This window comes from Euleptes europaea, chromosome 5, assembly GCF_029931775.1.
Source record: "Euleptes europaea isolate rEulEur1 chromosome 5, rEulEur1.hap1, whole genome shotgun sequence".
NCBI lineage: Eukaryota > Metazoa > Chordata > Lepidosauria > Squamata > Sphaerodactylidae > Euleptes > Euleptes europaea.
This window is the reverse complement of record NC_079316.1, coordinates 54208074-54351690: the sequence shown is the minus strand read 5'-3', so window position 1 is coordinate 54351690 and position 143617 is coordinate 54208074. Positions and strand designations below refer to the sequence as shown.

The 143617-nt window shown below is 45.4% G+C and overlaps 3 protein-coding genes across 4 annotated transcripts; 1 reads left to right on the top strand and 2 right to left on the bottom strand.

Moving 5' to 3' along the window:
* Window positions 1-30641: 30641 nt before the first annotated feature.
* Window positions 30642-92329, top strand: LZTS2 (leucine zipper tumor suppressor 2). Of its 2 annotated transcripts, XM_056850292.1 has the most exons (6): window positions 30689-30774; window positions 52615-52691; window positions 84567-84977; window positions 85838-86428; window positions 90209-90478; window positions 91635-92329. In XM_056850292.1, exons 3-6 carry the CDS (start codon window positions 84597-84599, stop codon window positions 92301-92303), a joined length of 1911 nt encoding a protein of 636 aa, XP_056706270.1. In that variant the 5' UTR covers window positions 30689-30774; window positions 52615-52691; window positions 84567-84596; the 3' UTR covers window positions 92304-92329. The 2 variants fall into 2 exon arrangements, with proteins under 2 accessions (XP_056706271.1, XP_056706270.1); XM_056850293.1 differs by lacking the exon at window positions 52615-52691 and having other exon boundaries at window positions 30642-30774.
* Window positions 92330-97479: 5150 nt separating this feature from the next.
* PDZD7 (PDZ domain containing 7) lies at window positions 97480-125549 on the bottom strand. Its single transcript, XM_056850442.1, has 15 exons — window positions 125357-125549; window positions 122535-122675; window positions 121113-121287; window positions 118066-118242; window positions 115607-115754; window positions 114963-115023; window positions 112677-113153; window positions 111627-111812; window positions 108276-108451; window positions 105902-105993; window positions 105278-105369; window positions 103910-103981; window positions 102614-103192; window positions 101080-101180; window positions 97480-97626 (listed from the first exon to the last, which is right to left on the bottom strand). The coding sequence occupies exons 1-15, from the start codon at window positions 125547-125549 to the stop codon at window positions 97480-97482; spliced, it is 2817 nt and encodes a 938-aa protein (XP_056706420.1).
* Window positions 125550-132351: 6802 nt separating this feature from the next.
* On the bottom strand, window positions 132352-138951 carry LOC130478162 (proton channel OTOP2-like). Its single transcript, XM_056850294.1, has 6 exons — window positions 138702-138951; window positions 137598-137734; window positions 137175-137233; window positions 136453-136580; window positions 134784-135703; window positions 132352-132632 (listed from the first exon to the last, which is right to left on the bottom strand). The coding sequence occupies exons 1-6, from the start codon at window positions 138949-138951 to the stop codon at window positions 132378-132380; spliced, it is 1749 nt and encodes a 582-aa protein (XP_056706272.1). The 3' UTR covers window positions 132352-132377.
* Between the last annotated feature and the right edge of the window lie 4666 nt (window positions 138952-143617).

Genomic DNA, 143617 nt, shown 5'->3' with positions numbered 1-143617 from the left:
GAAGGGCAAAATAGTGAAGCTCTTCCCTCTTCAGACCTGGATCTTCTTTTGCTAGAATATTGCTACTGGGATGAGCTGTGTTATTCTTTTTACACAGAACAGACCAGTGTAAGCATGGACCTCAAATTCCAAATCAACTACAGATCCACCCATGTTAAATCCTAATTGTTATAATGCTAGACATCAGCATTGCTTTTTGGCAGAGGAAACGCAAAGAGGGGCTGCACAGTGAGGGAGTAGAGACATCCCATGAGACAGCGATGGGCACTTGCACGGCCAGCTTTAGTAGATGGAGTATCTGGTTTCAGTTAATGTAAACTTCTTACAATTGGTAATCAAGCCATGATTTGGATCACTGGAACCACTCCTTTCAGCCCCTTCTCTGAAAGGATGCACACTTCAGAAAGGAGCTTATTCTCTACTAAGTCATGATGGTCACTAAATAATAAAGAATAATTTCTAGTCAAAGAAGGGAGTGATTCCATCCTTGCAGTTTCGAGAGGTGGCCACTGCACCCTTGTTTCAACAATTAGGCTAAAGTAGGAAATAAAGTCTGCAAACCAGGGGTGGACTGGGAAGTTAGTCAAGGGAGAAGCCAGGCTGAGAGACCCGTGCAATGCTATGAGTGAACATGGGAGAGGCAACTTAGCTCAGACTTGACCAGCAGCATCAATGATGGATGTTGCACCCTTCTGCCTCACCTCCAATTGTCAGCAGTGGTGTAGTGGTTAAGAGCAGTGGTTTGGAGCGGTGGAGTCTGATCTGGAGAATCGGGTTTGATTCCTCACTCCTCCACATGAGCAGTGGAGGCTAATCTGGTGAACTGGATTTGTTTCCTCACTCCTACACACGAAGCCAGCTGGGTGACCTTGGGCAAGTTACAGCTCTCTTAGAGCTCTCTCAGCCCCACCTACCTCACAGGGTGTCTGTTGTGGGGAGGGGAAGGGAAGGTGATTGTAAGCCGGTTTGAGTCTCCCTTAAGTGGTAGAGAAAGTTGGCGTATAAAAACCAACTCCTCTTTCTTCTGTGGAGGAGGAGGCATCAGGTGACCCAACACTTGTTGTTAGTGCCACTGGCTAGATCGGAGCTGGGTTGCCTCTGCAGTGCTGGGAGAGCCACTGGGGCTTGTCTCTGCTTCCTGCTGGCTGTCAGCAGTCTTCCAGGTCAGTGGCCCACCAGGAACTTTCCTTGTAAATTACACGGCCAGTCTGCCAACCTCCAGGTGGGGGCTGGAGATCTCCTGGGATTACAACTGATCTCCAGGTGATAGAGAGAAATTCACCTGAAGAAAACAGCCACTTTGGAAAGTGGATTATGGCTTGATACCCTGATGAGGCCCCTCCCCAAACCCCACCCTCTCCAGGCTCCAGCCCCCAAATCTTCAGGTATTTCCCAATCCAGAGCTGGCAACCCTACCAGTCTGCCTCTGCTGCAAACAGATATGGCCTCTTCCTCTGGGCTGTAGGCTGCTATGTGCCAGAGAGCCCTCTGCATGAGTCTGCACAAGCTAGTGCTTAGGGTTGCCAACCTCCAGGTGGTAGCTGGAGATCTCCAGGCTACGGGATTCAGTTTCCCTGTAGAAAATGGCTGGATTGGTATGGCATTATACCCTGATGAGGTCCGTCCCCTCCCCAAATTCCCCCTCCCCAGGCTTTACTCACAAATTCTCCAGGAATTCCCGAACCCAGAGCTGGCAACCTTACTAGTGCTGCTGCTCTTGCTGCAGCTCTCCACAAAACCTAAAAGATCCCCTGGAATGAAGAAGCCCTTCCTCTCATGCTATCATGCATAGAGGTTTTTCCTCTTGTGACCTGTATCTGAAGAATATATCGTAATAATGTGAATGGAGGATAGCGAGCCGGACAGGCACCATGGTTCAAAACCCGGCTCAGCAATGAAACTTTCTAGGAAGCCATGGTCAGTCTCTTTCTCTGTCAGGCCAGCCTTTTTTCATGGGGTTGTGGAACTGATTGACATATGAAACTGCCCTGTATGGACGGAGTCAAATCCATCTGTCCATCTGGTATACTCTCTTCTGCTCTGACTGGCACCAGGTCTCCAACACCTGCTACCTGAGATAAAATATTAGGATAAAGTGGAATAACCTCGTGTAAGCTGCTCTGAGTTCCACAGAGGATGTAATAAAATAAAATAGGAAACAGAAGCCAGGCATTTAAAAACCAAATGTACGTGCTATTCAGTGCAGGTTTCACATGCATGCCAGGAGCAGGAAATAAAAGAAATATTTTCAGTGACATGGATTAAAATGTCTTTAGACTCTCTCCCTCCTAAAATAAAGGATACAGCCTAAGAGACTTGCAGAGCAGTCCTAAAAAGTTACACCATTCTGAGCCCATTGACCTCCATGGACTTAGAATGGCATAACTCTGCTTAGGATGGCACAGTTAGGCCCTGTTTCACTTCCTGTTTTATTGACTATAACCCTTTTTATAACTTCATCTTGGATCAAGCCCTGTATAAGTGACTTTTTACATTTTGGATTCAGTGGTACTGAAAAGAGCCTGATAACATGTCCCTCTTCTCTCTGGTGCTGCCTCAGCATTCCCCAAAAAAGCAGCTTGCTGTTTAAATATTAAACATCTAAGTTGAAATATTAAACATTCTGCCTCTTCCATGGTGAGTGTTAGACTGGACACAAGGAAAGTGGAGACAAGGCGTTGTGCCAGACAGCTTGATGGAACTGTCTGGCTCTATTCAATTGCTGAGAAGACTGGCTGGAAAACTGAAAGCGGTTTTCAAATGCCATGAGAAAGAGTTTTGTATATTTCCATTATGAATTCTGAAATATCACTAAGAGGAAGAAAAAACTATCAGGGCCAGAAGCAGAAGGCCTATCCTTATTGCCCATTTGCACAAGTAATCCAAGTGGTCTCTTGGGAGTGATAGGTCCCTCAGACCCATTCTCCTAACAGTTGCATTTTCCTCTGGCACAAAGGAGTCTTCGCTGGTGTAAGAAGCTTTCCCTCCAGTGTCTTGCATCAGCAGAAGGCTCCTTGCACCGGAGGAAAGCATCACTGATCTGCAGGATCCAATATGTTTAGGGGTGAAGAAGTGTCCAGTCCAAGAAGGGTGCTCCTGCTCCTTGCCGGAGACATTGCAAGAGATCCTGCAGTATATTCTCTGACAGCGGGGAGACAGGAAAACGTCTCTGGTTTGGCTTTGAGACACAGGACTTGCTTCCTTAAAGAGACGTGTCAGGCTGGAGCCTAGAAGATCTATCTAACATGTAAATTCCAGACTGGAACTGCAACCCTACCCTTCTAAATATGTAGAAGACAATGGGCTTAGAAGGATGTAACTATGCTGAGGTTAAGTGTAGCTACTAACTGGTTCAGGAATTGCATTCTGGACTTCCGGATCGGGCGACCCCCCCCCCCGCCGCAAGCACGAAGCCGCACTCCCGCCGTTCGCTTGCCGCAGGGCACACAAACAGCCCTGTAAGAGACCGGCAAGCGGCACCCCTCGGCGCAAGAGGGGATGCAGAGTCGGGTGCCGGTGCTGGAAACGCCATTGGAGCGATAGCCGCCAAGAAATTGGCGGCGGTTGCTCTGGCGGACTCCAGCGAATAGCCGGCGCCATCTTAAAGGGACGGCAGGAGAGAGCGAGGTGGGACCCGATTTTTTCTTTTAATTTTGGATTATAAACAAGTTTTTATTTTTACAATCATTAACTTGGGGTGTGTGGCATTACTTCTTTCTATAAGAGACAATTCTTAATCATCTATAATTCAGTTACGCTCTGTTCTGTGATTTTTGGCTTTTTGCCAGTTTGGTGACGCACTTTGAAAAGAAAAGTATTCTGCCAAGGAAGATCTCTGACTTAAAAGAAAATGGTTGGAGAATAATCAAGTGACATGGCATAGCACATTTTAGTGGTCATAGTGATTGTTTCTCCAAATTGTTTTTCTCCATCTAAATAAATCTTACAATGACCTGAAAGGAAACTTTTGCCCCCCCCACTCCTCCCTGGATTACAAATGCTAGCTGTTTTTTTTCCAGCTTACTAATGGCTGAGAAGCATACTAAGGACATTCTTAAGGATACAAAGTTGGTGGTACAGCTTCCTATTAGACGGTCCTCTGTGACTCAAGTAACTCAGACACCCAAGCTGATAACTTCTCCTATAACATCTACATCTATTTTAACCAAGATGCCTTTAAAAACTAAACCTGAAGCAAAACCTGAAGTGACTCTGAACTCTGTGTTTGAACTGCTAACTAAGACTCATCAGGATGTCACAGAAATGAGGCAGGAATTATCCCAGAATACAGTAACCATAGCTCAGAACTCAGCTGCAATAGCTGCTCTTCAAGATACAATTTCATCTTTGGCTGTCAGACAAGATAAGGTTGAAACCAAGCTCAAAAAAAATTCACAGGAGACCAAAGAAATCAAGAAGAAGGTGGATACCTTGGAGATGTCGATAACATCTGCAGCTGACAGACAAGAGATGCAAAATGACCAAATGGCGATGATGGAACTTAAAATAAAAGAATCCTCTTTACGTATACGTGGCCTGAGAGAGAAAATTGAGGAACGAGACCTACGTCGATTTCTGACAGTCCTCCTGGCTGACTTTTTACAAGAAACTGAAGAGGTTATTGCAGGGATGATAGTGACAGCTTATAGAATAAATTCAGCTTATGCGACAAGGAATAAAGTACCTAGGGATTGCCTGCTTCAATTGTTTTCTAGAAGTCACAGAGACTTAATTTTAAACACTCATTACAAGACACCATTGAAGATTGGGGATGAGTCTCTGAGACTGATGAAAGAAATACCTGCAAGACTGCTGAGGAAAAGGAAGGATTTCATGGAGATTGCTCAATGTCTAAGGCTCAGTGGAATACAATTTCGTTGGGAATTCCCACAGGGTCTTTCTTTCACATTTAAGGCTAAAAGGTTTAAGTTCACTGAAGCGGACAAGGCAGACCAGTTTTTAAGAAGATATGACACTGAACTGGTCAAACCTTCTAAAGCAGCTAAACAAGTTCCAACCAGAGAATCTACAGAGGAAGAAAAGGCATCTGAAGCTTCTGGAGGTGGAGATATACCAACAGTTCCATCAGAGGACTCCCCAAATGACGATACAGAAGAATGAACAGAAGAAGGGGGGTGGGGGTGGCAGTAGTAGGTGGTAAGCATGTTAAAATTGACTATGGAAATATGGGTTTTAACTGAAATTTGATATGTTACAGGTTTTATCTTGGAATGTGAATGGATTGAATTCTCCCAACAAGAGAAGGAAAATATTTCATCATTTAAGGAAAACTAATGCTAGTATTATTTGTTTACAGGAAACGCATATACTCCCAAGAGATGCACATAGGTTGGAACAGACAAGGTTGGGTACCTTATTCACAGCATGTAATGATAGTAAGAAAACCAATGGTATTGCCATGTATATACCTGCTTCATTCCAACCAAAAGTTATTTACCAAGACACGGAGGGAAGGGTTTTGATGTTGGAAGTACTATGTGATTTTCAAAAGATATTGCTTGTGGGAATATATGCACCTAATATAAATCAAAAGTTATTTTATGAAAAACTAACAGTATTATTAGCTGAATATGCTACTGAAAAAATGATATGGATGGGGGATTTTAATGGTGTTAAGGTACCTAAGATTGATAGATCTGGGAAAAAGAAAAAAGCAATTAATGAAGGAAAATTACCAGAGAATTTTGACATTCTTGTAGATCAGTGGGATATGTTTGATGTCTGGAGGTTGATGCATGGTAACAAAAAGGGATATACTTTTTTCTCACAGAGACATCTTACATATTCCAGGATAGATATGATATGGATTTCAAAGGGTCTGGTAGAGAAAGCGGAAAACTCAGAGATTTTGCCCAGGGTGTTGTCAGATCATAATGCGGTTTTAGTTAAAATTAAAATGGGTAATAGAGGCTACAAGCCCTGGAGAATTAATGATTTCCTTTTAAAAAATATTAAAATAGTGGACAAATTGAAGGTGGAAATAAGTAACTATTTTAAAGAAAATATAGATAAAGGTACCACTAAAGATATAGTTTGGGATGCAGGTAAGGCAGTAATTAGGGGAATTTTAATTCAACAAAATACTAGATATTATAGGGAAAGGGAGAAAAGGAAAAAATTCATACTAGAGGAAATAAAACAAGCGGAAAGATATTTAACCAGATTGCAAGATAAAGGAGCCAAACAGGAACAACAGAATAAGATTAGAAATTGGCAACACCAATATGAATTCTTAATTGCTGAAGAGATAGAAAGAAAAGTTATGTATAATAAACAAAAAATTTTTGAGCACGCTAATAAACCGGGTAAAATGCTAGCTTGGCAACTTAAACAAAAAGAAAAAAAATTACCAATAACCCAAATTAGAAGGAATGGTAAGATAACAAGAGTTAAAGAGGACATAGTTGATACATTTGTGAAATTTTATACAGATTTATATAAAAAAAATCTAGTCTCCGACGCGGAGATGGAAGGTTATCTTACCAAATGGGTTTGGGGAAAAATAACACAGGATCATAAAGAACTGTTAGACTCCCTAATAACTAACGATGAATTGGAACAAGCAATTAAAAAAAGCAAACTGAATAAATCTCCCGGACCAGATGGTTTTACAGCATATTATTATAAAATATTTAAAGAACAACTAAATCCCTATTTATTGGAAGTGATGAATCTTGGGCTGAAAAAAGGTATCATTCCCCAGACATGGAATCAAGCAAATATAGCATTGATACCAAAGGTTAATTCAGATCTATTGGAAGTTAAAAATTATAGACCAATCTCACTATTAAATATTGATTATAAACTATATGTAGCAATTTTAGCCAACAGATTAAAAAGAGTATTGAATCAATTAATACATGATGATCAGGCTGGATTTTTGCCAGGAAGGTTGATTAGTCAGAATGTAAGGGTGGTAATAGATATTTTAGAATATGCAGAGCAAGACACAACACCAATAGCTTTAATATTTTTGGACGCTGAAAAAGCCTTCGATAATGTTAATTGGCAGTTTATGATTAAGATATTGGATTTCATGGATTTTGGTGAAAGTTTTAAAACTGCTATAAAAGCTATATACACACATCAAACAGCTAATTTGATTGTAAATGGATTATTATCACCAAAGATTGAAATTCAAAGGGGAACGAGACAGGGTTGTCCTCTTTCCCCTTTACTTTTTATTTTAGTTTTAGAGATTTTACTGAATAATCTTAGAAAGTCTAATGATGTAGTAGGGTTACGAATTGGGAGAAATCATTATAAACTCAGGGCATATGCTGATGATTTGGTATGTTTTTTGATTGATCCGATTGAACAATTTGATAGATGGAATAAAATTTTGGAGGTTTATGGAAAGCTTTCAGGTTTTAAAATCAATAAAGCAAAAACTAAAATATTGGTTAAAAATATGACTCTTCCACAGCAACAAATATTACTCAAAAAGACGGGACTCAGTATTGAAAACAAAGTCAAATATTTGGGCATATGGATATTGAATAATAATCTTAACTTATTTCGGGATAATTACACAACTCACTGGCAACAAATTAAAAAAGATTTGATAAGTTGGGGAAAATTACCCCTATCACTTTGGGGAAGAATTTCAGTAATTAAAATGATGGTCTTACCCAAAATGCTTTTTTTGTTTCAAAATTTACCAATAGTGACAGGTGCACAGATATTCGAAAACTGGAAAAAAGATATTATGGGATTTCTTTGGGGTAAAGAAAGACATAGGATAGCATATAATAATCTAATAGAATTAAAGGAAACGGGAGGACTGGGATTACCCGACCTAAAAATGTACTATCAAGCGGCATGTTTCACCTGGATCAAGGACTGGATTCTATTGGAGAACCCAAAACTATTAGAATTAGAAGGATATAAACTTAGATTTGGGTGGCATGCTTATTTATGGTATGAGAAACAGAAAGTTAACAAAGAATTTAACTTACATATAATTAGGAAAAATTTATTACAAATATGGAATAAGTATAAAGACGTTTTAGAGAATAAAACTCCCGGGTGGTTAAATCCGATAGAAGCATTTATGAGAAGAGGAGCACATTTAAATTTGGACTGTGAAAATTATAGAGAATTGTTAGATTATAGAGATGGGGAATGGATATTGAAAACACGTGAACAACTTCAAATAAAAGACTGGTTTATGTACTACAAGTTAAAAGATGTTTTTATTAAAGATAATAGATTGGGTTTCAATTCTACCAAATCTAACTTTGAGACAATACTTTTAAAGGGTAATAAAGGCTTGATCGGAAGGATTTATAAAATACTTATAGAACTGAATTTAGAACAGGAAAGGGTCAAACCGGTTATGTTGAAATGGATGAGAGATTTAGGTTATAATATTGATTTGGAAATTTGGGAAAAGTTATGGAAAAATGAATTTAGGTTTACTATTTCAAATGAAATAAGGGAAAATTTATACAAAATGTTTTACAGATGGTACATAACCCTGGTCTTATTAAGTAAAATGAAGAAAGATGATAAAGCGTTTTGTTGGAAATGTGGCACTGAGATAGGTACATTTATGCATACTTGGTGGTTTTGTGAAAAAATTAGGAGATTTTGGCAATTTGTTATAAATGAGACCAATAATTTGATTAAAGTTAAAATTAAGAGAGAGCCCGCTTTTTGTTTATTGGGTATACCACAAAAAGATTTGGATAAAGGTGACAGAGTCATATGTCAATATAGTTTTGCAGCAGCAAGGATTGTTATTGCTAAAAAATGGAAGCAAACAAATAAACCTTCAATTAAAGAGTGGAGAGAAAAACTATGGATGTATATGCGGATGGCCAAAATTACAGTATCTTTACATGGTAAAGACATGGATGAATTTAAAACTACATGGTTAAAGGCCGCTGCATATTGGGATAAATTGGCAAAAACAGAATTTAAAAGTATAGTTAACGAATTATAGTAGACTGTGATTTCAACTAATGTAAAATAATATGATTTTTCTTTATTGTCAACACACTCCATCGGAAGTCCATGGGTGATGGGCACTATGGTGGGGGGTGGGAGCTTGAATTAGGGCGTAATATATACTTTTAGATGAATAATAATGTATCAATGTATTAATGGAATTGTACACTCTATAATGGCATGTATTATTTTCTTTTTCTTTTTATATATTTTGTATTTTTTTATTTTTTTTATTTATTATAAAAAAAATCAATAAAAAATTAAAAAAAAAAGGAATTGCATTCTGCATATACTCAAAGATACTTCTCTTTCGCTCTAAAACAGTTACTTTTCTATATTAAATTCTTATGCAGCAGACATGTCTTGTGTGGTCAAACATTTACAACCAGCTACTGTGTGAAAACACCTGATTTTCAGCCAGTGTAATGCAAGAGAGGTTATTGTTTTTATTTCACTTTATGAGCAGACCTAAAAAAAATATCCTCTGTTGCCTAAGTCAGTTAGTTCTCCTGGGAGATAGACTGAGTGTAGGGACTGCTAACTCCAGATGTTAAAAAATGTGTGTGTACTTGTGTGCCTTCAAGTCACAGCTGACTTGTGCTGACTCCGTAGGGTTTTCAAGGCAACAGATGATAGGAGGTGGTTTGCCATTGCCTACCTCCACATCATGACCCTGGTAGTCCCTGGAGGTCACTCATCCAAATTTTAACCAGGGCTGCCCCTGCTTAGCTTCTGAGATCTGATGAGATCAGGCTAGTCAAACTCTAATAATGTTACAGTTCAGTTCAGTTACAGTCATTTGACCAGCAAGTTTAAGTACAAAATAATGTTACAGCATTTTATATACACAGACATAGAGAGAGAGAGATTATTTTTATGGTTTGAGAGCCTTGATATTCATCGCAGTTTGCATTGTCAGGACTTTCCTCCTACCTCTAAAGGACTATCGACCTGAGCTTGTAGGTACTGCTTAAGATTGTCTGAGGTGGCAGTGTTCAGATGATGAAATAGGGCCGTCTGTTTTGCGGTTCTCTGAAGAGCCTGTGGGCCTGGATTTCCACCTTTGCAGAATTGCCAAATTCCAGGTTATTACAGGATGCCTCCTTACCTTGTGCTGCTGACTTCACTTAATGCCTCATTCCTACCCTAAGGTCAGGATGACATAACCCCTTCTACATAAGATACTAGCAAGCAACACATTCCATTCCAAACTTGACACCTTTTCTGTGCACATAAAGTTTGTAATTACATTTTGCTGAAACCATAGGTGAATTCCTCTGGCAAACAGACTGTTACTTTAAATTAATATGTAGGCAGGCCAGGAGGGAAAGAGGGAGTGAGATAATGGGTGAATCACATACCAATAAAAAAATGCAAACACAAAAGTGATTATAGTTAGGTTTGTTTTCCCAGTCTTTGAGTGTATTCCTTACATTACCCTTTCTCCAAGGTGTTCAAGACAATGGGCATGGGGTTATCCTATTTTATCCTCACAATAATAATCAAATAAAGCAGGTTAAGCCAATAGGTTGAGGGTCATTTAGTCTGGAGGGCCATGAATGTGCTACAGACTTGTGTGCACCTTTGTCCCTTTCCGTATGGTGGTTAACAAATGATGGGAGTGCCTGTATATCAGCAAACTATGGTTTATTGGAAAGAAAGAGAGAGAGAGAACCCAAGCAGGTGAGGAGAAGGAGGGAGTGTGTGAGCCCTTGGTTTATAGATATACTACACCACTATCAGTAGGGTTGCCAGCTCTGGGTTGGGAAATACCTGGAGATTTTTGGGGCAGAGCCTGAAGAGGGTGTGCTTTGGGGAGGGGAGGGACAATGCCCTAGAGTCCAATTGCCAAAGCAGCCATTTTCTCCAGGTGAACTGATCTCTATTGGCTGGAGATAAAGTGTAATAGCAGGAGATCTCCAGCTACCACCTGGAGGTTGGTAACCCTATTCCAGGGTCCCCACCCTTTGTTCTTTGGAGCAGTCATACAACTTTGGCACACATAGAGAAAGGTCTTCAGCCTCCCTAGCTGCATTCTCTTCGTGAATTGGGGCAGTATTTGGCCCACTGGGCAAACCCACGTGTACACTTGTGGGTCTACTCAATAGGCCAAACAGAAGCTCCCAGAACCATTTCAGGTCAGGAAAATAGCACAGGACGGGAGGCTGAAGCCACACTGATGCTTTGGGTAAGTACTACTCTGGGAACTTCTCTGCACTCTGTGAAGTGGAGAAGTGTTCTTTCCTTTCCTGTATTCTGTATTTTGTGAACTGCACTTGTTCATCACAACTGTCAGGAATAGAATTTCCTAACCTTGGTCAGAGTTTTGTCTTTTCCTTTGAGTCCTATGTCTTGATTGCATTTGGTTTTGTATAAGCCACCTGAAGCTCTTTTTGTAACTTAAGTGCTCCTGGAGTGAAAACCCTCAAGGACACAACTTGCTGACTCATTAAGTGTTTGTTCTGATTGCTGGACCAGCTGATCTGCTTATGTGTCTGAACCCAAATACCAGATTTTCAACATGGTCAGCTTTGGAACTGGACCAAATGTTTCCCTGGGATCTCTGCTTGTTTCTTAGTGATTATATCTGATGCCACTTGACCACTGCCTCAACTGTATCTCTTTTTGGACACCTGAGATGAGTCTGTTGCTGCATCAGTGGCTGCATCTGACATCTTGGGAGAATCAGGGGGAACAATTTCCTGTGGATAAGCCTGGATCTGATACATGTGAGAGTTATTTTCTTTGCTTGCTTTTACTGTACTCTCTTCTTTTTAAATCATAAGAAACCAAAACAGATTGACTGTAAGGAAGTACTCTACTAGCCTCTTTTGGTGGAAACTTCCCTGAACAGCTGATTGTGTTTCATTCCTGCAAGAGCAGCTCTTTAGAGAGCCAGCGTGGTGTAGCGGTTAAGAGCAGTGGTTAGGAGCGGTGGACTCTAATCTGGAGAACTGGGTTTGATTCCCCACTCTTCCACATTAGCAGCAGACTCTAATCTGGTGAACCGGGTTGGTTTCTCCCCTCCTACACATGAAGCCAGCTGGGTGACCTTGAGCTAGTCACACTCTTTCAGCCCCACCTACCTCACAGGGTGTCTGTTGTGGGGAGAGGAAGGGAAGGGAAGGTGATTGTAAGCTAGTTTGATTCTTCATTAAGTGGTAGAGAAAGTTGGCATAAAAAAACCAACTCTTCTTTCTCCTTGTTCTCCTTCTTTACAAAAAAGGGAGTAAATGTGCAAAAAAAAACCCCAAACCCAAACCCTTTAAATGTCAGACATCTGTTTCTTCATGTGTTTTAAAGTTGGCATATAAAAACCAGCTCTTCTTTCTTCTTGTTCTTCTTTCCAAAAAAGGGAGTAAATGTGCAAAAAAACCCACAACCCAAACCGTTCAAATGCCAGACATCTGTTTCTTCATGTGTTTTAAAGTTGGCATATAAAAACCAGCTCTTCTTTCTTCTTGTTCTTCTTTCCAAAAAAGGGAGTAAATGTGCAAAAAAACCCACAACCCAAACCGTTTAAATGCCAGACATCTGTTTCTTCATGTGTTTTAAAAATTACAACTCTTGGTGAATGTAAAAAAATAACCTTTTTTATTTTGCAATGGCAAATTAATGCCGTAAATACTGTAAACAATCTTGTGTTTAACAACTATCCCTTTTTCTGTATTAAGCCACTATATAACCTGTTGAGGAAATTTGGAAATGTATCTTTGGTCCACATTTTCTTGTAGCAGATTGTCTTTGTAGAGTGTTCTACAAATGCAGATCTGTGTGGTTTTCATTACCCCACAGTGATGAGAATCCTCAGCATGAAAATTATACTTTCTATTGGTGGCTCTTAAAGGTCCTGTGTGTGTGTGTCTCTCTCTCTCTCTCTGTGTGTGTGTGTGTAAAGTGCCATCAAGTCACAGCCGACCTATGGCGACCCCTTTTGGGGTTTTCATGGCAAGAGACGAACAGAGGTGGTTTGCCAGTGCCTTCCTCTGCACAGCAACCCTGGTATTCCTTGGTGGTCTCCCATCCTAACCAGGGCTGACCCTGCTTGGCTTCTGAGATCTGAGGAGATCAGGCTAGCCTGGGCCAAAGGTCCTATATAAACAGCTAAATAACACTGATGTAGCATAACACCACTGGTGTTATTTGGTCATGTATGACTGTTGTTATTGTAACACACCTTACTTTCAGCATACTTCCAGTAACAACTAAGATCAAATGAGAGAAGGTACTAATTATATAACATTGGTGTGCTTAACTTCTCTGATTCAGGCCACACATCTTTTCACTCTCACTAGTACACGATCAACAAATGAATGTTACCTGTTATGCAGTTCTTATGCCTTTGTCCACATATGAGTGACCTTTCTGTTACCAATGCACATTATCTCGTCTACATCACTGCAATACAATAAATGGGTCATTGTTGTTGCTAGTGTTTTCTGCTCCTTCTCCACAAAACAGATGTGCATAAATGCCCCTGTAATACTACATAACATAGAATTCATAAATAAATATTTAACTGACTTTAGTTTCAGGTGGGTAGGTACCGTATGTTGGATCAAACAAGGTTCTGGCAGAAGTACAAGATTTGAGTCCAGTAGCACCTTTAAGACCAACAAAATTTCCAGGGTATAAGCTTTTGAGAGTCAAAGGGCGAAAACGCATGGTCACTTTATCCTCCTTTAATCCCTGTTTCAGCCAGGATTCAGCCAGGATCGAACACATGCGTTTCGCTTAATGTGCGTTCGATCCTGGTTAAAACAGGGATTAAAGGAGGATAAAGTGACCATGCGTTTTCATCCAAAGATCCCTTCATCAGCTATGGTACCTGATGAGGGAGTTTTGACTCCTGAAAGCTTACACCCTGGAAATCTTGTTGGTCTTTAAGGTACTACTGGACTCAGATCTTGCTCTTAACTAAATTTTTATATGTGTGTTTAAAATGCACATTTAAAATTAAAACATGATTTTGCAGAATCACATCTGAGTGATGCCTGGACAATGTGGGGTGATCAAGCATCTGAATACACAACCTTGTTTAAAATGTTGAGGTATTTTGGGGGGGGAATAAATGGGGGAAAACAGGCAAGGTGATGCACAATCTCCAAGAAATGTAAGCAAGTTCGGTCTCAGATTTCTCTCCCCTCTCCCAACAATCCTCCTCTCATTTGTCTTCTCCCTGTTTTCCCCTCATCTGACATAAAGTAAGCCTGGGCATGGGGGGGGGGGGGCATGTGGAAGGATTTAAAAGTGGTAGATGGGGAAAAGATTAAACACTTCTCCTATGTGCCAATTCTCCCCTACAGTTTAACACACAGAAGAACCTGAGCTTGAGGATTTTCTAAAATGATTTCAAATGTTGCACCAGTCAAGAAAGGGATTCAAAATTAGGCATTGAAAGCCTTGCTGTAGTGGGCACATTCTGGCAGGGCTCAATGCAGCTCTGCTGGTGCACTCTTTGGGGTAGCCATCTGTGTGGAATGCAAACATTACAACCTAACAGTGACTTTTCCCTGAATTCTTTTATATACCATTAATCAAAGAGTCTCAAAATGTCAAGTGATTTATGTAATTAATCACACAGGGGAAGTGTCAAGTTGATCTTTGTAAGTTAGTACTGGATCAGTTAACGTTTGAATTAAAAAGTGCAGGCAAAATTAGAGGTAGACAACATGACCACAGAAACTACCTTGCGTGAATAATGGAGGAAACATTTGACTTATTTAAGTGGATGAACCTCTTTTCATGGAGAGATGCCTGTGTGGTGTTAAAAAAAAAAGAATGTTAGTAAGTTGTGGCTTGTTGCTAAACCCCACCCCACCCACAACAAAATCCAGCTGCATCAGAAAAACAGGAAGAGGAGTGCCCATGTGCTGTGCCAGACACTTTTCCTCCTCTATTACTCCAGGGCAACTCCTGGGAGCTTCTGATGTGTAAGCCTGTCGTACAAACATACAGAGGCATGTCGGGGGTTTCCCGCCAGCATATTCTGGCACTTGGGGCTTAGAAGGAGTGGAGAGGAACTTCCACCCTGGTGCAGAAATTGGTCATGCCTCCTCCATCTGTACAAGTCTATGATCCTATGGTTTTTCAACAGATGGCTGTGCTCTTGAGTTTTGGAGGGACTGCATAGATCTCCTGCAAAAGGTGGGAAATGAAGGTATATAGTGGTTAAAAGAAATGCAGTGGAGTGGAAAAGAGACTTATGCTGTCTGCCCTTACAAGCAAAGATAGTGAAGGCCTCTCTTGCAGGCAACACAAGAAAAGCTACTTGCCTTGTGCAGCGGATGCCAAAGAATGCCTCCCTTGTGACAGCTCCTACATGATAATTCCATTGGCAATGATGGTTAATTAATTACATAGACTTACGCCCGCCTGTTTCTCTCAAGGAACTTAAATTAGCTCAGCTGCTCTGGTGTGTCTTCCCCTTTGCAGAGTTTTGTTTACTTCCTTGTTCTAGCGAACACATTGCCAGATGTCCTTCTTTCTCACAGCCCCATAGACCGTAATGAGTCTCCTTTATTCTGAATGTCACATCTCATAGCATTCCAGAGAACACCATTGATCACTTTACAGTAGTCTTTATTGTTGACATGTTGATGTCAGGTATTTCTCAGCAGTGCAGGGCTGCTTCCATGTTTGCAAAATGCAGGTTGGGGGAGCTAACCTGGTTTGCAGAATGCTGTCGAAGCAAGCGCACACCCGCTACTTTTGGAAACAAAGTGAGAACAGAAACATCAGCAGTGGCTCTGTGTGCTGTGAAATTAATGAAGTTCCTCTTTTGTTTGTATCCAAATCCAGAACTGTTTTGTTTCTACCCAAACACAAGGCTGGGTCTACTCCATTCTTTGCCAGGACACCACACCATAGAAAGTGGAGAAGAAGAGAATTTGGGGATATTATTCAGGCAATACCGGACTCGATCCTCCTTCTATAGGAAAGGGAGGCATGTATTCCTTTGTGTAAATGTGTATAGTGCATACGTTTGAAATCTGCTCCTTCCTGAAGACCCCCTTATGGAAGGAACTAAAGGGCTTCCTTTATAAGTGTGAATAAATGCCAGAAATAATGTTATGTCATGAGAAAACCCAGTGTGGTGGAGTAGAATGTTAGAAGGAGACTGGAGAGAGACCTGGGTTCAAATCTCCAGTCAGCCTTGAAGCTCTCTAGATGACCTTGGGCCAGTCACTCAGTCTCAGCTTAACCTACTTCACACAGTTGTTGCAAAGATAAAATGGAGGAAGGGAGAAACCCATGACTTACCCTGAGCTCCTTGAAGGAAGGGGAAGATTAAAGTGCAGCAGTTGACAGTGATGTAAAAACAACAATGATATAAAAATAACAAAATAGCTGCCCTGGTGGCCCTGATGAGGGCAGAAAGGTGGAGTATATATTCAGTAAATAAATAAATGTGATCAGTTCGTACATACTTTAGGGTGCTTTCCTCTCTCACAAGTGCCAGGGGTCATGACACAAGGAAAAGCAACAGAAAAAGGATAATAATGATCTCCAACTTCTGAGATATGCTCTGGATTATGAGACGCAAATACTGGGTCACCTGGCTGGGAACAAGTACTGTGGAAATCATCATGGTTATTATAATCATGATGGGTAGCCACGCCCGTCTGTCTGCAGCAGCAGAAGTCCAGCATACCCTGCCAGAAATTTTGTTAGTCTTTAAGGTGCTACTGGACTCTTGCTTTTGGACTCATGGTTATGTTGGTGATGTTAGAGGTTGGTGGGGGACGGCATGCCACTGTTTCCCTTAAAGGCAGCAAGGACTTTTTTTTTTGGGGGGGGGGTGTCGGATGAAGGCTACTGCTCATGACCCTAAAGGCGCCCTTCCTCTCCCCTCGCCCGGTTAGATGCTCTGGGGTCGGAATCTGTACGTCCGTCGAGACCCCCCCGAGCCCGGCCCCTTTCGGCTGTCCGTTCGCCGGCCAGAGGCAGGGGGGCTTTAGGGGGTGGCCGGGCGGAGCTTGGCTCTGGGGATGGGCAGGCGTGGAGAGCGGGGTCTGCGGCCAAGGGGGGTCCGGGCGATGGGAGGCGGCGAGCGGAGGCAGGGCCACCCTAGTGCTAGCCTCGGAGAGGGTGAGTGAGTGAGGGGCCGGTTGGCTGGCTGGCTGCGGACTTGAGCGGGGAAGTGGGGCGGCGGTGAGCGGAGGAAGTGGCTTTAGAGGGCTGAGTCCAGCCAGGGATCGCGGGGCAAACGTGGGGGGTATGTGGGGCGCTCAAACAAGCGCCCGAAAGAGGCAGATGGTTGTGCATCGCGGGCGAGCGAGGGCGAGGGGATCAAGAGGGGGAAGGTAAAATCCGGGATTGGGTTTCCTGGGCATTTGTGTAGTAGAGACTTCGGGATATAACGCAGGAAGAAAGAGTTGCGAGGCAATGAGCAACTGTGCCTAAGTGGAGGACGGGCAATGGGTTCTTGGTAGGGTTGCCAATCTCCAGATGAGGACTGGAGTTCTAGTTCTTGGAGGGCTGTGGAGGCAGACGGGGTTCACTAGAGTAAGGGGCTGGGAACCCAAAGGATTGGGGTTGCCAGCCTCCAGGTACTAGCTGGAGATCTCCTGCTATGACAACTGATCTCCAGCCAACAGAGATCAGTTTACCTGGAGAAAATGGCCGCTTTGGCAATTGGACTCTATGGCATTGAAGTCCCTCCCCTCCTCAAACCCCTCCCTCCTCAGGCTCCGCCCCAGAAACCTTCCACCGGAGGTGAAGAGGGACTTGGCAACCCTACAAGGGATGCTGGGCGCCCAGGTCCATTGAGATGGAGCAAAGGGTGGGCAGGAACCATAGAGGCGTTAAACAGGAGTCCAGTAGTGCTTTAAAGACTGATCGGAGGCAGAGCTCACTTTATCAGATGCATAGAGTGTCTATTAGATGCCTAGAGACTCTAGGGGATGGAAGATGCAAGTATTGAGGTTGGGATGTTGAGGTTTCTTGGGGGAGCTGAGAAAGAAGATTAGATTGTTGGGGCAGGGCGGCTGTGGGGTTCTGGTCTGTAGTGAGAGGAGGGTCTAATTGAGGTGGTGGGTCACAGGTTGAAAGGAGCGCCCAGCATGTTGAGGAACTGTTTTAACAGCACAGTTGTAGGGCCTGGAAGTTGGCAGGGACTGGTGGAGGTGGTGGTAGCTTCTTTCCTGTTTTTCTTCTCCAGCCCAAACTTCCACTGAAGCTTCTTTCCAGTACATGCAATGCCCAGCATGCCCTGGCAACCTTCCTTTTCCCCTCCAGAACATTTTCTTTCCATTTGATAACCACATGGGAAAAACTGCGATCAGATGTATTAAAAAAAACACACACACACACATTGCATACCTGCCCTTGTGTTTCCAGCTTTGATTGAATAGAACAGGAGTAGAGACTTGGGTGCCTGGCGTTCCAAGTGCCACAGGCATGTATGGCTATACATCCCTGGGCAAATTGCCCCTTCCTTCTGGGTGTTAGCTTTTGCAGCCTCGTGCGCAAGGCAGTTCAGGAGCAGGCTGCTTTATTGTAGAAGGTTCTTTAGAGAGGAATCCTATGCAGCTCTATTCAGTGGGGTTAATGCCATGAAAATATTCTTAGGATTGCACTGTTAAACTCAAGCATTCCTGCTTAAATTGTTTAGCGGATGGTTGGATGATATATTCTGGGTTCCATTGTGGGCTGTGTTCCTAGGGCTGTGATTGAATTCATTCAGCGCCACTCTGTTGACAGAGCCTGTGATGGCTTTGAGCCTTAGCTTTCCTGTCAGTGAAATGGAACTAGAATCTCCTCCCAAGTTCATCATTAATGCAAAGGGATTTGTAGGTTGGAAGGCGTGTCTCTTAAATAATAGGAAGAAGCTCTTAGGCAATGTCCTCATGAGTGGAGAACATATTCGGGAGTAGCTTTATTTTCACCTTTCCTTTGGAAGAACTTTGCTCTTCTCAATATGGAGGTGGTGGTAAGGTTTAAAGGACCTTAAAAGCAACACCCTTGTTTTTGTGGTATTTCTTTTCCCTGGATTTTCAAAAGTGGTAGAAGAATAAATATGTTCTTCTGTCCTTTTGCCTGCTTCCAAAGCTTGTGAGAAAGAAACTAGGCAAGAGGGCACTTTTTCTGGGAACAGCATTTGTTGAATGTCTGCAAGGTTGTTGAGTGTCACTGCGCTGTTCTTCAGAGCTTGTGGTCTGGGTTGTGCAGCAGCCAGTGGCAGATTCCAAGCTGACAGCAGCTGCTCAGGGGGCAGTTTTCATTGAGTGCTATGAAAGAAGCCTTTGCTTTGTGCTTGGAGCATGAAAGGGTCTGTAACATGATGCTTGGGCTTCTACGGCTAGAGACTGGTGGGGGGGGGGAGAGAAAGAATAGTTGGGGCTTGTAAGCTGTGTGTGATTTGCCTATTGTGCCAGCTGGAAAGAGAAGAAATCTCCCGGGCCTTCCTGTGGCACAAATCCATGGTTTTTTGTGCACTCCTGTGCCAGGCAGAAGAAAGAAGCGAGGCTCTCTTGCAAACTGCTGCCTTCTTGGCCCTATCCTAACTTTGCGAGTTTATGTGCATTGACTTACCGTTGCTCTGGATTATGTCAGAGTTTGTGAGGACTATGGGGAATGAATTGCATGAGAACAGGGAAACGTGACATGCAGTGCACATGTGGGAACATGCACACACGAACCCAGTTGTTAGCAGGAGAGAAATGTGAAGCGACGGGCGTCCCTCCCCTTCTAGTCTCTGATTAGCTGGGAAGAATGTTTGGCTGTGACGTTGGCCAGTTTTGGGGGGTGGAATGATGGTGAGGAGAACAGGCAGCAGGAGTCAACTTGAAATCGCAAGTGGTATACTCTGGCGCGATGTGTGAGTCAGCAGCCTCCGACTTTTTTGAGCGTGGACAAGCTTATCCAGTAGTTTGTCTTTCGGATTAGAAGTCTGCTTGTTGTTGACGGTGTACATTTTTGGGTAGGTCTCTTTCTCTCTCTCTCTGCTTGCTGAAGTATGGGATGAAGAAGGGGGTGGGGTGGTGTAGCTCAGCTTTCTCTGGCACAGTTTGAACCATAGTATTGCCTACAGGGAAGAGCGTCCCTGCCCTGATTTTAGCTCGATAAATCTCAGGAGAGAAGACAATCCCATTCAGTTGCTGTTAAGTTAATTGCTTGTGCTTGTAACTTGGGTGCCATTTGGGCTGTTTTAATGGGGAAATCTACTGTGGAGCAGTGCAATTTGTAGTTAAGAATCACTATGAAGTGAGAGGGCCCTGACCTGGATGGCCCAGGCTAGCCTGATCTCATCAGATCTCAGAAGCTAAGCAGGGTCAGCCCTGGTTAGTATTTGGATGGGAGACCACCAAGGAATACCAGGGTTGCTGTGCAGAGGAAGGCACTGGCAAACCACCTCTGTTCATCTCTTGCCATGAAAACCCCAAAAGGGGTCGCCATAAGTCGGCTGCGACTTGAAGGCACTTTAGACATACACACACGCACATGAAGTGAGAGGACTCCATCAAGGAATTACTGGAGCTGGATGGAAAACAGAAGTAAGAACTGCCTGAATTTACATGAGGAGGGGAAAACAAAAGAGTCTTACTGACTTAAACAAAGTCTGATTTCTGTGTTGGACTCAAACAACATTTTCAGCACACACCCTGTGCTGCTGCTTAGATGATGATGATGATTTGTTGTTGCTGCTGCTGCCCTCAACTGCATGGAACTGTGCAGAATATAAAAATTCAGGTTGTTGCCCCAAGGAGCTTACAATCTACAAAAAAAAAATCTAGATAGAGAGTTCAGCACAGCATGCCAGGCAGGGCTTGACAGTCATGGGCATTTGTTCTGGGTCCAATTGAGACCTGGGCTTTTAATGCAAGACTCATGGCAAAAGCTGCACTACTATTCACATGCCCAAAGTGCACATTCTCACAATGGCTGTGCTATTTCAGGAGGAAGTTGATGAGAGGCAAGCTGATCCTAGTCTGCTTCAGGTCAGGTCGACAATAAAGCAGCCTCCCAGACACAGGAGCACAGTTTACAGGGTTATTGTCATTGGCACTGGCAACACACAAGGTGTTGAACATAGAACTGAGCTGCCAGGTGTGGTGCTTTTGATTGGATCAATTTCAGATAGCTTTCTGTTCACATACAATGCAAGCCAGGTTGATTTACAGTGCAGTCCTAAGCAGAGTTACAGAGGACTTCAATGGATTTAGAAGGGTATAACCCTGTTCAGGATGGCTCTACAAGCCTCTTGATCATTCCAGTAGATAAAGATCACTTTATGATTTGACTTAAAACATAGCAAATTTGGTTGGCAGTAAAGCACAGGTCTTCAAAGGAACACACTGTGGTCCGATAGCTCCCTTTCCTTTTTTTTCTTCCTTTATTGTATTACTTGTATTTATATTTTCTGAGAAGCTGGTGATTGGAGTGGGAGAATTGAGGGATGGTCAGTGTCCAGAATAATTTGTGGAGAATTTATGTAAAAAGTTTTATTTCACAGACCATTTGATGGAGGATTTTGGCAGAACTGACTGTGTTTTTATTTGTGTGTGTTTTATCTTGCATTTTCTTTCTTTCTTGTTGATGAACTGTTATATTGTTTGTGTGTGTTTGCAACTTATCATTGCTTTGTTAGCCACCATGAGCCTAAGGCAAGATATGAACATTTTACATAAATCAACAAAAATGTTTTACAGTGCCATTCTAAACAGAGTAACATCCTTCTAAATCCATTGAAGTCAGTGGGATTAGAAGGGTACAACCCTGTTTAGGACTGTGCTGTTTGTCCACCTGGTTAACATGGCAATATTTTTGTTAAGCTGGTATCCTTCTGGTAAGGAGCAGGAAAGAATATGGATAGCTGCATGAAGAAACCTGCAAAAAGGGTATTTTGTGGAGGCCACATCAGACAAGATGTCCTTCCCGTCAAGGGCCCTCAGTTCCTCTTGAAGGCAAAGGAAGGAATGAAAGTTGATCTACATACACCTCACTTGTAGAAATGAACAGCCATGTTGCTGTCTTTACAGTTTGTTCTTTGGCGTAGTGATAGTTTTATATATGTGAGTTTTATGCTGTTCACATGTCAAAAGCTCAATAGCTCTGGTAGCTCAGATGGGAGGATGACGTAGTGTCTCCAGCGTCTCAGGAAGCGGCCATTGCTCAGGTTTTTCTGATTGTTCTAATCCATCAGGTGGCATCAGGTTTAGGCCTCTTTCACACAATCATCCAGCTACATGGGAACTATTTCTCCTTAGGGCTGTTGCACACAGCAAGGTGGGAATGGCCAGTCACCGTGTGTTGCCTGTCCCATTGGCACTTTCCATTAGGGATGTGGGGAGGCCCTCATGATTGGCTGCAGGGGACTGCTCAACTGATGGCATCGAGTGGCTGAAAGATTGCTGTTGGCTTTAGTGCTTTGAGTGCATTTTGTGCTGTTCAAGACCAAATGATTAATCTGTAATGTTAGAGGAGCCTGGACTCAGATTTGCCTGAAAAATTATACCCTGTTTCCTGAAGACCTTTTCTTTAAATCCACACTTGTGGGAAATTGTGTGGCTGATCAGTAGTAATGAAAAGGCACATCCTCAAAAGCATTTTGTTCATTGTTATTTCTTCATACATGCAAGATCTGAGTGTTGATATGGAAACAAATTTTAGGGCTTTTCTTTATGCATCCCATGGGTATCATAGTCAAAGTGTTTTGTTTGTTGTGCTAAAAGTGTTTTGCTTGCTGTGTTTTATCTTTCTGTTTCTAAAATGCAAAATTAATGGAGTTAAGTGAAGAAGTCCTCCCCCCTGCTTACTGGATTGCAGCTCTATGTAATTCTGAATGACCCCTGTAAGGGTTCTGGGTTCTATCTTTTAATTGTACTGTTTAGCTGGAGAATCACAAACCAGGGCTGGTAATGTCACCAGGACTGGAAGATGGTTGAAGACTGAACAGAATACACTGGGTCATGTATCAACCTAGAAAATGAAAACTGTGATTCCACTGTGTAGAACCCTGTGCTTATTTAGAAGAAGAAGAAGAAGAGTTGGTTTTTATATGCCGACTTTCTCTACCACTTAAGGGAGACTCAAACCGGCTTACAATCACCTTCCCTTCCCCTCCCGACAACAGACACCCTGTGAGGTAGGTGAGGCTGAGAGAATGTGACTTACTCAAGGTCACCCAGCTGGCTTCATGTGGAGGAGTGGGGAAACAAATCCAGTTCACCAGATTAGCCTCTGCAGCTCATGTGGAGGAGTGAGGAGTGGGGAATCAAACCTGGTTCTCCAGATCAGACTCCACTGCTCCAAACCACCACTCTTAACCACTACACCATGCTGGCTCCCAACTAAGATGTTGCAAGTCCTACTGATTTCTGTGCATAGGATTGCAGCCCCACTAAATGTAGCAGGGCATATTTCTGAGTAAACATGCACAGGATTGGACTATGGCAGGGGTCTCAAAACTGCGGCTCCAGAGCCGCATGCGGCTCTTTGGCGTGTTGAGTGCGGCTCTCCGAACTTGGTTCGGAGCCCCTGCTCTTGCACCCGCTCGCGCCGGCAGCCGGGCTGCGGAGCCAGCGCGCCTGAGAGCGGGCATGCTGTCTCTCCCCCCCCCCCCCCGCCGTGGAGAATGGCCGGGTCCCCCTTTCCCTTGCCCTCAATTGTTGGGAGGCTAAAGCCTCCCCTCCCCTCTAGCCGCGCGATTGCTGGGCGGACGGCTCGGCGGTTCCTCCCCCCCGCCTATCAGCTGTTGGGCGGGGCGGGCTTCCTTTGGTAGACCTGGCCTCCGGCTGAGTCCTATTGGGAGGCCATGTCTACCCACTGGCTTTCTTGGCGGTAGACCTGGACTCCGAGGAGGGGAAAAAGTCCCTCTTCAGAGGCCAGGTCTACCAATTGGCTTCTATGGGCCTCCGGAGGCCAGGTCTACTGCCAAGAAAGCCAATGGGTAGACCTGGCCTCCCAATGGGACTCAGCCGGAGGCCAGGTCTACCAATAGGCTTTTATGGCGGTAGACCAGGCCTCCAGATGAGGACTCCGGACGGGGAAATGGCAGGGACTTACAATTTAATTTTTATCAATAAATAAGATCACTATTAAGTATGATATCAAGTTTTATTCAGTGTACCTATACTAATTCCAAACATGTAATATTTTTAATTAAGCGCTTAACGGCTTTTATGAGTGAGAGATTGTAAGATGTTATAGGGGCTCACACTTGATGCACTTTTATATGTGTTATGTTATGTATGTATATCTGGTATGTTTTTATGCTGGTCTTGGACCGTATTAAACTCTCTTTGTACTATAGTTTAATTAAGACTTAAAACTTTAATTAAAGTTTATTAAGTTAATAAACAGTGTACCTACCTATATAGTTTAAGTTTAAGAAATTTGGCTCTCAAAAGAAATCTCAATCGTTGTACTGTTGATATTTGGCTCTTTTGACTAATGAGTTTGCCGACCCCTGGACTATGGGGTATATCTACGCCAGTCATTCATTTAATTTCATTAATCTTTGAGTACATACTTCCTCCTAGAATGGAATGTTTTTGTAAGAAAGGCTAAGTTTGTCCAGTTTCACTTGAAATATCTGATTCAGTTTGCTGGGATAAAAACAAGCACACAGGGATAGGGATACGCTGAGGTACAGTTATGAAGTAACTGGACTTTGGGATCGTAAAGTAACTACCTGAAAGAAATTTACAAGATCTCTAGATGAATTGATGCACAGCTGGAATGACAACTGTGGGAAGGTTTGTCTGTCATTAATCAGATATATTCACATGAAACAGCTCAGAAGCAGCATGCAAAAGAGTGATGTGGGATGTACTTGCTCCTTGCACAATTTTGAAGGTGCTATTTTAAATGGAGGGAGTATAGGGCAGGAACCAGAAAAAGATTGTTGAGGAAGTGTGTCTAAATAGCAATGCTCCAGATGTGTGTGTGTGTGTGTGTGTGTGTGTGTGTGTGTGTGTGTGTAGGAATGTTATTGAAATAGGACAAATTTAAAGTTTGTTTAAGAAGATAGCTGGATTCTAGCCTGAGGAGGCCAGGAAGGCTCCCATACTTCTGTCATTTCATAAACTATGTAAAATAGAATTGTTTAGGAGGGCTTTTCTATAAAGGCGATAGAGCTATACTGTAACTGAATGACACTTATAAATGGGAAGGGACTGTAGATTATACCACTGTGTATAGGAAGCATTCTCTATTTTCTGTGTTTATTATCCTGCCATCACTGCATTTGTGTGCATTCCATATCATTATAGTGCTTGTTTCAGATTTTTGTATTCCTAGTCCTACTAGATGGCTTATCCTATTGATCATGTTGACTTACACTATGTAATCTGCCTTGAGTCTCAGTGAGAAAAGGGGGTTATAAACATAGCGAATAAGTAAATATGTATTGAAAACCATTTTATCCCACCTTTCCACCCAATTCAGGCTGCCAAGATTGTGAACAATTAAAAAGTAATTAAAATTACATATCTACAAAATAGCTGTTAAAACATAAACAGAAAGGAGGATCGTAAAGGAACACCAAAAAAAACAAAAACAAGAAAGAAAAAAGAGAGCCTTCACTTGCTGGTGGAAGCCAATGATGGGGGGACAGATGCATCACAGGCAACATGGAGGGAATTACAGTTTTGGTGCCATGACCCTTTCTTGGGTTGCTACTGTCTTGCCTCAGATGGTGGGGGCACCTGAAGCAAGGCCCCTGAAGATTACTAGAGAAGCTGAGTAAGTTCATGTTGGAGTAGGCAGTCCTTATGGTTCCCAGCCATATAGGCCACCTTGAACTGGGCACCTTGAATTTGGCCCAGAAGCAAACTGGGAGCCAGTATAGATGGAACAAGCCTGAAGTGATATGGTCCCTATAACCCACTCCAGTCAGCATTCTCAGTCTGCAGCATTATGTACTAATTATAGTTGCTGGACACTCTTCAACGACAGCCCCATGCAGAACACATTGTAGTAATAAAACAAAATTTAAGTCCACAAGCACACTGAAGACCAACATAATTTCCCCGAGTATAAGGTTTTGTGAGTCAAAGCTCGCTTCTTGGGATAATAGTATCTGATGAAGCGAGCTGTGACTTATGAAAGCTCATATTCTGGAAAATTTTGTGGGTCTTTCAGGTGCTACTGAACTCATTTCCCTCCCACTACTTCAGACTAACATGACTATCCACCTGAAACATTGCAATAATTTAATCTAGAGCATGCACCACAAGATCTTTTCCCCCGGGAAATATCACAATTTACCAGCCAAAGCAGATGGCAGGCACTCCTGCCCAACACTGCCACCTGCTTATCCAACAGCAGGACTAGCAGCACCCCAGGATGCGAACCCGCTCCTTTGGGGGGACTGTCTGCAACCCCATCCAGAACAGGAGATACCTCAGTTCCTGGGTTAGTCTTTCTACCCACCATTAGCACTTCCTTTTTGTTGCAATTAAGCTTCAGTTTATGGGGAATTATGTAAAAAGGGATTTTCCTTTTCCTTTAAAAACAGTTAAAGTTCCTGTTTACTGCATTGGCATCTCTATAGCAAATCAAAATCTCATTTGAAGCAGCCTTTGATATGAATAGTCTGTATGCGAACCATTTCAATTTCTCTTTCTTTAGGATTAAATGGTGCCTCCTGTGTTCACCCTTCTGTCTTCCTTACATACAAAGATGACTTCAGCAAAAGAAAGCTTACTACTTGTACTAACAAGCATTTGGGAATAAGTCTCAATGAACTCACTGGGACTTATTTCCCAGTATACATCTATAGTAAAATGGAACTGATGGACTCAGAGGCCTTTAACAAAAGAAGGTTTATCAGTGAAGGAGGACTCTGTGCATGCAATATGCTGGACAACAGACCTGTTATGTATGGAAGATTATTCATTGCTAGTTACTTACAGTGCAATCCGAAGGGCAGTTACACCCTTCTAATGTAACTTTCAGCTCTATCTGAAACCCTATTTTGGATGCATCACTGTGGAGAGCTCTGGTTTTCTGGGTTTGCTGGAGGTACCATATAACCTTCTCTTCTGATGCAGAGGCCTCTTTGTGCGGGTGGGCCACGATTGCCAAAAGAATCTCTGTAAACAGAATAACAAGTGTATCAGGTTAATTGTGGTTTCCTCCCAAATTTAAATAGATTGCAAGCAGACATGGCCACGCCGGTTTGATGGAGCCAGCAAGCACGTATGGTTCCTTCCAGTGATAACTGGCCTAACCGTTAACAGTTGAAGTTGATTGTGGGGGAGGAATTAATAAAAGCAACAGGAATTGTGCAGTGGAAAAAGACTGGTCAATTGTCCTTGCATGCATCCTGCTTGGTGTGCTTTGCCTCCCCCCGTGCCTGGCATGAGCTGCATTGTGGATGGTCAACATGTAGGAGAGAGGGGAAATATTCTTAGGATAAGTGAAGGCAGAACTCATAATTCTGGCCTCAGGGACAGCCTCTGCTCTGCTTCTTGTTAAATGGATCTGAGTTAATCAGTTTATGTTGCTATTCATATGGCATTTCCTTGCATTAAACGGTTTGATGTTTAGTCACTGTGTCCTGCCATAGCAGCAACATATCTGCTGTGTCACTAGAGCCTGCCTCTAAGGTTACTGTGTCTGGGGGAAGTCGTTTGCTGGAACTAATCATTCGCATATGTGTGGGAAAGGGATATGGGGGTCCATTAGTTGAGGGCCTCTTCCTCTTGAATCCCAAATCTTTCTCTGCATGACACAGGCAACATGCATTTTCTTGCTCTCATTTGTGGTGCACTGAGGCATGTCACAGACCCCTGCTGTTAGACCGCCCCAGGAGCTTCTTGGAGGGATGGTGAGCAGTTGTGCTCAAGAAAAGTTCATTCTCCTCCCCACCGAGTGGGCAAGCAAGATTGGCATTGTTCCTTCCTAAGTGTTTGGGTTTACTGTTTGTGTAGGAGAGGAGGAATTTTGAGTTGGCACCTAATCTTTGCAACTTGGTCAGTCTGCCATAGCCTTGGAGCAGAGGACAGCCTCCCACACTTGAGGTTAGCAATTTTCTCTGCTACATTTGAAAATTGCATAGGATGGAAGCCACAGCCAGACTTCCCTCCGCCTCACCCTGAATGCCATTGGTGCTGTTCTCAGTTGCCAAACTTCACTGTCAAGTTCACAAGACATAGAGGATTTCAGGATCTCATCTTGGGCAACGTTGGGTGTACGTCATAATTCAGTTTAAAGTCTACAACAAGGGCATTCGTCATTATCTTGGGCGACAACATAATAGGGGGCAGATTGGAGTTTTATATGTAGCGTGTGATCCATCTTATGTGACTGGCAGAGATAGGACAAGAAGGCTTGGAGACAGAAGCCACCAGGGAAAAGTATGGGTAACAAACAAGGGTTGGTTTCTGAGTCATGTAGGCAGAGCTGAGGGAAAGGGATGATTTTATCAAATTGATGAGCCAAACACACACACACACAAGTAAATCTAATATGTGTACAAAATTTATTTTAGTTGCAGGGTTTGCTATTTCTGATTTTAAAAATCGTGTAGATTTTTGTTGTAGTAGAATTTGAGACACAAACACTGCCCTCTGGCCTGGGGTGTCACTGATGCTGTCTGTTCTGGCTGACGCTTTGGGTGATCCCTATGAAATTATTGTTGTTTTTCTCATCAGCCTTCATTAGCAGAAGGGGGTGGTGATATATCTGTTCCTCCCCAGAGCAGTGGAAGACTGTGAATAAATAGGATAACTGTGAAGATTTTTTGTGATGCCCCTTTTCTCACTCACGCAGAGTGTCTACCACCCTCCACAACCTCTCCTCTCAGGTCCATGGTTACAAGTAGATCTTAAATAATAATAAAAAAGAGAGAGAGAGAGAGAGCCACAACCTTTTCACCTCTCAGGTCCTCTGTATCGCTCACAGAGACATCAGCAGATAGGGTAGTCCAGCCCCCCTCTAATAATTTCCCCTCATTCAAACACTGCACAGAGTTATTGGGTTGGGGACTCAAACACAGTTCCATTCACACGCTGCCACCATTTTATTCATGCCCAAATATGTGCGTGTGTGCGTGCGTGTGTGTGTGTATACAGCTCACAGGGTTAAACAAACAAGAAGCCAACTTTTATTTATGGTTTGAAGGTAACACTGAAGAAAGTAAGGTAAATATTACAAAGTTTCTTTTCCATTGAACTTTTGAACTGTTTCCCTGTTCCAGCATTTGGGATCTTTTGTTACAAATTGACTTGTCTTTCCAGTTAGCTTTCAGCTGCTCCTTGCCACAGCTTCACTCATCCAGGCTCAGAACTTTTCTGCACACTGGAGTTACTCCTGATTTTCCTGGGAGTTGGTCCATAAGCACTGGAATCCGTTTGGGGAGGGTTCTTATGCACGCACGCCCCCCCCCCCCCCGTGCATTTTTACAGTTGTGGAGTCAGTTTATTTTCTTCCACACGTGGCTTAAACAATGAGAATGTGAGGGATGGTGCTTTCGCCATTGTTATTGGGGGCGACAGAGCACCCCCATATAAAAAAGGCCCTAAAATAATGATATAACAGTGTAGTGTTACAGTTGGGCTTACCAGGTCCCTCCTGCCCTTCGGCGGGAGGTTTTTAGGGTGGAGGTGAGCTGGGATCACGCGGGCGCGCACAGCTGCGCCGATGCGATTACGTCACGTTACAACCGGAAGTGCTGCATCAAGAGAGGCCTTTTCCACTGGAAGTTTGAGTGGAAAAGGCCTCTTGTGATGCAGCACTTCCGGTTGTAAAACGCATCACAAAGGAGTTTGAGTGGTAAATGGCCCTTTGTGGCGCGTTTTACTACCGGAAGTGCCGTACCGCTGCAGGCAGGCGCGCATGCACGCATTACCCACTGTCCCTCAGCTGGTCGGAGGGCAGCCAGGTGGATTGGCGGGGGTTTGCCCGCCACCACCTGGCACTTGGCAACCCTAGTTACAGTGCTAGCTTAAGCAGGTTCTCTGAATTCCCAGCTTTCATTTTTTATTTTTTTTTTAAAAGTACAGGGCCAGAGCTGACAAAAAATGTGGAAAAGCCCTTATTCTCCACACTCCAGCTCCCTAACTGCCAACCCCCGACTGCTGTTTTCCAGCTGTCTCTCAAAAACATTCCCTCAGCTCTCATTGGCCACTCTTAGAGAGAGGTGGTACCTAACCTGTCCGCCATACCTTCTGACCTTCTCTTTAGGCAATTTAGGAATCTAGAACCCAGGACTTAGATTCTGTTTTGCCAATTTATCTTGGTACCATAATCACGTTGATTTGTATGTCTTGTTCATGTCTGAGTGCCCCATACTTGTTTGGCTTCTATGCTTTGTGCACAATCCCAGGACCAAATTGCTTAGTCAAAGTGCTGTGTTCCACCAGGTGGGCTTCCTCTGCATTTGCCTCCTATTGGGAGACAAGCATCTGTGGTAGAGCACCCTATGTATTCTTCTCACTAAAATAAACTGGTCAGATGTAAAACAAAACACAGATGAGTAAGTTGCAAGAGAGTAGTTATTAGCACTAGGACTAGGGGTTCTTTGTGAAAGGGGGGCTTATTGTTTCCTGCTTCCTTTGCAGTAGTTTTTGTTGTCGTATGTCAGGCTAGAAATAGCAAGCCCCAGTTTATCTGCAATTACCTGTGGCATTTGTAACCCAAAAGAACCCTGTTTGTTGCAGCTCTATGGAAAATTCTGCCACTTTCCCCTTTAAGTGAAGTTTGTTTTCCTCCAAGTCTGGCAGCTATTTTAGTGCAAGCCCAAACGTGCACGTGGTCTGTGAAAAACTCCAGACAGAGCCAGACGTGGCCTCGCTCTCTTGTCTGCTGGGTAGGAACAGGCTCAGCTGCTTTGCTGCTCTCTCTAATCAGGTAAGGGTGTATCAGAAAGACAGTTGTACTCTTTTTTGCAGCCTGTTTCTGTCCTGTTCCTTTCAACAGTCTTGATGGGGGAAAGGACAGAAAGTCCCCGCATGAGCAGAGAGAATTAGATCTCGTGAAAACTGAGAAGCTCCTCAGCTTAACCAAAGACTAGCCTTGGCAGGATACACTTCCGTAGGAGAATTCAGCAGTGGGCACCACACCTCCTATTTAACAGTGAGCGGAATAAAATGTTTTGCTGCCTCTTCAATTGTTGTATGTCTGGTATATCTCAGTGGTTCACTCGTTTGATTAAATGATTAGCTGTACATCGGTTGGACTGGAGTTTGAAAATCTTTTGGTATTGCATCGCTTTTTAGGGTGGGGGATATATCTTACATTTTGACAGCGGGTTGTCTGCCAGCCTGACTATTCACATTTGACTGTTGCTGTGTGTGATGCCCGTGGGCCAAATTCGGTTAAGCCAGCTATTGTGTCTCTACTTCCAGACCAGTCCTGCCAAGACTGGAGTAAACCCAGGGAGTGGCTGCCAGTGCTTATATTCCAGTCTTCCAAGTGGCTGGTGCTGCTAAACAAAACCATACGAAGTTTCCTAATGTTTTATATCAAATGTCTTTTATTCAGTCTAGTGCATGGTTTATATAGCTTGTAAGTGTTTTGATAGGAACAAACTTTCATTCACATTTAAAATAGATTTCCAGCTGAATGCAAACAATTTGGTGTCATCTGGCTCTGCCGTAACTGTAACCTGGCCTAGAAGTCAGCACTCTGGGTGAATCTGAACCCTGCTTTGCCTTTTTAATGGCATGTTTGCGGAAATTGGGACAAAAAGGCCTCCAAGATGAGCCTTTGTAATGGTAGAATGGCCAGACGCAAATTCCTCACAAACCATTATCAAAGGTTTCAGGAGTCTGGACTGCCCATAGTTGGGTGTAGGCACTTGGGAAGGATGCAGAAGTTTTTGCTATACATTTTGATGGGCTGCGGTATGTTTTCTGAGTTCCATTCAGTGACAGAGTTTTCTGTTTCATTGGATTTGCTGTAGGGAGAGGTCCCAAGATATGGTTGGTACGTGACACAATCCTACCGAAATTAGCAGTGGCTGAACTGAAAAAGAGGTATCTCCTGAACCCTCCTGGAATGTCTGTGTAAGCTACCTGTGTAAGAGAACTTACATAGAAAGGCAGATATAAATGTAGTGAATAAACCAAGTTTCTGAAGGAGTTTACATTTTCATTCCCAGCCTTTTTGGCAGGGAAAGAGATACTCAAATCTGCTAGTAGAAGTAACCTTTTTGCACCCATTTGCTGCACAAAAGTGAAAAGAAATATTCCCTTCAGGAAGTTACTCCTGACTTCTGAACTGATTGGATTTTGGGTGGTGCTGTGGTTCAGTGGCAGAGCATTTGAATTGCATGCAAAAGGTCCTCAGGTTCAATTCATAGCATCTCCAGATTAGGGGGGGAAAGGACCAGTCAGTAGCTGATGTGGAAGACCTGAGATACTGGACAGATGCCAGTCAAAGAAGAAAATTCTAACCTTGATAGGCTGAAGGTGACTTAGTATAAGGAGGTTTCATATGATAGGTCTTATGGTAGGCTGTCATATCAAACAGGTACTCTGTTTTAGAATAGCTAGAAGTATATAGCAGCTGAGGGGTGAGACGGCAGTAGTTTAATGAAGAATTCTTGCACAGTCCCAAAGTCCAGTTTCACAACACCCCTGTACTTCAGTGGAGGGCAAGCTTGTAAAAGTTCTATTCTAATCTCCTACCAGAAAAAGGGGCAAGTGGCAGAGGAGGTCACTGCAGAGCTGTTGGGAGGTGGCTGAGCAGATATGTCTGCTCTTAGACACAGCAGGGTGAGGTGCAAGGATGTGAATGGGGAGACAGAGCAGAGATGTTTAGAAGTGGCAGGGGGTAAAAGTGGAAGAGTGGTTGTGACATGAAGGAGATAAGGAGGAAGGATGGATGCACATTAGATCGCAAACCTGGTGTACATTAATCTTCATAGCTGTGAATGATGCCCTATGGCCTCTAATTAAGAATCTTGGGTATTTTCATTTAAAAGAGCACATATCTTATCCGTGTGGTTCTAAAGAAGCAGCTTAAAAATCAGATCCACTCGAGGGAGGGAGACTTCTTCATGACTCCTATCCTCTTTGCTTTTACCTTACATCTCCTTGACTCCGTTTTCTGTGAATTTCAACTCTCCTTTGGGAAAAGAACAATATAACTTTTGCAGCCATCCTCCCCCTTGGCAAATCAAATTTACATTTGGGCTAGGGAGTGTCTTGAGTGGAAGGTCAGAGTTGTATTTTCATAAAGAAATTTAATAACCCCTTTCTCTTCGTAGATAGAAAGAATATGACTTGTTTGAATTTGTTTTGTACTTGGGCTTTTAGGGCAGGTGTGCAATTAGATCTTGAGTACCGGCTCTGGAATCATGTTGATATAATTCACACAGGCATAAGCTGGAGTAAACTGAACTGTAAGAGACCTCTGAGTGAATTAAATTGAAGAGAATTTGGATGAAATGACCTTTACGTTCCTTCCAGCACTTTAACTCTATGAAATCAGCAAAGTGACTGTAAGAATGTGTCATAGTGGGGGTAGTGATATTTGGGATTGTCATTCAGAAAAGGACATGGAATAGTTCAACAGAGAACAAATAGATCAATTTCTGGGCATAATCAGAGCCCATGTGCAGCACAAAAAGTTTGTAAAAGAGTTTTTATTTGATTTTGCTTTGATGTCAAAATTAACACATCTAATGAAAATCAAAGATAGGACATTTTGGAGGACTTTCATTCATAGGGTCGCCATGAGTCGGAAGCAACTTGACGGCACTTAACACACACACACAATGAAAATAAATTCAATAGATGATTTAAAGTTAAAATGGCAGCCATTATATGATCAGTATTTACGGTACATGCTCCAAGCTCTTTTGTTTTCTAGTGTGCAAAGAGAAAGAATGCCAAATTAGTACTCAGCATTTGAAGCCTGTAGTCTTAGTTTAATTTATATAGAAATGTGTGCGTATTATACTGAAACAGTCACTATTTGATCATTAATTAAGTGCTTCAACCCATTTTGCTTTTCAGTGTGTAATTACAAAGACTGTTAAATCGATAATTAGTATTAGAAACTAGCACTCCAAGTTTAATGCTGATGAAGGGTGCATGTATGTATTATTATATTGAAGCTCAGACACAGGCATATTTTTTCTTCTGATCCCCCCCCCTTTTCCCTTCTTTCTGTACTCCACTATATAAATATATATATAATATATTTATAAATATAGATAAATATAAATTAAAAAAAAGTTTGTGAAAGAGTTTTTAATCACAAACTGAAGCAGAATCATCATATAGAGCAGTGCCAAGCTGTGGGTCAGGCTCCAAAAGTGGGTCACAAAGCCTCTGAAAGTGGGTCATAGACCAGCCCTCCATAACGGCTGCCCCTGCCCTTTCTATTGTTCTCTTTTGTATTTTGGAAACCAAGATCTGACTCTGGAAACGCTGGCTGTTACCGCACTAGGTATTCCCAGCGATGTATCAAGAGTTTGGAAATGTAAAAAACATCGCTTTAAAAGGGGTTTTGGATGCCACGGCTAAAAAATGGTTGGAAGACGTCTTCACAGCTAAAGGGGCCAAACAAAGTGCGAACAGTATTTTTTATAACAGTTTCAAACTCTTAATATATCGCTGGGAATACCTAGTGCGGTAACAGCCATTATCTTCCGTGTCATACAATAGTTGATGGTTTTTCTTCACTGCATATACATGTTGGTCAAGTAAAACGTGTCCTGATGATTACTAGCGTGAGTTTCTTAGAATCTCTGAGGGGATTAGAGGGATTAATGGAGAAGGAGAGGTGGTCAAGGGCTGGAATGTAGCCTCCATATGCAAAGGCTGTGTATGTTGGAATGCCACTTACTTGGGGTTCACAGTGGGGGCAGCTGCACCCTTTGTGCGATATTTGTGGGTTTCTCAAAAAGGTTTGGTTAGCCACCACAGAAAATGGAATGCTGAACTAGATGGGGCACCAAAAACACCTTGGGCCAGCCTTGGATATGTCATCATACCAAGTAAATGTGGATTTGTGGGTCACCATACTGAAAAGGTTGGGAACTGCTTATGTACATTTCTTAGTGTGCTGCTGCATAGTTTCATAGAAATGGCAGCTTCATGGTTAGAGTAGCAAGCAGGGAACTAGAATTTTGTTTCCCGAAGTCTCTGCTTTGTCATGACAGACTTTATTAATCTGGGTTGTGTACCTATAGTTGGACCCAGACCATACCATTTCCACAGCAAATCGGGGTGTATGCTGAAGTAGCAGGAGCAGTCTTAGTGATTCTGGGGACTTGGGAAAAACTCCAGGATGGCGCCAGAATCACTGCCACCCCACTGCTGGGTGCCTGCCAGAAGGGCCAAGCAAAGGGTAGCCCTCACCCCATGTGAGGTGGGCAGAAATTGCCACTGGTTGAAGTCAGTTGCCCAAGCTCTGGGTGGGGCAGGCAGGAGTGGCCACTGCTAGAAGCCACATGCCTGAGCCCCTGGTGGGTTGGATGTGAGTGGTGGAAGGACCTGCACATTGTCTTCTCCCCTCCTCTTAGGAGGTAGGGCATGGGTGGTTGAGGTCCTTCCCAGTATGGGGTCTGGGACAGCTTCCCCTGTTACCCATTGGCTAAGACCGCCTCTGTGGAGCAGTAAGACAACTGCTACAATGTGCTCCAAATGTGGGCTGACACTTTACTGCAATGGCCTCTTTTTCACAAGTACTTTGAACCCCCTGGTCCCTCAACCAATGCATTTGGAACAGGCTGTCTGAATGTTAGTCCCATTCTGATGGAATCTGAATGAGAGGCTTACCCAGTTGTGGGTTACAGTTATGGTTTATCCCTTGTTTAAAGTTTCGTACGCGGTGTTCTCACTTGATTGTGAGTTGTGCCACAGTAAGTAACACCTTAAATATATCTTGGGACGAACTGTCTGTTTCTTGTCCTACGAGTTTCTTCCTATGTTTGCTCTCCCGCAAGGCATTCAGATCTGTAGCATAATCCATATCCAGATCAACAGCCTCCACTTACAGCTCTCTGCATGCCCTGGCTTTTCTCAAGGCAAAGAGATCAGCATGGTCTAGTTGTTAGTGGCATTGTTTTTATGTTCTGTAAGCTGCCTCGAGTCTACTGCATTGTTCGCTGGATGTCTTATCCGGTCTGATTGCTTTGTTTTATATTCTGTAATCCACCTTGAGTCTCGGAGAGAAAAGTGGGCTATAAATAAAGTAAATAAATAAATAAGTTAGAATATTGAACCAGGACCTGAGAAACTTAGTTTCAAATCCCCACTGTGCCATGAAAGCTCACTGGGTGACCTGGAGCCAGCCTCTTTTAGTCTAACTTACCTCACAGAGTTGTGAGGATAAAATGGAGGGAGGCATGATGTTGCAGGCCACCCTGGATCCTCATCAGGGAGAAAATTGGGGATAAATTTGTAAAGAAATAAATAATCCTTTCAAAATGGTGGCCTAATTCTTAGTAAGGTGGTAAATTTATGTCTTCACTGTACCACTTCAGATTGCAGATGTGGAGGGGGGTAAGTAGGGTTGCCAAGTCCCTCTTTGCCCCTGGCGGGAGGTTTTTAGGGTGGAGCATGAGGAGGACAGGGTTTGGGGAGGGACTTCATTGTCATAGAGTCCAATCGCCAAAGCGGCCATTTTCTCCAGGTGAACTGATTGGCTGGAGATAAAGTGTAATAGCAGGAGATCTCCAGCTACCACCTGGAGGTTGGTAACCCTATTCCAAGGTCCCCACCCTGTGTTCTTTGGAGCAGTCATACAACTTTGGCACACATAGAGAAAGGTCTTCAGCCTCCCTAGCTGCATTTTCTTCGTGAATTGGGGCTGTATTTGGCCCACTGGGTAAACCCACGTGTACACTTGTGGGTCTACTCAATAGGCCAAACAGAAGCTCCCAGGACCGTTTCAGGTCAGGAAAATAGCACAGGATGGGAGGCTGAAGCCACACTAATGCTTTGGGTAAGTACTACTCTGGGAACTTCTCTGCACTCTGTGAAGTGGAGAAGAGTTCTTTCCTTTCCTGTATTCTGTATTTTGTGAACTGCACTTGTTCGTCACAACTGTCAGGAATAGAATTTCCTAACCTTGGTCAGAGTTTTGTCTTTTCCTTTGAGTCCTATGTCTTGATTGCATTTGGTTTTGTATAAGCCACCCGAAGCTCTTTTTGTAACTTAAGTGCTCCTGGAGTGAAAACCCTCAAGGATACAACTTGCTGACTCATTAAGTGTTTTTTCTGATTGCTGGACCAGCTGATCTGCTTATGTGTCTGAACCCAAATACCAAGATTTTCAACCTGGTCAGCTTTGGAACTGGACCAAATGTTTCCCTGGGATCTCTGCTTGTTTCTTAGTGATTATATCTGATGCCACTTGACCACTGCCTCAACTGTATCTCTTTTTGGACACCTGAGATGAGACTGTTGCTGCATCAGTGGCTGCATCTGACATCCTGGGAGAATCAGGGGGAACAATTTCCTGTGGATAAGCCTGGATCTGATACATGTGAGAGTTATTTTCTTTGCTTGCTTTTACTGTACTCACTTCTTTTTAAATCATAAGAAACCAAAACAGATTGACTGTAAGGAAATGCTCTACTAGCCTCTTTTGGGGAGAACTTCCCTGAACAGCTGAATGATATTGCAGTGTATGGTCTTGTGGTTCTTTGGGGTTAGCACTGCTTCCTTTTGGGTGAAAGTCATAGTATGTATCCCTTTTATAGGGGTTGCAGACCTGTTTTACACCATGGCTTGTTTTGGTTGATGATCTTCATTGAGAGTAAGATAGGGGAATATGACCCTCTTAATCATCCAGGATGTCTTAGGCCTTTTTTGCATGGGTTGGATCTCCCTGGTTGGACCTGGGTTCATTGCACATTAATGTAACCCGATTTGGGGGAAACGATATGCATTGGCTTGAATGATCAGGGATGAAACTGTATGCTAATCGAGTCATGAATACAGAGAAGCAGTCTCCCAAGCTCAAATCAAGTCCCACCCCTTTAAATGCTGCTCTGTAATTGGCTTACTTCGCAGAGCTCAACGTGAAAGAAGATTTCCTTCCCCCCAAACCCAACTGCCACATAAAAAAGCATTTTAAGAACAAAAAATGGAGCAATTTGAAAGAAGGGGGGGAGCCAAGCCTTGTTTTTAAAATACCCTTCTTTTGCCCAGAAAGAGCTCCGAGGTAGCAGGAAGCAGGAAGCACTTGACACCCCCCTTTTACACAATGCTTCGTGATTGGCTGTGAGAGAAGCCAATCTTCTGTGTTTCCCCCTGTTTAGTTATCTGCAGGTTGCTTTGAGCCGGGCTGAGCTCAGGGGAGAGGGAAAAGTTGGATTAACAGAGGAATGGGAAGACCCAGGTTGGTTTTGAGTCGAAACAGCGTCAAGCTACCAAGGAATGGGATATTGTACATACTGACGAGTTAGATCCTGGCTGAAACAGGGAATAAAGGAGGTTACAGCAACCATGCATAAATGACCTTAGTCATGTTCGATAGAATGATATGAACAATACCACAATTAATGCTATTTTTTTGAGAACTTCTAATCATGATATTCTTGTGAGCCTTGAGTTGGGGTTGGGAAGAACTATTTTAAGTTGTTGTTGATTCTTCCTGAAAGGTAGATCCAAGACGGTAACACTAGGATATTATTATTCATTCCCATGGGATTTATCCTCTTTTGTTTCCCGGAGTTCCACATTGTCTCCCATGCTGTTTAGCATCTAAAATCACTGGGAGAGGTTGTCTGGAGTAATGAAGTGTGGTGCCATCACTATGCTGATGATATTAAGTTCTGATTTTTCTTTTCCTCTGGAACAGGTGAGACATCTGAGGTCATGAATAGCCGGCTAGTGGGCTGGATAAGGGTCAATAAACTGAAACTCAAGCCAGACAAAACAGAGTTGATAGTGTTCAGTGATTCAGCGTGCGTGCAAGCCGCGCTTGCTGGGCTGCCTGCAGAGGAGAGGCATCAGTGGCAGTGGCGAGAGCGCATTTGGAAAATCCCTCTTCTTGCCATTGTCACCATCATTATGTCCCTGCAGTGTGCGGCTGCCGCCTCCTTGGCAAAGGTGGCCGGTGCTGAGGAGAACATGGGAGGATGAGGACAGGAGAGAAGCGAAGGAGGAGGAGGTGTGGCAGGGTGGAGGAGGGTGTGCGGGCGGCAGAGGAGACATGGAGGATGAAGTGGTCCAGGCCAGTTGCGTAGGCTGCAACGCTGGAAGAGTGGGGGAGAAAGGGGTGGGACCCGGCCCCAGAGAAAGGGGGAAGCGCAAGAGGTCAGTGGGGAATAAACAAGGGGGGGCGGCTTGATTGCTGCTGTGCTACCGCCCACTCTCTTCCACCCTTTCTTTTTGAACACCCTGGGACCACCTCTCCCGTTATGCCCCCCAAAGAATGTGGTGCTCTGCAAATAACAATCTCCTGGTGGTCCCTGGCCCAAAACTTATTTGGCTGTTTTCAACCAGGCTTTTTTGGCCTTGGCCCTAGTCTCTATCATATGAGACCAGGGCCCTGCAGGACCTAGCACAGTTCTGCAGGGCTACAAAACAGAGATGTTCTGCTAGGCTTATGGTTGATAATGGCAACGGTTCTCTTAGCTGGTCTCCCCTTCGCCTCTTCTCCCCTTCCCCTCTTTACCTCCCTTTTCTCTTTTCTTCTTTTCCCTTTTCCCTCCCTTCCCCTCCCACTTTCTCCTTTTCCCGACTTGTTTTTTCCTAACCCTATCATGCCCATCCTATAACATCTTTTGGCTCCCCATGCTGGATCCATATGGTTTCTCTGAATCTGGAAATGACACCATCATCTGAGAGTCATGATCAGGGTGCCGTTATTGCTTATTGATGATGTAACGTTTTAATTAATTATATGATATTTATTATTTTAATTGTAATTCTAAGTTGTTAGCCATCCTGAGCCCAGCTTTAGTTGGGAAGAGTGGGATAAAAATATAATAAATAAGTAAAACAATAAATGGGTATATAATGTCACTCTGGGACTTCAATTTCTCATAGACAGTATGGCCTACCACAGAGTCTGCCCTCCAAAGTTGTGTTTCCGTCCAGGAGAACTCATCTCTGTAGTTTGGAAATAAGGTATAATTCCTGGAGAAATCCAGGTTCTACCTGGATGTTGGCAACCCTATATATTGCTGTTTATGCAGCCTTCACTCCCAAGAAAAAAGTGACTCCTACTTAATCACTTTTCCCTTTGTGGGTAAAGGAAATGTTACACTTGGTATCAGTGGGCCTTAGATTCAGCCTTTTTGTGACTGAGTGCCTACGAGGGGTTGCCGTGTATGATTCTAAACTTTCCTGTCTGGATGGCAAAACTTGCAGTCACTGGGACTGGGACTTGTGCAAAAATGTTCTACCTCCTCCCACCCCATCTGGCAGCATGTTGCCTGCCAAGAGGGCGTGCTTCCGTGTCTCTGTTTTATTTAAGAAAATCCCCAGACTGACAACACGAAGCAAAGGAATGTGCCTTTCTGTAAGCAGCGAGTCTCAGAGAGGAACCGATCTTTGCACCAAACCTGCCTCAAGGGATTAGTGGTGCTGTTTGCTGTCCATGTCGTGAGGGGCATCCATGTCACTCAGCCCCGAGATGACCTTACCAGTAAGACTCGGTTGAATTCCAGAGGATTGTTTATTTTGCAGGCTGAGCTCTTCTCAGAACAGGCCCAACTGGTGCACGTGAGGGAGGACTGTGGACTGGCTCTTTCTCCTGCTCTGCTTTGTGGTGCTTAGTCTGTGGTTTCTCTGCAGCTGAGAAAGCAGGGCTGAAATCCAGCTTTAGTGAATACAGTGGCTCCAGGTGCTTTGGCACATGTTGAACCTGAGGCAGAGGTCTGTGTCTTTTGTGTTTACCCATGTGGGGCAGTGCTGGAAGCATTCTGCACTCTACCTTCCACTTCTACTCCAAGAAGCCCAAAATTTTATTCCAAAAATATTGCCCTAATGAGATACATCACTTAAATTAATATTAAGATAAGCAGTTTTATGGCATATTTTCTTACAAGGCAGGAGAATACGCCCAGCTGTATGCTAGAACCAGACACACAGGTCCTTTCCCCTCTTCTGATGTCCTACTCTCTACCCCTCCTTCTGATTGCTGTTTGTCCCATCCATGACATAAACCAATGTAATTGTTTTCCTGTCAGAAAGCTATGTCTTTATTGATATACCTTATCCTGCCGATTTACATAATCACCCCCAATTTATGGCTATCATGATTACCTAACCCGCAGGAGAAAGACATGGAGAAACAGATCTGCATCTTAAATCCTGGGCCAGCTACCCTCTCTTAGGACAACTTTGTACAGGCTTGCTACCTTAATCGTAAGGTTTCCCCCATATTTTTTGAACAATGAGAACAACTTTAGCTTTATTCCATTTGCCTGTCTCGTTTTCTTAAAACATAAAAGGCCATCTCTTGAGGGCTGTCACACACAGCCGCCTCTGGTCGGCCACTTTATTATGCAGCCATGATGTCCTGGCAGCTCCTCACCCACTTGTGGAAATTTGAAACATTCCCCCCCCATTTTGAAAAAAAAATTATGATAATATGATAAAGGCAAGATCACAGCAACCAACTGAAGAAACACTTCACCCCAATAGCTTAGTACAGTTCCTGAATGATGTTTATTCATCTCATAGAAATTTCGTTTTTTAAATTACAAATGTTAAACAGAGAATCCACACTTGCAAGGACATTTAATGGAGGAACGACCGTGGAATAATTTTGTTTGGGTAGGAAGACCTCTGTTATTAGGGGAACAAAGATATTACAATGTTATAAAATGGGGGGGGGGAATCACTGGTAATATGAGCTATGTAAAAATGTATGAATTCTAAAGTTAAAGCAGGCTAAATGTTAATCCATGTCTTGGTCTTTACCTACTATGACTTTTTTGGCAATTGTTTGTGCAAATGTTCTGCTTTGGTTGTTTAGCGGAAATATTTGAAGGTTGTGCTGTTCCTCCTGCTTCCCCGGTTCTGCTCAGTTGTGCTATCAAAGTTAACTGTACTATGCCAGCCAAACTCGGGTGGCTGAATGGATTGTCTGTGCCAGATTGTGAAGGGTTAAACATTTACTATGCTTTAACGTTCCGTGTAACCACATGTCTGGCACATGATGGATTCCATCCTGTCACATGAGTCTTTTGGTTAGAGAGTGTGATGTGTGATGGGTGGAGTGATCCTCCATCTGGTATTTGTTCAGGCTGTTGAATTTTTTCATAAGGTGAACGAAAGTGCTGAGTAAGAGAAAGACTGAAGCTGACTGCTTGGACTTGGGAGAGGAGAGAACATCCTGGAGTATACAGCCTGCAAATTTGCTAATTACTACAGAAAGTACCAGAAATTGTTCATTTCCCAGTCTGGATTAAAGCTGATCTCGTGTTGAGTTAGGATTATTATTTGAGGTGGGGTGGGGTGGGGGCTAAAAGCAACTTTCCTCTCTATTTATAGCTTGTGGTCCATGTGCCCTTTCTCTATGCAGTGAATTGTCCAGTTTATTGGCTCCCCGCTTCATTCTCACAATACTAAATGCTTGCAAAAAACAGTTACAATTTGTGCTTCAATGCTACTGTTTAGGGAGGAGTGCACTACTTTTTTTTTAACACTTGTTGATGGGTCGAGGTGGTCCATACTCAATAACAATATGAAACGGATGGATGCTTTTTCTTTGCTATGTGTTCTTGAAGGGGTGGGCACCTACCTCAACAGCTCCCACGCGACAAGCCTGGATCTGTTTCATTGCTGTGGTGAAGGCAGACTCTTCCTGCTATCTTCCATCTTGTGGGTTGTCTAGGCTCTCATCCTGTGGCACAGACAAGGATCCTGTAAATAGAGTTCAGCCACACAGGCGGGTTCATGTGGGTGGAGTTGTTCTCTGAGATGCCTTAATCTCACACCGTTTATGACTTTAACAGAGCAGTCCTAAACACAATTATATCCTTCTAAATCCCTTGACTTCAGTGGATTTAGAACAGAGTAACTCTGCTTGGGATTGCATTGGAAAAATAAATAGCAGCATCTTACTTGTACCTAGAAGCTAACCAGCAAGCGGTTAGTTCTAGTTAGCAGCCGAGCTGCTATGTTGTAAGCCAGTTGCACCTTTCAAAACATCTTTGACTTTGATTTTATTATTGTTTTAACTGCTGCATTAGCAGTTTTGGATTTAGATTTTGTAAAAATTTTACGCAGGACTGAAAGCAATTTATATTTCTTACTGCTGCAGTCTCTTGGGTTAGAGTAGGGGTTCGAAGCGAAAGACTGACCACTTTGGCTGCTCTGTACTAGCACATAATTCACCTTTGATTTTATTCATGCTTTATGTTACAAGCTTCCTTGGAGGTCTTAATCCGGAAAACAGAGGGATGTAAATTAATAAATAATTAACTTAGAATTTATATAAAAATTAAAACTTAAACTGTTAAAAAAAATTAAAAATGAAAAGAATGAAAATAAAATTGAGTGGAAAGTGTGTGTATGAGGAGAGTGTCATTATCTGCCTTGAAGAGTTGCAAGGAATGCAAATCCAGTCGAGCGCCATCTCTTTCTTTGTGGCAGACCCCTCTCCACTCCCGGGATATAATGGGATGTTTTCTGGGATATTACCACTGGAGGGAGGAAACAGATAGCATAGTGAAGCTATAAATAGGTGCACTGAAACTGGAGCGTGATGGGAGGGAGGCATGGAGATGCAGGGAAGGAGAGTTTCTGGGTATTTTCCATGATACTTTCGTCAAATGTGATGTGCACACAGGCATGCTTTAAAATGCAGAAAAGAATGAGGAGGATACTTTGTCTTGGGGAGAAAACATGCACAAGGCAGCCACTTGATTTTAAGATCAGGGATTGCATATCTGTGAGAAATAAACAGAAATGTGCACCAGCTTGCAGTGCACCTACGGCTCAAAGTGCTGTCCTCTAGTGGCTGATCCAGTGCAATGTATTGCTCACGGGAGTTCCAGCATGCTTTTCTGTAAGTGATGTGACTCTAAAGGTTTCAGTCCTAAGCATGCTTTAGGGTGTAAAGCTACAATGCCACAAACATTTACTGATCAGTAAACATGGCTGATCCTAGTGGGATTTAATTTTGAGTAACCATGCATAGGATTGCACTGCGTGACAGTTAAAACTCTTTGTTATATTAAGGTGCCCATTTGACTTAAGTTGCATTTAGCCTTTGTTAAGTCCGCATGAGGGGGAACACACGAGGTCAGAGACGGAGTTCCAACAGCAACCGCTTTATTAGGTGAACAGGAACAGAACTAACTACAGTGCCCAGAACCCTGCTTATATGCCCACTAGGCCACCTGCGGCCACTCCCCCCACAACCTCGATTGGGGGGGGGGAAAACTCCAGTAGCCAATTGGAACATACCGGTCAGGAGCCTTGGGGAACTCCAAGCTGCCCAGGGTTTCCCCTGATGCAATTACAAGGACCTTCATTCCCTTGATTCAATCACCCACACCCACATGCATACATAACACTCCTCCCCCCCAAGTCCGAGCATCCCCCCAACTAGCACACAAAGTCCTTGAGGTGGCTTGGGCGCGACCGAGCCCACTGGGAATGGTGCGGCACCGGAATGGGGATCATGGGCTGCTCTTTGGCCGCTGGGTTGGCTGTGCAGTCAGGGGCAGCGATGTCTTCCGCACCACCTGTGGAAGTGTCCATTGTGGGCAGCTCTCGACTTCCGATGCTACAGCTCGCTTGCTGTCCACGGCGGCTGGGGCCGCCGGCGTCTCCTGGATGGCAACCTGGTCAGGCAAGTCCACTTGGCATCGGCGCAGTTGGTCTATGTGCTGCAGCAGGACTTGCCCTTCCGGAGTGGCACATAGCCGCGCATCCCAGTCCCCATAGACCAGACGCCCCAACGCGTCCTTCGTTGGTGGAGGGGTGAAATGGCACGGAGGTCATGTGCCGAATAAGGTTCCGTGCCATAAAGTCCTGGAACTCGGCAGAAGTGAATTGGGCCCCGTTGTCCGAGACCACCGTGTCCGGCAGGCTGTGTGTGGTGAAGAGCTGACACATAACCCTGACGACCACCCGGGCAGTTGTGGAGGTGACAGCCACCACCTCTAGCCACTTTGAGTAGGAGTCCACTATGATGAGGAAGCTTTTGCCCTGAAACGGCCACGCGAAGTCAATATGTATGCGGGACCATGGGGCATGCGCTGATTCCCAGCGGTGGACCGGGGCGCATGGCATCTCGGGCCGGTGCCAAGCAACTCTTGGCAGGGCTGGCAGTGCTTGACCCACTCTTCCACAGCGGCATCGATACCAGGCCACCAGACGTAGCTCCTGGCCAGGGCCTTCATCCAGACGATCCCCGGGTGACAGGAGTGCAGACCCTCCAGGACCCTAGTGCGTAGTTTGGTCGGGATGATGACCTGGCTCCCCCAGAGCAGGCACCCTTTGTGGATGGACAGCTCGTCCTGGTGGGCGGTGAACGGTGTGAATTCAGCCTCTGGCCAGCCCACCGGCCACCACTTCCCCACCCAGTTGAGAACCTGGGCGAGGATGCGGTCCTTTGCGGGGTGGGCAGCAATGTCCGACGCGTGGATCGGAGGCTCAGGCAGAGGCTCAGGCAGAGATCCAGGAGGCTGGCGCACTGTCCGTCGTCGTCGACGAGGCGGAGCTTCTGCGCAAACTGCTTGTGGTGGACATGGATGGTGGCGATGCCCTGGACCGGCACTCTATGCTTTTGGAAGTCCGTGAGGATGAGGCCGGTCTTCTGGAGTTTGGGAGGCTTCACGTTCGTGCACAGCTGACGGAAGGTGTTGGCCAAGACTATGGAGAGCGCAGATCCCGAGTCGACCTCCATCTCGCATGGGGTGCTCTGGATCTGGTCGGTGACATGGACCTTCTCCATGGCATGAATCTTGTGCAGTTCCACACTACGGATGCTGTGGTGGGGGAACAAAGCGTGGGTGGGCTGGGCAGCGCCATCTTTCTTCTCAGGAACCAATGGGGTGCCCCCTTTCTTTGAGGCGTGACAAGCCCTGGCAATGTGGCCGGCCCGGCCGCAAGCCCTGCACTCGGCGTCACGGAACCAGCACGTGCGGCAGTCGTGCAAGTCTCCGCAGCTAGCGCACGGCCTGCCCACCAGACCCCGGTGCTTGGACCCTCTGGTGGACATCTTGTGGGCTTCCTCTTCCTCGCCCCCATCGCAGGCATCCTTGTAACGGACGGGGACCGCAGCACGAGACGGTGAAGTGGGCCCCCATTCCCCGATGCGGTCCACCCTTGCCGACACCTCAGCCGCCGTGGCCTCCTCGAAAGCCACCACAAGTGAGACATCCTTCTTTGCCACGAGGCAATGGTGCACCTTCTCGTTTTGCAGGCTGAAAACAAGCCGGTCCCGGATGGTGCCGTCAAGGTCTGGAAAGTTGCAAAACCTCGCAGCCTGTCGGAGTGCAGCGGCATAAGCGGAGACGGACTCCCCGGGCTCCTGGTCCCTCAGACACCGGGCGAGTTGTGTGGGCTGGGGGGCGAAGTGGTTCCCCAGCATTGCCATGATCTCAGCGAATGGAGTCTCGCTCAACTTCGCAGGGTCCAGCAGGGTTTGCGCCAGCTGGAAAGTCCGAGGGCCACAAACGCTGAAGAAGAGCGAGCGTTTCTTCTTTTGTTGGTGACATCGTTCGCGTCCAAGAAGAAACCGAGGCGGTTGACGTAGCTCTCCCAATCGCCGGGGTGAGCCAGATCAAACGCCTCCATGGAGCCCTTAGTGGCCATTGTGCGGCGTGTTGCGTCTCCCTCGTGTGTCGCAGTGATTCAGCAAGGCAAACTGGGCTGCCTACTGGTCACAGAGATTTCAGCAGTAGTCCTGAGTGATTTCAGCAGGGCAGCCGGACTGCCTACCAGCCTTCGTCGCCACTGTTAAGTCCACGTGGGGGGGAACACACGAGGTCAGAGACGGAGTTCCAACAGCAATCGCTTTATTAGGTGAACAGGAACAGAACTAACTACCCAGACCCCTGCTTATATGCCCGCTTGGCCGCCTGTGGCCACTCCCCCCACAACCTTGATTGGGGGGAAAGACCCCAGTAGCCAATAGGAACATACCGGTCAGGAGCCTTGGGGAACTCCAAGCGCCCAGGGTTTCCCCTGATGCAATTACAAGGAGCTCCCTCCTTTGATTCAATCACCCACATCCACATGCATACATAACAGCCTTCACCACAAACTGAGGTAAGTCTGTGATAGGCATGAATACAACTGTTGCCATTCTTATGCGCCCATCTTGCTCTTTCCCGTTTCCTTGACACGTGGAGTGCATTGGAGACTTGGAAAGCCTTGAATCAAGTCCCAAATCATTGTGACATCTAATGTAGGTGTGAGGCCAAACTGGAGTTTGTTTCCTTTCTACAAACCAGGATTCTAGAGTGGAACTAAACCAAAATTTAGAATCCTTCACTTCCAATAATCCTTGGGTATTTTTGGGGGAGGGATATGGGCGAGAGAAACAAATTCCACTCTATCCGGGTTTCTGCATTCAAATGTCACAGTGAACTGGAGCTTGATTTAAGGCTTCCCAAACCCACAAACTTTTAATCACACCTCGCTTTGTTTGTGGAGGGGGAAGGAGGGGGGGGGCGCATGGGCATGTGTTCTCGTCCATAGTGGACAAACCTGTTTCTTGAGATGTTGGAATGCTGCCTTAAAATGATTTTATATGAGAGGGGTTTGTTTATACCAGCATCTGACATGCTTTAAATACTAGCGCTATAAGTATTGGAATGCTTAGAAGAGCCATGCAAGAATGCTATGTTGTTCTGTAAGGCCAATAAGACACGGCTTGGGTGGCGTGGTGTCCTGGGAGTATTTTGGGGGGCATGTTGCAGAAAAAAGTTCCTTCTCCGTGAAGGCTTTAAAAATATTTTAAGTAAAACCACATGCTAAACTTTGATAGATGATACAGTGTAGATGTTAATGGTATGAGGTATAAGCCAGAGTTCTGCCTTACTGGGCTGTTAGAAGGATTACTGAGATAACATATGTGAAATACTTCTTGTAGTTACAAGTGGAGGAGAGTTCATGGTTGAATTTGGGGTGTGTGTGTCTTAAAATCATTCATGAGGCCAACATTTGAAAACCTGTTTTAAAGAGTTTTAAAAATCCACTGCATGGGGCATAGCTTTGATGCTTTTTTCAGTGTATGAAATATGTAGCACTTATTTGTTTTGCCTGCACAACAACCATGTGAAATGGGTTGGGCTGAGACTTGCCCAAGGCCACCCATCAAGTGTTTGGCTTTCCCATGTCCAAAAACGGCACTGTTGACTGAATTATACTCTTCCACTATCTGTGTAATGTGTGTGTGTTAAGTACCGTCAAGTCACTTCTGACTCATTGTGTACCCCTTTAAAAATAGGCCCCTCCTGTGTCTCCCTACCATACCCAGCACATTCCATGTAGCAAGATTCTCCAGTGAATTTCCAGGAACAGCTGCTGGACGAATCATGTGGCTGCCATAGTCACAACAGGGGTTTTGAGCAGTACTTGTGTTTAAAGAAGGAAAAATCCAAAGATCAAATAAACGTTAAAGGCCTGGAGCTGTAGTGTGACTGCCAGGGTGGGGAGGCCTGCCTTCTTGCATCTGCAAGGAAGCCACAGAGATGTCTCCCCTGCAAGCCAATGGTGAGTTGACCAGGCATTCTAGAGGGGATGAGGAGGTGGAATCCTCAGGGATTAGCAAAGTGCCTATTGGTGCCATAGTGCCATAGTGTTGTTAGCAGCAAGGGTTGGGTGTTAGGGTTACCAGGACTCTCCTTGTTAGCAGCAAGGGTTGGGTGTTAGGGTTACCAGGACTCTCCTGGTTGGGTGTTAGGGTTACCAGGACTCTCCTGGCCACTGGCGGGGGATGGGGGGTAGGGTTGCCAGATCTAGGTTGGGAAATTGGGGATGGAGATTGGAGAGGATGGGTACAATGCCATAGAGTCCACTCTCCAAATCATCTATTTTCTCTAGGGGGGACTGATCTGTAGTCTGGAGATGAGCTGTAACTGGGGGATCCCCAGGTCCCACCTGGAGGCTGGCATTCCTAGTGGGCATTAAAGAATGAATCAGGCCTAAAAGAACCATTGGTTTTCTAGTGCCTTTCAGCCCCCAGTCACATGATCCCAGCTCTGAGCTTCCTCTAATGCTGAGTTCTTTCCAATACTACTGAGGCATTTAAGTCCCTACTTCCAGCACAACCTGTGACCAGGCTCTCTCACACAACTCCCCCCCCCACCTGGCCTGATCTGCCATTTCACTTTGCTGTCAGGTTATCATATATTGATGTTTAGCATCTGGTTTGAACTATTGAATGAACTGTGGATGCATGTTTATTGGTAGACCTTATGTGTTTTTTTGTGCACATGGCCCACTTTCTCCAAAAGTCATGTTTATGGTAGACCAGTCCTCCTATAGAGCACTGACTTTGTCAGAGACAGCTAAAACATAGTTGGAGGAAGTCCTACACACGGTTATGTTGTTGGCAGAACTGAGGATGGACTCTGTAGTGCAGTTTGGGTTTATGAGGCTAGACTTGAGGTAAAGGATGAATATGCCAAGACTTGGTCTGATGTTGATGGCCGCAGGACCAAAGCAGGCCTGAAATTTCATCTCCTATAATTCAAGGCAGATATGTCTGGTTGGAAGCCATTGCAAGCTCCTCAGAATGAAGGGTACTTCACACACACACACACACACACACACACACACACACACACACACACACACACACACACAGAGAGAGATTTTGTAAAAAAAATCTGTCTGGGTGTCACACAGAAAGAAGGTTGCATAGAGCTGACATGGGGACAGTGTAAGACCCAAAGCATTAGTAGTGCGATGTGGTAGTCACAGAAAAACTGTACCTGTACTCTGCTTTGCATTAGTGATGTATGGAATGGAACGTAGAGTTTTGTGTTGGTCATCCAGATCATGTGGTTTTTCCCCACAAGAAACATGTTACTGGTAAACCATGGAACCTGACAACAGAAGTTTATTAAATCACTATCATGTACCATATGTGTGTGTTGCATTGAGTGCTACTTATATTGCAAATAGGTTTAGCCCAGCTGTCCCCCCAGCTCTTAAGCCTTGCTAGAATGAACACCTTGCTTGGCTGAATTTGCATTATCTGAGACAGACAATTTGTCTGCTGTTTCTCCTGTGCTTTTCCCCCCATAGTGCTAATGGAGAAAGTGTACCATAGAATGTAGGCCTTTAAGAAAAGCAGATGGAGGACTTAAGCCTTCCTGATATGCGAAGCCAAGCCAGAAACATGTCCCAGGGTGCACAGTCAAGGTCACTTCATGTAATTGGAGTCAGCTCAGTTTAACCACCTTGTCACAGTAAAGAGTAGTAAGAAGGTAGATTTTCCCCACACATTCTGTTCATGTCTGTGGATAAAGTGGGTTTTCTCCAACCTGGATCAGTGATTGGGGAATATACTGAATCAGGGGTGGGCATTGTTGTGGATTATTTCATACAGGATACAAGAGCATACTCACGTATGAAGCCAGCTACCAGAGCTTGAAGGCATTATCGTGTTCCAGTATGTGAAGTCCCTCTCCCTGAAATTGCTCTAGTCTGTTGTAAGAAGCTATACATACAGGCAAGACCTGATCAGCCACTAGTATTTATTTGTCACTCTGGAGCACAAAGAATACAAGAGCAGCCTTGCTAGTTGAGGGCCCTGGTCCATCTAGACCAGAATTCTGATTTACATAGCAGCCAACCAAATGACCCTGAAGACCTGCAAGCAAGGCACAGTGGCCCAAGTCTTCCCTTGTCATTGCCTGGTATTCAGAGTTACTGCCTCTGAACATGGAGGTTCTGTTTCGTCCTCATGGCTAATAATCACTGATGGACCTATCCTTCCATGAATTTGACTAGTATCCTTTAAAAGCCAGCTAAATTAACAGCCATCACTGCATACTGTGGTGGTGAATCCCAAAAGAAAACTGGACTATGAATAAAACAATAAGCTAATTATTGTTGGAATTAAGAATGTATTCTTTTTCTTGTCTTGAATCTACTGCCCGTGAACTTCATTGGCTACCTGTGAGTTCTAGTGTTGTGGAAGATGGAGAAAAAAATTCTCCTTTGTCTTTTTCTACATACCATGCATAATTTTATAAACTTCTATCATGCCTCTGCCCCAGTCGCCTTTTCCTTGTAGGAGAAGTGTTGCAACCTCTCGATCATTTGGGTTTCCCCTTTTTTAGCACCGCAGTGCCCTTTTGAGATACTGTGGTCATGCCATGAAATGGACTGGCAATTTGGCAGTACACAGGTTAAGAAAAGAAAGTATATCTGCACACAGTGCATAATTTAAAAAGCAACTCTAAGCAGATTTACTCAGAATCCTACTTCAGTCTATTCAGGGGGCTTACTCCCAAGGAAGTGTTCTTAGGATTACACTGTGTATTATGTGAGCCATTGCCACAATAGTTAGGGTTGCCAACTTCCAGGTGGCACCTGGAGATCTCCTGCGGTTACAACTGACCTCCAGGCGACATAGATGATTTCCCCTGGAGAAAATGGCTGCTCTGGAGGGTGGAATCTATGGCATTATACCCTGATGAGGTCCCTCCCCTCCCCATACCTGTCCTCCTCAGGCTGCACCCCAAAATCTCCAGGTATTTCCCAACCCAGAGCTGGCAACCTTAACAGTAGTCCAGGTGTGAAGTTTTATTTTTTTATTTATTTACATTATTTATAGTGTGCCTTCCACACAGAGACATAATAGGATCCTACTTAAAGTAAGCTACACAGTAGTATAGACCACAACCCCTGGACCACAATCCCTAGACTACAAAACAGCCCTGGACAGGGCCCTGCCCCTGCCTTTTACTGAAAGTAACCAAGGCTTCAACTGGCAATACTATTGTGCTTGCCTAACAACTGAGGGCATTCATTCCTTAAAGCTACAGGCATTGCTTCTATTATCTGGGGGAGGTTTAACCCCCATTTTTTTGTCTTATAGATTTCAGATTTTTCTATAAACCTGGAGCTTATCTCAGGTTTGTAGAAAGAAATGTCTTGTCTGTTCATGGCTTCAGCCTCTGGATTTAAGTATCCACAGATTTGGCCATGTTGAGAATTAGCTCGATGATTTGGTGACTCTCCCAGTGCACCAAACAGGCCCATTTATGATGCTCACATTGATCCAAGGTAGACCAGATTTCATGGGTTGTGGTAGCCTTAGTGATAGCAAGAAATGTGGAAGAAGAATAGGAGAGACCTGTACTGATGGGTAGAGCTATGTATGGGGGATGGGAGTACAAGCTATTAGGATTGAAAGGCATGGAAGACTGGAGTGGAGTTTGAGACAAGGACAGTATCCTCAGTTGCAAATGGAAACTTGGCCTTAGTGCTAATTGAGGGAAGTTTGTTTATTACAGTGACTCACAAGATTGGTTGCTTTGGCATACTAAAACATTCTCTGCACCCAGAAAATTACATGTCTGGGGCATGACATGATTATTTTTTAAATGTCAGATATTCCATTGTGTGAGCCCCCCGTGTGCAGGGTCAACTGGCGCAGCCCAGACACAGGTTTACTATCTTGGTCAGAACCTGGCCTTGGAGTCTTTCTTTGGAATCTCCCTTCTGAGTTCTTGCTGTTATTCAGTCTCCGGAGATCTGCTAACTCCCTTGCTGCTCTTGAAAGTAGCAATAACCTCCTAGTGCAAGCATTATAGTAAGTTTGCTTTATCTGTTGCTTTTCTTTATTTGCACAGGGCTTCCTCTTCCTCAACATTGGAGGACTATAGACAATTCTGGCCTATTGGGGAGTGGATGAACAAGACGTACCCTGGTGAGCTGATGTTTTTGTCTTTCTTGGCCTGGCAGCACATTTTGAAGGGCTGTCCATTAATTAGTGTGTCTCCACAAAGAGTCCCATTGATTACTTTAACTTCTAAGTGTTTAGCGCATGAACAAATGTAGGAAGGGTGAAAAGTTCCATTGATGTGAAGGCCTAACGTCAAGACCTGAAACTTGTGTTTGTATACAGACATCTTCTGCTTCTGGTGCAGTGCTCTAGCCCCACTCTGAAAGTTTTCAGATATATTTAAAAGGATGTCAAAAAGAAAGAACAGTTTTCACTTGTTTACTGAGCTGGGCTTATGGCACACAAGGGTAGATTTAAGTTAAACATTAGGAGGAACTTCCAAACTATAGAAGGAAATACTCTGCCTGTGAAATTTATTTAGTCAGTTATTCATTAGATTTGTACTCTGCCCTTCCCGGCACAGGCATTGCAGGTACTCATACATAATTACTTTATAGACTGATTTAAACCCATACAAAACAAAACGCTCTAGGACAAAGCTCTGCAAATTGAGATGCTATATATGTTTTAAAATTAGCCCTAGAGAACCTGTTATTCAGCTTGTGCTGGTGCCTGATAGGCAAGGATGCCCCTGGGCCATAGGAGGCTTTGGTGCCCAGAGCAGCCCTCATGGCAGATTTTTTAAAAATCTCCCAAAGTCAACAGCATTTAAAAATACTTTTAATTAATTATTTTAAAATGTGACCCGATGGAAGCAAGTTTAAAAAACAACCTGAGCTCACTCCTAGGAAATGGTGGTGGACATTCTTGCAAGAATATGTAAATTAATTGTGCCCTCTAGTGGCTGAAGGAAGAAGGGGTGCCTGTTTAGGGGAAGAAACCGGTCCTTTGGAGTGGAGGAGTGTTCAGAGGGACTCAGTGGGGGCTTGAGAGCAGGGATGCTATTGGGTGAGGACGAGGGGTGTCACTGTTTGTGGAGTGGCCAGTCTGCGCTTTTCCTTTGCTTCCCCCCCTCTCTTGGCTGCATTTCCTTTGAGGGTGGATTGATTGCAAGTGACAGTTCACAAGGGGCAAAGTCATGCGCGCAGCCATCTTCCTGGATCCTTGCCAGCTGCAGCCAGTGCCGTGGGCTCCTCCATTGCAGCTCTACAATATGAGATGAGGCGTTTGGGTGGGGGCAGCAGCGGGGAGATGTCCTGCTGTGCAGGCCGATGCACATGAGTCAGATGCCTAACAAGGGGCAACCTGGGAGCTGTCTCCATATGTCCACAGCTTCACTGGGGCAGGGATTTGGAACAGGTCTGGATAGAGGAGGGTACTACGATTCATGGTTAAGAGATAGTGGGACAGTTGTGAGGGTAAAAATGTGGAAGGGCGAGACTGAGCTTTCTGAGCCTGAGATGTTTATTTGATGCTGCACTTAAAATCTGAGCCCCTTTTACATTTCTTGAAACATGCTCCCTCACCTCTTCTATTTAATAATAAATCTCTTCATGGTAAACTGGAGCAGATTACCCAGGAGTCTTTATGGCTGAGGATTTTCATACATTGTGGTGGGAAGTTCTGAAAGTCTCTACTTTCATTCTGTAAAAAGCATGTTTCTAGCCCTAAAGGGTAAAATATAAACCACACAAGCAATTCCTGATTTAAAACAAAAAACACTTCAGAAGGAACCTAGCTGTGGTGGGATTTCTTTACTACCTCCCAGCCCCTAGCACTTCCAAGATACTTCTTCATTAGTCATTATTCCAGTTTCTGATTTTAAAAAATGCTGATTGACACCCCTCCCATTCTTCAAGGGGGGGCTTGGCTTGACATGTAGAAGGTCCCTGGTTCAATCCCCACCATCTCCACTTAAACGTATCAGGTAGTAAGGTGGTGTGAAACACCTCTGCCTGAGACCCTAGAAAGAGGCTGCATTTTCTGTAGTTGCACCCACCTTATAGAATGGTAGGAAAGTGAGGGGGACATTGTCTGTCAAGACTGTAGGAGACACTGTAACACTATTTTATTCACTATGGCATTTAATGGGGTGTAGGCCACAGGCATTTGGTGGGGTGAGGTGGGGTGTTGTTTGTGGCTTTGTTGCACTTTGTATATTTTAATTTGGATTTGTAAGCTGCTTGGAAGCACAAAAGAATGGCTGGGCATGAATATTTAAATAAATAAACAAACAAATTAAACATGCTTAAGTTTATTATTGCTCATTCCGGAAACAGTTTGGGATTTGGAGTGTGTTATATCTCAGCCTTCCACATGACAATCCTGTAAAGCAGACCAGTGTATTGCCATGTGCTTCTTCTTGACCTCTATAGTCACACATATGGGACTAGGACACACATCATGACAGATTTCTGAAATCTATTCATCTATTCAGGTTTCCAGAATTTGACTGTAGATGCCTCCAGTAGGACAGTAAGTACCTCATGCCCTACAGTCACTCTTCTATCAGTGGGGCCACCTGGGGCTAAATTTGTTTGGACCCTCTCACGATGCCTAGTCTCACTGGTCATGCAGCAGCTGCATGTGTGGCGAGGAGGGGGGAGCAACCTCCTAATCTATAGGGGATAAGGTAGATGAGGCCTGCTAGATGAATGGGTACCAGAAATATGTCATGAATGGGTATATATGATTGTACAGATGACCACTTGAAGAGCACCAGTTACAGGTAAGCAGTTTTAAATGAGAATGAGAGAAGCCTCTGAATGGCTGAGCTGGAATTTAAGGGTCTACCCCTTCACTCATAGCAATTTCAATTATGTAATGTGTGTCAGTATCAGAATTTAGATTTCTCTCTCTCTCTCTCTCTTATTTACTTTTTTAAAATAATTTTTTTATTAAGTTTTCAACAACATGAAACACAACATACAGGACACACAACATACATATTTAGTAACATAATTTTGTACATCCTAGACAAGATATATATTTATCTATATAAGTCTGAAGTGGGTCTACAATAGGCCTATTTAAAAAAAGTATAATTGAAGGCATATAAACTTATTTCTAAGCAATTCTAAACAATAAAATAACCTAATATATTTCTAATTATAGATCAAAAAACCATTTATTAGATCTTGTAGTCAATACTAAAAGTATATGATATTACTACAGATATGATATTAAAATGATAAAAGTATCACAATTTACCTCTATATCATAACTATTTATGTTTTTTACATAACTGCCACACTGGGGCAATCTCTTCTGTAATAATTCATATTAAATATTAATTTCTGTTTCACTTTTGAATATATTCAAAATACAGTTTCCAGTTCTTTAAAAAGTCTTCTCTGGGTCTTTTATTCACAGTGTTTGTTGGCTTGGCCATCACTGCGATTACTCTCTTTCTTTCTTGACACTGAGTTTATTACATGGAAAGGTAGCTGCTCTTCCAGCATTGTCAAAGAATTTCAGTGGCATTTTGTTTCTGACTATATGCTATCAGTCCCATTCAGAGACCGTGTGTCATTTGCATGTGCAGGGGTCTTCTGGGAGGATGCTTATCTAGCAGTTTTAAAAGATTGCATGCACAGACTCGACTCCAATGGAATTAAGGAAAAGCCAATCCAAGCTTATGCAAGGGGTGTAATACATGCATGTGCTGACCCCAAATGCTCAGACTAAAGGACCTATGCCAGAGCAATGCCTGCATTAATTATTCAAGTACAGATATCTTTTCAATTGCTGGCGATACTGGAGAGCCAAAGTGCTATAGTGGTTAGAGTGTTAAACTGAAGTCTGGGAGATCCAGATTTGCATCCCTACTCTGCCATTGAAGCTTCTTGGGTGGCCTTGGGCCAGTCGGAGATTCTCAGCCTAACCTCTCTCACAGGATAAAGTGGAGGAGTGGAGAATGATGTATAGCAATCTGGGGAGAAAGGCGGAGTATAAAAGACGGAAATAAGAAATAAATAAACTGAAGCTTCCACTTCTAGATCAATTGGGCCAACATAAACAGGAATACTTTCTCAACTTGGGGAGCTTCCTCTTATAAATCTAGTGAACTGGCATAAGATAAATTAGATTTCTTAATTACAGAATGTGGGACTTTTTATAGGGGAGAACTCCAAACCTTCATAAGGAGAGGTACTACAATTCGTAATGAATGCCGGAATCATTTAATGAAGCCTTGTTCTGGGCACTTTCTTTTTGTCCCAAGTAAGACTGGCATCTCTTAGGATCAGGGCATTTATATTTATTTATTAATTTATTTATTAAAATTTATATCCTGCTCTACCCCATGATGTCCTGCCTCTGCAGTTCTGCCCATACTTGGGACACTGCCAGATGATCTCTCCTGAGTCCCTGGAGAGCCGCTGCAGGTCTGAGTAGACAATACTGACTTTGATGGACCAATTGATTTGATTCAGTATGAGGCAGCTTCATCTGTTCATGATGTGTTCAAGGTTTTAGGAAGCCATCAAAAATGTTTTGCTGGTTCCTGGTGATTGAGTAGTTGAATCCCATGCTGCTGTTGGAGTTTTAACATGGTTATTAACTGTAATGCTTCTTTCTCATCTATTTTAAAGTAATTTATTTCAAATAGATTTGCTTTAAAGGCATTTATTTATTTGAGCCAAATGTGGGATGAATATTCTTAAAAAAAAAAAAAAACTGAACTCCCTTGCCTTTAATCTGCAGGAAATGTGCTGGAAAGAATAGTGCATTATATACATTAGCAGTAAGGTCAGAGAGTGCTGCATCAGTACCGCTGAATAGCAAGAGTAGTAGGTAGTCTAAACACTATGATGGAGGACAGTTTCTTGCTTTGGGGTATAAATGGAGTCATACTGCAGTTACAAATACTTGAGAGCTTCAGAGCTGGTTATTCTGTTTTCTACAGCTAAACTATCCAAAGAGAGACTTACAGTGCCATCCTAAGAACATTTTCCTGGGAGTAAGCCTCACTGAATAGATTGGAGTAGGCCTTCTTAGGATTGATCTCTCTTATTTCTTTGTGAATCAGTTGAAATGTTGCCAACTAGGGAGCTGAACAAGTGTCGGATCAAGTCTTGCTTAATTTTTGAGAATTGATGTGGAGTAGGGAATAGCATGTTGTGCTAGGGTCCTGGGAGCTCCAGGTTCAAACCCCCTCTTGTACCATGAAAGCTTGCTGGGATAATTTGTACCCATCACGTATTCTTAGCCTAACTTACATCACAAGGTGGTTGTTGTGAGAAAATGGAAGCAGGGAGAATGATGTTCCAACAAATTCATGCAAAAATAAATACTAGGATCTGAGAGGCCCAAGTTCAAATCCCCACTGTGCCATGGAAGCTTGCAAGATGACCTTGCCCTAGTCACACACTCTGAGCCCGACCTATCTCGCAGGGTTGTTGAGAGGATACAATGGAGGAGAGAACAAATGTAAGCTGCTTTGGACCTCCATTGGGAGAACACAGTGGGGTATAAACAAATTTTTAAAACTTGATTTCATTCTACCAGCTTCCAGAATAAGAACATTCCAGAAGGCACACATTCTGGGGAAGCGGAGGAGCGTTTGGTGTGTGTGTGTATGTATGTATACACAAACACACCTTTATGTGCCTCCTGAAAAACTAGTTTCTGTTTCCTCGACAAGGCCTATATGGGAGGAGGTCTTGGTGTTGGTTAGTTTCCCAATGTGCTTGTGTTTTTCATGGTCCCCATCTGAAAGGGCTCTTTCCCAGTTCGAGGCAATAAAGACACCTGGTGTTGAAGCTGTCGGAGTCTCCTGTGTGCTGGCAACTGGCAGGACTGAAGGGTGACTTGAAATTCACCCCTGCCCAACATGCCTGAGGATACTGCAGAATTTTTGTACTTATCAGAAACAGAAAGCCTGTTTTCAGTTGAGTTACGAAGCCCCCAAGGCTGCCATATTAGGGGAGGCAGATTATCACTAGAGCTGCGGGACATAGTTCTCATTTGAGAAAAGCAAACTTACACTCCCGGCACTGCCTGACAAAAAGGCAAGAGCATCATCCGCCACATCTGCGTCCGCCCACTGTGCCAGTTATTTAAGGGGGTGGGGGTGGGGTGGGAGGTGTCGGGCATGAAAGTAAAGTCAAGTCCCGCAGGGATTTAGCCAGACTGTGTGGGGGATTTTCTCTGAATAAACACACCCAACGATTGGTGGCGGAGAGGCGAGGGTGAACGGTCAGGGGGTTGACCGTGTCAACGCCAGGTGGGAATAGCCAGTCACCGTGGGTTGCCTGTCCCGTTGGCACCTTCCATTGGGACTGTGGGCTGGCCCTCATGATTGGCTGGCAGCGGGGGACTGCCTCCACGGATGGCCTCGAGTGGCAGGAAGACTGCTGTCGGCGTTAGCACTTCGAGTGCATTTCACGCTGTCCAAGACCAAGTGACCAGTCTGTAATGCCAGAGGAGCCTGGACTCAGATTTGCCTGAAAAAAAATTACACCCCCTTTCCCGAAGCCCTTTTCTTTGAATGCACGCTTGCGGGAAATGGTGCGGCTTGGGGAAGCAGAGAGACTAGTGCGCGCTCTGACGCACTCTGGGGGTGAAAACGCACGGGCGCTTGAGCCTCCTTTCTTCCCTGTTCCAGCCAGGATCCAGCCAGGATCGAACGCACATTCGTGCGTTCGATCCTGGCTGGAACAGGGAAGAACGTCCGTGCGTTCGATCCTGGCTGGATCCTGGTTGGAACAGGGAAGAAAGGAGGCTCAAGCGCCCGTGCGTTGGGCGCCTGATCTTGCGCGACTCCGGCTGGGCCGAAGAGGAGGAGCTGGGCGAGCGCGCGGGGGGGCGGGGGCGACGGACGGAGCCGAGCCGAGTCCCGGGCAGCCGGGGCGGGGGGGGGGAGGAGGAGCCTGTTCAAACTTGGCGAGACGCGGCGGCGCTGCGAGCCGGCCCGGAGAGCTGCCCCGGAGTGGCCGCACCGCGACCCGGCACCATGGAGGCGGCCAGGCCAGGTGTGGGACTGCGGGGGGGGGGGAAGGGAGGTCGTGGACCGGTTTTGGGGGGAGTGAAGGGCCAGCGGGGGAGCCTGTTCCATCCCCCCCGCTCCCCCCCCGGGCCGTTGGAGCGCACAGGCGAGTGGATTTGTGTGCCAGAGGGCAAAAACGCCGGGTCGCTTTATCCTCCTCTAATCCCTGTTTCAGCCAGGATCGAACGCACATTAGGCGAAACGCATGTGTTCGATCCTGGCTGAAACAGGGACTAAAGGAGGATAAAGCGACCCGGCGTTTTCGCCCGGTGAGCGGGTCGCTGTGCCAGGCGATCGGTGCCTCCCGCGGGCTGCCTCTTTCCATCCCGGGGTCTCTGGTTGACTTTTCCCCCCGGAGGGCGGTGGAGAGGAAGCCGAGTTGCCGGCGCCGTCCCGCTGCGCTTCTGGTTCTCGGCGGGGCTCGGAGCTTCCGAGCTGGGGCGCAGCGCTGTTGGTGGCCAGGCTCTTCTCCCCTCCCCCTTTGAACGCCCCTCCGAGACCAAAACCCCCTTCCCTGCGCCATCGTGGGCTGGGAGCTCTCGACTTCTTCTCTGGGACGGCGGGAGAGGGGGAGCGCTTCCTCCTGCCCGGAGGGTGGCCCGTTCTCCTGCTCGTCGAGGGGACAACCTCTTGCCGGCCGGTGGGCTTCTCCACCTGGCCTAGTGGGGCTTCCTAGGCGCTCTCCTTCCATTCGCAGCGAGGGTTTGGGCTGTGGCCTGCTCCAAATCGCTGATGCTCGGGATGTGTGCCTGGAGCATGCATGGCATTGATGACTGTCCAGAGCTCCTTCCCTGGCATTAGATTTAGATTACCCTGCGCTGTAGGACGCCGTGTTAGTCTGTCTGCAGTAGTAGAAAAGAGCAAGAGTCCAGTAGCACCTTAAAGACGAACAAAAACATTTTCTGGCAGGGTAGGAGCATTCGTGAGCCACAGCTCACTTCTTCAGAAGTCCTTAATCCCTCCTCTGAAGAAGTGAGCTGTGGCTCACGAAAGCTCATACCCTGCCAGAAAATATTTTTGTTAGTTTTTAAGGTGCTACTGGACTCTTGCCCTTTTCTACTACTGTAGGACTCAGATGAACCAGGATGGGGCTGGCTTGGCTTTGCAGCTGGTCACAGCTAGTCCATGAAAAGTAATATTTGGGTTCCCCCCCACTCTTGTTGCACCCCCGAGGAAGAGCGGTATGTGGTCCCAAAATGGTTCTCTGGAGTGGCATCAACAAGCTCAAGTCTAGTGAACAAGCCAGGTCCTATTCAGGACCTCTGAAGCTGCAGTGTTAGTGTTTCAATACTGGAAAGGAATTTGTAGGAGTTATGTGCATAGGGCATGAAAAAACCACAGAAGGGCACTGTAAGTTGGTGGGCAGTTATAGGGTGAATGAGTATGGCTTTGGTAGCAGAACAGAGTATGCAGGCATGAAGACCAGCAAGGAAGTCGTGTAAAGCCTAGTGCTAGGATAGGCTCCGCAAGCGTAAAGTTGATGCAGCTAAACTGCTCAGAAATCCTCAAAAGCGTACTTTCTGGGTGCACGTGAAAGACACTGGCCAAAAGGGCTCCTTTAATATGTGTGTGTTTTTATGGCCACAGTTGCATTTTACCTTGGAACGAATGTGTCGTAGCGAGCAGAGCAAACTTTGTTCCCATGTTCATTCTTGTAGTTTTGCTTGCCCTTGTGCTGTCCCACCAGACCCTCTTCTGTGTTCCACTCTGGCAGTGATGGGGAATAGAGATATCTGGTTTGAAACTGAGATGGTGATGTTATGGGTCTGTATTACGAACAGGGTCGCTAAAAGCATTTATTCTAGCGCAAAGGAAGGATAAGAGGACCGATTCTCCGCCAGTCTTATGATAATGTGAGTGCTTTTCCTGCCCTGCCCCACTGTTGTTTGCTAAGGGCGTATGGAAGAGAACTGGGAACTCCAGAGTAGTTGTGAATGTTAATTATGTTATTGGAGAAATTGGGTGTGGGGAGGGCAGGAAGAGTGAGAGCAGAAACCATGCACGGGTCCCAGATCATTGGGGTTGGCCTCTTGCCAAGCCTTCCTGTGCATGTGAAGATGGCACTCTTGGTGAACCTGCCAGAGCCTTGGGCTTGTTTGACAGTGGGCAGCTTGCTTCCCTTTGGAATTTGTATATGAGTTATCATGTAATCCTCTAGGGAAGAGGCTGCAGCCCCTGAAATTCCTGAGTGGTGGACTCTGATCTGGAGAATCGGGTTTGATTCCCCACTCCTCCATGAGTGGCGGACGCTAATCTGGTAAACTGGATTTGTTTCTCCACTCCTACACATGAAGCCAGCTGGGTGACCTTGGACTAGTCACAGCTCTATTAGAGCTCTCACAGCCCCACCTACCTCAAAGGGTGCCGGTTGTGGGGAGGGGAAGGTAAAGTGACTATAAGCCGGTCTTCCTTAAGTGGTAGAGAAAATAGTCATATAAAAACAAACTCTTCTTCTTCTTTGATACTTTAAAAACTCCCGGTTTGCAGTTTGGTCCTGCAAGTATTGGAAGAGATTGAGAAAGCTGTGCCTGTTGTAACTTTCTTCTCGATCATTTGCTGGTCAAGAGAGGAGGGATTAAGGATAAAAGTAACTAGGGGCTAGGAAGTTGTCCCATTGCTGGAACGACCAGGGTTGGGATTTAGGGAATGACTACTCATGCCAAGAGAAAGCACATCCCGCCCTCTGGTACACTCTGCTAGCAGTGTTGCGGGAGCAGAGCGATGGGTCATGGAGGGGTAAGGGCCTGCCTACTGATCATGTTCTTTGTTCCCTAGCTTTAGGCTGGATGGGTTTGATGACTTCAGCAGATGCCTCCCTCACTATGTGCCTTGAACTGAAAGGTATGGGGGAAGGGAAGGCACAGCTCTGACCCTCCCCCCCTTTCCTTCCTTGTAGTGATTTATTCACCCTGTAGCATTGACGTGCAAGCACAGAACTTAAGACTGAAGGGAAGAAGTGGAGGCCAGTAACTTATTCTGTTGGGTTCACATGCCCAGTACAAGTAGCATGGTTTGCTGGCAAGGTATTGTGGGAAAATGGGCATCTAGGTCTAGTGATGTGAAGACACAGACTGGAACATAGGGGGGACTTGAGCTGCTAGAGCATTTTGCTAATGGAAGTGTGTGGCCTGGATGTCTCAGGGGTTGGTAGTGAGCTGGCATCCTCCTGGAGGATGGATATTGATTTCTAACATAGAAAACTATTTTTACAGACTGTGGCATTTGCCTTTCAAATTAGTATAGGATAGGGCTCAGAGACTCAATCTAGCTGTAATTGGTTTCCCATCTGGCCACTGGTATGGCCTCTGAGCCTGAGGAATGCTTCCCTCCCCATATGCTGCATGCAGCTGTGCAGGTTTCTTCTCATGCAAACCAAGGCACAAGCTAAGGGTTTTTGTTGTTGCTGAACATGGGTGCCTTGCAGTTTGATACCTGCATCATACAGCTTGTCACTCTGCTTGTCCTAGGATATGTTATGTGGCTAGGGACTGATCTGTGAATGATGGAAGTGCCCAGCTCAAACATGGCATTTGCTACAAACTCACTAGGAGACCTTAGACAAGCTACTGACTGCTCTCTCAGTCACAGTCCCCCATCTGCAATATGGGTATAATAATACTGCTGTACTTTAAAAAAAAAAACATTATAATGATTACTGAAATGACATATGTGGACTGCCTTGGAACACTCTGTATGTGTATTAAATAGAATGTATATGTATTAAATAGAAGTAATAGTGGTAGAAGTAGTAGTAGTGAGCTGCAGCTAGTTAGGATCAGGGCTGTCATCTGCCAAGCCACCTTTTGGCTGCTTGTTGTTTCAGCTAATGTGTTAGTGAGCAGGGCATGTTTTTGTTTCCCCAAGCAAATGGTTTTTGTTTCCCCCCAACTGAACAGCATAGCAAGTGCTCTTTTTCATTTTTAATCTGTAACTTCTTTATTTCCACCTTCCTTTTAAGTATTTACTTAGAAAAAGTATTTGCTGCCTTTCCAAAGACTGGATGTATTGATAAGTGTTTTTGTGCTCCAAAATCTGATGGAGGGTAATAGGTTCTTGGTTGTGCCGCTACAATGTCAGAGCAACTCTCTGACCCATGAACTTCTAACTCTCTCCAGGTAATTTGCATAGCTGAGCAGGTGGCCCTGGTATTTTGGTTCCCCACGTGACTGCCTAGTTTGCCCCTATGGTTGTTTTGGTGTAGGAGGTGATATGTTTGGAAGAGGGGATAGTCATGGGTCCACTTTTTAGTCTTCATTGGAGTTTTGTCAGTCTTCTGGATCTGGTGTGAACATGCCAGAATTCCAGAGGAGTGAGAAAGGGCTTTGTATTCTTCCTGTTGTTTATGTATCAAGATCAGCTTTTGTCCTCGAGCTGTAGGGATGCAGCACTTACTGTGATGGCTGTAGTAGCAGGATGGTTGCCTCCAGTGATATCAGGAAAGCCTGTTTGCACTTGTAGAGTTCACCTTATTGTCTTGTTCAAGGCACGCCTCTGGTTGTGGAAATTTTGCTGCTGTCTTGGTGATGTCTGGGGCTGATTGGGGGGGCTGGAACGTTGCCCAGAAGCTGTTGGCCCTCTTGTACTGGCATAGATCACTGTGGGGGTTAAATCATTGCTGCCCAGTTTCGTTGAGAAGGTGAAGATGGTTGCTCCCTGTGGCTTATCAGGAATGTGTGGGGAGGAATCCTTGCTGGGTTGACCCAGCCATGGCCCTTCCTGAACGCTGTCCCTGATTGGCGTGCACTAGGCTGCTAATCTGGGTGGCCTGTCGCTGCTCTGTATCCATCCAGCAGTCATAGGCTCAGTAACTCATTAGCTCAGCATGTGTGCAGTTATCACGTGGCCTGTCCTGGTGTTCGGGAGAGAGCAGCCGTTCTTAAAAGGATGATGTGCTGTTCTGCAGTTTGGTTCGGTCCTAGGGATGTCATGTTTCTGCTTCTGTAAGGAGATCATGTCGTTTCTGCCCTGTAGCCTGCTGCTCTTTTTTGTAGCATCTGCCTTATTTGTCCTCCCAGAACAGTGGTTCTTAACCTTTTTTGCACCAATCCCCCCTTTCACCATTGTTCAGAATATAATTCCCCCCTTGAATGGCACAGATTAAATGAAAAACAAACTACAATTTTACAGGTTATACATAATTTACAGGACATCACACTTTGCTGAATAGTGGTCCCAATCCCCCCCCACATGAACCATAATATTCCCCCCCGGGGGGGGATTCCCCCCTTGTTGAGACCTAGGACCTAGAACATCTTATCAAGATGGTGGGCCTGCTTTCTCTGTGTGAGGATATTTCTTTATAGTCTCCTTGTGGTTGAGGAAAGTACCGCACATAGAGTATGTGCACAGTTCCAGATAGCCAAAATAAGCAAATCAGGCTCAGGCTACATAAGAAGACAGATTGTCAAAGACCTTATAAATCTGACCCCTCTTCCCATACTGCAGTTAGTTAGACATGAGTGTGACAAAATCTGTCCATTGAATCTTCCCAGAACAAATTGTGGTGATAGTGGGATCAGGTTCTCAAATACTTGACACCCAGCCTGTTGTTGTGGCAGCTCCAGAGGCCCAGAGCAGTCCAGAGCAGTGTTTGTGGGAATACTTTCTGGCTCACTAATTTATGTAAATAGTGTTTAAAAGAACTTCAGCTGATTGTGCCATCCATGTTTGAATTTCTGAGAATGCTGTGAACCAACAAAACTCTAATTGTTCAAACACAGTCAAGGGAACTGGTGCGAAACTTTCCAGTATATCCTGATGCAAATCTGGTTGTAGATGAAACTTGAAAAAGATGCTTGTATTGGCTTTCTGGAATCTCAGAAGAATTCCAACTGGATAGAAATAGTAAATGAACATTTTTAAAAAAATAAAATAAAAGGACACCACAATAAATAATAAGGCCGTAGTACTTTCTGATTAGGGAATTTTAAAGTACTTTTTAGTCATTTAATTATTCTGTTTTTCTGATGAGAAACTGAGATTGAGAATAATTTGAGGATATGTAGCAATTTGACTGCCAGGATTTGATCACCAGGTTCTCTTGTTCGCTGAGCTATGCAATGTACTATATACTGCTTATTCCAGTGATGCTCTAACATGATAGTAGAAATATGTTTCAGATGTCTAGGTTCTAGCATGGCATTTGTTTTGGTTTTTTAAAACCTCCAATTAATCATAGTACTGAAGACTGGAAAGTATTAAAATTACCAGGCACCAAGATCAAAATGCTTGCTAACGCTAGATTTTTAAGCAGTGGGGTGGCCATTCTCTTGGTAATTTTTTTTAGCTTTGTTTATGATAGATCTGCTTTAGGTTACCCTTCTAAACGAAGGGGTGGATAATGGTGGTACACAGTTCTATATAATTTGTTTCAGGAGGCGACTGTGTAAAACACAACCAGATAAATCTTGAAGTTATGAGATTCCATTAATTTTAAGCAGTGTTTTAAGACCTCATGGCAAAATGAAAATCAGCAGTCCAAAGCTAGAAAAAAACCCTTAAGTGATATTTTGCGACCAGGTTCCTAACAATAATTTATAAACTTTACAGTAGTCCTGTAATTAGTTGAAATAGTTTCCCACTGATTCTCACTATACCTTCCCTCCTGGTGATGAACTGACCTGCTTGCTACACTCTCCTTATCTTGGATAATAGAGGTTGCTCCAGTGGCAAAGACTGCAGCTTTCTTAAGCTGTTGTCTCTGAGAGTTGCCCAGCTGTGAGGTCAAATTCTGGACCTCCGTGGAGTCCCATGCTCATTGGTCCAGGCCAACATTTACATGAAAACAGGAGCTTTTGTTTCTGTCTTCAGCTTCTGCCGCTGTTACTGTTGGTGGATTATTTCTGTCCCATAATCCCTTAGCCTGACGGTTGCTGGGAGATGTTGATTATGTTAGGGACAAGAGGATCCTGACATCAAACAGGGCCTAAAGCAGTAGGAGCCAGCTTGGAAACAAAGATCCGGTTTCCAAGCAGATGCCTATCCTGGATGAAAAGGAGCAGCAAGGGTGGCAGTGGAAAAAGGCATGGTTCCCTGGAAGGGGCTTGCTATCACATGTGGGAGGGGCGTAGGAGGAGGTGGTCCTTTTTTCCAGAATGGTGTGGCTGTGTCCCTGAAATTTAGCCCTGGAAAAGACTTTATGTCTATAGCTGTGAATGTTTCTTAAGTTTTGGCAGTTTTTGATGCTGGCTGCACCTTAAGAATGTGTGTTGATTGGTCATGAGCTTAGTGTGAAGTGGTGTCATTGGCATGATTTCTGGACTCTAACCATATATTTGCAATATGGGTTATATTTCCGTGTGATTATGAAACCACTGGTTATTAAGCTGATTCATATATCTTGTTTAAAAAAATTAAGATATGAACACACAGGAGTGCTGGATTAATTACTACAAACTGACATCGCATTATGAATGCTTGAGAATTCTGGTGGTGCAGCAGATAGACCAGATGATGTGATAAACAGTCATTGCCCAGATTCATGCCAGTGATGCTTCTAGTTTAGTATTTCATGGTGGCCCAGATGCAACTATAATCTTTCAGAGGGAAAAACCAAACCTCAGAGCAAAATGCTGTCACAGGTCATGGTGTATTCTCTAGGTTAGTCGAGCACTATGGGACACATTTCGCATGTGTCCTGAATGAGAGGGCTGCTGCTGTGATCCACAGTGAGTACAAGCCATAGCTTGTAGACATAAAGCCATTTCAGATGGATACGCTTGAGAACAGAATCATTAGAATGTTTTGGAGACAACGAGTCAGTTTTAATATTTAAGTTTGTATTTATTAAGGTTCAGATATGAAAATGTGGGTTCAGAAACATTTGCCAAAGAATGAAGCTGTTGCACAAAGTTACCATATTGTAATCAGCATGAAGACTTCATCTACATATGTTAAAGCTTGTGAGTTGTGCAGCTGAATGAATTGTAGTGTGGGTAGGCATCCTTGAATAATGCCGGAAAGGATCAACAAAGAACAGATTGTTATCTGTTTTCTACACACTGAGAGAACTTTATTCCCCTAACATCAACTCTGGTTTTGCAAAATAGACTACATTTCTCTGCTCCTTTTTTCCAAATTGAGGAAACAAATCCTACAAGCTAACGTATCAAGTTGCCTTATATATTTATTTAAAATATTTCTTCTCATATTCTTTGTCAGTGATTGTGACAAGCCTCTTAGCAAACCAAGGGGACCCACACAGCCTCTTATGATTTTGGGGAACTCTGCCAAGGAGGCTCAGGAGTCTGCTCATCCCCCACCGATCCCCACCACAATGACTCAGGACTCCCTCTGTTAAAGGGAGGGCCTTATCAAGTGCCTCTTAGTACTGGGGTTATCTTATTCCCATCATGGCTGTTGGGACAGGTACCCCCTACGGCCACCACTGATTCCGATCTATCTGCACACCAGCACCACTCAGAGGAACACTACTCCAGCTGCTCCCAGTCTTGCTATTCACCCAGACACTACTCTCCCTTCTGTCGAATCTGACATTATCAATCCTCATGTAGATCTCTGTCAATGTAGCATTGGTCCTGAAGGTCCTCTTCATGCTGGAAGTCCTGTTCTGCACACTGGTGATCTCACAGATCTTCAACCTGGGATCAATATGGTAGGACTGATGATACTGAGGATCCAACTATAGTGGAACCTTCAGCAATGCTCTCATAGGCTCCTGATGCTCCACTAGCCCCCACAGTCATGACAGCACCTCAGTCTTCTATGGTCACCCAACCTCCAGTCTTGGTCCAACCCTTAGTTGGACTGCATCAGCTCAGTCCCAAGCACACCGTTCGGTATACATGGTGGCAGTCCTTTCAGACAAGCCAGACAGACTTAAATGTCCACAGTTGTCAAAACTGCCCCCCTGAGCCAGAAGGCTATCACTCCTCTACCCCTTCTCTTCCTCAGCTGCCTTCAGAAGTGCTGGAACTACAACTGTATGATTCTCAGGATGGCCTCGATCCAGCCTTGGGTTCTTCTCGAGGGAGGAACTTCCTGATCACTTCTGAATGTCACCCTTCAAGGAAGGAAGGAAGGCTTTATGTTGATCAGCTCCTGTGCATAGCTGCTGCCCTAAATATTGAGATGGAGAAACAAGTACCACTTAAACCAGGGGTGGGGAACATCAGGCCTGGGGGCCGTTTAAGGCCCATGAAATCATTTGGTCTGGCCCTTTGTGGGTCCTGGCAAATCTCTAGCTCAGAAGAATCTAAGACTTGGTGATCCACCACCTCCCGTGGACAGGAATAGCCTCTATTCAAGGCAGATGTGAGTTTTGCTGAGAAAAGGAACCCTTTTTCCCCATTGCAGAGAAAAGGAACCTTTTTTCCCCATTGCAGAAGAGTCGTTAGCTATGGAGCTGCTAGGACCACCCAAGAAACGGTGTTAACCCTTTCTCACCCTAGCCATGGAGAAACATATTCCCTATTTACTACAAGAGGGCTTGGGGCGGAAGTGGCGACAATGGAGGGGTTAAAGGGGGCAGGGCCAGAATGCGGGGTGGGGGGGGGAGTTCTTAGCCAGTGTGTCCTCATTTCATCCCTGCAGGCAAAGGTAGCAAAAGCCAGCTGTAGAATCCATCCCCAACCATGCGGAGCAGGAGCAACTACGGCATGCGGCTGGACGGCTACGGCCAGCTGGTGCAACAGACCACCCTGTGCCACCAGGTGGGTGAGTGCGCCACTGGTTGGATGCCTGCCTGCTTGCCTGCACCGGGGGGGGGGTCATCTGGGGCAGCTGCCTGCTTGGGGCTTGGTTGGCTAATTTTTAAGTTGATAATTTTGTATGGCCCATGAATGATGCTATAAGTATCCAAGTAGCCCTTGGTGGAAAACAAGTTCCCCACTCCTGACTTAAACCAATCCCAGGAGTCCTGGACTCCAATGGCCACCCAAAAGTATCTCTTTTGCTGGTTCAGCGTCTCCTGGAAATTGCCAAGGATTCCTGGGATAAGCCCACCTCCAATCCTTCCACTTTGTGGAAAATGGACAGTCCCTGCAAATTACAAACTAAACTTTCCTTTCTAGCCATCGTCCATCCAATTCTGTCATTGTCAAAACTGCTCTGGGTAAGACTCAACAGTCATCACATTCTGCCTTCGTTGACAAGGAGGGCAGGAAGTTGGTTAGTTAAAGGTCACAGCCCCAGAGGTGTAAACCTTCCATCTGAAGTTACTGCCACTTCCAGTACAGGATACTCCTTTTTGGCCTCTTTACCACTCTAAGGTTCTTCACCAAATGCATGGCAGTGGTATCAGTTCATCTGCGATGTTGAGGCATCACAGTCTTTTTGTACATTGACTACTGGTTGCTCAGGATACCTCACTCATCTACCCTTCTGAGACACCTATGCATCATCCTACATCTTTTAGCCTTTCCTAGGCTTGCAGGTCAATGCAGAGAAGTTGCATCTTGAGGTGCATCCCATTCATAGGGGCAATTCTTGATGCACACTGCGCCAGGGCCTACCTCCCAATAGTTAGGCAGATCACCATCATTTCTCTCTTCAACAGCTTCATTTGCCACCCCACATAGTCTGCTCTCCACCCAGAGTAGGGTCCCTCCCCCTAGGGCTGTTCAGCTGGTGGGAGAGAATTACTGGCAGCAAAATGAGGCCTAGGACTCTGTTGCTGACGGTGTGTCGATGTCATTGGTGATGGGTCGATGCTCTGGTATTTGAGTAAAAATGGCTTCTACCACAGAGCTTTTGCCCAACTATCAGAGCATCCTGATGTTGCCAGCAATGTGATGATTTCACTTCTGGTGCGTTCCAGAAGTGAAGTCGATGTGTCACTGATGACAGAGGCCTAGGCCTTAGTTTGCTGCCAGCAAGTTCTTGCCCCACTCACCCCATCCCCAACCATTTGTCAGGGGGTAGCTGACAACCCTAATCCAGAGATTCCATTTCTCTCTACAACAACTTCTGTTGCCATCCCACACAGCCTGCTCTCCATCCAGACTCCTTGGGCACATGGCTGCTATTGTTTCCACAGTTCAGTTTGCCCAACTGCAGGTGAGATCTCTTCAGCACTGGTTCCTTTGTTACTTCAACTCTCTCAGGGTCTCACAACACAAAAGAATAACACTCCTTCTGGTGGTCTGTCATGCTGTTGTTTGGTGGTCCAATCCCATACATCTGAATCAGGGCATTCCCTTCTGACCTCCACATCCCTCCATCAGTCTGACCACCTATGCCTTCCTCTGGGGTTGGGGCACTCACTACCAGAGCCAACATTCAAGCCTCCCGTGGTCCCACAAGGAACAGAATGCCCATATCAACTTCCTGGAGCTCCTTGTGGTCTTCAAGGCCCTCCTTGTATGCCTTCCTCTTTTGAAAGGTCAGACAGTCCATGTAGTCACAAATAACACAACCACTGTGTACTGTATACTATCAACAAACAGGGACACACTGTTTCTGTCCACCAAAACACCCTGGCATGTTGTTTGTGGGAATGGTGCATCCAGTATGGCATCCTTCCTGTCACGTACATGTTCCAGGAACCATGGACGTTATTGCAGACACTCTGAATCAACATGACATTGTGGGACATGACTGGTCCATCAACGGTGCATTCATCACCACTGTCCTCATATTTTGGGCCTTGACCTTTTTTGCAACTCATGTCAACAAGAAATGTCCTTATTCTGTGCTTCTCTTTGAGAGGATATGACCCCCATCCTAAGTTGATGCCTTTCTTCTCTCTTTGTCAGGAAGCCTCATGTACTCATCCCCTCCTTTCCTGTTGATCCCCAGAGTTCTGGCAAACATGGAGAACAAAAATGCAAATGTCCTCCTTGTCACTCCCTTTTGGCCACGTTAACTGTAGACATGGCCTAGGGTCATTATATCTGCTGCCCCATTACTCTGAGTCATTAAGAAACTTATTATTTGTTTTCTGTCTTTCCTTTGTTTTATGTTTGATTTCTGAAGAGAGTTTAGGTTCTCAGAATTGCAATCTATATTTTCAGGTTGCATAAAAGTGGCTCTGCTCCCAGATCCCTACTGATGAGACTTCAATTATTAAGCAGACAATTTTGGTTCTCAATCATTTTGTCTGTTTTGGCCAGTCTGCAGTTAGGATCTTGCTAAACACAATGTCCTGTTCTTCAGTGGCAGGGAGTTCAGCAGGCTATTGGTATTGGTATGCTTAGTGGAGATCTATACTCTTTAGTCAGTTTTGAAGTTGATGCCATTTATCAGCATAGAAAATCCTTCAATTCCTGTGTGGTGCTGTGGATGGCTTATCATCTCTTATCTGTCCTTCATCGCTAATGTAATGTCTACACTGCTACAGGCTGTGGGGGTTAGTTTCCTCCTCAAGATCATTTCAAGTAGCTTCTAAGTACTAATTGCAGAGAGTGTTAAATGCCGTTTACCCTTGTTACCATTCTATCATGCAACTATCTTTGAGATGAAATCAGGCACCTTTTTAATAGCCTGTGCCAACTATAGGTGACATTTTCAGGTAGGGAATGGAGGATCTTTTCTCCATGTGTGTGAATTCTAAGCTACCTGGAAATGACATTGATGCTAGTGTGGCTGTCCCCACAGTAAGGTAAATGGTTTTTCTGTGGCCATTCATTGAGGCCCTTAACTCTCCATCTGCCCTGAACAATTTTCTCTAGGCATCTGGGGATTCTGCCTCCAAAGTCACGAATCCTGTAGCTTAATTATTTACTGCCTTATTGTTTGCACCATCTGGAATGGGGGGGGGGGGGCGGGCGGGCATGCGTGAGCTGCCTATATTGCTTCCTGCCCTGGGACCTAGTCAGCTTTAAGTGATCCTGTGCATGTGTGTCCTTGTTGTGGGTTAAACATGCTTTGTCCATGCTGTCACACCACCAGTCAAAGGCTGGGTGGGTTTCCACTCTTGCAAAGCATACTTGCAGGTAAAGAAGGTATTCTGTTCTGCGACAGTGTGTCTACAGTGATGTACAGCACATATACAAAGTCACACCTGCGTTCATTAATCTGGATTAACAGCCGCCCTCTGCTTCTGTTCCTGAAATCACACCTTACTGTGCCCATCCACATCTCTTGGCAGGGTGGGAAATATATATTCTTTTAGCGCTCCTCTAAAGATGACAGAATTGCAGAGGGATATTAATTTGAATTAACTGGTTCTTGAGTTTGAGCTCCCAGGAAAGAAAACAAACTAGTTAGCAGCCAGAATCTCTGTACTCTGGGTGTCTGAGCTTTACTGAGCTGTAACTCTTGCAGACTATCGTTCCCCATCCCCATTTAATTGCTTTGCTCCTAAAAAGCATTTCCTTGCATTGCACAATGTGTGAATGGATGTGGAAGAAGAGAACAGAGTGTTTGCCTCTTCCTCTCCTTTCCCATCCTTCCCGTCCCTCCCCCTCCCCTATTCCTTTTAATTATCCTCCATACACAGTCTCTCCATCTCTTTCTCTCTCCCCAACCCCACTGAACTACTAAGTCCCCATTGGGCATGCAGAAAGAGAGAAAAAGCCCCTTCTCAGTTCATGGTTGTTCTGGATTATTTGATGTTTCTTGCTTGAACTTTTATTTCTAGGGCTATTTTGAAGTCAGTCATAAGGAAATTAGTTCTGTAGGTAGGTAGGGGTAGAGGCCCTCATCAGCTTGCATGGTTATGGATCCTAACTATTTGCCAGGTTCAGTTAAAGTATGGGATAATCTTAAGAAGACAAAAAGGGCAAGAGTCCAGTAGCACCTTAAAGACTAACAAAAATATTTTCTGTAGAAAATATTTTTGTTAGTCTTTAAGGTGCTACTGGACTCTTGCCCTTTTTGACTACCGCAAACAGACTACCCACTGTGAATAATCTTAAGAAGAGTTTTAGAAAGTCTAATAAAGTTTAAAATCTCCTTTGTTTGCCTTCTGAGCTCAAGCAGCACTGTATTTTTTTATCCCAAAGAATATTTTTGTATAACCATAAGAACTAGACACTTGCTTTAAAATAAAAGGTGGATTTTTCAAGCCAGTCAACATTTTATTTGTTTGTGTAGAAAATATGTAGGCCTCTACTTGGTCCTAAGATTCCTGAGGTGGTTAAAAATCAAATGATCGATAAAATAGGCTGAAAACATTAACCAGTCAATAGCAGTCAATTTATCCCAACAGATATGTGAGTCGGCCAATTTTATTTTCCTTTCTTCCTTAGAAGATCCTTGATTCATAAATCTTGAGCATCATAATTCTAAATTTATTGTTTAAGGAACACAGAGTTACTGGTCCGACCTGTTAGGAGAGGAATGATATATATCCCAATTCCTGGGAGCTACAACATAATGGCATATTGAGTAAGCCTTATTAGGAACAAATATCTGAGGTCAGCCTGTAACGGCAGAGCTAGACTTTGGATTTTAGTGCCTTGGCCTCTCCCTTGGGCACCCTGCTGGCCCTTATGTGTAGAACTGTCTCCCAGAATTCTCACTTCTTTCAAACACCACTTTTTCTGTAATGCCTTTGGCACAATTCCCCTTTTGTACTGAAACTGAGCATAAGCATGTGTATGTGGAATGAATACTTTATTCCACTGTTTATCTCTACCACACTCTCTTCTCTTATGGCAAATATTAGTTCATACACCTGAGGGCAAGGGCCTGTCTTCTTTTGCTCTGTAAAGCACCATGCAGATTGATATTTTTTTTGCTGACTTATAGCATCCCCATATAGGGTTTTCAAAGCAAGCGACGCTGGGAGTTGGTTTGCCATTGCCTGCGTCCACATCACAACCCTAGTATTCCATGGAGGTCTCCCATCCAAATACTTGTCAGAGTCAGAGCTGAGAGTTTGTGACTGGCCCAGGCAAGCTTCCATGGCGTAAGTGGGGATTTGAACCTGGGTTTCCCAGGTCCTCACCACTACAGCCACACTGGCTCTCACTATGCAGACTGATGTTGTTATATAAGAAAATAAAAGCAGCATGATTCTGCTGAATTCACTTGGGTTTATTCCCAAGGGTGGCTACCAGTTTAGTACTGCAGTCCTAGGTACTGTGTAGCTGGGAGTAAATTTCATTGAAATCACTGGGGTAAAGCCATGGCTCAGTGTTAGGGTACAAGTTTTGAAAACAATAGGTCCCATGTTCAGTCCCCGGCATCTCTAGATAACTAATCTGGCCAAAACAAGCAAATTCTCTGAAAGCCCCAATCCCAATAGAAGAACATACAAATGTACAAAGTAAGCAAATTAAAAATTCATGTGTGCACACAATGAAATGAAATATCCATGATGCAGCAATGTCTTTTATAGGCAGTGGAAGGAGAGGCTGTCAGGAAGGATTCTTGAGTGAGGAGTAGGTTGGAACAGTGACCTTAGCCGCCTGGGAAGGTTTGATGCTCTTTACAATGCAATCCTATGCAGAGTTACTTCACTCTAATAAGTGAATTATTTCAGTGGGCTTAGACAGGAGTTTACTCTCACTTTGCACTCTTGGTCCTGTGGTCTTATTATCTCCATGAACTCTTACCTCAAATGTCTTAGGAAGAAATCAGATCACTGTGGTACTTGGGCTTTGACTGGGACATATGAGCCAAAGTATAATCGGGATGAAGCTTTTAAATGCTGTCCTCTATTTCCGAATATACTCGGTTTGTATGAAAATCTGACCAGAGGGGATGCAGCAGAAATTATCTGTGGCTGGATTCACTAAAAGCTATGTCTTTCTTAACTCCTACTTAGTAGTAGTAGTAGTATCTCCATGTTGTGAGTACTGCTTGCTTCTTTGAAATCCAGTTGTCAATCAAAGATGGCTCCTTCTCCATGAAAACTGCAGTTCTGCCCTGGGAAGAATTGGGAAAACTCTAGGGGAGATTGCTAATGTGCACAAGCATTCTCTCTCAAGACAGTCTGCAAAAGGACAGTCTGCTTCAGTGAGCTTTGGAGAGCAGATGTGTCCTCAATATCCTTCCCACCCCTTCCAGGCAGAGTCTCATCCCTCGTGTCCACAAATGATACTCTTCTGCAGCGGAATCAAAAAAATCAATCCCCATCTCTGGCATTAATGTTGCAGTCTTTTCTCGTTCTTTTTGGTGTTGCCTTGTGGTGGACTAACAGTGATATAACCATGGTGCTATGTAGGTTTTCCCTTATCAGGGAGAGCTAGATTCGAGTCCGGTAGCATATCAGAGACCAGTAAGATTTCAGAATATGAGTCAAAGCTCAAGGAATGGAGATCCGAGTCCTTACACCCCAGTCAGTATCCCTTGTCAAGTAGTAGCGCTTGTTGCCACTGTTTTATTTTCATGTACTCACGTGTATCTAGCATTTATTTCTTTTCTGAAGTGGATTTCAGGCATTACAGTGTTTTGCTGAGAGGGCTTCTTCCCCCCTCCTGCCTCCACCAGCTTAAATTGTGTTGCTGTATTGGAGTGGGAGTACTGCCCCCCTCCCCTTAGTTTTGGATCTAAGTATTTATGTATCATGTCTGTGTCTGCATATTGTAACTTGGGCTACAAACGTAGGATTTTCTTTGACCCCATATAAATTTTTGAGCAAGGAAAGGAGCTCTCTCATTTTTATGCCGTGTGCACCGAGGGGTACTTTGCTTTATGGCGTATTGAGGACGATCCTTCTCGTTGAGGGGCGAGGGGGGCAATCAGTCAGGGACAGGAAAGAAAAGGAAGCAAGGCCCAAGGTATTAAGTCGGGGGCTTGTATGTGCTCCATGCTTCCCTCCTTTCCCATTGCAATGCCAGGTGTTTTCTGTGAGGGTTTTCCTCTCTGCTGCATTTGCCGTTTGTGTGGTGTCCTGCACTGCCCAGGATGGGAGATGAGCAGGGGCTGGTGTGGTGCCTGGGGTTGGAATAAATGCAAGTTAGTTCCACTCGGTGATCCTGAACTGCTGGCAGGAGCGGGAGACACAGGCACTTTCTATTTAAAGCACAGCACAGAGGGCAGGTTATAAAAAAGAAAATCTGCTCTGTGGATAGCAGCGAAGGGAGGGGGAAGCGGAGTCAGCAAGGGTGGGGGGTGCCGCTTCCTGGGCCTCCCTTTTTTCTATTGCTCTTCTCTGTTGGTGGTATGGCACCAAAATAACCTCCTGGAATCCTTCAATGCCCCCTCCCCCCGCTCTCGACATTTTCTGTTCCATGTAGGTGGCTCTTGAAAGGGTTAGAGTGCCTCCTAAACTGAATGTGAATAAACAATTTGATGCTCTTGCAGAGGAGGCAAATGCGATGCTGGGAAGGATTAACAAAAAGCATTGTATATCAAAGGCGGACCAATCGTTTCTCTCCCTGCAGCATTAGCAGAGCAGTGTGTTGAGTTATGGACATCAGCTGCAAAAAAAAAAAAAAAAAGATGGAGCCAAAATATGAAGGAGATTCTACACTGCAGGAACGGCAGAACAGGATTGATTTCATGTAGCGTGCCTGTGCAACTCAGACTTTAGGCAAGTGCTGAAGGCACTTCAGGGCTGGCAGCCTCTTCCCAACCTCAGTGGTTTCCAGCAACTGCACTTACACTTAACTGTACAGAACAGGAACTTTAATGTAGAAGCAAATCCAAAGGGTGGTGGTGGTGGAAATAGTAACTGGGATTTGCAAGGCCTTTTAGTTCTTGCCAGTCAGTTGGTTTACTAAGGCCCTTTTTTTCCAGGGCTCTCCTGACACCGTCCAACAACAAAGTCTCTACCTGGAGCTTCAGTCCTGTAGCAGGAATCCCAAAGTTCTCTGCTCCAGTCCTTGGTTCCCTTTTTCCAGCTTTCCACCAGCCTGTTTCTCCTCCTCATCCTGTTCCTCACTGCTAGCCTGCTTCTGCCTGACTTAGATCTACCAGCCCACTCTCTCCTCCTCCCTCCTACACTCTGGAAAGAGGAAGGCCAGCCTCTCCAGAGCCACGGCTGCTGGGAGATGTAGTCCCTCTGAAATTCCATTGTACATTTTAATCCTGCCATTCCTCCAAGGAGTTTGGAATGGCATATGTAGTTGCCCTATCTTCCATTTTATCTTTATAGCAACCCTGTGAGGTAGGTTATACTGAAAAAGAGTGACTGGCCCAAGGGCATCCAGTAAGAACCATGGCAGAGTGGGGATTAGAACTTGGGGCTGCCTAACTAATACTCCACACTGACCCTGAATTCCTCACTATGGATGAAAGAAGGTCTTCACTGACCCTATCAGTCATGATAATTACATCCTGCTGTTCCCCACAGCCGTTCCCAGGTGAAAAGGCCAAGGAAAAAGCATTTCCAGCTACGGGAAGAGTGTTATGAAGGAGGCTGGGTGCTTGTGGGGCAATCGCTACTGATGCTAGGCATATTGCACTTCTGAAATAAAGTCCTTGAGGTTAATCTTGAGGGAGGTTTGTTGCCTGCAGGAGGAGCTGGTGCTCCATGGTCTACATTCGCTTCCATTTTTCTAACATTTGGAACATTTGCTGCCTATTGGGCATTGCAGCAGCATGTGGAAATTGCTTTGCCTGGCATTGCTGTCATGATTACAGGCCTAGCACCGTTGTGGCCAGTTCAGTGGGTCTAGTTGAGTAGATTCCTCTCACCACTCCTGATCCTGGCAGAATAACAATTGCATTGTGCTGTAGGATTGATCCTGGAAAAGCAGTTTCCATGCTGCTGTATAATGTAAAAAGGGCTCCACATCCTGATAAAGATATATCATTTCCAGAAATTTTGAAGTCTTGTGGGGGGAAAAGAGTTTGGAGTTCAGTTGGGGTGGAGGAATGGAGATCCAAGCAATGCTTATTTTATCAGATCTAATCTCTATTATATTAAGGATCTAAATACATTTAATGTACAACTTCACAGGAAATGATACTGTTTGGTACAGTAATGAATTGTAAAAGTATAAATGTCTTACTTTTACTTAACAAATAATTAGAAATGGTGTAGTATAGTGTAGTGGTTGGAGTGTTGGACCCAGATATGAATGGAAGCTTGCAGGGTGACCTTGGGCCAGTCAGACACACTCAGCCTAATCTATCTCACAGGATTGTTGTGAGGATAAGATAAAAGAGAGGAGAATGATGTAAGCTGCTTTGGTTCCCCGTTGGGGAGAAAGGTGGTGTATAAGTAAAATAAATGAATAAACCCAGTGTTCTGGATGGAGCAGCAGGTAGTTTAAACTACTCATGCATATCTATGTCTGTGGTGGTTGGGAAAATAGGGACAAAATAAGAGTTAAAAATAGAAGCCATCGACATTGTGATAAATAAAAGGAAGTTTTTTACTATCTGAAAATAGAAATAGCCTCACTTTCATGCATTCATCAAGATGCTACAAAACTCTTTTTATCTTTTCCGCAACAGACTAACATGGCACCTGCAGGAATACAAAAATCTGTAGCACTTATTGACACCTGTTGTGTAATGATGGTACATACCACAAGCAACACATTCTTCTTTCTACCTACTTCTGATATTGTGGAAAAAACAAACCTCAAACTACTGTGTTCCTCTAGCCTTAGAGCACAGTGTTAAAAACTGTCAGTAATCTGGATATTGAATTTAACTTTATAATAACACCGATCTGTTGTAGTGTATCACCATGGTGCAATGAGTGTCATAGCAAGTGTGAACATAGCATGTCACATTTTCATTTAAACAATAAACATATCTTGGAATGTGCTGCTGTCAAGAATATTTCTCTAATCAGTTTCTGAAAGATCAGTCACTATATCTGATAGCCAAGGGTTGTCCCAGGAGCCCCGTGGCGCAAAGTGGTAAGCTGCAGTACTGCAGTCCAAGCTCTGCTCACGACCTGAGTTTGATCCCGACAGAAGTTGGTTTCAGGTAGCCGGCTCAAGGTTGACTCCGTCTTCCATCTTTCCGAGGTCGGTAAAATGAGTACCCAGCTTGCTGGAGGTCAAGGGAAGATGACTGCGGAAGGCAAACCACCCCATAAACAAAGTCTGCCTAGTAAACGTCGGGATGTGACGTCACTCCATGGGTCAGGAATGACCTGGTGCTTGCACAAGGGACCTTTACCTTTTTTTAAAGGGTTGTCCCAATGCATATAGTTAAATGTACATAATGGAGTGAGGTACGGCTGCCACTTAGGGCTTTGCAAACCTGGAAGATCCCTTAATTTTGCAGTAAAATCTAAAATTGTAAATAGACATGGGGAGAGGAAGAACCTCTCAACACAACTTTGTCATGTCATCTGCGTATGCGCATCTTGCCAGAGTTCTGCTGCCATTATGACTGTACCCAACTGAATGCATGTCAAGCCACCACCCCCTAGTCCCAGTCCGTGTTGGTGAGTTGGCTGTGGGCTCACCAGCCGAGGCAGACACCTCCCCCAGTCCCGTGGTGTCGATGATCAAAGCCTGATAAATAAAAGAAAATACTGTAAGAGTGTTATGGTTTTAAGAATGTTTGTATTTTAAGTAAAAAATAAAGTTAAAAAATCATTAATTGGCTTTGCCTGTGTCTTCAGTTTGTATCTCCAGTATCTGGCATTAAATTTTATGGTACACGTGGCCCAGCCCGACCAAGTGACATTTATGTCATATCTGGCCCTCATAACAGATGAGTTCGACACCCCTGTTTTACATCTTTAGTCTTGAGTCAAGGATTCCTTATAGTCTTTCCTTGGAACAATGCTAATTGCTGCCCTCTTGCTGGCTTCTGTTAGGATTATAGTACTGGATTTCATCATTCCCGCCCCTTACCTTAAATTGGATGCTAGAGAGTTACCCCATATAAAGGCAGGGATCTGAGGAGACTCTAGCCATGAATTTCTGCTCTGGAACAGGGAATCTACTGGTTCATACTTCATATATACTAGCTTACTAATGCTGAATAGGGAAGCAACTGATGAACTAGCTAATATTGAGTCTCCCAGGACCAGTTGATATGTGTGTAGGTCTAATTTAGAACTAGCTGTGTAATAAACTTTGAAGGATCCCTGCATTCCCAGCAGAAAATGCTTAAGTAAAATTAGATCAAGGAGTCCCATGCCAACATATCCTTGATGTCTTCACCGAGCGGGATATGGAGTGGAAGGAGACCGTAAACACTACAGCCAATGTTCCTATTGCCTTTTTTAGTGGGCTTGCCTGAGCTGATGGTTTCCAGGTAACAAAATATCACTGCAAGTGGAAGACTGACTCTGGCCTTGCTCTAAAAGGGAGATCTCTCTTTTGTGCATGGAAACTTAAATCCCATCACACTGCACTGTAAATATACACTATTTAGAATAGAATACCTGTAGTTCTATGACGGACAGTAGCTTTTTTTTGCAGTAAGTGTAATTTGAAGCACAAGTGCTCTGCTCCTTGCTCTTTTTTCTTTTCTTTTTTAACTTATCTGGCTTTGCTTTGGAGGCTGTTTTTTTTTCTCCTTGTAGATGCCTTTGAATATCTCCTTCATTTAGCAACTTTAACAGACCTTTCCACTGACCCGTGGTCTGGGAGAACAGAGATGGGTTTCTTTGTACGGTCTGATCCCCACGCCCACCTCTTGCAGCCAGCTTTGTGAGTCCCAGGCCAGGCGCCTGCTGTCTCTAGAGAGAGAGGCCAACTCTGGGACCTTGAGTTGGAGGCTGCTTGTGCAGACCCCGATCAGCCCCTGCTGAGTTGGTGTTCTACTTTTCTTTTGCCACAGGAGGGCCCCAACATGGGTCTCTACAGGGAATATTATTTTAAAAGGAAGTGTGTGTGTGTGTGTGTGTGTGTGTGTGTAAGGGCATACTGACTAATAGACATGAAAATGAGTAAAATTTCTGGGTGGGAATTGGGCAAGCCGCTTGCTACTGAAAGCCTCAGAAAGCACTTTTAAATATCAAAATCTTTTATCGTCCATTTTTTAAAAGAAGTGAGTGGCTAGCTCGCAATGCTACAGAAACAATATTGAAAATCATAGCTGACAAGGTAATGTCCGCTGAGTAGAAGCAAAAGGTTTTATTGAGTCAAGTGCTCAAAAGTATATTCCATCACCTGGAGAACCATTTATTGTTGTTATTTAGTTAGCACAGTAATGTATCTGTACATTAAAAGAAGCTATATAGAAATAACATGACAGTAATATTACCACCATAATCACCACACCATACCAATGTATGAAATTGGATGAGCAGAGATAAAGCAATTGCTGAGAAGCTAAATGAATTCTTCTCATCTGTCTTCACTGTTGAAGATATAGGGCAGATACCTTTTCTTGAGCAGATGTTTTGGGGAGGGGAGAATGAGGAGCTGGGCCAAATTGTGGTAACAAGATAGGAAGTTCTAGAACGTATAGACAAACTGCAAACTGACAAGTCATCAGGGCTAGACAGTATCCATCCTAGAGTTTTTCAATAACTCAAATGGCCATTTATAAAAAGGGTTCCAGGGGGACCCAGGAAATTACAGGCTAGGTAAATCAGAAAGCATTATTAAAGATAGAATTGTCAAGCATATAGAAGGGCAAGCCCTGCTGAGCAAAAACCAACATAGCTTCTGCAAAGGTAGGTCCTGTTTCACTAACCCTTTAGAGTTTTTTGAAAGTGTCAATAAACACGTGGACAGGAATGAGCCTCTGGACATTGTGTATTTGGATTTGCAAAAGGCTTTTGACAAAATCCTTCACCAAAGACTGCTAAGCAAAATTCGTAATCATGGAATAAGCGGACAAGTCCACCTATGAATTGAGATCTGGCTAAAAATAGGAAGTGGAGAGTAGGAATAAATTGTCAGTACTCACAATGAGGGGATGTGAGCAGTGGGGTCCCTCAGGGATTTGTGTTGGGACCGGTGCTTTTCAACCTGTTCATCAGTGACATGGAGTTGGGAGTGAACAGCGAGGTGGTTAAGTTTGCAGATGACACCAAATTATTTAGGGTAGTTAAAATAAAAACGGATTGTGAAGAGCTCCAAAAGTTTCTCTCCAAACTGGCAAATGAGATTCAATGTGAGCAAGTGTAAGGTGATGCATATTGGGCCAAAAAGGCCCAACTTCATATATACACTGATGGGATCTGTGCTGGCAGTGACAGACCAAGAAAGGGAAAGAATCATAGAGTTGGAAGGGACCACCAGGGTCATCTAGTCCAACCCCCTGCACAGTGCAGGAAATTCCAGACTACTCCCCCATACCCCCAGTGACCCATTACTTCATGCCCAGAAGATGGCCAAGGTGCCCTCCCTCTCATGTTCTGCCTAAGGTCATAGAATCAGCATTGCTGACAGATGGCCATACCTTGGGTGGTAGTGGATAGCTTGATGAAAATGTCAACCTAGTGTGCAGCTGCTGTGAAAAAGGCAAATTCCATGCTGGCCATAATTAGACAAGGAATAGAGAATAAAACTGCTGCTATCATACTGCCCTTATACAAATCTGTGGTGAGACCACACTCTGGTCACCACATCTAAAAAAGGATAATGCAGAGCTTGAGAAGATGCAGAAAAGAGCAACCAAGATGATCAGGGGGGTAGAGCAACCATATGAGGAACGGTTAAGATGCTTAGAAAAAAGGAGGGTAAGGGGAGACATGATAGAGGTCTATAAAATTATGCATGGTGAGAAGGGAGTGGACTGGGAGATGCTTTCCCCCCTCTCTCATAATACTACATTGTGAGGTAATCTGCTGAAGCTGGAGGGTGAGAGATTAAAAACAGGCAAAAGGAAGTATTTATTCACACAACACATAGGTAAATTGTGGAACTCCCTGCCCCAGGATGTGGTGATGGCTGCCAACTTGGAAGGCTTTAAGAGGGGAGTGGACATGTTCATGGAGGAGAGGGCTATCCCTGGCTGCTAGTCAAATTGGATACTAGTCATGATGCATACCTATTCTCTCCAGGATCAGAGTAGCAGGCCTAATATATAAGGTGCTGTGGAACACAGGCAGGATGGTGCTGCAGTCGTCTTATTTGTGGCCTTCCTGGAGGCACCTGGTTGGCTACTGTGTGAACAGATTGCTGGACTTGATGGTCCTTGGTCTGATCCAGCATGGCTTTTCTTATTTTCTTAAGATGAGCCCCCTGGTGTTAGTCATGGTTAGCATTGTTTTATTTTTCAGTTGAACAGTTCCCTGGCACTTATGTATTCATTTTAAACATTTGTATCCTGTCTTTCTGAGGCTTGAAGCGACTTCCAACAAAATAGGAAAAAAATAGGAAAACAAGGGTAGTAAGACTAAAGGACAGTTTCCAATAGTGGTTTCATAAGCGATCACTTAAAATGCAGAAGCTCTACTGTAGAAACAAATGCTTTTGAAAAGCTTTGAGAAGAACCCATACAAGTCTGGACCTTTTGTGGGAGGCAGCCCCGTAAACAGGTCAGTTTTGGCAGAGGTCCTTCTCTATGTTTCAACTGATTTATGTATTTTGTTTTAGTCCCACTCTCCCCTTTCTAGAAGCTCAGGGTAGCATACCTGGTTCTCATTCCCATGCTATTCACCCAACAATTTTGTGAGGGAGGTTAGGTGGCTTAAAGCCACCTCATGAACTTTGCGGCAAAGTAGGGATTTGAACCCACGTCTCCCCAGTCCCACTGCAACATTCTACTACACTGGCTTTCTGGAAGTCCTTAGCTCATGTGGTGTGAGCGCATGGATCATGGTGCACAATGCAAACAGCAAGTGTGGTCCAGTGGCAGAGGCCTAAGCCCGTGTTACATTGTTAGTGTTGAACTATGACCTGGGAGACTTTACTTCAAAACTCTACTCTGCTATGAAGCCCACTGGTGAACTTGGTACAGTAACTCTCAGCCTGGCTTAGGATACTCGTGAGGATAAAATGAGGACAGGAGGCCATGTACACCTCTCTTAGCTCCTTGAAAAAAGGGAGAGATGGAAAATGTACTAGATAGATAGGTGCATGACTGGTTCAGCTGACCGTTAGAGTAAATTTCTTTTATTTTTCTTCTCGTTCTTTGACCATTATGTAGTGAAGCATTCTGGTTTAATTTTAAGCCATTTTATCTCCCAGTCCATACCAATGCCATTAAACCACAGTGACTGAACTTAGTCTGAACACAAAGCTCATGAGCTACCTTCAGCTCTCCTGCTCCCATTCTCAGTAGCCATTTCTTCTGTCTTTCAGGCCACGTGCAAAACCTCCTCTCTGGACATCATGGCCATAGTGCAGACCCTGCCCATCTCCATTGAGTCTGCCTCTGAAGGGGCTGCCCAGCTCCACTCAGGTGCCTGCTCGCCCCCTGCAGCGATGGGCAGTGTCAGTAGCCTCATCTCAGGCAGGCCTTGCCACAAGGCCACGGCAGAGTTCGGCCCCTTCCGCCTGCCAGGAGGCGCTGGCTCCCAAGAGCCCCTGTGCCATGGACTCCCTGCCAAGAAAGTCAGCTACGCGTATGGTAGCGAAGAGGACTGGGCTGAAGACGTCTCTCCTATAAGCCCCTGTAGTGACACTGAAGAGCTGCAGGATGACAAGCCCCAGGTTGGCACCATCCGTGGACCTCCCCCCAAGCTGGTGCCTGTCTCTGGGAAACTTGAGAAGGTAAGAAAGGGGAGGCAGCTTGGTAGAGCAAGATGACCGGCTGTTGAAATATGTACCCACCAGCCAAAACAAATGCCTGCTAGCCCCATTTGGTTAACTCCTTCAGAATTCTGCCTTTGACAGACTGAAGTACTTATTAGATGCATGTAGTTCTTCCTACAGGGAGCTGTTCCTGTTGGCATCAGAGGATGGGACTCGCAATAATGGGTTTAAATTGCGGGCGGAGAGGTCCCGGCTGGATAGTAGGGAAACATTTTTTACAGTAAGAGTTGTTCAACAGCAGAACCAGCTACGTAGGGAGGTGATGAGCTCCCCCTCACTGGCAGTGTTTAAGCAGAGGCTGGACAAACACTTGTCAGGGATGCTCTAGGCTGATCCTGCATTGAGCAGGCAGTTGTATTAGATTGTCTATACGGCCCCTTCCAACTCTACGATTCTATGAAGTTAATCATAATGTTGGCAAATAACCATTTGTTTCTCTCTCTTCTCTCCCACAGAAGGTATATGAGGGAGTGAAACGATGCCCCATCCACCCTCACTGAGTGGTGCTCCTAGTTGCCTCTGCCTGTTGTTTAAAAGGCCCACGAGAGGCAGCCATAGCAGCAGCACAGTGATTTTCCTAGCCTAGAAAAGTGTTACAGTAGATGAGAAGGAGGGAAGTGGTACATTCCCGAGTGAGCCTCAAAAAAAGCCCTTGTATTGAATATTTTTAAAGCCACCATTTCCTCACCTGTGAAATTTAGAGAATGAATCTGCCTAAAGTTTATCAGCGGTAGAGTGAGGATTTCATACCTGTTCGTTTTACCTTTGAGTGTCAATGCCTGGTCTTGCAACTCTGTGCCCCTTGTGTTATTTTTCAGAACATGGAGAAGACACTAATCCGCCCAACTGCCTTCAAGCCTGTCATGCCCAAGAACCGCAATCCCCCAGTGCAGGGGCACTTGGCGCTGCGTCCCAGCACCTCGGTGCTCTCTGAGAGCCAAGCTAGCCTCGCTCAGCTCTTTGGCGGCTCCTCCACAGGGAGCACTGAGAAACACAACTCCCTGAGCTGCCGCACGAGCTCCCATTCGGGAACCATGTCTGACTCGGGACGCAACTCCCTCTCAAGCCTGCCCACATACAGCACTGGTTGCAGCCAACAAATGGAGCCAGTCAACGTCTCCATGGGCCACATAAACCTCGACAGCCATGGCAGTAGCAGCTCACGGGGCCTCGCAGGTCCTTCAAACTCAGACAGCGGCCGGTCGTCGTCAAGCAAGAGCACAGGCTCTCTGAGTGGCCGTGGACACCCTTCCTCGGACAGTGGCTCATGCGGTGGGCGCTCACCTGTGCACAGTGGTGCTGATGAAGCCCTTCTTGTCCATGAACTTGAGGAGAAGCTGCGAGAACGGGAAGCTGAACTGCAGCATTTGAGAGAGAGCTTGGATGAGAATGAGGTGGCCATTTGCCAGGTAATCAGCAGGGGGTGCTCATGTGCTTTTCTTAATGCAGAGAGGCTGATAAACAGCAAAAAAAAAAAAAAAAAAAAAAACCAAACAAACCTCCTGTGAGTCCCCAGAGGGGAAGATTGATTCTGTTTTTAGATTATTGCTTCCACTATGGGACTGCTCTTGCTTGTGCATTTTGTTTCACTAAGTAGTTTTCACATGCAGGTGATATAGGGCAGTGATGTGGGTTTTCTGGAAAAATCAGAATTGGAATTTTTTTCTGGGGTGGTGGTGGTGGAAAGGATTGGAAAATTTTCCAAAGAATTATCCACTGCTCTGAGTAGAACATGATCTGATTTAGGTTGTTTATATTTAGTAACAAGTGTCAAAAGTACCTTATATTAAGTTTATGTCCCAATAGCAATTCAAAAGTGAAATGACATATCTGTTTAGGGGAAAAAATCAAGTGTGGTTTTAAAGTTATATTGAAATAAATTCAAAGTTTTATGTGGAAATTATTTTTATTGCAATAATAACTGTAGAAATGTAAAGACAATATAGCATGTACTCTCCTTACATTATTTAAATGTAAGGGAAAAAAATGAAAACACTGAAAACTGTTGACACACGTTTAGAACTATGCATGATATTCTATGGATATGCCATGGTTTTCCACTCATCTATTTCAGCAGAATTTCACTCTCTTCTATGGAGGTCACTGGGCCACCTTAATTTCACAGTCACTGTATGTTGTATCACTTGTTCAATGTCAGAATGATGATTACATCATTCTATCATCCGTCTAGACATTAGGAAGAATTTTCTAACAGAGCGGTTCCTTAGTGGAACAGGCTTCCTCGGGAGGTGGAAGTGCTCCTTCCCTGGAGGTTTTTAAGCAGAGGCTAGATGGCCATCTGTCAGCAATGCTGATTCTATGACTTTAGGCAGATTATGAGAGGGAAGGCACCTTGGCCATCTTCTGGGCATAGAGTAGGGGTCACTTGGGGTGTGTGGGGGAGGTAGTTGTGATTTTCCTGCATTGTGCAGGGGGTTGGACTCAATGACGCTGGTGGTCCTTTCCCACTCTATGATTCTGTGATTCTATATAAATAAGAAACTTAGGTTTGGTTTCATTTGGTCTGCGTAGCCAATCAGTGAATTAATAACTTCATTTTTAATTTGGATTATTTTTTGTACCCCCATCCCGGTCAATTTATAAATCAGTAAAACATACACGTACTCTCACAATTCCTAAGGGTAATCGCCTGAAAAATATTAATGACAATTTTGACAGTGCCATTCTAACCAGAGTTACACCCTTTTAAGTCCATTGAAGTAAAGGGGGTTTAAAATGGTGTAAGTCTGCTTATGATGGCTCTGAGAAACTGCCAAGCTTGCCTTTATTATTTTGGACTGGCAATACAGTTCTGCTGTTAATTTGCTGAAAGAATGAGCCTTTAGAAATTGGAAAAAAATTAAGCACTGGACATTTTTCTGTAGAATTTCCCATTTCAGACAATGTTTTGCCCTAAATCTTTGGTATATGGTAGAGCTGGTAGATTTTGATTTAATGTATAGAATATATGAGTTCCCTTTGGGCACAGACAGGACCAGCATCAACATACCCTGAGGTGGGACAGTTGCTGAGGCCCTGGGGTGCCCACTGCTGCTGCCCCTATCTGCCTGCCTCCCCCTATACCCACCTGCTTTCTTGTGATCCTTCTCACCAGCCATTCTCATCGTGGTCCAGACCACTTAGTGCTGCCCAGCAAGGAAGAACTTGCGGATGGTGCAACGTGACCCTGCTTCCAGTAACAGCACTCCTAGCCACAGATACTCCCCAGCACTGTTGGGGAAGGCTGGCAAGTGAACGAGTGGGCTGGGGAAGGACACATGAACACATGAAGCTGCCTCATACTGAATCAGACCCTTGGTCCATCGAAGTCAGTATTGTCTACTCAGACTGGCAGCGGCTCTCCAGGTTCTCAGGCTGGGGTCCTTCTCCTCACCTACTTGCCTGGTTCCTTTAACTGAAGATGCCGGGGGTTGAACCTGGGACCTTCTGCATGCCAAACAGATGCTCTACCACCGAGCCACAGCCCCTCCCCACATGGGTAGGCAGAGGTACACAAACAGGCAGAGGAGCAAAAGGGAGCCCAGGTACACTCCAGGTTTTGGTTGGCCCTGGACAGAATTTCCATGATAAGGTAACTGTGGCCTTCTTGGGCTAGTCACAGCTTTCTTAAAGCTCTCTCAGCCCCACTTACCTCACAGGGTGTCTGTTGTGGGGAGGGCAGGGGAAGGTGATTATAAGCCGGTTTGATTCTGCCTTAAGTGGTAGAGAAAGTTAGCATATAAAACCCAACTCTTCTTCTTTGTCTTCTTTTTCTGCACCCATGTCTTCAGTGTGGGGGAGGGGACTCTCATCCCAAAGTGCAGTGTGTATATAGATATTGATTAGGCTCACAGCATTGCATGCTGGGAGTGGTAGTCTTACGAGCCTATCTTTGTTCTGGTTGGCCATCCCATACCCTGACACCCATACGCTGTTTCATAAAATGCTGTCAAAACATAATGCTAATTAATGAGCATTCTTGTACATATTGTACCATAATTTTCATTGCATCCAGTTCCCAGTCTTTTTTTTTAGAATAGCAATTTATTTTATTGTATTTATTTATATGCCACCTATCTTACTGACGCTCAAGGTGGGTTACAAAATATAAAAAACAATTCAGTTAGTATAAATTAGTTAGTAAACAATGCAGTAGGACTACAATTACAGAATTAGAAAACAATGCAAACAGAAAGCTGTCTACACTTTCAACACAATCCTATGGCGGGGGGCGGGTAGATCCGTGGCAGCTGGGAGCGGTGCAACTGTGTCACCTCCACAAAGGCTTCCTGGCCACCAAAAATAAAATAAGAGGAATGTAAAATATAAAAAAGGGAAAATGCCCCCATGGAAAACAGTGAGGCTACGCCACCAAATAAGATGGCATAGCCACACTGCAGCTCGAGGGGGGATTCCCAGGTCCAAAGGGGTTAAGAAGCTGGCTAAGGAATGCCCCCCACGCTGGTGCGGGCTCCCACTTCCAGGATTTCACTACCAGCTTAGCAGTGCTGGCGGCAGAGCCCCGCACAGCAGCGTGGCTTCCTGGCGCTGGTGTGTTTGCCCCCATGCCGGTGTAGGTGCCACTTTATTCCATGATAAGGTGGCACCTACACCGGTGCGAGGTCACACCAGCTCCTAAAGAGCTTCAGCTCCCCCCCCCCCTTAGGATTGCAGCCTTGGTTACATAGCTTAATCTGTATTACCTAACAATGCTTTTGGTTACTAGATCTGGGTTTCTACTGCTGGGATCTTTCTGGTGAGACCCATTTGTAGCAAGGATCTGTATGCTTGCCAGATTGGCCGATCCATCTGTTGTTACTGTCTGCTCTGCAGTTTGCCTTGCTCACCTTTTCCATATTTCCCGCCTGTGGTCCCCTCCTCCACCTGTAACAACCTCTGGGTCCCTTTCAAAACGATATCCTCACACCCCCTTCTTGTGCATAAGCATCCCTTACCTAGATGCCTGCTTCCTCTGTGATACAGAATCCTGGGATGAGGAGCAGAAGCTGCAATGCCTTTCAGCCGCTTTTTTACATGGAGCAAAAGTAAGGAGGAAAATAATCATCTTTGGGCGGTGCTTACGTAGGCAACAGTCTGGTGATGCTCCAGGAGCTGGCTGTGTGATGGCAACTGTTTACCAGGTGCATACCCTTTTGATTCCAACCAGGTGCTTTTTTCCCTCCATGTAGGTGTACGAGGAAAAGCAGAGGCGCTGTGAGGAGGAGATGGAAGAGCTGCGGCAGGGCTACACCGTCAAGCTCCAGCAGGCAGCGCAAAAAGCGCAGCGCAGCCAACAGGTGCTGCAGCTCCAGATCTTCCAGCTGCAGCAGGAGAAGAAGAAACTTCAGGAGGACTTTGCGCAGCTGCTGGCAGAGCGCGAGTTGCTGGAGAAACGCTGTGCTTCCTTTGAGCGAGAGCACACAGAGTTGGGACCACGGTTGGAAGAGACAAAATGGGAGGTGAGCTGGGCTGGGGAAAAGGGGGCTGGCATAGTCGCAGTCTTTTCAGAGGATCTTGCTGGGAGCTTGCTTTCAAAGCCACTATCCAGAGGGCTGTGTCATTAGCAGCCTTAAAGTCCATTCAGTTGCCTCTTACCTTCTCTCTCTTTTCCAGCCATTGAGGAACTCTCCTGTGACTGTCTGTAAGGGTACCAAGAGTAGTTCCTTTCTGGCTTGCTAGATGGCAGACCTTTTCCACACAGGTTATTAAACCCAGTTTTGAGTGGCTGGGAAGTGTGCCTTTCCCCACAACATCATGATGCATTTATGCACTTCCTAGGATTTCCTTAGCGTTAATATTTCCCAAATTTCCCAAACCTGCTTTGCTGTGAAGTTTGGAAAAGATTGCAGCAGAGCATTTATTTATTTATTTATTTATTTATTTATTTATTTATTTATTTATTTATTTATTGTTTCAATTTAATACCCCGCTCTCCCTGGCCAAGATCGGGCTCAGAGCAGCTTACAGGGGAATAATAACCCATTTAATCAATAAAACCATTTAAAACAGCATTTAAAATAGCCCTAAAACTCTAAAACCAATCCTAAAACTACTTAGGTGCCTCTAAGTGTAAAAGGTTTAGCTGCTGTGTGGGCTGGAAAGTTTGGATTTTCCCGGTCCTGCTGGGACAGCCCCCTGTCTTTTGGGATGAATTGTTCTAGTTGGTGGGTCTTGGAAATTACTGTCATCAGCCTTTTTAGGCCTTTTGCAGATCTTCAAATTCTCTTTCTCTCCCTCCTGGACTTGGTTCTGATGCCATCTCAGAAGATGTTCAGCGATGAGTAACAAGGCAGGGCATGCATTTGTTTCTGAGGGAAAAATGAAGGACACCTGCCCACTTAATAGAGTCTCCATGAACCAAACTGTTCTATGCTGGGGAGAATTACCCCTGGCAAGGGAATCATCCCACTGCAACTAACAAGCTCTTGGATGTCCCTTTCAATGTCTTCTGCTTCTGTCCTGGCCTTTGAATGCAGCTGTGGTCTCGCTGGCTTTAGTTCTGCAGCCTGCTTGAGCTAGAGGTTGGCAACCAACCTCGTCCTCCTCCAGTGATAGAATCTGGGTCTTGGCTCTAACTTCTTCCCAGCTAACTGATGCATCTCTGTCTCCCTCCAGGTATGCCAGAAGTCAGGTGAAATCTCACTACTAAAACAGCAGCTGAAGGAATCTCAGGCAGAGGTGGTCCAGCGGGGCAACGAGCTGGTGCTGTTAAGGGCTCAGCTGAGGGAAGCACGAGCTGAGATGCAGGCTAGTGAGGAGCAGGTGCTGGGGTTGCAGGAGGTGGCCCGCACCAAGGCCCTGGAGCTGGAAGTCTGTGCCAACGAGCTGGCAAGGCGCAAGAGCGAAGCAGAGCTGCTGCGCGAGAAGCTGGGGCGCTTGGAGCGTGAGCTGGATGGACTGCGTAGTGCCAGCGGAGATCTCTGTCCCCTGCTGGCTGAGTGCGATGAAGCAAAGGCCCAGCGGCAGGCGGCAGACACCCTGCATGGTTTGCGTGCCCAGGCTGAACGGCTGCGGGCCGAGCTGCTTTGTGAGCGGCGGCGGGGTGAGGAGCAGCGGGAGGCTTTCCTTGCCGAGCGCGTTACCTGGCAGAGCGAAAAGGACCGGGTCATCCGCTACCAGAAGCAGTTGCAACATAATTATATCCAGATGTACCAGCACAACCGCGACTTGGAACGGCAGCTGCGCCACCTCAGCCTCGAACTTGAGGCCCGGGACATGGATGAGTATGAGATGCACGGTGGGGAAGGAATCTGCTTTGAGGAGATTGCTGCGACTGAGATCTGAGCGCGCCTGGCGGAGGCCTCGTAAAGGAGCCACGCTCTCAGAAAGAGATTCTGGCCACTGAGCACGCTCAGCAGGGACCCCATCTGTGTTGAGGAACTGAGAATTGAGTCCAGCGATGGAGGGAATTACCTGCTGTACAAGCACCGTCACGAGTCCCAGTGGGTAGCACTTGTTCCATCACATAACGTGGTTGGGGATCCAGTATGAGAGTACCCTATCCAGCTCAAAAAAACATTCACTGCCATTGAGATGTGCCTAGGGCCTATAGGCAGCTCAGGTTGCTCCCTGGGAGCATGGGACCTGACAAAAGATACACTCCTCTTCCTCTCCTTGGGAGGAAGGTAGCAGCAGCGCTGTTCCTCCTGCGCTCTGCATACTAAGGGAAACAGCACTTGAATGCCGCTGCTCTCCAGGTCGCAACGGCTACTCAGTCTCCTACAAGGATGCTGGCTGTTGTAGCAGTGCGCACCATCACTCGCTTCCTATTCATGGGCTGGAGATGGGCTTTAAGGCAGGGTGGGTGGGATGGCTGAGGGGGGGGAGGGCTTTGGTTGGCCCTCTTCATTTACAAAGGGACCTCCGTCTCCATCGGCTAGCCACTAAGCAGAGTTGATTGTGTGTTCATGGCCAGTTAGCTGCTTGATGGGAGGGAATTAGCATGACCTTCTGTGGGGCCTGCTGGGTAGATATATATATATATATATATTTTACTGGATGCTGTTCTCTGACCTTCAGTCCAGTCCTGTTCAAAACAGAACTAAATTAAAAAAAAAAAACACCCCACAAAACAGTTACGTGCCAAGAAAATCTGAATTCTGTATTCTATATAGGTTATATAAATAAAGCAGGTTTCTGTATATTTGATTATTTTGCATAATTAGTACAGCTTCCAGAGAGTGGGTTGGAACGGAAGTGGAGGTATGATTTCTGCCCATTTCCTCTTCCCACTTCAGACCCTCGATTCATGGGCAGACTGGCCACTGAGGTCACCAGGACGTTTCCCAGTGGGCCACCCCCTCCTACCTGGGCTGAGCCAGCCCAGTGGCAGAAGGACAGCACTTGGCCCTTCCGAGCCTTGTGAAGTGAGGGGGAGGGGGTGCCAGGCCCACTTGAGCCTCATGCAGTGACGGGGAAGCAGGCTGCCCCCTCCCTCCCTTCTTGGTGGGGTAGAGCCAGGCCAGGCTCGGTTCAGGGGCCTTTCCCAGGGGCCTTTCTCCCTCCCACTCTGCCCCTGCCTCAATTTGCCCCTCTTGCCATCCTTGAGGGTGCTCCTGCTCCCCAGGAGCAGCATTTTGTGGAATCGGTGGGCTGCAGTGGGAGGCAAGAAAGTTCTGTTTGACTGATGGAAATACCTTCCATTTGCAGAAAATTTAGTCTGGATGCAACCCAATCGTTGTGAAGTGTAAGGTACTTTTCAGGCTGCTAAATCTTCTCTTCCCCCTCCCCTCAAGTAGAAAATCTCCAAGTCCTCTGATTGAAAGTGTGGGCAAAACCTGTAACTCTACAAAGTACCCTCACAGCCAGAAAGGCAAGAACTGAAAGAACCAAAATTAATTCTCAGGCTGCTGAATCCTGGCCCCAAATTCTGTGGTGTGTGTGTATGTGTCCCATGCTTGTTTGCAATGACAGAAGAATGAAGTTCTGGACTCCCCTCTCCTGTGGAAGCAGGGGTTAAAATCCTTGAGAGCATTTCCAAAAAAGCTAAAAGCCAAACCCTTCCTAACCTCTGGGGTGTCTGCATGATAGATTCTGATGTGCACTTTTTCTTAAAGGGACCTGTGCTGCTCCATTACTAGCAGCTCACCGAGTAATCTCCATGCACACTTGAAGTCACCCTAATTTCCTACCCTACTCCCACTTCACTGCTTTTCCCCAAAAGATTATTTTTACAAGATTTACCCAAACATTTGAACTTCAGCTGTGTGTAGGAGCTTGCCTTGAATTCTGATTCCTGGGGGTTGGGAATGTCTTTGCCCTTCATATGTGGATGTTCCCATTCTCTCGGGTCTGCTGAGACTCTTGCCAGGACTTTGTGCAGTTTGCCAGTCCCACCTCTGTGGATTCCCTCTGCATGGGGCCAGGGGAGATACCCATTCTTGTTTGGGAACTTACGTGAGAGTGCCTTTCCCTTTACTGCCTGCACCTTTCCCCCCTGCCGGCTCCACAACTGCTTGAGTCAAGCTCCAGTGGTCCTGTTTTAAGTTCCTTTCTCATGTTATCCATATTGCTTCCCTCTCAGGCTTGTTTGGCAGAGTGCCCTGCTGAGAGAGGATGCTGGCTTTTTTTTCCTGGGAATGATGTAGGGTAAGCTGCTGTTCCCAGAAGCCCCAGTCTCCACTTCCCCGTTTCCTTCCATAACAGTGCTCCTTACCAAATCTGATTTGGTTATTCTGAGTACCAGGTCCCTGTGTTTCAGTCCCTCCTGCCTTCCACTGGGCAGTGTCCAGCTCTTTGGCTTTATTTGTTCTTGATCTGAATAACCAAACACCAGTGTACCTGAGCACGCAGCTCCATCTTTTAAAAAGCCCGGCAGTTCATCTGTGCTTGAACCAGGTTCACTGGCTGTTTTGGCTGCAGGGAAAGTCCAGGCTTATAGCTCCTACCTTCACCTTGAAGTGGTCAATCACCTTCTTTGCAGAGGGACTCATCTTCAGAGAACAGCATTCCTATTTGGGGAGGAGGATGATAACTTTTGTCTTCCTCTCCTGCCTAGCTAGATGGTTCTGGCGCCTACAGGCTGCTCGATGGGTGTTGTGAGAGGTTTTGAGCTGGCGTTCCTCTCTTCACCCTATTGGGTGTGTCCAGAAGATCAGGGAGGCAGGCTCTGTCTTCTGAGGTGAAGAAATGGATTTTCCGAAGGGCATGACAAAGCAGCCCAGGACTCCATAAGGACCAAAATGCACTGTGTTGGAGAAGTGTAGCCTTTTTCTTCAGGCTGACTAAATAAGGGAAATGCATATATATCCCTGTAGTTACCAGGAACCTGAACAGTAGAACTAACTTGGACCCAGTACACCTGAACCTTGGGGCCATGGAATAGGACTGAGTTGTCCACCCATCCATCCCATACAAGAATCAGCCGAGAGCTATGCAAATGTGGCTTTGAGTGTCCATGATCTCTCACCTTGCGCCATGCCCCCACACTGTTTTCCTCTATATACAGTGAATGCTTTATGTGCCCACCACGTCAAGTTGGCTGAATGTCGTTATCCCATTCCCTGTGGCAGTATAAAGAGGGAAATGTCTCCTACAGTGGCAGTGAGTTGAATGCAGCCAAAGCCCCACATATCTGGGCATCTTGTTTACGCCAGTCTGGGAATACCAGTATCGATGCTGGGGTATTTGCCACGTTGGGCTGACTTAAGTGTTACCACCCCCTCTTTCTCTGCATGTATAAGACTTGAGATTTTGATGGATGGGGTGGGGTCAGGAGGGCGCGTAGCAACTCGTTATGTACCTCTAGCCTGCTTGCCAGGGATCTTCCATGTTAATTTAGGAGACTTTTTTATGCGTTCCATGCGAAGAGGCAATCCTCACCCACTCCCATCCCAGCCATTTTTGTGCCCTACTGCCCACAGCCCCTGGAGAATGTGGATGGGGGCCCCCCACACATCACTAGACCAAAGGAAAAGCTTGGTGCGTGTCATTTCTGTGACTGTTGCTGACCTGCCCTTCCATTTCCCCTCCCACTACCCCCAGGCACCACTTTCTTTCTTTCCTTTTTTTATTATTTCCTGAAATTGTATATTTTTCAAGCTGTGTAAATTTCTTGTATAAACCAAAAGAAAAGTGTGAATTAAAAAAAGGAAAAAAATGACACCTCTGTGTTTTTAAGAAAAGCCACATGATGATTTGATTGGGGGGGGGGACATATGGGACACTAAAGTCTGGGTGGGTTGAAAGTGTGCTGATGGAGGAGGAAGAGAGGGGTTAAGTGGCTGTGGCAGAGTGGGGGGGGGCTCTCAGAACTGGGGGCTGCTTTGCATTCTGGTTGTATAGCAGCTTGTGTCCAAGTGCGGCCTGCAACGCCTCCTGTAAAATGCCTGGCAGTGGCTCCAAGGGAAAGGCAGGTCGTCCTGCTCCTGGGAACCCAAGCCCCTGACTCCCACATAAGCCAATTCCATTTAGGAGAGAGAAGGTGCTTAGGACCATCCTTTCCCTTTACCAGACTTCTCTGCTAGGCAACAGCGGGCAGGTGCTTGAAAGGTGCTTGAAAGCTGCCACAAGGACATCCGTGGCCCCAGCCTGGAGATCCTCTGTGGCTGGCCCCATCATGGGATTTCAGTAAAGGCTACAGAGAGCAGTGGGTGTCTGTTTTCCTCTGCGTCCCCTGCTGGTTGAGTGGCTCGAAGGCTTGATGGAAATGGCGATCACCTGCTTTGCCCTACTGCATGCCACCTACTGGTATTGCTGCTAGTTTGGTCCTCCCTCTGTATGGATTGATCATTATAATATCATTGGAAAGAATTGTGACCATGGTTAAGCCCACTTTCCTGCTTTTATTATCTGGCTGGATCTGGGATTCCTGCCTCCTGTAGATGGGAGTGGAAAAAAAAGGTTCCCTACTCATTTGTTGACATATGGGTAAAATTCACAAGTGTGCCACCATCTGTGAACATGAACTGGGTTTTTAAAAATAGTCATGATGGTACCAGCTCTGCACCAGGTACTGGTGTCTCTTTAAAGGCCATTGTACCAGCTTCCCTTAGATGCAGCTGGGCTTTTCATCCAAAAACATCCGCTCACGGGAAAGAGTCAGATGAAGTTTTGCAAGAAACACTTTTCCACCTCGCGCAGCAGAGGCTCCCCTTTGCCAGCCCTCAGCAGGAAGCTTGTTGTCAGACTTCTGGTGGAAAAGCGGCTGTCCCGTTTGCAGCTGTTCATTAGCATCTGCTTTGTGTGCAGTATCCATGAAACACCTGGTTCTGAGGGGAGTGCCTCTGTTCTGCTGATCACCTGCATATCCCTAATTCTTCTTGAACCGTGCCTTCCTGGAATTTGGAGGCCATTGCTCCGTCAACCCCTCAGGTTGCCGGTTTACTTGACCTATCTGATGTAGCTATCCTGAGCATATTAGATAGGCATGATGAACAAGTCCTCGGCTGATGGCAGGGGTCGCAACTCCTCGTCTTTGAGCTGGCCACGTTCTTCAGGGCAAGTCGCTTTGTCTACCCCGTTACTTTGTTTCCTTCGGCACCTTCACCACAATCTCCATGGGCTCCCTGGCTTTATTGCGATAGGCCTGACGGATGATCTCGACCGCTCGCTGGTGTGTGACGTTCTGCAGGCTCTCTCCTTCCACTGCAACCAGCTCATAGCCTGCCTAGAAAAGGTCAAGGAAATGAGTAATTAGGAAGCGAAGGCCTGGCCTCCCCAAATCTGTGAGTTTACAGCAAGAAACCTTAAACCGTGATTAAGCGTGCCCCCCTCAAGAGGGCTGGATGCTTGAGAAAGGGCAACGTGGCATTTTGCAGCTTTGCCCTTTTCAGATCTTTCTCAATCTTAGCATCCAGTGCAAAATGGACATGCAACCAGGCATTTGGAGGATGCCGTATTGACTCTGGTTCAGTACTGGGAGCAACTGCGGAGATGATTGTCTTGGAGAGTGGAAGACCTATGTACTAGTTGCAGGGGTTTTTCTTGTATGTCCCACTCATTGTGACAACTAGCTGCTGTGCTCTCATGAGCAAACATTCCAGTATCATAGGATGCATAGGGCAACTAGCAAGGGATGCAATTTTGGGGAAGGTCATAAACCCACTTACAAATGGAAGAAGAGCATTTATAGATTTATTTCTTGAACTGGTTGGTAGGGAATAAGGCAATGGGTTGGATCCAGCCAGTTTTTCCATTCCATCTCGCCCAAATCTCCTCCATACTATGGCCCTCATCCCACGCAGGTCTCATGACCCCCCTGGCATAGTCTTCTGGAATGCTCAGAGGGGACCTCTCCCTAACAGCGGCAGAAAATCTGGCTGGATCTGACCCCATGGTTTAAACATAGCTACGTGGAAGCCTGCTTGGGTTCCTTAACTAGGAGGTCATTAATGGAGGGCACGGTTATCTGAAAGTCATCTTGCCTCCCATTACTGATTTCCCTCTGAATGGAGCAGCTGCAGGAGGAATCTGGGCAAGTTCTAACTTATGTTGCCGGTAGAAGCTGGCCAACAAACAGGCCAGCGCCCTCTCTGCACCTTAAAATAAGCCCCCGAATATTCTAATAGACTATGGTTCTACAGCAGAGTTTCAGGGTTGCTGATGGAGCTGATGTAGGGGGGTTCGTTTGGAGGGTGAGCTGTGTGTTTAGGCCCTGTCGTTGCAATTGAGGCCCTCGGTACAGAGGAGGCACCGTAGGGCAAAGTAGCACACCAGAGCCCATTGGAGAGCTAACAGCGCCAGCACACCCTGCATCAAGAGTCTGTCCAGAACAGACTCAGGCAGCGCTGATGTAAGCAGTTCCATCTTTGGTCCCTTTGCAAGCTGTATCTTTTCTCATTAAGCTGGAAACCCGGAAAATCAGCGGAGGGACTAAACCTGTCGCTTGTACAGTGAATGAGCCAAGTTGGAGGGTGAGAACCCGCCCGATGGCTTTATTGCTGGGCTTGGCAGGCTGGGGTCAGCACAGGGGCAGGGGAGCCAAGAGGAAGCTGTGGCAGGCCTTCAGCTCCGGCGGTCACTCCTGGAGCAGTTTCACCTGCGTTCCTGGTCAGCCGTTCCCATCTCTTCCTGCTGTGGCAAGCAGCCACAATTGGGCTTTTATCCGAGCCACCTGGCGAACCGGGCCCACAACCCCCTCGGCGAGGAGGCCACCAAAGGGGAAGCCTAATTACAGCTGCTCCTGGGGACCGAGGAACAGTTGCTTGGTGGGCGGGCCAGCGGGCCGGGTCCCACAATGGCTCTTTGTCGGTGCCTCGCTCATTACGCAGTCCTTGCAAAAGGCTGCTGAGCGCCCTGAACCTCGGGGGGACCCTGAATGGCACAATGAGGCATGTGTGTGTGCGTGCGCGCGCCTCTCTGGCCCCGAGGCCTCGTTATACCGCCCCGCACAATGAGATGGGTTTTGTGTGGGTGGTACTGAGGTTTTTCAAAGGGTGGAACTGGACCCCAGAGGTTGGTGTCCGAGGAGGGAGGGGCACAGGGGAGATGGGTAGCCATTCCACCCTGGCGCAAGGATGCAACATTGCTTGCCCCAATCAGAAGATGGTGTGGAGCAGTGGAGGGAAGAGGCTTGCCCCCCCCCCAATTCTGGTGAATTCAGAGGAGAAAATTAGGAATAAAACGGGGCTATTTTATTACTTTTTATTACTGCAGCTTCCCCCCCCCCCCGTCACAGCTGTCTTATGGTGACCCCGTAGCGTTTTCAAGGCAAGAGACGTTCAGAGGTGGTTTGCCATTGCCTGTCTCCACGTCAAGCCCCTGGTATTCCTTGGAGGTCCCCAATCCAAATACTTGCCAGGGTTAAGGCAGAGAGAGTGTGACTGGCCCAAGGTCACCCAGCAAGTTTCCATGGCAGAGTGGGGATTCAAACCTGGGTTTTCCTGTTCCTAGTCCAACACCTTAACAACTGCACCACGCTGGCCCTGAAGCTTAGCTGTCAACTAATGGGAAAGTTCCCTTTTACCTCGATTGCATTTATATCAACGCTGCACTGCTGAAATTCCCTTCCCCTTGGAGAAACTACATTGTACTTGTAGGATTGGTACAGTAATGTATGGAGCTGACAAGCTGAAATCTCATTTTTTTAGAAGCATCTTAATAATAAAACAATTTTTTTCCTACTCAGAAAACCAATTATTCCCACTTATGCTTTATATATTTTGCATTAAAATCATTTAATTAATGCATCTCAAATTGCAATAGATTCTGCACGGTTAAGTTTAGGTTGCGTATTCAAAAACTGTGATTGCTGAACCACCTGCTCTGGACACCACAGCAAAGACCCGCTCAGGAGTAGATGGCCCAGATGGCTGCATAATTGGATATTCTTTCTCTGCTTGTTGTATCAGCATGTTGGTCCCCGGCAGCACGGGGCAAAGTATTACTGCATCAGTTACTCCTCTTTTCTTCAATTTATGGCAGTAGGAACAAAATTTTTTTTAGTGGGTAATACTAGTTGATGCCATTTCAGGCAGCAATCCTATCCATGTTCACTTTGGGAGTAACACTTGGATTTTCAACTGAGTAAACATGCAGTAGCTGACGCATGTGGAGGGACAGATTGTTTGCACAGGAGGAGAGGAGGAGAACAATGCCAAGCTTGTGGGCATTAGGAGAGCAGGGGGTTTGTGTTCTGTTCTGACACAAACTCCCTTGTGTGACCTTAGACAAGTTGCTTCCTTACGAGAGGTGGGAGCGAAAGGGAGGCTGCTGCTATTCCTGCTCCGTTGTGAGCTGGGCAAGGGAAGAAGCTGGCTGTGCAAATCCTGGCTCCCAGTGGAGATTCTGAAGCAATTATTTTTATACTCTAGCTGGCAGAAATTCTTTCAAAGGAGAAAAGAGGAGTAACTGATGCAATAATACTTTGCCCTGTGCTGCCGGAGACCAACATGCTGATACAACAAGCAGAGAAAGAATATCCAATTATGCAGCGATCTGGGCCATCTATTCCTGAGTAGGTCTTTGCTGTGGTGTCCAGAGCAGGTGGTTCAGCAGCTTCAGCATTCTGCTCAGCTGCTGCGGAGGGATCCCGGGGAAGTGGGAGCCCTGCTCCTTATGGCTGCCCTGTAGATGAGGTACTTGGGGACATCACCCTCTCCCTCCCTGCTGCTCCTGTTACCTCCAGTTTTCCACTCAGGGATGCTGCTCCCCCAGGAAAGATCTTCTCAATCTTCACCATTGGCTGTACTTTGGACTCGATTCCACCTGAAATGCTGATCCCTGAAAAGCATAATGGATCTATGAGTGGTGGGGAACTGGTATGTGTGTGTGTGTGGGGAGGGGTGACTGTGCCAACGTTGTGATTGCCAGCACTATCATGCCCTCTGGACAGGAGAGGGTGCCTGGAAGTCTTGTACATGACAAAGGCAATTGTCGGTTTTGACAAGGCAAGTCTCTGAAGCCTTTCGACTTGGTGCAATGTGCCAGTTCATGATGCCCATACTCTTGACCTGAACGGTACCTGCTGCAAACCATTTGCAATATGCGCAAGAACACTTGTGAGGCAGTGAGGACAACCCCCAGTGTTGACTCTGTGATATCATACTTGGCTCTCCAGGAAAGGCGGGAGTGAGGTCTACAGCCTAAGACTCAAGGTGGCAAGCAAAGCAACACCACGTTGCAAGGACACAAAAAACATCATCACAGTCCATCAACAAGATAAAATCAACCCATGGGTTAAAAATGCACAAGCTGAAAAGGCAGCCTTTCACCCTCCACCGAATGCCATCTGAAACAAAACTGTCTTACACGCCCTCTGAAATACGGTGAGCGAAGGCATTCTCTATGTCCACTCCGGTAAGCCATTCCAGAGGCCTAGACCTACAACAGAACAAGCCTTTGACCTACCTGTTGCCATTCAGACAATCCTAAAAGAGGGCACCACAACGAGAAGGCTGTCTGAAAAGCATAGCTGATATGTGGGGATACAGTGGGAGATGCAGTTTGATAAGTAGGAGGTCCCTGTTACTACCATTTTCAGTCCCATTTTTATCACACCTTTCTTCTAAGAGGCTCAGAGCATACATGGCTCTTCTCTCTTTCATTTTATCCTCATAAAAGTCCTGGGAAGTAGGTCAGGATTAGAAAGGATGACTGGCCAAAGGTCATCCGGAGTGCTTTATGGCAGTGTGGAAATCTGAATCTAGATCTCCCCTGTCACAATCCAAAACTCTGCTACACTTCCCTGGTTCTTTTGCCAGTCTTCTAAGCTAAAATGGAGAGGTGGATAAACCTACCAAGACTTCTGTCCCCCCCCCCCGTCATTCTACAGGAAAGTGGACATGAAATATGGTTCACCGTATGTGAGTGTAACACAAGATTGTGAGTATACACAAGGTTCACCGTATGTGAGTGTAACACAAGATAGTTACAATTCAGTTGCCTTAATCAATAGAAGGTAACAGACACAAACATTAACGGAGGCGTGGTGTCTCTGTTGTGTGGAAACTCTTAGCCCCTTCTATAGCTTGCAGTAAATCTATATTTCAAGTACTCTAGCAGAAACTCATCACTACCTAACATGTTGAGAGATGCAACCTGTCATGCTTTCCTTGGTCAGAAAATCAGGGGGACAAGGGCTGGCCCTCCCCATGCTAGTGTGAGGGCATGTGGGTTCCTCGTCAACTTGGAGAGCTCTTGATGCTTTTACTTACCCAGCGACTGCTTGTTCTTGGGCAGACGAACAGTGAGCAGCTCATATTCGTTCTTAATGTCGCTGGTACCGTTTTGGACCAGACCATCCGCGACTTCATCTCCCGTCTCTGCTTGAACCCCCTTGCTAGTAGTCTGGACTTCCCTGAAGAGGTGTGAGAGCAAGGGCCGAGCTTTGCGTGGCCTGTTGATCACAGAGTACAGGGTATCCTTGGCAGGCTGGGCCTCCCCACGTGGTCCCCGCAGCGTGGCTTTGCTGTGGCTCGACTTTGGGGTACGAGGCCTTCCTCGGCCAGGCCGTCCATCTCCTTGCTCTGATGCTTCCTTGGTGGGTGCTGTAGAGTTCATGGACAGTTCTGTGGTCTCATTTAGCAGCCAGTTGGGATGCTTGCTGCCAGCAGCAGAGGAGAGACCGCTTTGGGAAGTGTAGGCATCCACTGGCACATCAGGAAGGGGGGAGTAGCTTCGAGGGCGAGTCCGTCTGGGGCTGGGAGAGAGCTGCAGCCGTTTCATCCCATCATTCAGCTCTGCTGTCTCCTCTTCGTTGGTCACTGGCTTCAGAAGGAAACCGCCCTTGAAATCTGCCACCAGAGTTACAGGGATGTTACCGTGACCATCATTTCCTTTCTAACAGCACCCTGGTGGCAATGCTTGGAATCAGGACATTTTATTATAGAAAACTTATCCAATATCTGTACGCCTGAAATGAGCTTGTTATGATGCAGAAAAAGTTGGACTTTGAGTGAACGCTGGGCTCCACAAATATCAATTTTTAATGGTTAATTTTGTTGACTGCAACTATGATTGAGATTTGGGGCCTGGTGCTAATTTGGTATTCAGAACCAAATATAGCCCTCCACAGTGTCTAGCAATCATTATTCCCCAGCACTCTGTTGTTCATGACCCCTGAGCTGAGGAACTGCCTTCTGTCAAGTCAGACCAATGTCCTGCTAAGTCAGTCCTATGCCCCCTGATTGGGACTGACTTTCCAGGGTATCAGAAAAAGCCCTGCTGACTGGGATCATTTCACCGGAGGGGCCAGAGGGGCCAGGGTTCCTCCCCCTTTCCCCTTTCCATCTACAGCCTGCCAAAAATAGCCCGAGTGCTCCAAAACCCAAACAGTGCATGTATAAAATATTCCATGAAAATTAATGTTGTGTACATTTGTTCAATCTGAATAATTTATTCCGAAGATAGAAATCAAAGTCTTTTGTTACAATTATGGGTAATGTTCCAGCTTCTTCTCTGCATCAAGTGGGCAAGAGAAGGAACCACAAGGATAAAGGTAGGGGACTCACCAGGCACCGGAGTGATAAGATGTCTCTTGGGAGGTGTTTCTTGCTGTGCTGGGCGGAGAGCAGGTGACCTCGCTAGGAAGGAAGAAAATCAGTGAATTGATAGTTCCTCTGCTTTCTTTTGCATATGCTGACTCAGCTCTCTGGTCACTTTCTTTCAGGAGTTAATTACTCCCCCCCCCCCTCCAAGCTGCCAAGGATGTCTGGAAGTTGCGTTACTCTTCTCCAGAAGCCCAGTTTGCTAACCCTAGATGCACAGTGCCAAGTTGTGCTCAGAGAAACGCACCTTGTGCATGCTCAGAAACACTGTGTGCTTGTTTACTTCTTGGCTCAGCTTCTAGTCATAGTTCAATGGGTTACAATCAGGTAGGGGTAGACAGACCGTTAAAAGTGCCCAGGGGCAAACTGAGCCGAGTGGCACCTGCAGCACTACAAGCCAGCTCTTCAGGGCTACTCAGACCTGGCCAGTAGTGCCCACCGTGGGTATCGGCTCACTGCCTCCTCCTGCACCACCACCAATGGAGTCTGGTGGCAGCAGCTCTGCTTGCTCCTGGCGCTTCAAGGCAGTGGCCCACCAAGAAATTTCCCTGTGAACTGAATAGCAGCCTGCCCTTAAAACAAGGCTGACCCCAGAGGCCAGTGAGGCTGGCCATTTTTCAGGGCTCCTGGATCAGCAAGGTCACCGTCCCCCTTCCTTTACATGGAACACCGAAGAGGTTCGGAGGAAGCCAGGGAGAAACACTCATTTGGCACTTGTGGTGTCTTATACAAGAGCTCCCCAAAACACACAGCTGGCCCTGGTTGAAGGGTGCAGATGAAACCTCGCTAGCCTTGGCAGTCCTTTTGCCAAAGCTCCCCTGTAACTGGCAGTTTCTTCAAAGCATCACCCTCTGTCTGAATGGGGACCACATCGTCACAGAAGCTGGAAGTAGGGGGGCTGTAAATGGGATGGATGCCTGCCCAGGTTGGGAGTGTTGAGAGTGGCACATATGCCGCTTTTTCCCGGGGCAACACCGTTACAAAAGCCATTCAGCGAGGAGCACTGGCCTGGCCAAAAACACGGCAAGAAAGACTAACTTGAGCTAAGTGAGTTTGTTAAGGAGTGTGAACTAGAAATGTTACTTGGAATCAGTGGTTTAAAATATCCCCCAGACTGCTCATTACACTGAGATTTTTTTCGTCCTGATATTGTTTGGGTTAATAGATTTAAATGTGCTTTTCCTGCTGGCAAACTTTCTTCGAGGGAACATTTTCCACCAACCCTATTCTACAGCCCTAAAATACAAGAAGCCTTGGAACATTCACCACACCCAGAATATAAAAGGGCTCCGGGAGCTTCCAGCCAGGGATCCTCCCTGACACCTTCCCCACCTGTTCTGCTCTTCAGTGTGTCATAGGCTTCCAGCTCCATGGGTATAACCATGCTGTCGAAACGGGCCAGATCCGTGGGGGAAATCACACTCCTGCAAAAATGTTAAGAGGAGTTCTTGGCACTTGTCGAATAACTGGCTGTCTAACATAGCTTTGGGGGCAGGAAGCAACATTTTCACAGGCCGGAGTTGCAGCTGCAGGCATGGGGGGGGCTGGCAGTGTGACACCCATGCATTGCTTGCCCCCCAGAGATGGACAGTCTCTTGACTGTCAGGTGGAATGTCATTCAGACTATCAAAGAGACCCAGCTTAGAGTGCTACTATGGAGCATTAGGATGCTCTTTATGTGCTGTTGATTGCTCCCAGGTTTGTTCCCTTCCCCCACCCATGATGTGGCTGCAAAGGCTACGTATGGCCTTTTCTTCATACAGAGTGGCAACAGCCCACCTCTGTTTAGGCAGGAAGTAAATCCCACAGTGAAACTGGGACATTTATGCTGAGATGAAATTTTGACAAGATCTCTTACCCAATCCCTTCCCCGTAGTAGCTTTCCAGGGTATTTTGGGACCTGCCCCCTACAGTATTCACAATGGCCCTTTCCTGCCCGTTCCCTTCTATTCTCACCGAATATCTCGGATGAGCAGCAATTTCTCCGGCCGGTCAAGAATCGCCAGCAGTGGCCTCACCAGATCTTCGACCCCTCCTTCGTGGATGTACTATGGGCAGAAAGTAACCGTCAGCATGGTCCATGTTGCCATCCAGTGTTGGACAACATACCTGTAGCTGAGCGTTCACCTCACAGCAGCTCCTACTCTGTTGACTGGCTCCCTCAGAAAGGGTCATCTACAAGCTCATCAAATTGGGCCTCGTGTCTAGCCATGAGTCCTCAAACAGGGTACAAAATAAAGGGCCACTGCGGCCTCTCCAAAAGGCTGCAGACCTCAATTGGAATGCTCACAGATGTAAATAAAAGACAAACATTTAAAGATTGCACAAAGGGAATTATTAACTGCCTTGATGGCTGCTGTTAACCATTGTGAACAGGGCGGGTGCCACCATTAGGCGAACGAGGCGGTCGCCTAGGGCGCAGACCTCAGAAGAGAGCAGAACTGGCCGGAGGGGCACAGTTTTAAACAGATTCGTTTCTTGAAAAAAAGTGCCACTGACAATTTATATATATATATATATATATATATATATATATATATATATATATATATATATATACGTACCACAACCGTGCAATAGAATATAATGAATTATAATGTCTTATAAAAAGTTTTGTGCTTTTATTTTTCTACAAGACATCTCTTTTTGAAAATTGGTTAGCAACGGGGTGGGGGGGCACAAGTAGTTAGCCTTGCCTAGGGCGCAAAAATGGCTGGCACCGGCCCTGGTTGTGAACATGACGGTTTTAGCCCTGCCTTCATCACCAAGTAATTTTTTTTAAATAAAAGACAGACCAGGTACATTGCTGATTCATGGTGCCAGGCCGTCTCTGAAGATCCCCCCCTCTCCCCACCCCCCATCCAAAAGCATTCCCGGTAGAAAGCAGTTTCTCAACCACATCAGGGTTAGAGCTCCCTCTAGTGACTGCTGGACATAGTCAAGGACACAGTCAATGAGTGAGCAATGGGAGAATCCAGTACTTTAAACTGTGGGGAAATTCATTAATCCTGTAGGAATTGTCTTATTGAAATGCATGCTAATCGAAATTGGCCTGTGGTGACTGTGATCTGCCCTACCATATATTCATCCCAAGCCATTGGCATAGGGCAATAAAAGCAAGCAAGCAAACAGCTTGCCACAGGAACAGGTACAAACCAAGGGCAGACTCTCACCAAGGCCAGCGTCCATAAGAAAGTGACTGGGGGAAGAGATGAAGAGGTTTAAACCACAGCTTTTGCTCTGCATGGTGCAATTGCAACTGAGGACAGAATGAGACAGTTGACAACTATATAGTCTAAGCCAGGGGTGGGGAACCTTTTTCCTGCCAAGGGCCATTTGCACAGTTATAACATCATTCGGGGGCCATAACCAGGTGTAGATCTCCCGGCGGGGGGGGAGAGGCTAGGGTTGCCAGGTCTCCAGCCACCACCTGGAGGTTGGCAACCCCGGGGAGGCCATGCAGAGAAGGCCTGGAGGGAGCCCCTGCTCCCCCACCATCCCCCCTCCCAGACGGGAGGGTAGCCAGCAGTCGGCCCGAGCAAACGAGGTGCCAGGGGGGCTGAGCCCGCAGCCAATCCACAGGGAAGGAAGGGAGGAAGGAAAGAAAACAGAGAAAGAGGAAAAGGGAGGGAGGGGAAAAGAGAGAGAAAGGGAGAAAGAAATGGAGGGAGGGGGAGAAAGAAAGAAAAGGACGGAGATGGTCAGAGACAGAAAAAGAGGGAGAGAGGGAGAGAAAGGAGAGTGACAGAAAAAGAGGAAGAAAAGAAAGAAAAGCCTTCCCCCCCCCACACACACCTGCGCACGCCGGCCCCACGCGACCAGGCCCCAGCCTCCACATTTCTCCCACATACACCCTCGGCCCCGGAGCTCCCGAGGGCCACGGAAAATGTCCTCGGGGGCCGCATATGGCCTCCGGGCCTGAGGTTCCCCATCCTTGGTCTAAGCAAAGGGAGACCGGCCCTTTAAGTGAGGTAAAAAGTTAAATTGTGGAACTCCCTGCCCCAGGATGTGGTAATGGCTGCCAACTTGGAAGGCTTTAAGAGGGGAATGGGCATGTTCATGGAGGAGAGGGCTATTCATGGCTACTAGTAAAAATGGATGCTAGACATGCTGCATACCAATTCTCTCAAGGATCAGAGGAGCATGCCTATTATATTAGGTGCTGTGGAACAGAGGCAGGATGGTGCTGCTGCAGTCATCTTGTTTGTGGGCTTGCTAGAGGCACCTGGTTGGCCAATGTGTGTTCACTGCTGGACTTGATGGACCTTGGTCTGATCCAGCATGGTCTTTCTTATGTTCTTATGACCCCTGCCCCGTGCGTGCCCCTTACCCGGGTGCAGTGCCTCAGCACAGCTGCCACCTCGTCTTCCATCAGGAGCTTCCGGGCCATGTCCTCAATGAGCACTAGGTGGCTTTTGCGGCCCGCGCTGTGCTCGCTGCCGTTGCACGGAGGGGATGACAACGACGAATCCCTCAAACCCAGGGAGATTAAGGCACGGCCTTTATCTGGGGAGGGGCAGCAAAGGAGCATCAGTGCACAAACGACAGTGAGCAACAAAACATGGTGAGGCCACGAACCACCCAAACCACCGGTGCATGCATGTGCCATTGAGTGCAGCTGCTATGACTGTCTGGGCAATGCTTCGCTTTCCATGTGCACTGCTCTCATAGGAGAGTCAGTGTGGGCAGTGGTTAGAGTGCTGGATTTGGATGTGGGGAACCTCCTGGGCTCAGGTCCCTACTCAGTTTGTGAAACCTTGAATCAGTCAATCTATCGCATATGGCTGAAGTTAGTCTAAAACACCTCTCTGCTCCTTGGATGATGGGTGGGATGGACCTCTCTGTTTCAGTTATAATGCTCTGGGCTGCCCAGAGTGACAGCAGCAATGCATGATATAAATACTGGAAAACACACACACACACACACAGCAAACAAATAAGTTGGATTTGGACCCTGCAACTCAGCAAATATTGTATGCTTGGCAATACGCTATGAACTTTAAAAACTATCCCATTTTCCATCACTGGAGAAGGGCCTGTTCTCATGAACACTGTAAACTAGGAAAAAGTCTAGTGTGTTTTGAGTTCCAGATGTAGTAACTTGTGGTGAGGCAGCTATTAGTTGTAACATAGTGATGGTAGCTCAGAAATCTCTTTACAATCTCTTGGACAGGAAATGGGGTATTATCATTTTTGTGGCCTACTTTTGGAGACAAACTACTTGTGACATCCAGTTGCCAACATGTTGGGGAATTCCTGAAGATTTGGGGGTGGAACCTGGGGAGGGCAGAGTTTGGGAAGGGGAGGGGCCTCAGCAGGGATGCCATAACGGTCACCCTCCAAAACTGCCATTTTCTTCAAAGGAAGTAATCTCTCTAGTCTGGAGTTCAGGTGTAATTTCCTGGAGAACTCCAAGCCCAAACTGGAGGCTGACAACCCTCTGGTGACATCAGGGTTTAGTGATTGGAACAACTTTTGTTTCTTTTGATGGAGTGGAGGAGGAAGGAATGGTTCAGGGCCACGCTGCTAGGAAAGGATTAGGGTTAGCTCTCACCTCTTGAACTGTCCCGGCCCCATAAAAAAGGCCTCCTAAGGCTGTTTTAAACCCCAGTAGTGGGGAAAAGATCCATATTGTAGCAGCCCTTCTTACTTCCAGGATTAAAAGCAGCAGGAGAGGAGAAATAACATGGAGGGGAAGAGTTAAGCCCACCTTCTCCAATGCCATGCCTCCCACAACCCAGATCAACCCCCTCACCCGATAGCTTTTGAGGGCCAAGTTTTACATCTGGTGTTCAAGTCACAACATTTCAACATCAGGTGTAGTTCTGTGCTTCACAATTAGTATTTCATTAATCCTCAAAGAAGCTTCATCCAGGAAGTTCACTGCATGAGCTGGCATTTTCCAAAAATTGAACGACGTGGCTTATAGTGCCATGCTAAGCAGAGTTCCATCCTAAGCAGAGTGCCCACTGAAGTCACTCTGCTTAGGATGGCACTGTTAGTGAACACCCTACCAACCCTTCCAGATCTTCCACTCTATCCACTAGGCACCAATGCCTATTCTGTAGAGGAGATTTGGGTGGCACCACACCTAGGATGTTGCAAGTGGCCATTGGCATTAGCACACACACACAAAGCCACATGCTGCTGGCAAAGACACAACCTGCACTCCTGCTTAGTTACCCCGTTTCAGGCTCCGGATAACAAACTTCTGGACACCACTGACTGCAGGCAAGGGAAGGGGTGGGAGAAGAGAACAAAGATGAAGTAATTAATCTGCAGAACGTGTGAAGAAAGGGGCAGCCATGTTGGACTGGGCTGTGTTGTGCTTGACACAAAAAGAGGAAAGGGAAAGGTTGTATCGGCACAAGGAACTTTTGGGACACAATCTTTCCTGCGTCTGATCCCAGTAAGCTCAAAAGCATCAATATTCCGCCTGTATTAGTGCCCTATCAGTCTGCACTGCAGCGCCAGTAGGTAATAAGTTTGCACCTGAAGAGGTTTCAAAATAAGGAACATAAGGAGATCATGAGAAAATGACCAGTTACATGTGCCAGAAGGCTGACCACATTTTATCAGCAGAAACCATCCTTATTTTTTGCAGTTATGGTATGCCTCTTCTTTTACATGGATTGGATCCAGCAGTAGACTTCTGCTAAAAGAAGGGGGGAGATTTTTAACAAATCCCCCCTTTCACTGCAGGTTCCTGATTTTCCCCCTCATGCAATTTCTTGGTGCATTTCAGAACGAAGCATAACAGGGGAGGTGAGAAAACCCAGCTCCAAACACTCCTGGATCTGACCCTGTGAGTATTTCCAATTCTATAAATAAGGAACCCTCTCAATAAGGATCAGATGGCAAAGCTAGTGGGCGCTGCAGTCTGTAGTTCATAAAGAGCCAGGCCAGTATAGGATTCTCCTGTGCCCCACTGTTCCATCTTTTCTAAAGATGGCTTTTGTTCTTCCAGTTTAGCGATCAAAACGCTGGTACCGGAGTTGTGACAAGCACTTCCACAGAGCTGCCCTCCAGACTCTTTCTCTATCTGTGTCTAGGACTCCTGACCCCAAGACCATGACTCTTGCTTTACCTGTTCCAGGAACTGTGTCTCCTGTCCTTGTACTACAGCGTTTGGGACTCATCTACCCTCCTCTTATGCTTCCTACTGAAATAAGAGCTCCCAGGATGTGGAAGAGGTGGGTGAGCTGGACTCCTGCAGCACAGAAAAGGAAGGTGCTCCTTGGCTGCTGCTTCTCTGTCTTGGAGTTGTTCAAGGGTTGGCAATGCTGTTTATGTCTACTTGGCAAATTAGTCTTGGATAGTCCAGGTATCTGTGCCTTCCCTTCTGGCCCAACTTTACAAGGAGGTATGAGGCTAAAGCCTGAAGCAGAGTATGAAGTAAAGAGGTCGGCTGGCAAGAGCAGGAAAAATAGCAGCTACAGTTCGGGGAGGAGCAATTTCTCCAGCAGGCTGATTGTCAGACAACTCACAGTCTACTTTTGCCCCTTCTATATTATAGCCCCACAAGGGAAGCATTCTTTTCTTGAAGGTCATGTCCCCAAATCACAGAGGACCTTATTATCATGGAGAAGCTGGCAAAGACACAGGACTGCTGCTTCAGCAGTTTCAAGAGCTGGGCTAGCATGAGCTAGAACCATGACACGATACAGATACGTTTAGTTACCTTTCTCCCCATCACAGCGTGCTGGGGACTTGGATCGCCTCGGTACTTCTGGTGACCCAGTTGCTGAGCTCGGCTTTCCTGACCGGGTACCCTTAAAGAACAAGTTCATGAGTGTTTTGGAGCGCTGGAGGGTGACTTTCTTCTCTGATGATGCTGGTTTCTCCTTTGTCCTCTGGCGTTTTTCCTCTGGGATAAGAGTTCAAAAAATCATACCAGAAGGTACCAGATGCTCTACCACTGAGCCACACCCCTCCCTACATTACTCAAGAAGAGGCGCTTCAACCTTCCCCTTGTGCCTCTTCCTGACCCGAACTAGCCCAGGGGCACCATATGGCCCGTTTGAAAAACTCACTGTTTTAGATGACCTCAAGTTTTTTTTTAAATAAAATAATAGAATGAAGCCATATGTAATAGGAAATGATTGCCTTTTGTGCAAGATATTTGGGAGAAGAGGGCAGGACTGTTTTGAAAAAGGGTACATTTTGTGAACTCTATGGAAAGGGGGAAAAAGTCTTCCACTTACTAACATCCTCTTCTTCCTCATTTCTTGGTATCTCCACACAGGATCTATTTTTTATGTATTTACTTTATTTACATCCCACCTTTATTTTTATCCCATCTGGTTGAGGAAATTGAGCCCACAGGAGCGGGGATGCTTCCTGTGTCATTAGTGGAGGCTAGCTTGAACTTCAGAAAGTGGGGTTCAAGGCCTTCTTAGAGGGTACAGAGAGAAATTCTAAAGAACTGTCCCTCTGGGCCAGTTATGGTCTTCAGGCTGCCACCTACTGGCTGTTTGCTCACTTAAGGTAGGCCACTTGGTATCAACTAGAGCCCATGCCTTCCCCACTGTAGCTCATACTCTGTATCATGCCGAATAATGCACTTTCAATCCACTTTCAATGCACTTTGAAGCTGGATTTTACTGTGTGAACTGGCAAAATCCACTTGCAAACGATCGCTAAGGTGTACTGAAAGGGGATTGAAAGTGCATTATTTGGCGTGCCTTTTCACCTCCATGAACAACAGCAATGAAGGCGCTTGGGCACTTACCACAGACTGTCAGATAGCTCTGTGATCTCTTGATGGGCTGTCGCGGTCGGCTGAGTGCCAGGAGGAGTGCCGTTTTGGGAGAAGGGTCCGTCGTTGCCTTGCTGCTGAAGGGCCGGTGCTTCCTCACGTGGAAGGGATCCTTGAGGCTGTCTGAGCGGATCGCCGTGTCCTTGAGGATCTCCATGGGCCGTATGATCCGGCGAGTCTCAGTAATCAGGCTCCCCGACAAGGAGACCCCATCAGCCGGCGGGTCGGTCTGCATGGCGGTCTCTGCTCTCTCTAGGCCGCGGCTCTGGATTGGCGGGTCCTCCGTGGAAATGCCGACATCCACCATGCAGCTTTGAGTAGCTCTGGAGACTGGGGCAGGGGCCATCTGTAGGCCATTCATGGAGCTGAACGGAGTCCCTGAGGAGTAGGATGAGACCGACGAGCTGGATTCAGAGGTCTGTGACAGCTGCTGCAACTGGCCATTGGCTACTGCATGGAAAAAAGAGAGATTTTGAGTCCCCCCCCCCCATTCAAACCATGAGTTTTAATAACATTAATGTACAGGCTGACCCGTTTGTTATGCACAATCCAAATGTCTTCATTTGTGCTTTCATTGAAGGCGTATTACCTTTCCCTAACACTAAGCATGCTCTGTCCCCCCTCCCTGAGAAAAAGTAATTCTTCTCCAGGGAAGTACAGTCATTGCTATGGCCACTGACACATGGAATGTGCTTGCATGCCCTCCACAGACATCTCCCCGGTATTGCAGAGCACCTTATTTGTGACTAGTTTCTTTTGTTCTGCATTGTTTGGGGGATGGCTTCTTGTTGAGCTACCTCCTACATATTACCCAGGACACTACATGTTGATGAGCAAGACAATGATGAAGAAGAAGAGTTTGGTTTTTATATGCTGACTTTCTCTACCACTTAAGGGAGACTCAAACCGGCTTATAATCACCTCCCCCTCCCCACAACAGACACCCTGTGAGGTAGGTGGGGCTGAGAGAGAGTGACTTGCCCAAGGTCACCCTGCTGGCTTCATGTGTAGGAGTGGGGAAACAAATCCAGTTCACCAGATTAGCCTCCACCGCTCAAGTGGAGGAGTGGGGAATCAAACCTGGTTCTCCAGATCAGAGTCCACCACTCCAAACCACCACTCTTAACCACTACACCACGCTGGCTCTCTCTACCCATGTATATGAAGTTTTGTAACATTTCAAAAGTTTGATTTGTTCCTGTTTGAGAGGTTTAACAACTCCAAAATAGAATTGTTCATCTAGTTTTTTAAAAATAACAGACACCAATCAGGCTAGTGCCCCCCCCCCCACATTGCTGGCCTATATCCAATGATACCAATGACCACCATTCATGAACTATGGGGGGCGGGGGTGGACCAGACTCGCATATCTGTGCAACCTTATGCATGTCCTTAGGGTGAAATAAAGTTGCCAACCTTCAGGAGGGGCCTGGAGATCCCCTGGAATTACAACTCATCTTCAGACTACAGATCTCCAGACTTCCCTGATCTCCAGGGGATCAGTTCCCCTGGAGAAAATTGCTGCTTTGGAGAGTCAACTGTATGGTGTTATATTCCACTGCGGCCCCTCCCATCACCAAACCCAGCTGTACCCAGGCTGCAGCCTCAAATCTCCAGGAATTCCCCAGTCCAGAGTTGGCAAACCTAGGGTGAAAGCACACTTTGGAATGTAAGAGTCTGAGCTTCATCAGTGTCTGTCTGTGTACCATAGCAGGCCTCCAGGGCTACTTATTTGTGTTCCTGTATCCATATGACCAGGGCCGGTGCTACCATTAGGCAAACCGGGCGGTCACCTAGGGCACAGACCTCAGAGGGGCGCAGAACTGGCCTGAGGGGCACAGTTTTAAACCGATTCATTCCTTGAAAAAAATGCAACTGACAATTTATATTATTTATTTTAAGATAAGTACCACAATATTGCTATGGAATATAATTAATTATAACGTCTTATCAAAAGTTTTGTACTTTTATTTTTCTACAAATCATCTCATTTTGAAAATTGGTTAGCGGTGGTGGGGGGCACAAGTGGTTAGCCTTGCCTAGGGCGCAAAAATGCCTGGCACTGGCCCTGTGTTTGATGCCCCATTTTTTTACCCACAGCTCAATGCCCTGGGTGGAAGAGGCGGCAGCGTTGTTTTCTGAAATGCAAGGAGTGGAAGCCGCTTGCTTGCTTGCAGAATGCTCTCACATTCCTTATTGGCTCTCACCAAAGCAACATCACATACCAGCATAGACAGGAAGGGGGCATTTGGATCTTACATCTGTTGAGCCAGCAGTACTCAGCCACCATTTCCTTGTATGCCGGGAACCTCCCTGTCTCCTAGAGGGAGGGAACAGAAGAGACATGTCTCAGGATCATTTGTTGCCTGCCCAGCACTGCGCGGTGTGTCTTCGGAGACTAACCCGATCCCAGGTGGAGAGACACTTTGATAAATAATGCATCCTCCACGGCCAAGTCCCTTCCCAGCTGAAACTGGATCTGCTAAGTCTCAAGAGTCTGGGTCTTACAGCATCTTGGGGAGGAATTACTGGGCATCAGTAAGATGACAAGAAAGGGAGTTCAGTGCTGCTGCTCTGGCAAGCAGCACATTAGCAAGTGCAGCTTTGTGGGGAAGCACAAGTTACTCTGCATCTGAGCATCTTCCACCTCTGGCAGCTACTTGTGTGTCAGCTGTAGCAACTAAGTATCCTATTCCTGGCTAGGCAGAAAGAAAGATTCTGCCCCTGAGAGGCTGGTTTGGGGGAATGGTGTGAACTTTGATACCTCACCAGATTCAGAAATCAGCATATTGATGCCTCTCATGGCAAAGCACTAACCTCCAGTCTCACTTGGAACTTGGTGTTCTCCAGTTCCTTTTCATACCCTTATCCTTGCCCAATGCTTGGCAAAGCCCAGACCTCACCTTGATGGTCAGCATGATGTGGGTCTGCCCCTTTAGCACTTCCACTGCCTTGCTATGGCTGATGTCGTTAAACTTGACTCCATTGGCTGCAAGGACTTGGTCGCCGACCTTGATCCCATTTTGCTCAGCCAGCCCGCCGGGATCCACTCTGGGAATGACATAACCGGGGAGTTATTCCCAACTGGGCACCGTCAGTCTAAGCAGACAAACCAGGCTTTCCAGGTGGAGTGAGGGGCTCAGAGAGAGGTGGGGCATCTTCTAAGGCATTGGTGATGATGTGATGGAGATTCACAAGGATGATACAGCAGCTTTAGATCTTCATCCAGCTGTAGCTCATAGAAGAATATTCAAGCCCTTCTAAGACAGTTTTCTTTACAGCTTTCCAGGGATTTGAGGTGCCAAATCTTCCAGATGGGGCACAAGGCTTGTTAAACCCAGCAGCCTTCAGATATTCACTTTGGAAGTAAGACTTTGGGGAGGGGCTGTGGCTCAGTGGTAGAGCATCTGCTTGGCATGCAGAAAGTCCCAGGTTCAATCCCCGGCATCTCAAGTTAAAGAGACAAGGCAAGTAGGTGATGTGAAAGACCTCTGCCTGAGACCCTGGAGAGCCGCTGCCGGTCTGAGTAGACAATACTGATTTTGATGGACCAAGGGTCTGATTCAGTAGAAGGCAGCTTTATGTGTTCATGTGTCTCAGGGCCAAACTATGCAGGATGCTGAGGAGCTGTGGCTGGATCATCAGACATGTGATTTAACTGCAAAACCTGTCATGAGGAGCTGTGGATCAAGGTGACGCTTTTATGGAAGTGGGGATTAACTCTCCCACCTGCACTGTTTCCCCAGTTGGAAATGGCCTCCTGGGACTGCTTTCAGCCCCAAGCCCTGTTCACAAATTACAGTGAACACACATATAATCTCTGTACAGTGTACACTTGATTGTTCTTTGTATGTGTGTTGAGTAATTCTTGTCACAGTGAATGCTTGCACAGCTGCATGCGTGATAGAAACCCCACATTTATCTGGGCACTGGTCCCCAGTTTCATTCGTAAATTGAATGTGTGTTGGGCGGCTCTTTCTTTAGAAACAGTTGTACGCATGAACAGACAGCATGTATATGCATTCACTGTAGCGAGTGAACAGGGATCCAGTAAGGAAAGAAACAGGCACAGGATGATGCTGTAGTGCCCATCTTTCCCCCATACTGGGACTAAAAGCAGCCCCTGGGAGCTATTTCCACTTGGGGAAACCATATAGGGGGAAGAGGGCTACAACTGCCAATCCATATTGCCCCCCCTGTCCTCCTCAGCAGCTTTTTTTGCAATGAAATCGCTTCTCTGGGGATTTGATTCTGATCCCACAGCATCATATGCAGTTAGACCCTCAATAAGAACTAGAAACACTTTCTTTTTCCAGTGTTCACTGCTGTCTAAATACAAAACTTTCAGCACAATGCTAGAAGGATTGCATACACATTGTGCACATCTGTTCAAATCTACAGATGATTTGCCTCCAGGCTGTGCAGAAAAAAGGACCTGATCAGTATGTCAACAGCCACAGTGTCTCTTGTTTTAACGTTTGGTATCCCTGTGGCTGAGATGTGTTTGGAGATGTTTCAAATTGGACTGAAAAAATAGTCCAGAAGATTGGGGGAGGGAGGAGCGACACTCATAAAGCAATGCTATATGCAAAAAACATACACTTTTACCCTGATTCTATACTTGTAATCACAGCTTAGATCACAATCTCCAGTGTATCCACAGTCATGTACCAAAAGAATAGAAAAAAAATCTACTCTAATTCATAGAATCATAGATTCTCCAAACTGTGCGTACAAAAGGCTGGATTAGCTGCTTTAAAGGGCAGCTAGCCAGTCATCTAGAGCATGTGACCCAGTACCTGTCCCAGGTAGTCTTTATTCACAACTCAGTTTTCAGAACGAGGATGGCAACAGAATAAAAAGTTTGCACTACACTGCTTTGCAGCAGCCATCAATCGGTGGAGAAGAGCATACTTTGCAGGCAGCAGGTCCCACCCCTGGTATCTCTAGTACAGGATTGCAGGTGCTAGGAAAGACCCCTTCTCTGCCTGAGACTCTGGAGAGCTGCTAGCAGTCAGAGCAGACAATCTGGGCTCAATGGACCGCTCATCTAAATGGTATCAAGCAGTTTCATATTAGCTTTCTTTGGTTGTTTTCAAAAGCGTACCACTTGCTGCTCTTTCCAGCCGGCAAAAGCCTCCCCCCCCCCGAAACAGTAGGAAGATAGAAATCTGTACAGACATGGAAAATATGAACAAACTCTGCCAATAGTATGTTTCCTACTTATGATAGCCTGAATTCCTAGAATCTGAACAGTTCAAAAGAACAAAGAAGTGATAATAACCAGAACCAGGTAGTCTCTGAATCCGAAGCAGTCAACCAATGAGGGTTCCAGCCTAAGCTTTACAGGACCAACACTTACTTGGAGACATAAATGCCAAGGCCATACTCCTTTCCCCCACGGATGTTGAAACCCAAGTAGTAGTCATCCGATGTAGTGTAGAGGTGGACAATCCGCCGCCTGCCGATCTCAGAGCTGGTGTCTGAGGGGGTTGAGCCACTCTTCTCCACAACCAAGCGTCTGTTTACCACATCAACCCTGTGGCGAGCAGAAGAATTTCCCAATAGTGTAGATTCCAAGGATTTTACCCTTGGAATCTACACTAGATTTTACATTTCACTTCTGCTCCAGGAGAACAGGAGCTTAAGATGTAGTCCTGGAGGTAACCAGTTCAAATCCTACAATCACTTCAGGTAAGCTTTTCTCTCTTGGCCTCAGTCTTCAGTCTGTAATATCACCAGCCTATTTTATAGGGCTATTGTAAGGATTACTATGATTGTATAAATTATTACTAATGGATCTACACTCTGACCCAAGAAAAACAGATCAATCTGTTTTATAGTACCTAGCAAGCTTTTGCAGCCTGGACAATGAATCCTGAAAATTGAGTTCTAGGATTTGAGTTTAATCAGAATCTAATTCTAGCACAAATGAGCTTGGTCTCAGAACCTGCCTTTCCCTTCCATCTGCTTTAAGTCACCACAGCCTACCCACATACATCATTAAGGTTTGAAATCAGAGGGTGTGACTTCAAGGGAGCACAGCTGGATTTAGCAGCTGGTATCTCAGAGGGAATTGTAAAGCTGAAATAAATCTTTGCAATTTTTCATACTTGGTGAATTTTTCAGCTTCATGTTGTGAATTAAAAATTTGAATTTGAATGTGATTTTTAAACCTCCAAGTTGCAATTTAGATTTATTAGCATTTCTGGATTGTTTGGCTGGGTTTTAAATATCAAGTTTTAGAAGCTGTCAAATACTAATGATCATTGCACATTATCTGTCAAATGGTGTGAGATTAAAAAAAATGCTTCTTGAGCACTCAGCCAGAGGGGAATGTTGGGTTTGTTCTGGGACACACTGTCCATTCACAATGGATGATAGAGAGACCCAACTGCATGACTGTGAAGTAACAGTATGCCCTAGAACATATGGCAGACCCTTCTGCAATGGTCCATGACAAAGATGCAAGAACACCTTGGCAGTCAAGTCAATGGGAAAAGGGTTATCTGAAAGCAAAATTTAAAACCTACAATTATTTTTTTGCTATATGTATTAGTCTACTCTCACTGCTTTGTTTTTATATGTATATAATACCATTTTCTGCATTGTTTAAGACAGGGGTGGGGAACTTTTTTCCTGCCAAGGGCCATTTGCACATTTATGACATCATTCAGGGGCCATACCAAGTATAAATCTCCAGGTGTGTGGGGAGGGAGAGGCTAGGGTTGCCAGGTCTCCAGCCACCACCTGGAGGTTGGCAACCCCAGGGGAGGCCACACAGAGAAGGCCTGCAGGGTGCCCCCACTCCCCCCTCCCAGGCGGAAGGGCAGCCAGCAGTGGGCCCGAGCAAATGAGGTGCCAGGGGGGCGCAGCCCACAGTCGATCGGCAAGGGAGGAAGGAAAACAGAGAAAGAGGGAAAGGGAGGGAAGGAGAAAGGGAGAAAGAAATGGAGAGAGAGAGAGTGAGAAACAAAGAAAAGGACAAAGGGAGACAAAGAAAAGGACAGAGGGAGACAAAGAAAAGGATGGAGGGAGACAAAGAAAGAGACAGAAAAAGAGGGAGAAAGAGAGGGAGAGAAAGGAGAAAGAGTGACAGGAAAAGAGAGAAAAGCCTCCCCCCCCACACACACACACCCGCGCACGCTGGCCACGTGCGACCGGGCCCCAGTCTCCATGCCCTCTCCTCCCCAGAGTCCACAAAAGGGCCCCCCCCCAAAGCCCGATCGGCTCCTGCATGCATGCTCTGTCGCCGGGAGCCGCCAGCCTCTTTCCCCCTCCCTCTTGCTGCTCAACAGCCAACAGTCGGCGAGAGGAGGTCCAAAGGGCGCCGCAGCGCCGCTGTAAGCCAGGAACACCCTCTGGGAGGGCCGCCCTGCGTCCCACCTCTGCAGTAGGGCCCCAGATCTCCAGAGGGCCACATAAAATGTTCTCGGGGGCCGCATACGGCCCCCGGGCCTGAGGTTCCCCACCCCTGGTTTAAGATATCATGTCTATTACTGTATGCATTGTTTCAGACTGCTGTAATCCTAGTCCTGTTACATTGTTTATTATTCTATTGCATCCTATTGATTGGATTGATTTACACTGTGTAATCTGCCTTGAGTCACTGTGAGAAAGGCAGACTATGAAGTAAATGAACAAACAAATAAAAATCAGCTATAGATACTGTTGAATCCTAATTACCATTGCATGTCAACTATCGAATATCAGATGGCAGCCACCAAATATTAAAATGAACTATCACCAAATGTCTAATACAAAAATCAGATACTTGAAGAATCTGTCAAATGTGAGCCACAAGACAACATTGAGAGATTATTCAATATCAACATTTGCAAAGGAGAATTTTGAGGGGAAATGTTGGGAAGAAAATTTATTTCACATGTTGGATATTGGCAAGGCATTTGGTCTAGATCAGGACCTGTTGCTATTTAACTCTCCATGCACCATAGCTTGGTCATGCATCCCTCCATACTAGGCTTACAAACTCCTCTCAAGTACCCCTCACAGCTTTTCAGTCACTGCCGGGATCCCCCCCACAGCCCCATTGACGTAATCTTGGTTCTCCTCTTCCCACATTTTTTGAACTATTATTTCTTTGCTGATCCCTATTTGATTCCAAGTGCCAAGGGAGTCCCCTTCCAGCCACGGTCCCCTTGTGATTTAAGTTGGAGGAGTGAGTTTAGCCCAGTAACCCCACATCATCTTGACCTCTCCCTCTCCTGTCCCTGGTCAGAGTTCACTCTGATATCATCTCCTTCTATCTCGAGAAACTTGATCTCTCCTTCTCTGCTCTGCTGAGCCCAGCACACTTGCCTTGGCCCAGACAAACAGCGCATTGTGATTTTTGGTTACCTAAGGCCTGCTGACAATAGGGTGCTCCCCTAAGTAGGCAGTCTCACTTACCATGTGGTCTTTTCTTTGGAGAACTTTATCCCTGGCACCTTGCCCATGCGTCTCACAACCATCCGCAGCCGGTTGTTCCCTGTCAGGACTTTCACTGCACTCCCCATTGTAATGTTCTCCAAGCTCACACTGTTCACCTCTGTGATTTTATCTCCAACACACAGCCCAGCCAGTTCTGTGGATATTAAATACAGATAGCTCAATGTGGCCTAGGGACTAGTGAGTTTTCTTTCCCTCCAGATTATTTGCATATCAAGCCAACTGCACTACTACAACAAAACAAACTGCAAAATACAACACACGTTTTAGAATAAGAAGAAGCATAAGAAGAAGAATATTTCTTAAAAGAGGAGCCCACAATTTTCAGGGATTTGTATTTTGAGCTGTATCAAAAAGACAAGTCTGGTTTATTAACTGGCTATTAACTTACACAAAGAAAGAACCACATTTCAAGGTATGTGTTCTCCGTGGGCTGTTTCTCACATATACACATACGGTAGATTGAGAACCAGTATCAAAGTCGGCATGGTCAGGTATTTCCCAAGCCCCACCTATGGTCCATTAGAGGCCCCACTACCAACTGTATACACTTAGTCCCACTAGCAAATGCAAGATCACCCCATAGACCCCTGTGATGCCACAAGGGCCTTTAAGCAATTTTCCATTTGATGCTGGGTCTGGAGAGACACTTGGAAAGAATGGTGCAGGACTGTTTTACACTATTTTTAGTCTTGTTGGCAGTGTCAGAAAGGAGTGTGAAAATGTCATGCTCAGCTACAGGAGGGTTATGTGCGTATAGAAGGGAGGTTAGAGGGCATCTTGCCCCCACACCTGGAACCAGCCCTGGATGGGTCAGTTTTTTATAATCAGAATATTCCACATAATGGTACCCTTCAGGGTGTCTGTTGTCTTTTCCCAGAAGTTTGTAATGATTAATCTTGCTGTTGAATTTTTTTTTTTTGCCGTCAACTACCCTATGGGGTCATCATGAGTCAGCTGTTACTCGAAGGCACTTTCCACCACCACAGCAGGAAGGAAATCATTTTTTTGTGCTTCATAAAAACACTGATTCCCCGGAGCATCAAGTAAACATAGGAAAGAATCTAAAATTTTGTGATCTCATAGAATTCTGATGTTTTCCCACAACGATTTAACACTTTGCAAAACTGTTTGGTGAGTGAGTGTTCAATGGAGCTATGTTGCCTGGATTGTTGTGATATGTCCACCACTGGTTCTACAAGGATGAGAAGCCAGGTGTGTGGCTGTGTTGGGGGACTAGTGTCCCTAGATAACCATCTTATTGACTAATATTTAAGACTTGTGTGGTGGGAACTAGAAATAATTTCTGGGTTTATGGGTAGAAATGGCAAGTGACTTTTGAGTCCTTTTTAAAGCTGGTAGCATAGAAGAGGTTTTGCTTACCTGCGCTGCTGCCTTCCTCCACCTTGCTGACGAAGATACCCAGGCCATGCTCCGAACCCCCACGCACGCTGAAGCCCAGCTTCCCACCTGCGCTCTTTTCTACTGTAATGGTATTGATGGCATCACTCTCATCACTGTTTGCTGTGGTGGGGATACAACACGGTGTAACTATGAGTAGTGACACTGCTACTCCTCCCTGGCCAGCAGGCTGCCATCCTTCACCTCAAAACACAAGCTTGCCTACCTGGGAAAGTAATAACAGACAGAGCCTCTGGAAAAATGCACAGCTGCCCACCTGCTCTGTGATGGTCAGGCTCTTTCTTCCCATGGGCCACTAGGCCCAGAACTGACAACAAGGCACTACCTGTCAAATTCCTGATAGATTACTTCCTGTGATGACACCAAGGGCTTGTGCTAAACTCCATCTTCTCTGTCAAGGCACACACAGGGACAGAATCAACTTTCTCTCATGCACTGTGAGTATATTAAAAACTGCCACAGAAGAAGAGTTGGTTTTCATATTCCAACTTTTTCTATCACTGAAGGAAGAAGCAAACCAGCTTACAGTTACCTTTCTTCCCCTCCCCACAACAAACACCCTTTGAGGTAGGTGGGGCTGAGAGAGTCTAAGAGCTGTGACTAGCCCAAGGTCACCCAGCTGGCGTCATGTAGGAGTGGGGAAACCAATCCGGTTCACCAGATTAGAGTCTGCTGCTCATGTGGAGGAGTGGGGAATCAAACCTGGTTCTCCAGATTAGAGTCCACCACTCCAAACCACCGCTCTTAACCACTACACCACACAGAACTTGGGCATTCTGCTCCTTTTGTCAGGTAGTGGTAGTTTTAAATTTATCAATATGGGAATGGGGTGAAATTTTCTTTGTCATGGTGCAAATGAAAAGTCTTGATCCACAAGGAATTTTGAAAGGACCAGGATGAATGTGATCTCTAAATCAGGGAGCTCCCATATAGTTCCATTTCAAAACAAAGCCCAGTTTTGCTAATGCTCAGCTCTACGGCATAGTAATATCACTAATTCCTCTCTAGGGTCATTAAACAAATAACACTCTCTAAGGTAGAGAAATGGAAAGAACTCCAGGGCTAGACAAAATATAGGCAGGTCTCCCAGGATCACACAAATGAAAACTGAACTTGACAGTGGGTAACGCTCCTCCAGTAAGTCTATCCCCTCCAGGATGCCATGGGCTGGTATCCTGGAAGGGATAGACTACAGCACTACAAAGAGAGATTGCCTGTGCAAAGCTACGAATTTATTCAGAGACTTCATTTATGTTAATTTCAATGCATAGTGTATCGTTTTAGATTACATGCAATAGAGAATTTGTATATGTTAATTTCAATCTGCAATACAATGTAATTTCCTGCAATACAGCGTAATTATTTGATGCATGACTGCATGTGACACATTGTGGAAATCTTTTTGGCTTCCTTTGCTGATTTAAGGAGTTGCATTCATTGAGCATAGAGGTGTTCTTTCTTTTTTGTAAGGGGTGGGTTGTGGCAGCAGCTGCCAGCCAGATACTGTGACTGAGACAGGGCTGGTGTAATGGAAGCAGTTTGAATCACTTTCCTTTATTTTCCCCAGAATTCACCTCTGCCCTGGGCACTTCGACATGCTCAGTGCCCTCCTAGATCCCTTGCAACGGTCACAGTAACTCCAACCTGTGTCAAAATGCATGGGGCATACTGAAATACATAATGGTCACAAAAGTGGATTATCTGCTCACATATTTACATTTTGTTGGTTCCGTATTGGCATGTTTTCAAAAGTTATGTCAAGGACAACACTTTCTCTTGTGCTCTCCTAAAGGTCTGCAACTACACTTGCAAGGAAAGGAGCATGACAAACAACACTGCTCAAAGCCTTTGCAAAATGATGCCGCCTGTCTAGCCCATCCCTCCAATGGCTAGCACGGATCCCCTTTCGTTCAACAATGTGTGAGAGGCAAATGGTTTAATGTGTCTCATAGCCACTAAATCTAGAGTATACAAAAAAGGAACCCTTCATTTTCATTAGATTTCAAATATTGTGTTGTTTCTTTCATATTTCATTTTTTGTTCATTTTTCATTCTTTATCCCCTCTGTGGGTGAGGCTGCTGGAGATTTTCTGCCCGCAGGCACACTCCGGCTCCATGGAAGGGCCCAGGTAGGCTGACAGCAGCAGCAGTTCCAGTTATAGACACAATCTGTACAGAAATATTTTCTGCCTGCTGACAGGGATGGCGGAGATGGTCCTGGGGGGGGGGGGGTCAGCAACAGAAGCAGATCAAGCTCCAGCCCTATCTAGAACAGCAAAGTGTATGATGGTTTTGCCAAGTACTTCCAGTGAAGAAGTAGTTTTGGGAGGTGCTAAGGAAAAACAGCAACCCCCAAGTTTAAAAAAAAAATAAGTGGCCCCTTTCAATAATAATCATGCATGAAGCTTTCAAAGTACACTTCTGTGAATACATGTGATAAAAAGGAAGACTCTTTGAGTACTTCATGCACTTACTAATTCTTCATTCTCAGTTCGAAAGGGGTACTTCTTTCTCATGCTCTCTCACCTTTTTGAAATTCCCTCATGACTGAAACTTCTACAAGGGAGGCTACCTGTGATTGCGGAAACATTTTACTGGCTGGGCTTCCCACTGTGGATATTTTTGTATTTGCCAGTATACGCATGGAAGACAAGCCACTAAGATGGTTAACCAACAGATTTCCCCCATGGGTTGATCTCAAACCACATCAGAAATCTAGGTAGAAACATGGCTAGGAAAAATGCAGTGTGTACTCCCATCCCCCATCTTTGCCCTTGTAATACCTTCAATGGGTGAGTTGATGAGGATAACTCTTCCCATGGGAGATGAAGTACGGATGCCTCGGTGGTTCCCATTCACCATCCGGTTCTGCTTACTCAGTAGGAGACGGTGAGCAGTGCTGATATCACTACTGGAGCCCCGAGAGTGAGTGGGGTAAATAATTTCCCCCTGGAATGAATCAAGAGCATGTGCCATGGCTGTACTGGATGCTGGGTGTTCATGGAGGGATTCTCGCTCTTGGACAATCTGTGGATGATTTGGACAAACTCTCTGAGTTCTGGCCAATGGAGAAGCTTTACTTCTTCAGTAGTTTTGGGCTAGTTTGTTACATTTTGGCCCCTAAGTTGCTTCCCACCAGTGGAAACAGATGCTGGACATATTCCAATGAATCATAGTATTATCTCATGTGACCTCATTTTGTTTTGTGGTTGTTACCATTGAGGTCTGTCCTTGGAAAAATGTATCTGTTCTTAAAATGCAGGATCCAGTGCTGTTCATAGGTCCAGACCCAGGCTTCTTCCACACAGATTTGCTGCATGAAAGATAATAACAAAGATCCAGTCAGATTCCATACTCTCATTAAACCTCTTTGGTTACGCAACAAGATTTTCCTCCTCGAAGCCAAACATCCTATCCAAGGAAACAAATTCCTTGTCCTCCCTCAAGCTTCTAAGCATTTAGGACAATCATATTTTAAAACGTATTATACCATTCAAAAAATTGAAAAAATTCAATTTAAAAAATAAGTTGTGACTGTAAGAATTTCAGTGTAACTGTTACTCCTGTGCCCTGATCTGGATGGCCATGGCTAGCCTGATCTCATTGGGTCTCAGAAGATAAGTAGGATCTGCCCTGGTTAGTATTAGGATGAGAGACCATCAAGGAAGACAACCAAGTTCGTCTCTTGCCTTGAAAACCCTATGGACCTGCCATATGTTGCCAATTTGTACCACCATTATATCTGCCATACAACTCTCATTGGGACTTCTATTTCAGGTTAATAATCTAATATTCATTTATCTTAATCCTAGGGAACTTCACATTTGCTATCCTATAGAACAGGGGTCCCCAACCTTTTTGAGCCTGCAGGCACATTTGGTACAATTCGGGCACAATTCTGGTATGACACAGTGGGAGCAGCAACAAAATGGCTGCTGCAGGAAGTGGAGCCAGCCAAAGATGATCGCCACAGCTTAACTTCAGTAGTATAGTGCAGATCCTTGTGTTGTGGTGGCAGCACAGCCAATTAAATCTCCAATAGTCAAACAGGAGCCTTCCTGGGAAAAAGCCCTATCTGGCTCAACCCACTTCCTAAAAACACTAAGCGGGCTCCAGAAAAGGTGTTGGTGGGCGTGGACCCCAGCTATATAATATGGTGGATGGGTGCATGTTCACATTGCTAGCAGTAAATATGTCAACATTTTCAGTATTTTGAGCAGGGAATCACAATCCCCTCTTTTTTTTTTTTGCTTTGGAAATAATACTCAAAGCAATGGACAAATATGATATCCAGTACTTCAGTATATTATATTTTAATACGTTTTACTGAACAGTGCAAAACTGAACACACAATCATTCAAAATAAAGTAATTTTTAATGCATAACTCCAACTTATATATGAATAGCATTCAAAAACATTCTTTTTGATTATTTTTTGGTTTAAATGCAATGGGAGAATTCTCAGCCCACAATGATCAGTACATGTTGAAGCAACAGAGATACAAACATAACGTAGAGATGTATCAATGTCAGAATAATACTTAAAGATAAACGACAATGTTCAAGATGCAGGTACATTTTTTGTTTGTGCAAATTTATTCAGTTGTGCTTTCATGCAATGCACATGCATTATTATGCAGTCTTCCCATGAGGATATTTCAAATAAGATTATCTATGAATATGACTGGCAAACCCCACTCATAGATCTCATAGGGACAGTCCAGTTGCCACATCATAACTTTGAGGGAGACAGAGTCGAATGGTTAGTAAACAATAAAAGCCAAAAGGAAGCAAGTGTAATTATGACAGCAAATTCACTGCAGGAATTCTGGTTCCACATTGGTTCATCTGAATTTTGGAATCTCACCTTAAATTTGCCACATTAAACAGAATTACTTCACCTTTAAAACAGGAAATACTGAGAAGAGAATCAGACACTCCTTCCTTTGATGTTACTGAAGGTTCCTTCCTCTAGTTGCAAACCACCCCAAATTTAAATCTAGAATGTATTCTGTATTCTTGCTTGTAATCAACTCTGCATGCTATAAGCACTAGCCTGTAATCGCTCAGCCCATATGCTACATTTCCATCCATTTCAGCCAGCCTAAATATCTAAAGCTTTTGCTCTGAGCATATCTATTGTAACCTCCTAAATAACAATGTGTAAGAGCTTCTGTGCCCCAGACAAGCGCTTCGATATGGCAGCGCTGACAGGGTCATTCTATCTGAGGAGCTGAAGAGCTCTGGAAAGCCCTGGAGACCTCTTCCTTTGTGCCACGCAATCACACGGGGGAGAGGGGAGGGGAGGGGGGATTTTCCAGGCAATTCAGCGCCAGCGAGACGCAATCCTCATTCTCTCCTCTCTCCCTGCTCTCAAAAGCTGTTGTCTTGCTTGCACATTAGTTGGAGTGCAGCCTGCTTACTGAGTGACCTGACCTTAATAAATAAGTGATGTCATCCCTTCCATTAGAGACACAGCCCGGGGGCGGGGAAGTTACAAACACTTGTGGGATAGGGCAAGATATGGACTATGCCCCACTCTTGACACCAGACCACTTGTAGGCAACATTCCTCTATGAATTAACTGCCCTCTTTTGCCCCTTTTGCCAGTGGAGCGGGAACTTTCAGCACCTTGGACAGATCCAGCTGCCTGGTCCCGGGAAATACCTGCATTAAATTGCATTCTTCTATCTGCAGGTAAACCTCCCCTTGTCTTATGCCCTTGTTTATGTGGGCAGTTTTCTTCCTGACCTTGCACAAAAGAATCCACAGACAGTTAAGAGAAGAGCAGCCCTCAGAGAGATGAACATAATCTCTCATCAGTTAGCCCCTTCCTGTGCCCCCTTACCTGTCTCCATGTTGCTCTGCAAACTTCCTCGCCTGGGACAGTCACACTGTTGAGCCTGAAAACCTGGTGGTTGCAAGCTGCACCAACCAACCTATTACAAGGATTGGCTGGTCAAACCAGGAACTAGCATCTTCATAGGCCAGAATAGCTGCCAGTTATTCCCACCACCACTTCCTCATTGAATCTACTGTAGGTGGAAGGAAATAAGCCCGTCAAGTGTATCAGGACTGGAAATGTGAGCAAGCATAGAAGAAAATGAGCAGCTCAAACAGGTAATCTTGCTAGATGTTTGTCTTAAAAGCAGGACTAACTATGCAACAATAACTATGGAGTCAAACTGAGCAGATCATGTGTTTTATACAGTGTAGGTTTGTTAGTTACCAGAGATGCTTTATTAGACGTTGTTATTTGATTGCCATAATTTTCTGTGTTTTGATAGTTGGATGGCTGTTTATGTTGTTTCTGTGTTTTTTGTATGTTTATGAAACTAAAGCAAAATATACTTTTTGAGCGGGGGAGGATTGAACATCAGGTGCTTTGGCTTAGCATTAGAAGAAAGTTGCTTTTAATTCATTTTTTCCACCGACCTTGTTAAAGAGATAAGCATTTGCTGTCCATTAAGGAGAAGTGGTTTGGCAATTCTATTAAATAGGGTTATACATTAAGAGAGCTAGCATGGTATAGTGGTTAATAGCGGTGGTTTGGAGTGGTGGACTCCAAACCCCGCTCCTCCACATGAGTGGCGGCTAATCTGGTGAACTGGATTTGTTTCCCCACTCCTACACATGAAGCCAGCTGGGTGACCTTGGGTTAGTCACGCTCTCTCAGCATCACCTACCACACAGGGTGTCTGTTGTGGGGAAGGGAAGGTGATTGTAAGCCAGTTTGATTCTTCCTTAAGTGGTAGAGAAAGTCAGCATATAAAAACCAACTCTTCTTCTTCAACCAATCAAAGCCCAAACTGAAAATGCCTAGGATTTGGGAGACCCATGTTTCAATCAAGCTACCATGGAAACACATTCTGATCCTAACTTACCTCACAGGGCTGTTGTGAAGATAAAATAGAGGAGAGGAGAATGATGTAAGCTGCTTTTGTTCTACATTGTTGAGAAATGTAGTAAATAAATATGGAGGATTTCAGAGAAGGGAAAGATTGGCGAAAGGAAAAATGAACCCCCTACAAGTCCTTGTGGGTCTCCTGCTTGTAAATAACATATTTGTGTTCACTCCATCATTAACTATTATAGCTTAACCTCTATTGAAATGTGATGTGTTTCCCTATGGCTGGCTGTACAGTTAAAATGTATGATCTACAACTGTGTTGTGGTGGGTAGGCTGTCTACTTGTGATCTTTCATTGGCTATGAATGCCATTATATTTTCATGTGTAGGCACTGGGTTGTCCTTCTTCAAAAAGGTACATTCTGTCACAGGTGAAGATAGAGCTTCCCAGTACATCAATATAGCAAAGGTTTCTTTTTCTAGTGCTTCATCACTGTAGCACACAACCAAAAGCATAAGGAGGGTTCAAAGCAAAGGCAGATACCTTTTCTCCTGAGATGCCCCTGTACCTGAGAATCAGCTACAGGGCTAGTTTTTTGTTGGCCATCAGAGTACTAGATCCCCCATCTCTGATCTGGCTAGGCTAGTGAAAAGTGAGAGCATGTCCTAGAATCCCCTATGACAGTGGGGCAGATTCTAAGACCTGCTTTAACTCAGGGCCCAGAGAGCTGTGTTTTTTTCATAGGAAGCAATGGCTTGTTTTCAAACTAAAAATACAGATTCCAAAGAGAAATGCAGTCCAATTAAATAAACAATTGTTTGATATAGAAAAACATTCTTGGGAAGATTTTGAAGAAATCCACAGAGATGGTAAAAAAGAAATCTGACTTTTATTGGATCTGACCATATAAAAAGTGACATGGATTAGATGGAACGTGATGGGAGGAAAGTGATGACATTAAGACAAAATACCTTCTAGCATTAGGGCAACTATGGAGACTAGGTAAACTGCAATCAAGCCAGCAAAACTAACCCCCTGAGGTGGTTGTAGTGACAACATTCTCCATGTAATCTGATAACCCTTCACAAGTTTGTGTATTGATATTTCTGACTGAAGTGCAGACGATCTAATGCACTTCCTGAAAGATACAGTCATGGTCCTTTGTTTTCCACATTATGCTTATGATAGTAATGTAATAAAATTTTATAAACACAAAGCCACAAGGCATTTTTTTCCTTGCAAGTAAAGTTCTGAACAGAATTGTTGTTATGCTTTGGGTAAAATCTAACAGCAACACGGTTGCTTTAACAGCATCATAGTTGCTTGGGTACTGAATCCGGCCCATGGGCTGCCATCAGGAAACCCTTGATATGTGATAAAGAGTCCAGCCACTAAATTAGCATTGCCACTCCAGCACATGGATAAGACAGAATTTATATAAAATATAAATTTATACAAAATATAAAATATAAATCCTCAGGGATCTGTGTTGGGACCGGTGCTTTTCAACCTGTTCATCAATGACCTGGAGTTGGGGTAAACAGTGAAGTAGCCAAGTTTGCAGATGACACCAAATTATTTAGGGTGGTTAAAACAAAATCGGACTGTGAAGAGCTCCAAAAGGATCTCTACATACTGGAAGAATGGGCATTAAAATGGCAAATGAGATTCAATGTGAGCAAGTGTAAAGTGATGCATATTGGGGCAAAAAATCCCAACTTCACATATACACTGATGGGATGATCTTGGGGTGGTAGTGGATAGCTCAATGAAAATGTCAACCCAGTGTGTGGCTGCTGTAAAAAAGGCAAATTCCATGCTGGCCATAATTAGATGAGGAATAGAAAATAAAACTGCTGATATCATACTGCCCCTGTACAAATCTATGGTGAGACCACACTTGGAATACTGTGTACAGTTCTGGTCACCACACCTAAAAAAGGATATTACAGAGCTTGAGAAGGTGCAGAAAAGAGCAACCAAAATGATTAGGGGACTAGAGCAACTGTCCTATGGGGAGTGGTTGAGACGCTTAGGGCTGTTTAGCTTGGAAAGAAGGCGGCTAAGGGTAGACATGATAAAAGTATGCATGGTTTGGAGAAAGTGGACAGGGAGATGTTTTTCTCCCTCTCCCATAATACTAGAACGTGGGGTCACCTGCTGAAGCTGGAGGGTGAGAAATACAAAACAGATAAAAGGAAGTATTTTTTCACACAACACATAGTTAAATTGTGGAACTCCCTGCCCCAGGATGTGGTGATGGCTGCCAGCTTGGAGGGCTTTAAGAGGGGAGTGGGCATATTCATGGAGGAGAGGGGTATTCATGGCTGTTAGTTAGAATGGATACTAGTCATGCTGCATACCTATTCTCTCTAGTATCAGAGGAGCATGCCTATTATTTTGGGTGCGGTGGAACACAGGCAGGATGGTGCTGCTGCAGTCGTCTTGTTTGTGGCTTCCTAGAGGTATCTGGTTGGACACTGAACAGACTGCTGGACTTGATGGGCCGTGGTCTGATCCAGCAGGGCCTTTCTTATGTTCTTATACATGGTGCTTCTCCAAATAGCTCTTGGTTGAGTGTTTATACAAAACTGGAAAAGAGTAAACATCTTAATCTCTGACACCTTTTGAAAACAAGTATAATATTCCCAGTGAAACTGTGGCAATATTTTTACCATATGCTTGATTAACATCTCATAGAACTAAAAGGGTCAGAAAAAAATGCTTCATGTGGCAGCCACTACCAGTGGATTGCCAGCTGCCCATTCCTCATACAGAGTGTTTTTTCAATTGACGAACAGATGCCACTAGGATAAAAGGACGCAAATGACTCTTAGACATACTTGGACCATGCTGTTAACCTCCTGGTCTAAAAGTAGGCTAGTATGCATGTGTGAGGGTAACCATATGTGTTATTTGCTTGTGTGTCGTTAGACAGCATAACAAATATATCTCTATAAAGAACAGCTCCTCTGGGCATTTCTCGCATGTCCACCTGTGTTTTCCTCCCCATGAAGCTGTCTCAAGGCTGGAGCTCCGCAGGTCTTGCAGTAGACTTCAAAGAGACTGGCCACCGAGTGCATGCGGTAGAAGATGCCCAGCGGCAGGGAGATCTTGACCACAATGGCCCAGAGCGTGAAACCATAGAAAGACTGCTCAATCTGGCTCACCAGGTGTGGGCGGGTCCCATAGGCATAAAGAATCCACACCTAGCCAAACAAAGGGGAGGGGGACACACAAGAATGTAAGTGATTCTCAAAAAATACTGATATCAGAGCTGCTTCATTGATGATGGAAAAATCTGTTCACTGTATGTATCTGTAGTGACTACTACAACACGCAGTGGAGTTTCATGTACCTGAAAACATGTGGTACATACAAATGCTGGAACTGCAACTAGCGGAGGCTCCAGGGCATGTGGCTACTGTATCCCATATATATTTCTCCTTCACACATTATAGCATTCATTGCAGTGGTCAATGGAAACTTGCCTGAAGGACCGTCTCTCCCTTTATGAGCTCATGTGCCAGTTCCTCTCCCTAGCAAATTTTGGTATGGAAGAGCATTCAGTCTTGTGAGCCCCTACATGTTGGCTGGAGTCACGCAGTCTAGAAACAGTTTCCCTCCTCATCTGCTGCTTTGGGAAACTGTACTGGGGGGCTGTCCTTGCAAGTGAGGATTTAAGAGTTGGGCTGCATAGAAAGTGTTGGCTATGTCATGGCTGTGGCATTTCCCAGAGTCAACTTACAAATAAAAAGAGATCAAAGTTAAACCAAACATGTAACTCGCAGGGATCCAGAGAAAAGCATTTGATTATATCAAAGCTTGTCTTGGCCTCTGAAAGCATCATTGGTTAAAAATGCATTTTATTAGGCTAATGTCAAAAGCTAAATATGGGAATTATTTTAAAAGTATAAAATGGCATCTCTCTTCTGCTGATTCACTTCTGCCCTCTACTGGTTACTTAGAGCCTCCCACATCCTAACCTTCCTTATATGCCGGATTTTAAAAACACGGGACTTATAGACTCCTCTTTATTGTAGTGATTTGAAAGCATCTTTCCTGTTGAGCTTTTGCCTATTACACATCTTTTTAAGGTTCCCCCAGTCAAAGCCCAACACTTAATTGTAATGCCAAACATATTCTAACCATTCCTTGCTGGGCTTTCCCATCCTAATCTAAGACATTTATTTTTGACATGTATATGTATTAGTTATTTATAATATTTCTGTCAAGCAATTTTCCAGCAAAACTGGCACTCAGAACAGCTTACAGCAGAATATATAAAATATACCATTAAAGTAAGAAAAAAGAGACTGTGCAGCCCAACCCTTTTTATAGTTGTTTGGAAGTAAGTCTTGATTGGACTTTTTCCTAAGTAAGCATATGTAGGAATGCAGTCTTTAAAATCTGCCTGTTTCATTTTCTAGTCAAGGACGTGTTTCTATTTTTGTTGCTTCTTCTAGTTTCAACTGTCTCATTAAAACCTCTTTTTCCAGTCTGGCTGGCAAATCATGTCATCTCAGGAGGGACTGAAGGGTTGCTTTAAATTCTTGGCTTAAGAATGTCTAGAATGTTTGTTCTTTATAAAACACATTTATAAATGAAGCAGAATTACATGCTGAATGTCTGCTTTTAACTTTTCTGCTTCCTGTCTTTTACCACACCACTGCCAGGCTTTTATTTTTTTTAAAACAAAAATTCCAAGAACCAAAGAAGGACCAGGACTAAACACAAAGCAAAGGAAGATTTTAGGACTGAGGGAATGATTGTTTCAAAGCATTGCCCCCTCAAACCCCCCCCCCACAACAAAACCCACACATCTAACCCTACAAGTTTATACTTTTTTTTACATAGGTTCCTATGACTTTGTCCACTTTTGACCCACATATGGAACATTTTAACTGGAACCAGAAGTGAAAATTGCACTGAACTTTTGTGTTATTTTAAAATATTTTTATACACCAGCCACACTAAATATCAGCCTAGCTCTAGTGAGGCCTAAAGTGGGGAAAAGGAAGGTCAGTGGTTTTGAGAACCATTTCCAGAACTTGGCAAGACTCTCCTTCTCTAAATCTACAGAAGTGGAATCTACTTTTCCCAGACAGCACACAACAGCCAAGCATGGTGAAAAAGCAGGTACACTTTTCCCAGGTCTTGGGCTCCAGTAGGGTTGAGACTATCTGTAAACTAGGTGCATGTATAGTCTACTGATTATATTTCATAGCGCTATTTCTTTAATGATCCACGGCATTGGGACGAGGAAGGGAGGACCCATGTTACAAGTGTGCTGAACCCAGAGAATTTATTTTTGAGCCCAGCAGCACTTCTCAATCTGACTTGAGCCTGACCCAGCTCACCGAGATATTGTAGAAGATAAGGAGAATAGAGATGTTCTGTAGAACCTTCCTCCTGATGCTTGGTCTTTTAGATTCACATCGAACGTGTGAGATCTGGAAGAGGGATGGGTCAGTACCGTAGTCGGTTAATTGCTGTGGTGGCTGATGCTCCAAATTGGCCATTATGTTGGTCAGCTGGTTGCTTTTGGAGAAAGGTTCATTGCTATACTGCTCCATGTGGCCTCTAGAGATGGAAAAAACCCAGCTGGTACCATCAGTCTCACTACTGTCCTGGGCATCTGGCTCATGAGAGAGACTAGAATACAAAGCTTCAGTGATGAAGAGATTCTGCCCCAGGATCTGGATGGTCTTGCAGAGAGAGAAGCAAAAATCCAGGAGATGGAGGCTGCCGTTGGCATGAAGGAAGAAGATGGCAACCAAAGAGAAAATGGATACCATGAGGGGACCACAGGAGCTGCCCAGAAGCAAAGTTACATCTAAGTTTCTTACCACACTCTTGTCAGAGGAGGGTGCAGAAGCCTTTTTCTTCATCCTGTAGGTGATGATGCCAATCAAGGTGGCCAAGAACATAGCAGATAACAACACAGAGTTGAAGATGTAGTATGTTCGAAGAGCTTCAGGGATAGTTTTGGGAGACTTAGCAAGCACTCCAAAGGAGATCATCACCCCAAAAGTTGCTGAAATGGCCAAGGCTCCTAACACTAGGCCAACGAAAGCTCCACTGAGATGGAAGTGTACCCTCTGAGTGTGCAAGGGCTTCTGGTGATGGGCTTCTCGCCCAGTGTTCTTCCAGATAATGTACAGCATTGTGGAAGAGAAGAGGCTGAATTCAATATTGAATGGATGCAGGTATTCAGCGCCTTCCGAAAAGATGTGACAAAGATTGGTGGTGCACACACAACTGTTAGTGTAGGAGTCACCTACAGGAACGGCATATAGAACATGCTAAATATTAGAGGTACTCAGACTTTTAACCAAGAAGATGCCCATTCAATCCCACCAACTTTAGAGGGTACATACAATTTCACCAACTAAGCAAGGTTAGTATGTATGTATACCTATTATAGCTCTATGCCCTTCAAAATGGCTTGTATGAGACAGGTGGCTGCATGGCAACTGCAAAGCTGGAGGTATGGTGGACTTTATATCACTATTTTTGAAGGATAGAAGCCTTCAGTCAGAGGAATGGTATGAGACAACATACAAGCAAGAAGATAGGAGGCATGCTGACCATGGAGAGAGGGGCAGCTAAAGTGGAAAATGGAAAGGTTAAGTGGAGAAGGAAACTCTGCATAAGAATGCACTAGAGAGGGGGGAATTGACCAGGGAAAGGATACAAAAAACAAATATGTGACAGGTGCAAGGGACAATGAGAAGCTACAGCATAAGGTAAGGTGGGTCTATTTTTGATATACAACAAAGATTATCACCTATATGTTGATCACATGGAAATAAGCCGATGTTGATGTAGCAATTATTCCATTTCCAGTGTGAAGGGCTCAGAGCAGAAGGTGGCAAACCAAGGCTGCCAGTGTTATGGAGAAGGGCATCAGGAAAGGCCCTTATCTACAGAACACTTCTTAGTCAAGCTCATGGTTAGGCACAGATCTATCAATCCTCTCTATGCTTAATATACCCTTCCTAGACAAGAGGGAGGAGAGGATTGTACCATGTGAAGCTTGGGGATTCTCTCCTTTATGAGTATCATAAAACTCTTCTAGCTGCTTCATGGACTCATCCAGCACCACACTCATCCACAGCAGGACATTGGTGGCCAGCGTGTGCATCAGCCCAAATCTAGAAGCCACATAGAGAAAGCAGGAGTTACTCAGGGAGGAGTCACATTGCAGTTCACCCCTTCCCTGGCATCCTGGTTTAGTTACCGTACCTGGCATCCTGGTTTAGTTACTCCATAAGCCCCATTCTCAGTTCAACAGTGCTACTATTCCTAGCAGTTCCTAGCATTTTCACACCCATTTCATCATTGCCACATACCAAAATGGCAGGGGTATAATATACCGCCCGAACCCTGCTCCAATTTTCCCTCCAGAGTTGCACCATCTGCCTCCCATGGCTCCTCCTAACATTTCATACTCATTTATACAACTGTTTCAACCAATAATTTTCTGTTACCGTCTTGTCCACTTGACTATGGTGCATCAACCCTCTACTACAGGAAGCATCTGCAGTGTAGGATGCCAGTAATTCCATGTGTCTATGGTTTCCTCTCCTTGCTCACTCAAACTTTGGAAAGCTTGTATGGAGAAGCTTGAAGAAATAAGGAAACTCTGTCCATCCCAGTGGCTAGAGGTGACTGTATTAAAGTTCTGCCATAATATCACTAGGTGAGAGACCTGCCTTCTTTTTGCCCAGCTCTGAAGACAGTCCTACCTATTTAGATGCTGGTGTTCCTGGATGCAAACCTTAGCATTAAACAACAGCAATGAGACCTGTAAGAAGGAACAAGAATGAGTAGGGGGAAAAGACATCACATCACTATTAATGGAATAACATACTCCTCAGACCTTCTGAAATTCTGCCTCATGGTATGTAGTCATAATGGCAGCCATTATGCAAGGAGAAAAGGTGGATGCAGCAGAAAGAATGGGATCTTTACTAGACCTGGGGTGGAAGTGGAAGGAACTGGGGAAGCAGGAAGCCAGAGGCTTCATGAAGAATGCTTGCTCACTCAAGGTTCAGCCACCTTGGTAGCCCTGATGAAGGCAGAAAAGCAGAGTAAAATGTTGTAAACACTTAAATAAAGGTCCCTGGGTATGTATCCCCAGCATGAATCTGGACCAGATCTCACGTCACCTGGATGATGGTGAAAACGGCTTGCACAATAGGGAATGTGGTGATCAGCATGGAGGCGCAGTGCTGCAGTTCATAGTAATATCCCAAGGAGAGGCAGTCCAGCACCAGTGTGGCCAGCGCAAAGAGAGACAGACCACCTGCCAAGATAAAGACACCACAGTTACGCCCAGACATTGCACACATAACAGCCACTTGATACCCCCCCATTACTTTTTCAATTTGTGAAGGGGCAGGAGAGTGTCCACTTTGTAAGACAACAAATGGACACAGCATTCCAGCTGAGGAAGGGAAATGTCTGCAACCTGACAACCTGTAGCTTTCAAAAGTCAAATCCTACCCCCTTTCCTTTCTTATTTTACTGACAAGTAGGACTAGTTTGAGAAAGAAACAAGACAGAAAGTAAGCAGTGGCATAGTAAGAGAGCAGAGATACAACACCAGGTAGCAGATGTTTGGAAAGACCTTTCTCTAAAGTCATAAGACTCTGGGTAGACCAATGATCTCAAGCAGCTTTACATGACCAAATAACTGAACAGTCTCTCGGGGTAGAATGTGAGTTAAACTGCAGGTCTGTCTTGAGGCATGTTAGCAAAGCTGTGGAGTCTAGGACTAGAATACCAAGACCGTCTGGCTACATCTGACATATAGCGGCAGACCCAAGCACATCAACTGTGTAGGATAAAAGGAAAGGAATTTAGCCAATCAGATTGAGAGTTGTCCCTGATCTTTTAATCTTCAAGTCTAGCGAAAGTAAAAGACCCATGTAAAACAACCCAGGACTTTCTTCAGGTTTGTACAAGATATCTCCCCTATCTGTCCCTAGCTCCATTTTGCAGATCTGTTGATCATATACTCTGTGGTATGGCTCAGAATTAGATATAAGATTATAATGTTCTTTCTAATAGCATGAGTAAAGTCTATTAATCAATTGAGAGATACATGTGTAGGATTACCCTGTAAAAAGTGCAATGAGTTTCAGAGCTTGTATACTGAGGTAGCGATTGATTCCCTTGGAAAGCCAGGTCAGAAAGACTCTTAGGCAGTGATTTTCTCTAAAGTTTGTGATTCTATGGACCAAAGGATGGGATTTGTGTGGCGCCTGTACCTTTGAGCCAGCTCGCTCCAGCATGGTGGTCCTGATGCATTTTCAGCTGCCTGTTGCCAGCAGAGCGACAGCCAAACCAAAGCATCCAGATGCAGGAAGAAATCATGAGCACCGCCAGAAAAGCATGGACGTTGTGGTTCAGCAGGCTGTGTCGGTACATTTCAGCCAGGAGCACAGCACTGCCCACAAATGTCAACAGGGCCAGATAGAGCAGAGAGAGCAGTGAGCTGGATCGGGTGGTTGATGCCATGAGGGAGAAGGGTGGCTTTACTGGGCGTGGCAATGTGCAGCTCAGCAGGCCAGGGAGTATGCCTGTGGACAGAAATGGCCAAACAGGAAGGTGAGGCTTCTATATACACAAGCATCCCTTGCATGAAATCCATACCTTCTGTTGATGTGCATGCACACCTTTTTACGGCATTCGCACACAGAGCTCAGTGTCTCAGAGAAGTAAAATTTGTAATGGTGACAAAGAAGATACATGCCTTTGGGCATGACTTAGCACAAAGCTTCTTCAACTGTGGATCGTGACCCCATATGGGGTCGTGTAACTGAATGTTGGGGTCGCAAAAATGTGATTTATTATCAGTAAATGTTTGATTTGTATACCTATTTTATATACCTGTGGTCACGTAAAAATTTCTTGGGTGAAAAGGGGTCGCGAGTGGAAAAAGTTTAAGAAGCCCTAACTTAGCATATTCCAAATGGTAATTTGGTGTGCTGTTTCAACAGATGCTCAGCGCATGCTGGTCATTACTGGACTGCGGATACAGAAACATCATAAGTTTGAAGTTGGTTTCTAGTGTCATACTGGATTCCACGATACAGTTTGCAGTTTGGAAAGGTTCCCTAGGATTTAAACACCTTTGTGCCATGATAATAAGCCAATGGCCACCCCAAATAATAGTCAACATCACCAGGTGACTGTGCAGTCTATGGTGCCCTAGCTGTGCCTACAGCTTTTGCCACAAAACACACTGAAGCCCAGCCTCACAGGAAAGTCCCAGAAGAAAAGGCATGCAATACAACCATGTCAAATCTGGGGCAGGGTAAGCTGCTACCACAAACATCTGGAGATATTTCACCCCTCAGGATGCCCGTCCTCTTAATTCACATGTTCCAGTCATAGAGAAACGGTCCACATTTTTGCGTTTGTTGTTCCATCCTTTCTCTCATAACCACCCCTGAAAGCCAGGCTTTTTCATTGCCTTCACTGCCTCTTCACATAGAACACCTCTTATTTCTCATCTCGCTCTAATTGTGTCCACAAGCACTTATCTTTTTTTCCAGGTAGGAGGAGAAAGGAGAAATGCATCTCTACGACGGATGCTGTCAGAATCCTAATTCCAGTGGTGGGAATCTGCAGGTTCAGATGTTACAGGCAGCTCAAACAGAAAAAGCCCCCTCCCCTCTGCCTGCAATATCAGACTCTCCGCCACATTTCTTCTTTATTTCACTTTACCAGCTCTCAAGAGGCTAAAGCCTGGATGAGCATACAGCCACCCTCAGCTGTTCTCCAGCCTCCAGTGCACCAGCATAGTTACTGGGTACTAAACTGTAAGAAAAAGCTCACCTGCCACCCCCATGCTTAGCAGCCATCCTTATCTCAAACGCAGACAGCAAGTTGGGAAGGTGAAGCTCAACGCTAGGGAACCTTCTTTCCACAACTTGGTAGATCAGCCCCATTTTAGATGGCTGAGAACAGGCCAAGGAGGCTGATGACCAACTCCTCCAGCTTTCCATGCTCTCTTCTGCTCCAACTCACTCTCCTTCCTTTTCCCTGACCCTCTTTTAAACCTTCTGATACACACAGATCCTCTTCTAGCCCAGGGGTATATTCTTAAACTTCCGTATTAGGCATGTGAAAGAAGGCTCTAGCTAAGATGGGACAAAACCCCCATCAAAATCAAGAAATGCGGTGAGTGCTAATGTGGCATCCAGATCAGAGGGGAAGGGGGCTTTAGTATCTAGCAACAATGGATCATTTTCTGTCCTAGGGCACAAGGGCGTTTGGTGGGAGTAGCACAATTCCCCCATCTTCCCTGCTGGCTAGGTGAAAGAGTCTATTCCTGGGACAGTCATTCTACAGGGTGGATCATGAGGGAAACCATGAGACTGGCTTTTTTGCTGGGGAGGGTGAGATAAAAGTTTAATTAATTAATTAAACCCAGAATCAAATTCTGCAGTAGAACTAAACAGTAGAACAGACTGATTTAACTATAAAGAATGGATCCCCTTCCACAGTGCCAAGTATTTCAATTGTCACTCACCCAAGAGATAGCTGGAACCAAACAGAAATATTCTGGGGAATGGATTAAAAATTTCTGTGGAGAGAATTTTTGAAACCAGAAAAAAAGATACTTTAACCATCTCAAAAAAAAGAAGATACTTTAACCATCTCAGTCCCACTGCCCCCATCTAGTAACAATGATCACAGTAGGGCCCTTGTAAGGATAATAATACCTGGATTTCCAAGCCTACCCTTTGCTGCTCCACGCTCTTTTCCTCTCAAACTCACATTCACTGTCACGCTGTCGAGACTCCAAATCTCTCACTCATTCGAGCCAACAAAGAGCTGCGTCCAAATGCCTTAAGAAACTGGAGTGGTGACGCATTAATATACCAGGGATCAGGGACCACTCCCACCGACATGATCAGAGGCTGAGAGACCAGGGCTTCTACCCTCGTCTATTCTTTCTTCTTCTCTCTTTGCCCCTGCCTAGTTTTCAAGGCCCCCTTTCCCACGTAATGGCATTTCAACAGCATCAGCATAACTTGAGCTTTCATTATACATACCTTCCATCATCGTACAGGAAAACAGAAACATACTTTTCATATTATCAGAAAAAAGACTCTCAGTCCTATGGCAAGCAGGCCAGGTAAAAAAAGCAATTTCTACACCACCCCACCAAAGCCATTTTGAAATGCTTGCACCAGGCTTGATATTGTTTTGCAAGCCACACTTAGACATGTGTGTGTACACTTTGTCACACAGCATCTGGGCAACTGGAAACTGGCATCCAGTCCCCCAAATAGATAAAAAATATTGCACCAATCAGCTCAAGATGAAAAGGGAACATATGCTCCCTCCAGCATTATATACAAATTTAGCAGTCACCAGTAAACCAGTCCTGCCCCCTCCCAGTTTCCTAACAAGAATTTATGACATTCATGAATACATGAAGCTGCCTTATACTGAATCAGACCCTTGGTCCATCAAAGTCAGTATTGTCGACTCAGATTGGCAGCGGTTCTCCAGGGTGTCAGGTAGAGGTCTTTCACCTCACCTACTTGCCTGGTCTCTTTAACTAGAGATGCGGGGGATTGAATCTGGGACTTTCTGCATGCCAAGCAGATGTTCTGCCACTGAGCCACAGCCCCCTCCTTGTGCTCGAGCTAATTCGTACTTCATCCTACACTCAAGAATCTTTTAGAAAGGCCACAGCAGCAGGTTGCATGAGGGGCCCTTTTCATAAGTCTGTCCTCCTTTTAGATCTACAAGTTTTCATGCTTTATCGAAGCAAAACACCGCAGCAAAAGGGCTTCTAACAGAATCTACACAAGTGGACCAAATTCTAACCACACTGCTGTCCCGCCATCTTTGGTGTCCCTTGTCAATACCCTTAGGCCCTTTATGCTTGGTAATTAGCAGCAAGTTCCAGGCTGAAGTGCCCCACATATTGTTTTGATTTCTTCATGCTGAACGGCCATTCCAGACGTCACTGCGAAGCCGGCGCATACCTGCTTCGTATTTCTTAAGAGCCCCTTTAACACGACCTTTTGTATTTGCTCCGGCCCTGCATCGAAGCATTCACTGAAGGAACCATGAAGAATCACAGCAGTGGCTTAGCTATGCAAATGACAATCACTAATGGCTATGCAAACGAAGGAGCAGGTGAGTGTGTGTGTGGGGGGTGGAATTTATTTGACTTTCTCCTCTTGCATCGAGACCATGAATAATTGTAAAGGTTGGATTTTAAAAAGGAGCTTCGAGTGAGCATCAAAATCGACCCTTCATAAAATGGCCTTGTGTGTGTGTGTTAAGTGCAGTCAAGTCGATTCTGACTCATGGCAACCCTATGAATGAAAGTCCTCCAAAATGTCCTATCTTTGACAGCCTTGCTCAGATCTTGCAAACTGAGGGCTGTGGCTTCCTTTATTGAGTCAGTCCATCTCTTGTTGGGTCTTCCTCTTTTCCTGCTGCCCTCAACTTTTCCTAGCATGACTGTCTTTTCCAGTGACTCTTGTCATCTCATGATGCGACCAAAATACGACAGCCTCAGTTTAGTCATTTTAGCTTCTAGGGTCAGTTCAGGCTTGATTTGATCTAGAACCCACTGATTTGTCTTTTTGGCAGTCCACGGAATCCGTAACCCTCTCCTCCAACACCACATTTCAAAGGAATCTATTTTCTTCCTATCAGCTTTCTTCACTGTCCAGCTTTCACACCCATACATAGTAATAGGGAATGCGATGGCATGAATTAATCTAGTCTTGGTGGCCGGTGACACATTCTTACACTTCAAAATCTTTTCTAGCTCCTTCATGGCTGCCCTTCCCAGCCTCAATCTCCTTCTGATTTCCGAATTCTCCAAACCCAACAATCAGCCCCCGTGCAGAGTTCTGAGAATTCGGATGGGAAAAAATGCACATCTAGAGAGCAGCAAACCCAAGGCAAAACCTCCCGTGCAAAAACGGCCTTAAGAGTCTGCAGCTATAGCTCCGCGATATGAATAGTGAGGAGGGAGGCACTCTACACAAGCTCAAATACACTTTGGGGGGGGGGGGGTAAAAAAGAGCAAGAGTCCAGTAGCACCTTAAAGACTAACAAAAATATTTTCTGGCAGGGTAGGAGCTTTGGTATCTGAAGAAGTGAGCTGTGGCTCCCGAAAGCTCCTACCCTGCCAAAAAATATT

Coding starts and splice junctions, on each gene's coding strand:
- LZTS2 (XM_056850293.1), top strand. CDS start 84,597: ATGGCCATAGTGCAGACCCTGCCCATCTCCATTGAGTCTGCCTCTGAA. Junction 84,978..85,837: donor TCTCTGGGAAACTTGAGAAG/GTAAGAAAGGGG, acceptor GTTATTTTTCAG/AACATGGAGAAGACACTAAT. Junction 86,429..90,208: donor ATGAGGTGGCCATTTGCCAG/GTAATCAGCAGG, acceptor CCCTCCATGTAG/GTGTACGAGGAAAAGCAGAG.
- PDZD7 (XM_056850442.1), bottom strand. CDS start 125,549: ATGGCACATGCTCTTGATTCATTCCAGGGGGAAATTATTTACCCCACT. Junction 118,243..121,112: donor TCCAAAGAAAAGACCACATG/GTAAGTGAGACT, acceptor TGCTCGCCACAG/GGTTGATGTGGTAAACAGAC. Junction 101,181..102,613: donor CAAGAACAAGCAGTCGCTGG/GTAAGTAAAAGC, acceptor TATGCTTTTCAG/GGATCAGCATTTCAGGTGGA.
- LOC130478162 (XM_056850294.1), bottom strand. CDS start 138,951: ATGGCATCAACCACCCGATCCAGCTCACTGCTCTCTCTGCTCTATCTG. Junction 135,704..136,452: donor GAATCCCCAAGCTTCACATG/GTACAATCCTCT, acceptor CCGTTCCTGTAG/GTGACTCCTACACTAACAGT. Junction 132,633..134,783: donor TTATCTTCTACAATATCTCG/GTGAGCTGGGTC, acceptor TTGTTTGGCTAG/GTGTGGATTCTTTATGCCTA.